At 35.5% G+C, this 100,982-nt stretch overlaps 2 protein-coding genes across 2 annotated transcripts; both read left to right on the top strand.

Moving 5' to 3' along the window:
• Window positions 1-1,880: 1,880 nt before the first annotated feature.
• On the top strand, window positions 1,881-75,556 carry LOC134851788 (protein mono-ADP-ribosyltransferase PARP16-like). Its single transcript, XM_063868020.1, has 5 exons — window positions 1,881-1,907; window positions 21,742-22,089; window positions 65,330-65,491; window positions 65,776-66,001; window positions 74,937-75,556. Exons 2-5 carry the CDS (start codon window positions 21,784-21,786, stop codon window positions 75,287-75,289), a joined length of 1,047 nt encoding a protein of 348 aa, XP_063724090.1. The 5' UTR covers window positions 1,881-1,907; window positions 21,742-21,783; the 3' UTR covers window positions 75,290-75,556.
• LOC134851229 (DNA excision repair protein ERCC-5-like) lies at window positions 10,735-20,410 on the top strand. Its single transcript, XM_063867219.1, has 5 exons — window positions 10,735-11,001; window positions 15,021-15,381; window positions 15,452-17,036; window positions 19,280-19,555; window positions 19,812-20,410. The coding sequence occupies exons 1-5, from the start codon at window positions 10,755-10,757 to the stop codon at window positions 20,280-20,282; spliced, it is 2,940 nt and encodes a 979-aa protein (XP_063723289.1). The 5' UTR covers window positions 10,735-10,754; the 3' UTR covers window positions 20,283-20,410.
• Window positions 75,557-100,982: the final 25,426 nt, after the last annotated feature.

Below are 100,982 nucleotides of genomic sequence, written 5' to 3'. Positions count from 1 at the left end.
TCATCAGTGCTCCTATGATGGCGGTATCTGAATCTTCTGTGATTGTAGCAAGGGACTTTCAGTTCCTTCGCTAAATCTTGATGCCAGCCGTTTAGTGCTTTTACAATGCTGTAACTATCCCTTCTGCTCGTTAGTTCCATTAATCCAACATTTTACCCGTGAAATTTCAATTAACGAATCAGATAGTACATTTGATCAGCAGTTTCCACTGGTCCCATCAATCATCGATTCTCTCGATCGAAGAGGTTATTGGTGCTTCCCATGACTTTTATGATATTGCACCCGAGTTTCTGATATCTCTCAGAACATTTTCGCTCCATATCGTGGAGATGGCTCCACTTGGGCACAAAATAGTGATTGTATTCTTCACGCGGTTGGTAGAAACATAGATCATTCTCCGAAACGTATGATAGACAGGATCCATTTCTTGCATGTTTCTTTGATACTAAATCGTTTAACTAGAATTTCATCGACGACATCGAAGTCTATTGTATCAAATACAGCAGATATATCCAGACCAAGTACTCATGACTAGGTTATCTCTAATCAGATGAGTAAGAATTTCATTTGCTGTCTTCAGCAGGTATGTTTCCGTTGAATGAAGAGCCCTATAAGCGGATTGGTTAGGGTCAATTAACTTTTCGTTCTCATGGTGAAGTTTCAGTTGAACAGCAGCAACCCGCTCCAGCAACTTGGATATTGTGTTAGTGTTAGCTACTAGTCTGTAAATGTTCAGCGATTCAAGATCTAGGGTTTGTTTTTTCAACTTTGGATTAATGCTAGCTATTTTGAGAACCTCTGGGTATACGCCGGTTTCCAAACTGCGATTAAATAGTTTTGGGGATGAAATGTTTTAAGGCAAACAAAATTGATTTCAGATAAGATGTTAGAATGTAAATTAGCAGGCAAGTACTATTTGACGAGGTTGTGGTAGTAGTGTCAAGATCTTCCATAGTAACAATTCGCAAGATTAACAGTTCAGCTTCACTAATTGTTGTGATAAACTTATTAAATAGTCTTTCTTTGTTCAAATTTACCGCTTGTGTGTTTTCATATCATAGCAGTTTCTACTGGTCCCATCAATCATCGATTCTCTCGATCGAAGAGGTTATTGGTGCTTCCCATGACTTTTATGATATTGCACCCGAGTTTCTGATATCTCTCAGAACATTTTCGCTGCATATCGTGGAGATGGCTCCAGTTGGGCACGAAATAGTGATTGTATTCTTCACGCGGTTGGTAGAAACATAGATTATTCTCCGAAATGGCTGTCTTTTGCTTTCAACAACACAGCAGTGATTTGCAAGTGATCGTCGAATATCACGAATACGGTTTTTGCGTAAATTAACAGTCTGCATTATTTCTATAAGCATGGAAGCAAACCTTTCATTAATTCCACTACTCTACACGCCATTTGCGTTCTCAAAAAGGTATGTTTTCAGCGTTCGTTTGAAAGTATAGTGATCTAAAATTCTCCTGAACTCAAGTGGAGCGAATTACACTGTTCGGGAGCAAGTACTGAGAACGCACCGTTTCCGAATGATTTTCTTGCTATCTGCAATTCTGCTTTGAACATATAAGGTGTTCTAGTTGTGTTGCATTGCCGTTGAAATGAGACCATACCAAACAAGTAAGTTGAGATTTCTATATCGTGTAGTTTTTTGTGCATTAGAGTTTTTTGTGCAACCTCTGAGTATACGCCCGTTTCCACACTGCGATTAAATAGTTTTGGGGATGAAATGTTTCCAGGCAAACGAAATTGATTTCAGATAAGATGTTAGAATGTCATTTAGCAGGCAAGTACTATTTTACGAGGTTGTGGTAGCAGTGTCAAGATCTTCCATTGTAACAATTTGCAAGATTAACAGTTCAGCTTCACTAATTGTTGTGATAAACTTATTAAATAGTCTTTCTTTGTTCAAATTTACCGCTTGTGTGTTTTCATATCATATGCGGGCTGGGCTTTCCTCTTCTGGTTATCTTACCAAATCTCGCCGTCCCAGCCGTAGGCGAGTGAAGTTTCCCTGGCGTAACTAGACGCAAGAAGGAGTGAGCTGCTGAATCGACCTCCAAATCGAAGTCAAGTTGTACCACTCCTTTTTTTTCTTTTTTTTTCCTAAGTGAAAGTATTCATAAATTACCCCAAAGAGCTTCCTTTCTCGCCCCAGTTGTCTGCGTTTCAGTTTGATGCCGCGGTTCCAGGCAAGACGCATCCCTGAGTTCTCACAGAAACTAGTTATCGGGACCTCAAGGACCAAATATATCAAACCAGCTCTAGTAAAATCAACAATTCACTCCTACCGCGGCGCAACGCTTCATGATCTGTTTGAAACAGTTTTACAAAACAGACCAAAGCGCCGCCTAAATACAGTAACAATAGTTGCTGGATACAATGACAACAGGCTGCATCCACAAGAATTAGAACAGCTGTGGAAAAACTTGATTAACCTCGTCACTAACAAGTTTCAGCCCAAGAGACTGATCATCCCCAAAACAATTCAGAATTGTAATAATTCCGAAGTAAACCGCAAAATTTATATTCATAATCATGTGCTGTTTAATTTGATAAATAGATTTGTACACCCCCCTACACTTATTGTTTCACCTAACCTCAACCTAAATCTAACCCCTCAAATTTTCTGCCGTGATGGCATCCATTTCTCCTTCTACGATAATGATTTCTTTACAAATTTTCTTGCAAATTTAATCTATAGTTTCTCTCGCTAACTTGACACCGCCGTCCTTCCTAAAAAGGCTACTTAAACACACTGCCTTATTTGTAAAAACAACCTACGAGTCGGAGGTGTTTGGTGCTTCACATGCCCAGGCTACATGCATGTAAAATGCAGCGGCCTAGCCCGCAGCAGTGATCACTATGACGATTTCAGTTGTCATCGCTGCACCTCCCAACTTCATTCAGCTAACGACAAGCATGAATGCAATACCCCAACCCTAGCTACAACCACGCTCCCCCAAATGCACCCTCACGCTCCCACTGCTCCACACTCACAAAACTCAGGAGATTTTTCCACTATAGAACCTAGAACAATACAAGACCCATGGTCAAACCCCTGTCCAGAACTCATAGAAACCACCAGGAAAAAACACACCTAAGTGGTCCACTGGAAACCGGTCTTTATGATCTTGTCAAAAAACAAAGTTGGTTATAACTTCATTGAAACCCTCAATAGAACTTTGAAGAGCCTAATAGAAAACAACGAAAATACCTTCGCAATGCACGCAGCAATGATTTTTTTACACTTATTACTGTGCAAAACAAAGTCCAAAAATGATGGATCTTTATCCAAAACAAAAGCAAGGCGACTTAAGCAATGGCAAGACGGAGACCTGCATGGACTATATAAGAAGCAAAGGCACTGCAAATGCGCTTGTTGAAAGGAAGTAGAAGAAAAACTGAAACTGAATCACAACAGTTCAACAAACTAATGAATACTGGAAAAATATCAAGCGCATTTGCAAAACTAACAGACACATCTAAAGGCGTTTTTTCGCTTGACGAGGTTGTCAAAGGTAAGACAGTGGAACATACTCTCATAGAGAAACACATACCATATAAACGAATTGATGAGAACCATATTACACCAGTCTCAACGAAACAATTCCTTTCCATCCATCGATATTTGATCAAATAAACGATCAACATATCAAGAAGGCAGCCATGAGAACGCACGGATCGCATGGACCATCTGGCCTCGATGCAAATGAATGGAGACGTATTTTAACACACTTCGGGCAACAATCAGTTGAGTTTTCAAAAACAATTGCTAAAATTGCCAAAAAAATTGGCCACCGAAGAACTAAATCCATAACTAATAGACCCATATAACGCATGCAGATTAGTACCCTCAGATAAGAATCCTGGGGTAAGAACCATAGGCATAGGAGAAGTTATGCATAGGATAATAGGGCGAACAATATCCAAATGCCTAAAAAACGAGCTCATGTCGCTCGGTTCGAACTACCAACTCTGCCTAGGACAAAAATTTGGCATTGAATATGCGATCCACACGCTAAGAGATCAATACAGCAAAGCTTCCGCCGATGCTGTTTTACTGATAGATGCCGAAAACGCTTTCAACTCGCTGAACTGAAAGCTGGCATTCAAAAACATCGAAAACACCTGCCCTTCTCTTTTAACAGCGATTAAGAACTCCTTCTCCAATCCATCTAAACTGTTCGTTAACAAAAAAACAGTCTACTCTCAAGAAGGGACAACCCAGGGGGATCAACTAGCAATCGCCATGTACGGTCTAGCCATAATACCACTCATAAAACTTTTATCAGTAGACGATGTAGCCCAGAAATAAGACGCAGAAGACAAAAACGCAGTCGGTAAATTAAGCAATCTATGAACCGTCCTCGATAAAATTGTATCACTGGGTAAACTTTCCGGCTACCACGTGAAAGCATTCAAATGCCAACTCCTTGTCAAGGATGAAAAACTCGGTGAAGCTCAGAAAATCTTCGCAAATAGAGGAATCACTATAAAAGCAGGAGCCCGAGTGCTTGGTTCAGTTATAGGAACAGAATTTGAATGTAAAAAGTTCCTCGAATTTCAACAGAATGAGCAAATCAAAGTTTTGAAAAAACTAACGAAAATCACCAAAAACTCCCCTCAAAACGTTTATGCCTGCTATACTAAAGGAGTTCAAGAAAAACTTTCATTTCTTGCCAGGACAACGCCTAACACTATGGAAAACTTAGAAATATGTGAAAATATTATCAAAGAACAATTATTACCTAACCTAGTCGGTAAAGACATTTTAAACCCCCAGTTCCGTCAGATATCCTCCTTACCCCTTAAAATGGGCGGACTTAACATCCGGTTGCCATCCAATCATGAAAGCTACCTAGAATGGTCTAAGGAAACATCACTAGTACTGGAATCTCAAGATCCTATTACAGCAGTAACACTGTTAGAAAAAATATGTACGAAAATCAAAAAATTGAAAACTGACAGAGCAAATTGAAAAAAAACAAACCTCATTAACTCCTTAAATGAAATAGATAAAAACGTAATCGACCTGGCCTCTGAAAAAAGAGCCTCGAACTGGCTCAATGCTTTACCACAGAGCAGATACAACTTCAACCTGAATAAACCAGAATTCAGAGATGGTATTTACTTAAGATACGGATGGGAACCAACCAAAACCCCACTCACATGTGCATGTGGTGCTAATTTTAACTTGACACATGCGCTTCACTGTGCAGAGGGTGGTTACACACACATAAGACACAAGGAAATTAAAGACACATTCGCCAACCTCATGAACGAGGTTTGCCGTGACGTCGAGATTGAGCCGAAACTTCAGCCGTTGCAAGGCGAAAGCTTTGTCAACATTTCAACTACAACTGAAGATGAGGCACGACTTGGCATTAAGGCAAACGGACTCTGGGTTCACGATTCGGCCGCGCTTTCTTTGATGTGAAAATTTTCAACCCCCATGCCAAAAACATCGCGAAAACTGCATAAGGATGCATACAAATACCACGAAACGCTGAAGAACTCTAAATATCAGCAAAGAATTTTAAACGTAGAGCAGAGTAGCTTGTGCCCGCTAATTTTTGGATGCACCGGTAGCGCTGCTCCAATATCCACGAGGACGATGCAGCGATTTGAATTGAATTGAATTGAATTGAAATCGCTTTGAATTGAATTGAGTTTCACAGCAGTCTGGCAGAGAATCAACTATGGGTCAGGAGCTCGACATCTGTAATAGAGTATATGAAATAGCAACGTACAACATGAGGAGGGTGTACGTCACAGTCAAGAAGTACAACGTGAGCAAGCCACCCTACATTCAGATTCGACTCTTCACTGCAAAGGAAAAAGAAGCTTTGAAGCAATTTGCATATGTCAACTATACTTTGAATTAATTCAAAGAACTGTTCCAAATATTGGGAGAATTTATGTTTGTTGATAATTGTAAACCTCAGTAAGGCTTTGTGATGTTTTGCATGTTTGGTAATTGAGATATTATTTGTTCAAAACTATTTTTTCTCACTAAAGTGTATTTTTAGAGCTATAATATCTCAGGAAAAGTTAGACAAAACATACAATTTGATCGAAATTGACATAACACACTACCCAACTATCAAATGATTTTCCAGTATTTATTTATGAAATTACAGATAAACTTATTTAATAACTGTTTTCATCTAAATTTAGCTAAGTTTTGCCTCAATTTAAGAAAATTACAAACAAGAATGTATATTTAGTTGAAAACATTATCATTATTTTGTTTAGATTTTTTGAAATTCATTGGTTGTTTTCAATTTTTTTCTGCCTTAATTTGAGGTTTTGATTGGCTCCATGAATTTCCTTGAAACTAACTAGACTTTGACTTTACGGTGATTTTTACTACAAAATATTTTAAAAATGATAAAACAATTCGAGTTTTTAAAGTTTCTTCGTATATTTCAGAAAGAAAAATGTTTCCATCAAAAACGTTTTTATTGTCTGAATTGAACATTTATCAGATTTTAAAATTGAACTACTACAAAACTTACAAGAGTGGTGGATAGATGAAAATGATGGAGATTGTATTAGTTTTAACTTGTATAAAAACACAGAAAGTTCAATAGTTTTGTTAAAAAGATGGAGAGGAGATTACAAAAAAGAAGAGTACTGTCAGATTTATCAACAATGTTTTTATTTAGAAGAGTTAACTCAGATTGAGTGGTCGATCACTAAAAAACAAAACAATGGAAGAGCCTATGAAACAAAAATTGGAGATCAGGAACATCAATTCGATTACTGTTTTGAATTTGATACAAATACAAAATCCAGATTTGTCAAAATATCTTTTGATCGTTTATCCAAATTTAAAAGACTTCCGATTGTTTAAACTACAATATACCAAAAAGAAAACGATAAAAACGTATACTTTGGTAATTTTTTTTTCACTGGTTAGAAATAGAACAAATCGAAAAAATTTTGATCGAAATTTCAAAATTTGAATTGAATATCGAAAAAACAATATAAACTAGACAAGAAATCTCATTTATCCCACTAGGGTATCAAACTTCAAATCTTAGTTATGTTGGAAAAAATCATTAAAATTTATTGATTAAGAAGTTTCATAAACATAGTCTGGTTCTGATCTACAACATTTTTTAGAATCTGTGAATACTTCATTCTGATTGGTTATTAACACAAATAACGCCTGTGAAAGTATCCTCATAATCTACAAATTTTAAAGAAACTGTTGAAAAATTCATGAGAAGAAGAGCTCGACTTTGATTGGTTGACTTAAAATTTCTTGAAAATTTCATGACTTTTGAAGCTCAATTCTGATTGGTTGACCTTGAATTTGTTGAAAATTACATGACTTTTGAAGTTCAATTCGGATTGGTGGACATTGGTTTTGTTGAAAATTACCTGACTATTGAAGCTCGATTCTGATTGGTTGATATCAGAAAAGATGAAAATTTCCTTGTAATTAATGCTCGATTCTGATTGTTTGATACTTTTAAAAACTCCATGGTTAGATTGGATGATTTTTATTTCATCTAGGCCAAATAGCATATCCATTCTGATTTTCTTTCACGTTAAAAACAATTGGTTATTAAGTTCATTTTTCCATTTTTTGAGGCTATTCAACTCATCTTATCTAAAAAATTGGTACATTTTACATCTCCCATTTAATTTTTCTTTACTATTGAGATGCCGTCAGTGAATAGAAAGGAAAGAGTTACATGTCTTGAATGTGGCATTGAATACACTCACAAAGAAGCGTCAAGACATCGTAAAACATGCGGTGTTTTGAAGTGTTCTAACTGTAATTTTTATACTTATAGCAGCGAGGAACTCGCTAATCATTTCAAGAAGAAGCATTTTCAGCATAATGTTAAAATATGTGCTCAGCAGTCTCCAAACACACTTCAAGAGAAGGTAACATTTTTAATTTTAAAAAAAAACATAGATGTTACTATGATTATTAGTTTTTACTGAATCTGAAAAATTTCAGCAATTGTAACAAATCTAGTCAGAAATTATACAGTGTTTTCATTACATTACCTGAACTGTCATTTATTTTTTTATTTTTTGATTGATTTTGGTTGATGTTAAAGACGGCAGAAATCGAGTTCAAAATGACGTGAAACTTTCCATGGAACTCGATCCGAAAACCTTTAATCAATAGTAAAAACTTCCTTGGTTACAAGCTTGTAGAGACTTTGTTGCGTTAAATTTGTAGTAAAAGTGCATAACATATGCTAATGAGTAGCTAAATATTTGCTTAAAAGTTGTAAAACTTGGATATTTGTAAAACATCGACTAATTGAAAATTTTTTTGTAGTTACTATTTTAAAGTTTTCCTTGTTTAGTGCTTGTAAAAGTGTTCAAAGAGTAGAGCGTTTTTAAGCAGATAATGGGGTTTGATTTATCAAGAATTATGCTTTTCTATTATTTTTTTTGATGATTTCAGAAAATAAATTGATAAATGACATGGAAAAAATGTTTGTGTTTGCTAAACTTTGAAAATTTCAAGATAAAGATATGGATCATTCTCAACTAAAAATTTACTCAAAAATAAAAATGCAGAGTTCAACTTGAATATACAGTTATGATCTTGAGAAAATCATTTAAAGGCTTTTAGCAAAGGATTTGTGGTTTTATTTCAGCTTCGGATTATTGAACGTTCGTTGAAACTTAACACTTTTCCATCTAAAGTTCAATTTTCAAGAAAAATTTTGTTCAAATTGGAGCAATTTGGTAGATAGTAGAGGAAGCAGAAACTCAGAAAATGCTGATTTGAGATAGAAACTCAATTTATTTCACTAGGAGTCTTGGATAATTTTTCTGAAATTTAGCTTTTAAAGTATATCTTGAGAAAAAAAATCCGACTTAAAAAGTAACAGAGATTTGTATTTATGTGTAATTCATTAGAAAAGTTTGTTATCATTTGATATAATAGGTAAATTTATATGAAAAACTAGATGTTTGAGGATAGTTTTTGTAAAGTATACCCAATCCAACATCTTTTGGAAGTAGATACATGGAACATAAGTCAAAAACTTGCTTTCCAGATCTACATTTCCTTGCTATATACAATACACAATACTACATACATACACAATACTACATACAATATACAACACTATATACAATACATTACTATATTTTTACTATATAGAGTTTTTTTCTTTATAAAATCGGAAAATTACACAATTGTTCCAGTTTGCATCTTGATTTGCTTTGATAAATCAATTTTTTGAGACGCACCACTCGTTTAGAAGTTTTTATATTGTAGATGTTAGGAACTAGGTTCTTTTGCTTATTTCCGGAGATTTTCAGATTATCACTAATAGAACTGCTCCTAATTTGTTCTTAAGTCGTAAAAAAAACAACTTTTTTTTCTCATTTTTTACATTTGTTTTTGAATACTTCAACTAGCAACAATTCTTTCTCACTTGGATATTTTTGAGAAAACTTCCGTTATAAATTAAGAATAAAAAGAAATTTAATAACTATTTTGCAAGAAAAGTGTTAGTTATTGATCCCAAATATTGTATTTACGCTTCCATTGTTTACTGTAGCAACTGAACAAGGGAACCTTGAGGAAGACATTTACAATTTTCATTGTAATAACCAGACGGTATGAGTTCTAACTTCATCTCTGCCAGCAAATTGTTCGTTGAATTGATACTATTTTCCTCCTAAATTCTCCAGTTTTGACTAAATTTTCTTGCAAAGTGTGTTCAATAGTGAAAACATGCATTAAGCAGAAAGCGAGAATAACCATAAAAAACATGAAACGTTTCATCGGAAAATCTTGAAAATTATGTTGCAGAAGCAACAGAGAGATAACCATTAGTTATGAAGAAGATTTTGTTGAATTTGAACCAATATCGAAGAAACTTTTAAGAAAAATTTATCCCATTTTCAGTCAATTTTAGCAATTAACTGTTCAGTTTCCATCATTGATCTAAAATTCATTATTTTTAACCTGAAAAATTTCTCAGAAGTCGTAATTTTTGTACAAATTTGGGTTAATCATTGAGATAAAAACAGAGGAGGAGTTAAATCATGGACTCTGATCTAGAAATTTCGTAGAATATTGCCTTAATCCTATTTCAATTCTCCCTAAACTGGATAAAAAGTTAGTTAATCAACAAAAAAAGGTTGAAAATGGAAAATTTTGGATAGATTCGATTATTTTTTACTATATTTTTTTCAAAAATTACGATTAATTTCACTATTTTCCGGAAGCTTCAATATTTATTCTGCTATTATGAGCTTTCTTTTTAGTGGTTAGGGCATTCTATAGCCCTTTTTATAAATCAAAATTAAGTAAACTTTATCGTATTTCAATAATTTGCGAAAAATACAGTCTGAGCTCAATTTTAAAATCTAAAAGGAAAAGTACGTTTAAAACTAGATCAGAAGCAACAATACTTTAACCAATTGTATTGTTTCAGGTGATACTGAAAATTGAGAAAGAACTTAACAAAGAATTACTAGCCATGATTGAATTCTTACCTCGGTTACTATGATGTTTTTGGCCTTCTGATTATAGATAATTCTTCTAACCTTCACTTGGAAATGCATTCGTCAAGATACATGCGTTTTTGATTATTTCGGGTAATTTATTGGCAGGTTTTGTTGCCTTTTCTGTCTGCTAGCTTGTCTTACCGGTTTGATGCATCGCAACTAGTGCGAAGCTCTGCATCGCCCCTGTGTCAGAAGATCTAGATGATAATTTCAGATATTATTTGGTAAATTATTTTCAATGGGCGTTCTTGGTTTATGGCAACTCCTGGATACTGCGGGGAAACCTGTTCCTCTTGAGTCCCTGCAAGGTCAAGTTTTAGCAGTAGATGTCAGCATATGGCTGCATCAAGCAAATCATGGGATCAGCGGCAGAAACGGATACCTTCAGCTTGTCTTTTCCCGGGCATGTAAGCTGCTGTTCCATGGAATCCGGCCTGTTTTTGTCTTCGATGGCCCAACTCCAGCAATAAAACGCGATTGCATGGGTATGTATACGTGACACATGTTGATCAGTCTAACCGTTTAAGGATTTTTTTAAAGCACAAATCTCAAAATTTTGAACTCTCGGGAGGTGTTTATTTTGCGCGAACTTTTCTCATACTGTTTACACATGCGAGATTAGTGTCATCTTACGAAGTCAATCCTCCTATTCATTCCAATCCTCCTCACTTTGTAGCTTTTTTTTTACTGGCATAGCATTGGCAATTAAATAGCATCTGTTGTAGTAGTAGGTTAGATGTTTTTGAGGGTTCCCACCCTTATGTCAGTCCCTTTTAATGTTGTCGTATCATGCTCATTATATTGCAGCTTTCACATCTGAGTATTCTCCATGAGCATTTGTTCGTCTCTGTGAAGAAATTTTCGAAAAATTGTGCATAGATACGTGTTTTGCTTTCGTTGATGTGGTTTTTTTGTCTCCATTTTTGTCTCCGTTGATTCAGTAATTGTAAAACAGCTTTGTTCTTCTGAAGAAGTTTTCTTCTGTTTTTTCAAGCCCACTTCGTGATTTTCTGTTCTCGCAACGTTTCGTTTGTGGCGTTTATTGATCTGTTCTAAACGTGTCCAAGTCCAATTTGATCTCGTATTGATTTTTGGAAGTCCTATAAAAAGTAATAAGTGGTGTAGTGTAAGGGTAAAATAAGGCAGAGAGGGAGAATGCCGAGGTCGCTTTATTTTTCTTTATTTTCCAATCCCGAATCCAATATCCACTTGGATGCAAGTTTCTGCGCTCTCAGTTTTAAGAATGCTTGCGCTGACCGGAAACCATGTTTGAGACACATAAGTGGCAATGAGGACTACGTATCCCGCGTACGCATTCAACCTTCCTTGTGTACCAGTGACCGTCTCGAGTTAAGTTTCCTTTTATTTGATACAGTGCATTTGGGGTCTTGGTTACTCGGAAACTGCAGTTATCAATCCATGTCAAATGGCTCGATACTATGAGTCCCAGATCTTTTTGGTCTTTACTCCTGCCAAAAAATGAGCGTGTAAGGCAGCTTCCATGTTCCCCCTTTGATGCCAAGAAAATTTTTTTATTTTAGGGGTCATTTCGTTTTCCTCGAGCCATTTCTACATAGTATTCGTGGCAATGTTAAGCACGTACTTTTTTAGTACTATTGCTTTGAAGTCATCTTCTTAACCGTAGCTATATATTTGTGGTAATTCGTCAAGCAGATTATTGATGAACACCAAGAAAAATGCAAAACATTGGTGACCTCTGCAAAATCAAGATTTAGCGCATCTAGAAACAAAGGTAACTGTAGAATTGTTGATATTTTTTTCCGAAAGCCATAATGATATCATGTAATATCTCTTTGACTAGCTTATATATGTCAGGGAAAAGAATTTTTCTCAAAAACTTGAGTCAGCAGCAAAGCAAGCTTATCGGATGATAACAGCTTTCATCGACTTTGTTACCTCCTATAAAATTGAGTGTCACCTGGCTAGTTTTCCTTGAGGTTGGATAATTTTCTTTGTTTAGACAAATTTGGAAGATGAAGGTCAGGGATTTGCATAGCTTTTTGTGACACTTCTTGAGTATCAAGTTTCCAATTTTATCATGGCCATAGATTTATTGACTTCGGTTGCTTCCATGATTGCCTTCAAATCATTTTCCTGGACTTCAATTTTGTTTAATGTTGAAAGTTTGGTTTTGAAGCAAGCACTTTCAGATCTTGGCTTCCGAACACGCTGACAAAATAATCGTGAAATATTTTGCTTTTTTCCTTGTCGTTCTTCGATTTTTCCCCATGTATTTGCCAATTAGTGGTTTCATGGGTGTTTTACAGATGCATTTCAGGTATTTTTGTACCTGGCTAAAACTTTTGAGGACTGCTGCTCGAATTCAATTAGGTAATTCTCCATCGGACTTGTAATTACTTTTTTTTGTTTCTTTATTCGAAAAGGTTTGATTGGTTGAGTTTGTGCTTGTTCCATGGTGTTTAATCGTTTCAGCAGGTTCGAAACATTCAGCTATTTTACACCACAGCCATATATACGACTGCCTTACAAGTTCGTTTGGGTTGCTGCAGAAAGGGGAGAAAAGATCTTTTGCGATTGACGAGTTTGCAGCTTCCCAGTCTGCTTTGTTATTCGTAATCAAAGAGCTTTGAAGAGACGTGTCGATTTCAATGCGTATGATTTGTTCATTGCAATTACCAAGTATGACATCAAGTTGTGCTGCTTTAAACTGTGTCATGTTCGACTCAATCAAATTCTCAAGAATTTCGTTTTCGTACTGGTTTTGCGATGAAATTTTTTTCCAGTTTGCTTCCGAGAAGTTGATGTCACCAATAATTATCAAGTCAGTGTTCTGAGAAAAGCAGATAAGATTGTTAAATCTGTTAGCAAGTTGATGTGACCAGGTAGTGTCCACTGATAAATTCTTTCTATAGATTTGATAATCAGGAGAGATTATATATTGCAGAGCTGGGAACGTCAAAGGTGAGCAATATTTCAGTTAAAGATATAATGTCGAAATTTGCTTGAGTCACTTTGGTTGCGAAGATCATTTTCATGTTTGTCAACTAGACTTCTGTTTTTGAAAACAAGAATTGAGAGAGCAGCTAGTCAATCGTTTTTGCTAGCAGAAGAGGATTCTGATCCAAAATTGTTTTTCTTAGACGCATTTATTTTGGTGAATTTTCAAATGCAATCCAATGATTGTTTTCTGAAACCTCAATTTTGAGATTTATTCTGAGTTTTGCACGATTTATGCCTTGGTCAATCTGCTCTTTTCTACGCTTGAGACAGTCGTTCTTATCTTTCTCCATCTTCAGTGTTTAGTTTAGGACTCGTTGGCCTTGCCGAAATTGTTGAAGTCGTTAAGGTTATGGTAGAATTCAGGATTAGACCTCTGCTAATGCTGCTTCGGAGGTGCCTTTACTTGCTTCGGAAAAGTATGCTTCGGAGGTGCCTTTACTTGCATCGTACTTGCCGCCTCTTCGTTTCCTGTCTTCAATGGACAGAGCTTCGGGATTTTATCAATGGCTACCATGTCATCTAGCATTCTTTCATCAGCTGTTTTTGCTGTCCTGTCAGGTACTTCTCTGACACGGATACCTGCGGTTTGTCTGTGATGTGACTACCGATTTTCCTAGGGCAACGTTTCCCCACGCTATTGCGATCGCTTTTCGGCTGCTCTTCATTCATGTTTTTGATTGCAACAAGGTTGCTTGAGCGTTCCATTTTTTTCAGCCATGTTCATTTGTTATTGCAATTGCGTTATATAATCTTCGAGATTTCCGGTTGTAGGATTGCTGTTTGAAGTCAACTAGCCTTTTTGATCTTTGCACTCATTACAGATGAGAAAGAGACTTGCTTCCATTTTCCCCAGGATTTGGATGCTGCGATAGAACCCGATTCATTCGGTAGTGAAGTAAAAATTCAATGTCACAAAAACAACAAGAAAGAACACTTCCCTTTAATTTTTATAACAGATAACACAGTTTTCTCTGTTGTCGTCACAGTTCAATTAATGTTTACGATAGATGGGTTGTTTTGATATACCATGGGTTGATAGTGTTTGAATGTGAGCGAAGGGTTTTTATTTGGTATCACTGAGGTTTATCTGACTTTTTCTAACTGGCATAATACTGGCAATTATATAGCATCCGTTGTATCTGCTATTTTGATGGCTAGTGCTTGAAGATTGTCAAGCGAGCATGGTGCAGATGCGTGGACGTGAGACTCTTAATCTCAAGTTTGAGGGATCGATCTCAGCGCTAAGTTTTGATCTTGATTTTTTTAAACCTTTTTTTCATACTTCACTATATTTTAGAGCTATTTTTCGCCATTTAATAGTTTGTGTTTACGTAATGCAGCTTCACTTCTTGTGTAAAACTTTTCACTTTTCATTTGTGAGATTTCTTTTGTTTTTTGAAATATATATATATATATATATATATATATATATATATATATATATATATATTTCATAGCGTTGTACAAAAGTGCGGAAGCGTTTGAGTTGAGGGAAATTTTACAAAACTCTGTTTTTGTTTAGAGAAACGTAGAAGGAAGCGGGCTCATGCAATGGCAAATTGTTCTGACTTGCGCAGCGCTGTTTTAACAAACTACCTAAAATCACATATAATTGAATCAACTGACAGTTCTGTAAAAGAAGCGCTGCCTAAACCCAAAAGACTTCCAACTGTCCTCACCAGCGTAACTCCATTCGACGAGTTGTTCAATTTGGGAAGCTCCGAAGAGAGTAGAATAAATATTCGCGACGATGTTAACGAATCTGCGGACGATATTTCTAATTATATCGATGACAATGATGACCTGGAAAATGTGGATGTTGAATCCGAAGAGTTTAAAGCGTTGCCTTTTGAGGTGCAACACGAGATCTTGATGGATATAAGGTAGGCTGCGCGATTTTTGTTTCAAATTTTAGATCTACTTCTTAGTGATTGATAAAAAGATAGTTTTTAGGGAGCTGAAAAAACGGAAGTGTCTTTTGAAGCCTGTCACAATGCCAGAAAAACTGAACGACTTTTCAGACTTCCAGATGAAAAATTTTCTGGACAAAAGTTGCGTTACACAGAAAATCGAAGATGTACGCAAAGACATGAATAGAGATGGTCTAGGAATTTTAGGCTTGGCAAACGTAGACGGGGCCATAATGCGAAAAATAGCATCAGAAGATTCTTCGTACATGGTTTATGTGAAAAACTTACCGAAAACAGGCCAGAACAATATAGAATCTTGGATGGATTTTGAAACCAGTGAAGATCTCATTTCAGTTAAAGTCAACAACGAAGATCAAGCTGGCGCGCCTCTAAAATTAAGTTCTGATGAACCTAAATTGACGCAAATTGGTTTAAATGAAAAACCAAACACATATGAAGATATTAATACGAATAGCGCAGTGTTAAAAGCTGAATTTAACATTAATGAAGTTATGTCCAGATTAAAAATGCCAATTAAAGAAATAAAAATTAACCATTTAGACGAGGAAATTGAAATAAATAAAAATAATGTGATAGAAAATAAAATGAAAAATAATGAAATGAAGACAAATAAGGAATGTGAGAATTCGCAACCCTTTACAAATATAGACTCCTATGATTCTGGAATTTCAACTCAAAGTGAACCATCATCTCAAATACCCTTGGAAACTCAAAGTGACATCGAATCAAGTTCAGAAGACGAATTTGAAGACGTTGAAGTTCTGGCTGGAATGGCATCCATTACAGATAATCAAAACAACCTATCTTCCAAAAACCAAAAATCTAACGAATCAGATTCTATAAGTGATGTAGTAGTAGTCTCAGATGATGAAATTGACGTACCAGAAGCGTCAACTAGGCTAAAAGAAATAGCAACTGGTACGCTAGAACAGCAACAGTCGACGAATATAAATATACGACACATGCCAGAAACGAAAAATGATGTCACCATCAATCCAATAAATGAATTCGAACATAATTTCTTAGTTGATGAAGTAAAACAAACAGTCAACAAAAATACATATCAATTAGAAGACTATTTTCAAGACGACGACAAAAACGTTCAAGTTTCATCAACTTATCAAGCGCCTAGTTTAGTTTTGCCATGGAATTCCCAAGAAGTGATATCCTTGGAACAAGAAGAGCTTCGATTGGTACGTGAACTTGAAAAAGAGGAAAATCGTGCAACTACTGTCACAGAACTCATGTACGAGCAGTGTCAAAAGCTACTTAAACTCTTCGGTCTCCCATTTATAGTAAGTCCAGGCGAAGCAGAAGCTCAATGTGCTTATCTGGACTCAATAGGGCTGGTCCATGGATCCATAACAGATGACAGCGATGTCTGGCTTTTCGGAGGAAAGACGGTGTATAAAAACTTCTTTGAGCGTGAGAAGTTTGTGGAAAAGTTTACAATGGCGGAAATCGAAGGTCGCTTGATGATAAATAGATCGAATCTGATCTGCTTAGCTATGATGCTAGGCAGTGATTACTGTGATGGTATTGAGAATATTGGACCTGTGCATGGCATGGAAGTGCTGGAAGAGTTCGGAAGGGAGTTTGGCATCAAGGTCAGCATAAAATGTTCTTGTTTGAGCGAATTGATTATCAATATCCTTGCGATAAGCAAGGGTATTGCAATCGGGTACTAGACTTTTTTCCCGTAAATAACTGTGTCTACAGGGACTCACTTCTGGACTCCTTCACCTCTTCGCCCTCTTTGCAAATCCTACTCCTCTCGGTTGCATTTATTGAGCATAGTTGAATTCGTTATTTTAAATATCCGTCTTTTTCAAAGTTTGCTTTTTATGTTGGTTGTGATGTTTCCAACTCCATTTGTTAAATGTTTTTGTGTCCTTGTTTCGGCTTAATAGGCTTCGGCCTATTTTATATCGTCTTAGTAACCTAATTTCGGGTAGCTTCAAGGGAAACATTATTTTAATACACAGCTCTGGATCGCACTAAATGCTATAAATCTTAATAGAAATTATAGTTCAAGATTTTCATGAAAACAATTTTTTTCGGCTTTTTTTTGTTTTTTCTTCATTTTTCGGCTTGATAAAATTCTGCCTATGTTATATTCGTTTAATGGCCGCATATTGCGCCTTTCGATGGGCGAAAAAGGTTTGTGTGTGCGTTTTTGTGTTTTGAGGGTGAGGGGGACTTTGTAACTTCTTATTAGTCTTAAAGATTTTTTTTGGCTTGATAGGTTTCGGTCTATGGTACATCGGTTTGATCGCTTCATATTGCGTCGTTTCACGAGCTTGTATGTGTTTTTAGGGTGTGGGGGACTTAATAACTTTTTATTAGTCTTGAGTTTTTTTTGTTTCGATTTTTTTTTATTTTCCTTCTTTTTGGCTGAAGAGGTTTCGGCCCAAATTCTTTTCGGCATAGTGGCCGGATATTGTTTTATTTGATGCGTGAATAAAGTTTGTGTAGATGTGATTGTTTGTTTGTTTATGAGTATGGGAGACTTGGTAATTTAAAAAAAAATCGGCCTAAAGGGTTGCTGCCAAGGTATTTCCGAATTGTTACCGCCTGATAACTTCTGTTTTGATGCTAGCTAGTTTCACATTCTTCTTTCTTGGCTCGTTTTTTTTCATAATTAGCCTCATCGATAGATCTAGTTTTTTCAAAATTTTTGAATTTTTTCGATTTCGCGACTTGTTTTGTATCGCAAGTGGTGCGAAGCTCAGCTTCGCCTCCCTGTCTCATTATTTCTTTCTAAAAGGGAATCCTAAAAAACAGTGTGTTATTCTCGCTCTGAGATGCCTGAAAACAAGCTAGATTTAGTCTGATGGCCCTCTCGCAACTGATGGCACTGTAAAAGAATTCCTTATTTCTACATATGATCATATAGTGTTTATGGTTTAATAATGTTAATTAGCCTTTCATCGATCCTCTGCGAATCGCAGAAACCACCATGCCTAAGCATAGTCCGTTTCTCTTATTGCTTCACTTTCCAGACTGAGTTATAGTCTTGAGCAAAGCTCTTTTTTTTCCGACTCAAAGTCTTTTTCTTGTGTCTAGAATTTTCACATGGTACCACTATTGCAGTCAAATTTGGCCAGCCTGTGGCAGACCAGAATCTAGAGCTGAAGTGAGAGATCCTCCTCGCACATTATTATTGCCATGACAGGGGATTGATTACAAGATCTGACGCACTCGAAATGAAAGCCTTACCATTATGCTTCTTTTTAAAGAAGAACTTGATTGAGGTGTAGATAATATTAGCTATCTGAAGGTCTGATTGTGGTTTTTATTGGTGGCAGAGACATGATTGATTGGGATGAGACCACTCTTAATGTGAAAAAATAAGTTCAATTGAGAGCTATGAATGTACGGTTCAAAAAAGCCACTTGAGGAGTGTTAAAGATTTTCACTCAAATAAGCCATGCGTTTTTTTTCAATGGTATTGAATAATTCGCGCGTCGTGTTTTGAGTAGTTGTGCCAAGTCGAGTTTTGGGAGTAATTTGAGGGTTTTCAAATCAATGGAGCTCCGATTCAGTTCTTTGTCTGCTGAAGGTAAAGACCATTTATCTACGAGGGACAGAACCAACATAAGACTAACTGTTCGGTATGTTACAGAGAACAGCTGCTGTCTCGTTTTTAAAAGTACTAAAATGCATTTTCTGGGGTGATAATAGTTGTCGCACCGTCAAGCTACAAAAAAGAATCATGATGAGCTCTAATCCAATGAACTTTTCAACGAAAGTTGGAATGTCAGGCCGCTTAACTACTGCTCCCTATGGTTATTCCCTAGGCTCACTAAGTTTTCAATTCATCTGTTGAGTGTTTTGATTCTCATTTCAGCCACTCGAAAGTTTCAAAAAATGGCACAACAAAATGTCAAACCAAATCGTACCAGAAGTCACAAATTCTGTTCGCAAGAGACTGCTCAAGTTCCAACTGCCTGAAACATTCCCAAGTCAAAAAGTATTTGACGCCTATTACCAGTCCAGAGTGGACGAGTCCAGAGAGAAATTCAAGTGGGGTCAACCGGATGTGTTCGGGTTGAAGGAGTTCATGGCCCAATATCTCGGATGGCCACCTAAGAAGCTGGACGAAATGCTGCAACCTGTTTTAGAGGTATAATTTTCAGCAAATAAATTAGATACAAATTAATAAGATACAAATTGTCTGTATTTCAGCTCTTGTTATCGAATTATTCCAAAATTCCGTGCTATTCAATTTTTCATTGCTCGAAAATTTACTCTCAAACGACAGGCAGACGTTGAAATCTTGACGACAGGCAGCAGTTTTTACAAATTCATGGTAGCTTGGCGAATTGTACCCGAAAGTTTTGATATCTTCACCTCCTTTTCATTCAATTATTTTGTTTCAGAAACAGAAGAAATTTGTGACCCAAATGAGTCTAGATCAATTTTACACTGTGAGATTGGGAACTGCTAAAAGGGTCGTAAAAAGCAAACGGATCAATGACGCCATATCAAAGATGAAAACCCAGAAGTCGGATGTCTCGACCGACAAACAAAGTGAGCGGTCTGCACCACAGGTTTCAGAGTCACAGAATGAAAGCAGATCGAAGAGTTTGAAAAACGCATCAAAAGAATCCGAAACTGCAGAAGAGAAGCAATTCAGCAAAACTACGAAGAGACCGCAAAGAAAATGCAAACCAGATGCCTCGAGTGAACTAAAAACCGATCCAGCAAATGCTGATGCAAACCAGAAAATTTCTTATAAAAAACGAACTTTTAACTCTAAAAAAGCGAAATCAAAAGTAAAAGCGCAAAATGTTAGAAAAAGAACGAAAGATCTTCAACTGTCAGAGAGTTCGAGCAGTTCTGAAACTTGATAATTCGAGATTATAAGTATTGTACATTTAGTTTTTTTATGAAAAATCTTTTGAACGTATTATCATTTCAGCCAAGTTTTTGTAAATATTTATTGACTACTGCGGCGACTTTTTTTATCACCGGGCAGATCTATGAACGGGTCTTTATTTATGTTTTGAGACGAACATTTCAAACGTATATTTTCGAGTGGGTCAATCTATTTTGTCTAAATTGATACTCGTAAAAATTCGCCGCTCAAGGCTCCATCCCGAAAATTAATTTGGTCAGCATAAATGACGTTTTTTTTACTACTCGGACTATTTACACTAGCGTCAGCTAAGTTTTTTATTAAGAACCTTCTTTTTTTCTAAGAGTGTCGAATATGCCTAAGTTTAAGGCTTTCGTCTAATCTTTTTATCAAACCAGGGACAGAAAAAAAACGACATTCAATTGATTTTCTACTTTTTCTACTAAAACGATATTTTCTACTTTTTCAAAAAAAATGGTCGGACCATTCTGTGCTACTTGCACGCCAACCCGCTGTCCTTGTCTCAAACTGGATTGGGTTTTTTCAAAATTTAAAATCATGCAATATTTTGAAAATTGAGAGTGATATTCAACTTTTGGTCTCAATATTAATTTCTTACATCAGCAAACGCTCGTGTTATTCAATGAGGTCACATTTTTCTAACATATCTCGCATCAGTTAGTGCACTTTGGCTGCCTGCATTTTTGGCATTGGCAGCATAATAGGATGTGTTGTTTTTTTTTGGAAAACAGTAAGTCAAAAATGGCACAGTTGGTAGAAATTTTGACTCTTACCAGTGCCATTGAGTGACGCTGTTTTTGTGTGTGCTCAAGCACATTGGAGAAAAAGTCGAGTAAATAGATTAGCCTATTACACTCTAATTTGCGCGAAACACTTTGGCTCATGAAATCGTTCATTGAGCTAGTCCTCATTACCGGTCTGTTATTACACAAACAAAGCTTGTGTGATAGAATGAACTCTTTTGGGGTGGGTCACTTGAGAAATTTTGTAGACTCAAAGTTTTACTCATTCAGTTTTCTCAGTAGCGTTAGCGGTCATATTTTTGCTTGTCTATGCGAAATCCAACTTCGCCTCTGTATTTGAAGTTTGGATTCAAGTTAGTCATTGATCAAATAGACTAGTTTCCCAATGGTTCGCATAGATGTCCAATACTTCGTTTGCACCTGGATCGTCCTGAGGCTGAAGCTGGAAAAAAACACACAAAAAAGGAAAACTTTCAATTACTCAGTGTCAAAAAGAGTTGCGAATTGCTGTGACCAGAATAGTCGCGTGTACGAAAAGTTGTCTGAAACGAATAGCTGCCTTAAGATAAAAAATACGAGCTATCGATTTTAACGAATTATCAATACTTCAAAATTCTGAGAATCCAGGCAAGGTAAATATCGCATTTTGCATCATATGTCATGAATCAAGACGGGTTTGAATTTCAGATTTGGTTTATGGAGTTTCTCATCTGATTGTGCAATAAAAGTATGGAATCTTTGAGTGATCATTTTGAGAGTTCCGAGCAAACATTTAGCGGATCAAACGAGCATGTGCAAAAAACTGTCGACGCGAGGAGTGTAGCAAAGCATATCAAAAAAGATCCATTAGCTTTCGATTTCCTGTTATGTCTGGTATCAAGTGCTGCCAAGACCTACAGAAGGGAAACTACTCTGAAACCGGTTCCAAAACTCAACCAGGAGCCGATGGATGTGGCCAAAGCATTCCAACTGGTCGATGGACTCCCGAGTTTGACGACGATAATGCTGGATCCAGACTGTCTCAATCAAGTCCAGGTAAAACCACAAATTTTCCACCACAAATCTAAGAAATGGTTGAAGGGTATCTTTTTTTTCTCGAGTGCCAACATGTTTTCTTGTTTAGAGTATTTGAACATTTTCTTTTCACTTTGGGTTTCACAATATTTATATTAAAAACGTTCGAGGCGTTTTTTATTTCAGCCCATTTGTTTCTTTCAAGGGCCTCATCCAGAATTTTTGTTTGTTTATAAGCATGAAACTATTCCAGTAACTGAAGTGAAAAACTAATATGGTCTCTCTAACGTTACTGGGCTGATTATTAGCGGTAATTATAATGACGCGTGATTTTTCATTAACAACTTTTTTAGAGTTTGTTAATTGGAATCATCTGATCACGAGATTAATCAGAATTTTCGCTTATGATGTTTTCTAAAGTAATATGGCTAATTGCCTGCTAAGCTCAAGTCAGCTATGAACAGCTAAATAAAACAATAACACTTTTTGAGTAAAATCTTTCCATAATAAGGTGCGACTCAGCAATGGGGAGTGCGCTTCGCAGATGATATATTATCGATTTGATTCGTCCTTACAACGGTTGATGTGCGAGAAGCGAGTTGACTTTGTGACTCATTGTGATTTTTCACTGATATTTATTTTAGAACTTGGTTACTGGAATCTGATCCCAAGATTCTTCAGAATTCTAGCTTATGATGTTTCCTTAAGTAATATGGCTAATTGTCTGCTGAGCTAACTTGTTCAACTCAAATCAGCCATCTACAGCAAATAAAAACAGCTCAAATTTATTTGAATAATATCTTTTCAAAAAGGTACGACTCATTTATAAGGAGTGCTCTTCTCAGATGATACGTTGTCTTTTCTAATTGTCCTAAAAACGATTGATGTGCGAGAAGCGGGATGACTTTTGTGACTCATTGTGATTTTTAATTGAAATATTTTTTAGAATTTGGTTAATGGAATCAGATCCCGAGATTCTTCAGATTTCTCGCTTATGAGGTTTCCTAAAGTAATATGGTTAATTGTCTGCTGCGCTAAGTTGTTCAACTCAAATTAGCCAAGTACAGAAAAATAAAACAGCTCAACTTAATTTGAATAATAACTTCTCAATAAGGTACGACTCATTTATAAGGAGTGCGCTTGGCAGATGATACGTTATCGATTCCAAACGTCCTTAAAACGATTGATGGACGAGAAGCGAGATCACTTTTGTCGCTCATTGTGATTTTTCATTGATACTATTTTTAGAATTTGGTTTCTGGAATTTGATCCCAAGATTCTTCAGAATTCTAGCTTATGATGTTTCCTAAAGTAATATGGCTAATTGTCTGCTGAGCTAACTTGTTCAACTCAAATCAGCCATCTACAGCAAATAAAAACAGCTCAAATTTTTTTGAATAATATCTTTTCAAAAAGGCACGACTCATTTATAAGGAGTGCTCTTCTCAGATGATACGTTGTCTTTTCTAATTGTCCTTAAAACGATTGATGTGCGAGAAGCGGGATGACTTTTGTGACTCATTGTGATTTTTAATTGAAATATTTTTTAGAATTTGGTTACTGGAATCAGATCCCGAGATTCTTCAGATTTCTCGCTTATGATGTTTCCTAAAGTGATATGGTTAATTGTCTGCTGCGCTAAGTTGTTCAACTCAAATTAGCCAAGTACAGAAAAATAAAACAGCTCAACTTAATTTGAATAACAACTTTTCAATAAGGTACGACTCATTTATAAGGAGTGCGCTTGGCAGATGATACGTTGTCGATTTCAAACGTCCTTAAAACGATTGATGGGCGAGAAGCGAGATCACTTTTGTCGATCATTGTGATTTTTCATTGATACTTTTTTTAGAATTTGGTTTCTGGAATTTGATCCCGAGATTCTTCAGAATTCTCGCTTATGATATTTCCTAAAGTAATATGGCTAATTGTCTGCTGCGATAAGTTGTTCAACTCAAATTAGCCATGTACAGAAAAATAAAACAGCTTAACTTTATTTGAATAATAACTTTCGATCAGGTACGACTCATTTATAAGGAGTGCGCTTGGCAGATGATACGTTGTCTATTCCAAACGTCCTTAAAACGATTGATGTGCGAGAAGCGAGATTATTTTTGTGGCTCATTGTGATTTTTCATTGATACTTATTTTAGAATTGGGTTTCTGTAATTTGATCCCGAGATTCTGCAGAATTCTAGCTTATGATGTTTCCTGAAGTAAAATGGCTAATTGTCTGCTGAGCTAACTTGTTCAACTCAAATCAGCCATCTGCAGCAAATAAAAACAGCTCAAATTTTTTTGAATAATATCTTTTCAAAAAGGTACGACTCATTTATAAGGAGTGCTCTTCTCAGATGATACGTTGTCTTTTCTAATTGTCTTTAAAACAATTGATGTGCGAGAAGCGGGATGACTTTTGTGACTCATTGTGATTTTTAATTGAAATATTTTTTAGAATTTGGTTACTGGAATCAGATCCCGAGATTCTTCAGATTTCTCGCTTATGAGGTTTCCTAAAGTAATATGGTTAATTGTCTGCTGCGCTAAGTTGTTCCAATCAAATTAGCCAAGTACAGAAAAATAAAACAGCTCAACTTAATTTGAATAATAACTTTTCAATAAGGTACGACTCATTTATAAGGAGTGCGCTTGGCAGATGATACGTTGTCGATTCCAAACGTCCTTAAAACGATTGATGGACGAGAAGCGAGATCACTTTTGTCGCTCATTGTGATTTTTCATTGATACTTTTTTTAGAATTTGGTTGCTGGAATTTGATCCCAAGATTCTTCAGAGTTCTAGCTTATGATGTTTCCTGAAGTAATATGGCTAATTTTCTGCTGAGCTAACTTGTTCAACTCAAATCAGCCATCTACAGCAAATAAAAACAGCTCAAATTTTTTTGAATAATATCTTTTCAAAAAGGTACGACTCATTTATAAGGAGTGCTCTTCTCAGATGATACGTTGTCTTTTCTAATTGTCTTTAAAACAATTGATGTGCGAGAAGCGGGATGACTTTTGTGACTCATTGTGATTTTTAATTGAAATATTTTTTAGAATTTGGTTACTGGAATCAGATCCCGAGATTCTTCAGATTTCTCGCTTATGATGTGTCCTAAAGTAATATGGTTAATTGTCTGCTGCGCTAAGTTGTTCAACTCAAATTAGCCAAGTACAGAAAAATAAAAAGCTCAACTTAATTTGAATAATAACTTTTCAATAAGGTACGACTTATTTATAAGGAGTGCGCTTGGCAGATGATACGTTGTCGATTCCAAACGTCCTTAAAACGGTTGATGGGCGAGAAGCGAGATCACTTTTGTCGCTCATTGTGATTTTTCATTGATACTTTTTTAGAATTTGGTGTCTGGAATTTGATCCCGAGATTCTTCAGAATTCTCGCTTATGATGTTTCCTAAAGTAATATGGCTAATTGTCTGCTGCGCTAAGTTGTTCAACTCAAATTAGCCATGTACAGAAAAATAAAACAGCTTAACTTTATTTGAATAATAACTTTCAATCGAGTACGACTCATTTATAAGGAGTGCGCTTGGCAGATGATATGTTGTCTATTCCAAACGTCCTTAAAACGATTGATGTGCGAGAAGCTGGATGACTTTTGTGACTCATTGTGATTTTTAATTGAAATATTTTTTAGAATTTGGTGACTGGAATCAGATCCCGAGATTCTTCAGATTTCTCGCTTATGATGTTTCCTAAAGTGATATGGTTAATTGTCTGCTGCGCTAAGTTGTTCAACTCAAATTAGCCAAGTACAGAAAAATAAAACAGCTCAACTTAATTTGAATAATAACTTTTCAATAAGGTACGACTCATTTATAAGGAGTGCGCTTGGCAGATGATACGTTGTCGATTCCAAACGTCCTTAAAACGATTGATGGGCGAGAAGCGAGATCACTTTTGTCGATCATTGTGATTTTTCATTGATACTTTTTTAGAATTTGGTTTCTGGATTTGATCCCGAGATTCTTCAGAATTCTCGCTTATGATGTTTCCTAAAGTAATATGGCTAATTGTCTGCTGCGATAAGTTGTTCAACTCAAATTAGCCAGGTACAGGAAAATAAAACAGCTTAACTTTATTTGAATAATAACTTTCGATCAGGCACGACTCATTTATAAGGAGTGCGCTTGGCAGATGATACGTTGTCTATTCCAAACGTCCTTAAAACGATTGATGTGCGAGAAGCGAGATTATTTTTGTGGCTCATTGTGATTTTTCATTGATACTTATTTTAGAATTGGGTTTCTGGAATTTGATCCCGAGATTCTGCAGAATTCTAGCTTATGATGTTTTCTGAAGTAATATGGCTAATTGTCTGCTGAGCTAACTTGTTCAACTCAAATCAGCCATCTACAGCAAATAAAAACAGCTCAAATTTTTTTGAATAATATCTTTTAAAAAGGTACGACTCATTTATAAGGAGTGCTCTTCTCAGATGATACGTTGTCTTTTCTAATTGTCCTTAAAACGATTGATGTGCGAGAAGCGGGATGACTTTTGTGACTCATTGTGATTTTTAATTGAAATATTTTTTAGAATTTGGTAACTGGAAGCAGATTCCGAGATTCTTCAGATTTCTCGCTTATGCTGTTTCCTAAAGTAATATGGTTAATTGTCTGCTGCGCTAAGTTGTTCAACTCAAATTAGCCAATTACAGAAAAATAAAACAGCTCAACTTAATTTGAATAATAACTTTTCAATAAGGTACGACTCATTTACAAGGAGTGCGCTTGGCAGATGATACGTTGTCGATTCCAAACGTCCTTAAAACGATTGATGTGCGAGAAGCGAGATTACTTTTGTGGCTCATTGTGATTTTTCATTGATACTTATTTTAGAATTGGGTTTCTGGAATTTGATCCCGAGATTCTGCAGAATTCTAGCTTATGATGTTTCCTGAAGTAATATGGCTAATTGTCTGCTGAGCTAACTTGTTCAACTCAAATCAGCCATCTAAAGCAAATAAAATCAGCTCAAATTTTTTTGAATAATATCTTTTAAAAAGGTACGACTCATTTATAAGGAGTGTTCTTCTCAGATGATACGTTGTCTTTTCTAATTGTCCTTAAAACGATTGATGTGCGAGAAGCGGGATGACTTTTGTGACTCATTGTGATTTTTAATTGAAATATTTTTTAGAATTTGGTTACTGGAATCAGATCCCGAGATTCTTCAGATTTCTCGCTTATGCTGTTTCCTAAAGTAATATGGTTAATTGTCTGCTGCGCTAAGTTGTTCAACTCAAATTAGCCAAGTACAGAAAAATAAAACAGCTCAACTTAATTTGAATAATAACTTTTCAATAAGGTACGACTCATTTATAAGGAGTGCGCTTGGCAGATGATACGTTGTCGATTCCAAACGTCCTTAAAACGATTGATGGGCGAGAAGCGAGATCACTTTTGTCGCTCATTGTGATTTTTCATTGATACTTTTTTTAGAACTTGGTTTCTGGAATTTGATCCCGAGATTCTTCAGAATTCTCGCTTATGATGTTTCCTAAAGTAATATGGCTAATTGTCTGCTGCGCTAAGTTGTTCAACTCAAATTAGCCATGTACAGAAAAATAAAACAGCTTAACTTAATTTGAATAATAACTTTTCAATAAGGTACGACTCATTTATAAGGAGTGCGCTTGGCAGATGATACGTTGTCGATTCCAAACGTCCTTAAAACGATTGATGGGCGAGAAGCTGGATGACTTTTGTGACTCATTGTGATTTTTAATTGAAATATTTTTTAGAATTTGATTACTGGAATCAGATCACGAGATTCTTCAGATTTCTCGCTTATGATGTTTCCTAAAGTGATATGGTCAATTGTCTGCTGCGCTAAGTTGTTCAACTCAAATTAGCCAAGTACAGAAAAATAAAACAGCTCAACTTAATTTGAATAATAACTTTTCAATAAGGTACGACTCATTTATAAGGAGTGCGCTTGGCAGATGATACGTTGTCGATTCCAAACGTCCTTAAAACGATTGATGGGCGAGAAGCGAGATCACTTTTGTCGCTCATTGTGATTTTTCATTGATACTTTTTTTAGAATTTGGTTTCTGGAATTTGATCCCGAGATTCTTCAGAATTCTCGCTTATGATGTTTCCTAAAGTAATATGGCTAATTGTCTGCTGCGCTAAGTTAATCAACTCAAATTAGCCATGTACAGAAAAATAAAACAGCTTAACTTAATTTGAATAATAACTTTTCAATAAGGTACGACTCATTTATAAGGAGTGCGCTTCGCAGATGATACGTTGTCGATTCCAAACGTCCTTAAAACGATTGATGGGCGAGAAGCTGGATGACTTTTGTGACTCATTGTGATTTTTAATTGAAATATTTTTTAGAATTTGATTACTGGAATCAGATCCCGAGATTCTTCAGATTTCTCGCTTATGATGTTTCCTAAAGTGATATGGTCAATTGTCTGCTGCGCTAAGTTGTTCAACTCAAATTAGGCAAGTACAGAAAAATAAAACAGCTCAACTTAATTTGAATAATAACTTTTCAATAAGGTACGACTCATTTATAAGGAGTGCGCTTGGCAGATGATACGTTGTCGATTCCAAACGTCCTTAAAACGATTGATGGGCGAGAAGCTGGATGACTTTTGTGACTCATTGTGATTTTTAATTGAAATATTTTTTAGAATTTGATTACTGGAATCAGATCCCGAGATTCTTCAGATTTCTCGCTTATGATGTTTCCCAAAGTGATATGGTCAATTGTCTGCTGCGCTAAGTTGTTCAACTCAAATTAGCCAAGTACAGAAAAATAAAACAGCTCAACTTAATTTGAATAATAACTTTTCAATAAGGTACGACTCATTTATAAGGAGTGTGCTTGGCAGATGATACATTGTCGATTCCAAACGTCCTTAAAACGATTGATGAGCGAGAAGCGAGATCACTTTTGTCGCTCATTGTGATTTTTCATTGATTCTTTTTTTAGAATTTGGTTTCTGGAATTTGATCCCGAGATTCTTCAGAATTCTCGCTTTATGATGTTTCCTAAAGTAATATGGCTAATTGTCTGCTGCGATAAGTTGTTCAACTCAAATTAGCCATGTACAGAAAAATAAAACAGCTTAACTTAATTTGAATAATAACTTTTCAATAAGGTACGACTCATTTATAAGGAGTGCGCTTGGCAGATGATACGTTGTCGATTCCAAACATCCTTAAAACGATTGATGGGCGAGAAGCTGGATGACTTTTGTGACTCATTGTGATTTTTAATTGAAATATTTTTTAGAATTTGATTACTGGAATCAGATCCCGAGATTCTTCAGATTTCTCGCTTATGATGTTTCCTAAAGTGATATGGCCAATTGTCTGCTGCGCTAAGTTGTTCAACTCAAATTAGCCAAGTACAGAAAAATAAAACAGCTCAACTTAATTTGAATAATAACTTTTCAATAAGGTACGACTCATTTATAAGGAGTGCGCTTGGCAGATGATACGTTGTCGATTCCAAACATCCTTAAAACGATTGATGGGCGAGAAGCTGGATGACTTTTGTGACTCATTGTGATTTTTAATTGAAATATTTTTTAGAATTTGATTACTGGAATCAGATCCCGAGATTCTTCAGATTTCTCGCTTATGATGTTTCCTAAAGTGATATGGTCAATTGTCTGCTGCGCTAAGTTGTTCAACTCAAATTACCCAAGTACAGAAAAATAAAACAGCTCAACTTAATTTGAATAATAACTTTTCAATAAGGTACGACTCATTTATAAGGAGTGCGCTTGGCAGATGATAGGTTGTCGATTCCAAACGTCCTTAAAACGATTGATGGGCGAGAAGCGAGATCACTTTTGTCGCTCATTGTGATTTTTCATTGATATTTTTTTTAGAATTTGGTTTCTGGAATTTGATCCCGAGATTCTTCAGAATTGTCGCTTATGATGTTTCCTAAAGTAATATGGCTAATTGTCTGCTGCGATAAGTTGTTCAACTCAAATTAGCCATGTACAGAAAAATAAAACAGCTTAACTTTATTTGAATAATAACTTTCGATCAGGTACGACTAATTTATAAGGAGTGCGCTTGGCAGATCATACGTTGTCTATTCCAAACGTCCTTAAAACGATTGATGTGCGAGAAGCGAGATTACTTTTGTGGCTCATTGTGATTTTTCATTGATACTTATTTTAGAATTGGGTTTCTGGAATTTGATCCCGAGATTCTGCAGAATTCTAGCTTATGATGTTTCCTGAAGTAATATGGCTAATTGTCTGCTGAGCTAACTTGTTCAACTCAAATCAGCCATCTACAGCAAATAAAAACAGCTCAAATTTTTTTGAATAATATCTTTTCAAAAAGGTACGACTCATTTATAAGGAGTGCTCTTCTCAGATGATACGTTGTCTTTTCTAATTGTCCTTAAAACGATTGATGTGCGAGAAGCGGGATGACTTTTGTGACTCATTGTGATTTTTAATTGAAATATTTTTTAGAATTTGGTTACTGGAATCAGATCCCGAGATTCTTCAGATTTCTCGCTTATGATGTTTCCTAAAGTAATATGGTTAATTGTCTGCTGCGCTAAGTTGTTCAACTCAAATTAGCCAAGTACAGAAAAATAAAACAGCTCAACTTAATTTGAATAATAACTTTTCAATAAGGTACGACTCATTTATAAGGAGTGCGCTTGGCAGATGATACGTTGTCGATTCCAAACGTCCTTAAAACGATTGATGGGCGAGAAGCGAGATCACTTTTGTCGCTCATTGTGATTTTTCATTGATACTTTTTTTAGAATTTGGTTTCTGGAATTTGATCCCGAGATTCTGCAGAATTCTAGCTTATGAAGTTTCCCGAAGTAATATGGCTAATTGTCTGCTGAGCTAACTTGTTCAACTCAAATCAGCCATCTACAGCAAATAAAAACAGCTCAAATTTTTTTGAATAATATCTTTTCAAAAAGGTACGACTCATTAATAAGGATTGCTCTTCTCAGATGATACGTTGTCTTTTCTAATTGTCCTTAAAACGATTGATGTGCGAGAAGCGGGATGACTTTTGTGACTCATTGTGATTTTTAATTGAAATATTTTTTAGAATTTGGTTACTGGAATCAGATCCCGAGATTCTTCAGATTTCTCGCTTATGATGTTTCCTAAAATAATATGGTTAATTGTCTGCTGCGCTAAGTTGTTCAACTCAAATTAGCCAAGTACAGAAAAATAAAACAGCTCAACTTAATTTGAATAATAACTTTTCAATAGGGTACGACTCATTTAAAAGGAGTGCGCTTGGCAGATGATACGTTGTCGATTCCAAACGTCCTTAAAACGATTGATGGGCGAGAAGCGAGATCACTTTTGTCGCTCATTGTGATTTTTCATTGATACTTTTTTTAGAATTTGGTTTCTGGAATTTGATCCCGAGATTCTTCAGAATTCTCGCTTATGATGTTTCCTAAAGTAATATGGCTATTTGTCTGCTGCGCTAAGTTGTTCAACTCAAATTAGCCAAGTACAGAAAAATAAAACAGCTCAACTTAATTCGAATAATAACTTTTCAAGAAGGGACGACTCATTTATAAGGAGTGCGCTTGGCAGATGATACGTTGTCGATTCCAAACGTCCTTAAAACGATTGATGGGCGAGAAGCGAGATCACTTTTGTCGCTCATTGTGATTTTTCATTGATACTTTTTTTAGAATTTGGTTTCTGGAATTTGATCCCGAGGTTCTGCAGAATTCTAGCTTATGAAGTTTCCTGAAGTAATATGGCTAATTGTCTGCTGAGCTAACTTGTTCAACTCAAATCAGCCATCTACAGAAAATAAAAACAGCTCAAATTTTTTTGAATAATATCTTTTCAAAAAGGTACGACTCATTTATAAGGAATGCTCTTCTCAGATGATACGTTGTCTTTTCTAATTGTCCTTAAAACGATTGATGTGCGAGATGCGGGATGACTTTTGTGACTCATTGTGATTTTTAATTGAAATATTTTTTAGAATTTGGTTACTGGAATCAGATCCCGAGATTCTCCAGATTTCTCGCTTATGATGTTTCCTAAAGTAATATGGCTAATTTTCTGCTGCTCTAAGTTGTTCAACTCAAATTAGCCATGTACAGAAAAATAAAACAGCTTAACTTTATTTGAATAATAACTTTCAATCAAGTACGACTCATTTATAAGGAGTGCGCTTGGCAGATGATACGTTGTCTATTCCAAACGTCCTTAAAACGATTGATGTGCGAGAAGCGAGATTACTTTTGTGGCTCATTGTGATTTTTCATTGATACTTTTAGAATTGGGTTTCTGGAATTTGATCCCGAGATTCTGCAGAATTCTAGCTTATGATGTTTCCTGAAGTAATATGGCTAATTGTCTGCTGAGCTAACTTGTTCAACTCAAATCAGCCATCTACAGCAAATAAAAACAGCTCAAATTTTTTTGAATAAAATCTTTTCAAAAAGGTACGACTCATTTATAAGAAATGCTCTTCTCAGATGATACGTTGTCTTTTCTAATTGTCCTTAAAACGATTGATGTGCGAGAAGCGAGATCACTTTTGTCGCTCATTGTGATTTTTCATTGATACTTTTTTTAGAATTTGGTTTCTGGAATTTGATCCCGAGATTCTTCAGAATTCTCGCTTATGATGTTTCCTAAAGTAATATGGCTAATTGTCTGCTGCGTTAAGTTGTTCAACTCAAATTAGCCAAGTACAGAAAAATAAAACAGCTCAACTTATTTTGAATAATAACTTTTCAATAAGGTACGACTCATTTATAAGGAGTGCGCTTGGCAGATGATACGTTGTCTATTCCAAACGTCCTTAAAACGATTGATGTGCGAGAAGCGAGATCATTTTTGTCGCTAATTGAGATTTTTCTTGATACTTTTTTTAGAATTTGGTTTCTGGTATTTGATCCCGAGATTCTTCAGATTTCTCGCTTATGATGTTTCCTAAAGTAATATGGTTAATTGTCTGCTGCGCTAAGTTGTTCAACTCAAATTAACCAAGTACAGAAAAATAAAACAGCTCAACTTAATTTGAATAATAACTTTTCAATGAGGTACGACTCATTTATAAGGAGTGCGCTTGGCAGATGATAAGTTGTCTATTCCAAACGTCCTTAAAACGATTGATGGGCGAGAAGCGAGATCACTTTTGTCGCTCATTGAGATTTCTCATTGATACTTTTTTAGAATTTGGTTTCTGGAATTTGATCCCGAGATTCTTCAGAATTCTCGCTTATGATGTTTCCTAAAGTAATATGGCTAATTGTCTGCTGCGCTAAGTTGTTGAACTCAAATTAGGCATGTACAGAAAAATAAAACAGCTTAACTTTATTTGAATGATAACTTTCGATCAGGTACGACTCATTTATAAGGAGTGCGCTTAGCAGATGATACGTTGTCTATTCCAAACGTCCTAAAAGCGATTGATGTGCGAGAAGCGAGATTACTTTTGTGGCTCATTGTGATTTTTCATTGATACTTATTTTAGAATTGGGTTTCTGGAATTTGATCCCGAGATTCTGCAGAATTCTAGCTTATGATGTTTCCTGAAGTAATATGGCTAATTGTCTGCTGAGCTAACTTGTTCAACTCAAATCAGCCATCTACAGCAAATAAAAACAGCTCAAATTTTTTTGAATAATATCTTTTAAAAAGGTACGACTCATTTATAAGGAGTGTTCTTCTCAGATGATACGTTGTTTTTTCTAATTGTCATTAAAACGATTGATGTGCGAGAAGCGGGATGACTTTTGTGACTCATTGTGATTTTTAATTGAAATATTTTTTAGAATTTGGTTACTGGAATCAGATCCCGAGATTCTTCAGATTTCTCGCTTATGCTGTTTCCTAAAGTAATATGGTTAATTGTCTGCTGCGCTAAGTTGTTGAACTCAAATTAGGCATGTACAGAAAAATAAAACAGCTTAACTTTATTTGAATAATAACTTTCGATCAGGTACGACTCATTTATAAGGAGTGCGCTTAGCAGATGATACGTTGTCTATTCCAAACGTCCTTAAAGCGATTGATGTGCGAGAAGCGAGATTACTTTTGTGGCTCATTGTGATTTTTCATTGATACTTATTTTAGAATTGGGTTTCTGGAATTTGATCCCGAGATTCTGCAGAATTCTAGCTTATGATGTTTCCTGAAGTAATATGGCTAATTGTCTGCTGAGCTAACTTGTTCAACTCAAATCGGTCATCTACAGCAAATAAAAACAGCTCAAATTTTTTTGAATAATATCTTTTCAAAAAGGTACGACTCATTTATAAGAAGTGCTCTTCTCAGATGATACGTTGTCTTTTCTAATTGTCCTTAAAACGATTGATGGGCGAGAAGCGAGATCACTTTTGTCGCTCATTGAGATTTCTCATTGATACTTTTTTAGAATTTGGTTTCTGGAATTTGATCCCGAGATTCTTCAGAATTCTCGCTTATGATGTTTCCTAAAGTAATATGGCTAATTGTCTGCTGCGCTAAGTTGTTGAACTCAAATTAGGCATGTACAGAAAAATAAAACAGCTTAACTTTATTTGAATAATAACTTTCGATCAGGTACGACTCATTTATAAGGAGTGCGCTTAGCAGATGATACGTTGTCTATTCCAAACGTCCTTAAAGCGATTGATGTGCGAGAAGCGAGATTACTTTTGTGGCTCATTGTGATTTTTCATTGATACTTATTTTAGAATTGGGTTTCTGGAATTTGATCCCGAGATTCTGCAGAATTCTAGCTTATGATGTTTCCTGAAGTAATATGGCTAATTGTCTGCTGAGCTAACTTGTTCAACTCAAATCGGTCATCTACAGCAAATAAAAACAGCTCAAATTTTTTTGAATAATATCTTTTCAAAAAGGTACGACTCATTCATAAGAAGTGCTCTTCTCAGATGATACGTTGTCTTTTCTAATTGTCCTTAAAACGATTGATGTGCGAGAAGCGGGATGACTTTTGTGACTCATTGTGATTTTTAATTGAAATATTTTTTAGAATTTGGTTACTGGAATCAGATCCCGAGATTCTTCAGATTTCGCGCTGATGATGTTTCCTAAAGTAATATGGTTAATTGTCTGCTGCGCTAAGTTGTTCAACTCAAATTAGCCAAGTACAGAAAAATAAAACAGCTCAACTTAATTTGAATAATAACTTTTCAATAGGGTACGACTCATTTAAAAAGGAGTGCGCTTGGCAGATGATACGTTGTCGATTCCAAACGTCCTTAAAACGATTGATGGGCGAGAAGCGAGATCACTTTTGTCGCTCATTGTGATTTTTCATTGATACTTTTTTTAGAATTTGGTTTCTGGAATTTGATCCCGAGATTCTTCAGAATTCTCGCTTATGATGTTTCCTAAAGTAATATGGCTAATTGTCTGCTGCGCTAAGTTGTTCAACTCAAATTAGCCAAGTACCGAAAAATAAAACAGCTCAACTTAATTTGAATAATAACTTTTCAATAAGGGACGACTCATTTATAAGGAGTGCGCTTGGCAGATGATACGTTGTCGATTCCAAACGTCCTTAAACGATTGATGGGCGAGAAGCGAGATCACTTTTGTCGCTCATTGTGATTTTTCATTGATACTTTTTTTTAGAATTTGGTTTCTGGAATTTGATCCCGAGACTCTTCAGAATTCTCGCTTATGATGTTTCCTAAAGTAATATGGTTAATTGTCTGCTGCGCTAAGTTGTTCAACTCAAATAAGCCAAGTACAGAAAAATAAAACAGCTCAACTTAATTTGAATAATAACTTTTTAATAAGGTACGACTCATTTATAAGGAGTGCGCTTGGCAGATGATACGTTGTCGATTCGAAACGTCCTTAAAACGATTGATGGGCGAGAAGCGAGATCACTTTTGTCGCTCATTGTGATTTTTCATTGATACTTTTTTAGAATTTGGTTTCTGGAATTTGATCCCGAGATTCTTCAGAATTCTCGCTTATGATGTTTCCTTAAGTAATATGGCTAATTGTCTGCTGCGCTAAGTTGTTCAACTCAAATTAGCCATGTACAGAAAAATAAAACAGCTTAACTTTATTTGAATAATAACTTTCGATCAGGTACGACTCATTTATAAGGAGTGTGTTTGGCAGATGATACGTTGTCTATCCCAAACGTCCCTAAAACGATTGATATGCGAGAAGCGAGATTACTTTAGTGGCTCATTGTGATTTTTCATTGATACTTATTTTAGAATTGGGTTTCTGGAATTTGATCCCGAGATTCTGCAGAATCCTAGCTTATGAAGTTTCCTGAAGTAATATGGCTAATTGTCTGCTGAGCTAACTTGTTCAACTCAAATCAGCCATCTACAGCAAATAAAAACAGCTCAAATTTTTTTGAATAATATCTTTTCAAAAAGGTACGACTCATTTATAAGAAGTGCTCTTCTCAGATGATACGTTGTCTTTTCTAATTGTCCTTAAAACGATTGATGTGCGAGAAGCGGGATTACTTTTGTGACTCATTGTGATTTTTAATTGAAATATTTTTTAGAATTTGGTTACTGGAATCAGATCCCGAGATTCTTCAGATTTCTCGCTGATGATGTTTCCTAAAGTAATATGGTTAATTGTCTGCTGCGCTAAGTTGTTCAACTCAAATTAGCCAAGTACAGAAAAATAAAACAGCTCAACTTAATTTGAATAATAACTTATCAATAGGGTACGACACATTTATAAGGAGTGCGCTTGGCAGATGATACGTTGTCGATTCCAAACGTCCTTAAAAGGATTGATGGGCGAGAAGCGAGATCACTTTTGTCGCTCATTGTGATTTTTCATTGATACTTTTTTTAGAATTTGGTTTCTGGAATTTGATCCCGAGATTCTTCAGAATTCTCGCTTATGATGTTTCCTAAAGTAATATAGCTAATTGTCTGCTGCGCTAAGTTGTTCAACTCAAATTAGCCATGTACAGAAAAATAAAAAAGCTTAACTTTATTTGAATAATAACTTTCGATCAGGTACGACTCATTTATAAGGAGTGCGTTTGGCAGATGATACGTTGTCTATCCCAAACGTCCCTAAAACGATTGATGTGCGAGAAGCGAGATTACTTTAGTGGCTCATTGTGATTTTTCATTGATACTTATTTTAGAATTGGGTTTCTGGAATTTGATCCCGAGATTCTGCAGAATCCTAGCTTATGAAGTTTCCTGAAGTAATATGGCTAATTGTCTGCTGAGCTAACTTGTTCAACTCAAATCAGCCATCTACAGCAAATAAAAACAGCTCAAATTTTTTTGAATAATATCTTTTCAAAAAGGTACGACTCATTTATAAGGAATGCTCCTCTCAGATGATACGTTGTCTTTTCTAATTGTCCTTAAAACGATTGATGTGCGAGAAGCGGAATGACTTTTGTGACTCATTGTGATTTTTAATTGAAATATTTTTTAGAATTTGGTTACTGGAATCAGATCCCGAGATTCTTCAGATTTCTCGCTTATGATGTTTCCTTAAGTAATATGGTTAATTGTCTGCTGCGCTAAGTTGTTCAACTCAAATTAGCCAAGTACAGAAAAATAAAACAGCTCAACTTAATTTGAATAATAACTTTTCAATAAGGTACGACTCATTTATAAGGAGTGCTGTGACATCACTACATGACGTCATGCATTCTTATTAATGAAATGAAGTTCATACATTTATATTTAATGAAATGAAGTTCATACATTTATATTTATTTAACTATGTACGTGGTATAACGATCTCATACTCGTGGATCATAATTGCAGCACCCTACGGACATGTGCACAAAGCCGGCTCACTAGCAGAAGTCAACTTCCTGGAGATCTCAAAAAAATGCACGAAATCCCCATGTATTAACATAGGGAATAAAAAAACTTTGGGACCCCAGAAAAATTTCAGAAGAAGAAGTTTTAAATTAGTACCGCCGATGACATCTGTAGCACCAATGAGGAGCCTGCAGAAGCGCAGCGCAGGAGGAAATGCATAGAACTCGAGATATCAAAAAACACCTCAACCTCCCATGTATTAAGATCACGAATAAAAAAGTTTCGAGCACCCCGACAACTCAGTGATCGAATCTCGAAAATTTTGACACCAGTGAGCTCTCTAGCACCAATGAGGAGGATCTTGAAGCCCGGCGGAGGAGGAATTGTTTAAAAGCCGAGATCTCAAAAATCGCCCTCTCCGGCCATGTATTAAGATGGGGAATAAAAAATTCTCACGTCCCCCATCAAACTTCTGAATGAATTTTGAAAATTTCACTACCAATGATCCCAGGACCACCAATAAGGAGGCTCCAGAAGCTCGGCGGAGGAGGAAATGTGTACATCTCGAGATACGAAAAATCACCCTCACCGCCCATGTTTAAGCATTACGAATAAAAAAGTTTTTCGTCCCCCATCAACGAGTCGAAGGAAATTCAAAAATTTTGGGCTCATTAATCTTCAAATCACCAATGACGAACAGGCACGAAGTTGGTCCATTACCAGACCAAAATTTGGTGACATACATCAATTCTCAACATTCCCATGTATTAGTATAGGAAAAACAAGAAAAATAACTTTCGAGGGATATCTTTGCAGAAATGCGGAAAGAAAACACTCAAATGTGCCAGCAAAGATCCAACGGAATTGTTAGGACAACCCTGAAAGGTTACAAGTAATGCTTAAAAACAACACGCGAACTTGAAAAGCTAATTAGAACATCATAAATATCAACAAATTTGATGAAAAACTGAAATTCATCAATTTTAATTCTAACTGATGCCAAATTTTGCTCAGGCGAACCAGCAAATTGCCTGAATAGCCTATAGGAGTGAAGTGCAGCTACAGTTGAAGAAACGAATTGAAAACACGAAAAGCCAGACACTGCACAAAATACGATGATCGCGACCAATGCAAAAACATCGTTGAAACGTGTAATTTTGACTTTTTCAAATAATAAAGTCGATCACCTTCATTCAGGGAGTAAGGCAAACAAAGGCACAAAACACCCATACGAAGAAGACAAAAAGACTTCTGAGGGAACAAAAACAAAAAACGAGTAGAAGACGAAGCATCAAATTATAAGCATGTATAACAGAGTACAAATTGCGTTTCTAGTTGAAAAGCTTCAAAAACAAAGTGAATATTTCAATAAAACAAATCATTGTTAAGTTGTTGAAAACACATTCGCAATTATTGAGGATACGGGAAGAACTTAACAGCCTCATCTTAACTTAGATACCGACCTCAGCATCGATAGAGCAACACGAATGTCAAGCAACGAACGAACGAAGACAGCGATACCAAAATGTGAAACGAAACGACGACCAAAACTAGTCAGCTAATCCACGCGACAGAACCTGCCGTGCAAATTCAGCTACAGCTGACAACTGAATACATCATGATATCATTAATCTGACCCTATCATCTATCACTTAACTCCCTTAACCCGACTCAATGTGGCTTCCTATCCCCATTAAAATATTTCCCATTTAAACTCAATTGAATTCTCTTTCACATAATGTAAATTGAAGTAATAACCTGTGCTTCTAAACCAATGAATGTTAATTATTTTTTGTGATAAGTTGATAGTTCAATTAATCATTTTCCTGTAGCAGTATATATTTTGTCAATCTGATTGTCGATTTTAAACTTACTTATTTTAACTGTAAACAGTCAAAAACTGAAAACCACCCGGGAAGATTTCTTCTTGTGAGGTAGTGTGACATCACTACATGACGTCATGAATTCTTATTAATGAAATGAAGTTCATACATTTATATTTAATGAAATGAAGTTCATACATTTATATTTATTTAACTATGTAAATATTGATGGTAATTAATACCAATCAGAGGAGATTTATACCGAGCTACTAATCAATTGGGCAGACTTGAAGAGAATAAAATATTAGAATCATGCTCTAACTTGCGTCGATCGACTAGCGATATTCCAGAAGTTAAGAACCGAATCCTGCGTCCTTAAAAGCAAGATAAGTCTTAACCGCTCGAGACATATAAATTATGGAAACAATCAATAACAATTGATAGCCAGTAGCGCTAATTAATATTCGAACAGCTTACAACATTATCAATAAACGACGATATAGCTGTCCACAGCCATCCGAAGGGACACTATATCACAAGTGCGCTTGGCAGATGATACTTTGTCGATTCCAAACGTCCTTAAAACGATTGATGGACGAGAAGCGAGATCACTCTTGTCGCTCATTGAGATTTTTCATTGATACTTTTTTAGAATTTGGTTTCTGGAATTTGATCCCGAGATTCTTCAGAGTTCTCGCTTATGATGTTTCCTAAAGTAATATGGCTAATTGTCTGCTGCGCTAAGTTGTTCAACTCAAATTAGCCATGTACAGAAAAATAAAAGTTAATAACTTTCAATCAAGTACGACTCATTTATAAGGAGTGCGCTTGGCAGATGATACGTTGTCTATTCCAAACGTCCTTAAAACGATTGATGTGCGAGAAGCGAGATTACTTTTGTGGCTCATTGTGATTTTTCATTGATACTTATTTTAGAATTGGGTTTCTGGAATTTGATCCCGAGATTCTGCAGAATTCTAGCTTATGATGTTTCCTGAAGTAATATGGCTAATTGTCTGCTGAGCTAACTTGTTCAACTCAAATCAGCCATCTACAGCAAATAAAAACTGCTCAAATTTTTTTGAATAATATCTTTTCAAAAAGGTACGACTCATTTATAAGAAGTGCTCTTCTCAGATGATACGTTGTCTTTTCTAATTGTCCTTAAAACGATTGATGTGCGAGAAGCGGGATGACTTTTGTGACTCATTGTGATTTTTAATTGAAATATTTTTTAGAATTTGGTTACTGGAATCAGATCCCGAGATTCTTCAGATTTCTCGCTTATGATGTTTCCTAAAGTAATATGGTTAATTGTCTGCTGCGCTAAGTTGTTCAACTCAAATTAGCCAAGTACAGAAAAATAAAACAGCTCAACTTAATTTGAATAATAACTTTTCAATAAGGTACGACTCATTTATAAGGAGTGCGCTTGGCAGATGATACGTTGTCTATTCCAAACGTCCTTAAAACGATTGATGTGCGAGAAGCGAGATCAGTTTTGTCGCTCATTGAGATTTTTCATTGATACTTTTTTTAGAATTTGGTTTCCGGAATTTGATCCCGAGATTCTTCAGATTTCTCGCTTATGATGTTTCCTAAAGTAATATGGTTAATTGTCTGCTGCGCTAAGTTGTTCAACTCAAATTAGCCAAGTACAGAAAAATAAAACAGCTCAACTTAATTTGAATAATACTTTTTCAATAAGGTACGACTCATTTATAAGGAGTGCGCTTGGCAGATGATAAGTTGTCTATTCCAAACGTCCTTAAAACGATTGATGGGCGAGAAGCGAGATCACTTTTGTCGCTCATTGAGATTTTTCATTGATACTTTTTTAGAATTTGGTTTCTGGAATTTGATCCCGAGATTCTTCAGAATTCTCGCTTATGATGTTTCCTAAAGTAATATGGCTAATTGTCTGCTGCGCTAAGTTGTTGAACTCAAATTAGCCATGTACAGAAAAATAAAACGGCTTAACTTTATTTGAATAATAACTTTCGATCAGGTACGACTCATTTATAAGGAGTGCGCTTGACAGATGATACGTTGTCTATTCCAAACGTCCTTAAAACGATTGATGTGCGAGAAGCGAGATTACTTTTGTGGCTCATTGTGATTTTTCATTGATACTTATTTTAGAATTGGGTTTCTGGAATTTGATCCCGAGATTCGGCAGAATTCTAGCTTATGATGTTTCCTGAAGTAATATGGCTAATTGTCTGCTGAGCTAACTTGTTCAACTCAAATCAGCCATCTACAGCAAATAAAACAGCTCAAATTTTTTTGAATAATATCTTTTCCAAAAGGTACGACTCATTTATAAGGAGTGCTCTTCTCAGATGATACGTTGTCTTTTCTAATTGTCCTTAAAACGATTGATGTGCGAGAAGCGGGATGACTTTTGTGACTCATTGTGATTTTTAATTGAAATAATTTTTATAATTTGGTTACTGGAATTAGATCCCGAGGTTCTTGAGATTTCTCGCTTATGATGCTCCCCAAAGTAATATGGTTAATTGTCTGCTGCGCTAAGTTGTTCAACTCAAATTAGCCAAGTACAGAATAATAAAACAGCTCAACTTAATTTGAATAATACCTTTTCAATAAGGTACGACTCATTTATAAGGAGTGCGCTTGGCAGATGATACGTTGTCGATTCCAAACGTCCTTAAAACGATTGATGTGCGAGGAGCGAGATTACTTTTGTGGCTCATTGTGATTTTTCATTGATACTTATTTTAGAATTGGGTTTCTGGAATTTGATCCCGAGATTCGGCAGAATTCTAGCTTATGATGTTTCCTGAAGTAATATGGCTAATTGTCTGCTGAGCTAACTTGTTCAACTCAAATCAGCCATCTACAGCAAATAAAAACAGCTCAAATTTTTTTGAATAATATCTTTTCCAAAAGGTACGACTCATTTATAAGGAGTGCTCTTCTCAGATGATACGTTGTCTTTTCTAATTGTCCTTAAAACGATTGATGTGCGAGAAGCGGGATGACTTTTGTGACTCATTGTGATTTTTAATTGAAATATTTTTTAGAATTTGGTTACTGGAATTAGATCCCGAGGTTCTTCAGATTTCTCGCTTATGATGCTCCCCAAAGTAATATGGTTAATTGTCTGCTGCGCTAAGTTGTTCAACTCAAATTAGCCAAGTACAGAATAACAGAATAATAAAACAGCTCAACTTAATTTGAATAATACCTTTTCAATAAGGTACGACTCATTTATAAGGAGTGCGCTTGGCAGATGATACGTTGTCGATTCCAAACGTCCTTAAAACGATTGATGTGCGAGGAGCGAGATTACTTTTGTGGCTCATTGTGATTTTTCATTGATACTTATTTTAGAATTGGGTTTCTGGAATTTGATCCCGAGATTCGGCAGAATTCTAGCTCATGATGTTTCCTGAAGTAATATGGCTAATTGTCTGCTGAGCTAACTTGTTCAACTCATATCAGCCATCTACAGCAAATAAAAACAGCTCAAATTTTTTTGAATAATATCTTTTCCAAAAGGTACGACTCATTTATAAGGAGTGCTCTTCTCAGATGATACGTTGTCTTTTCTAATTGTCCTTAAAACGATTGATGTGCGAGAAGCGGGATGACTTTTGTGACTCATTGTGATTTTTAATTGAAATATTTTATAGAATTTGGTTACTGGAATCAGATCCCGAGATTCTTCAGATTTCTCGCTTATGATGTTTCCTAAAGTATTATGGTTAATTGTCTGCTGCGCTAAGTTGTTCAACTCAAATTAGCCAAGTACAGAAAAATAAAACAGCTCAACTTAATTTGAATAATAACTTTTCAATAAGGTACGACTCATTTATAAGGAGTGCGCTTGGCAGATGATACGTTGTCGATTCCAAACGTCCTTAAAACGATTGATGGGCGAAAAGCGAGATCACTTTTGTCGCTCATTGTGATTTTTCATAGATACTTTTTTTAGAATTTGGTTTCTGGAATTTGATCCCGAGATTCTGCAGAATTCTAGCTTATGAAGTTTCCTGAAGTAATATGGCTAATTGTCTGCTGAGCTAACTTTTTCAACTCAAATCAGCCATCTACAGCAAATAAAAACAGCTCAAATTTTTTTGAATAATATCTTTTCAAAAAGGTACGACTCATTTATAAGGAATGCTCTTCTCAGATGTTACGTTGTCTTTTCTAATTGTCCTTAAAACGATTGATGTGCGAGAAGCGGGATGACTTTTGTGACTCATTGTGATTTTTAATTGAAATATTTTTTAGAATTTGGTTACTGGAATCAGATCCCGAGATTCTTCAGATTTCTCGCTTATGATGTTTCCTAAAGTAATATGGCTAATTGTCTGCTGCTCTAAGTTGTTCAACTCAAATTAGCCATGTACAGAAAAATAAAACAGCTTAACTTTATTTGAATAATAACTTTCAATCAAGTACGACTCATTTATAAGGAGTGCGCTTGGCAGATGATACGTTGTCTATTCCAAACGTCCTTAAAACGATTGATGTGCGAGAAGCGAGATTACTTTTGTGGCTCATTGTGATTTTTCATTGATACTTATTTTAGAATTGGGTTTCTGGAATTTGATCCCGAGATTCTGCAGAATTCTAGCTTATGATGTTTCCTGAAGTAATATGGCTAATTGTCTGCTGAGCTAACTTGTTCAACTCAAATCAGCCATCTACAGCAAATAAAAACAGCTCAAATTTTTTTGAATAATATCTTTTCAAAAAGGTACGACTCATTTATAAGGAATGCTCTTCTCAGATGATACGTTGTCTTTTCTAATTGTCCTTAAAACGATTGATGTGCGAGAAGCGGGATGACTTTTGTGACTCATTGTGATTTTTAATTGAAATATTTTTTAGAATTTGGTTACTGGAATCAGATCCCGAGATTCTTCAGATTTCTCGCTTATGATGTTTCCTAAAGTAATATGGCTAATTGTCTGCTGCTCTAAGTTGTTCAACTCAAATTAGCCATGTACAGAAAAATAAAACAGCTTAACTTTATTTGAATAATAACTTTCAATCAAGTACGACTCATTTATAAGGAGTGCGCTTGGCAGATGATACGTTGTCTATTCCAAACGTCCTTAAAACGATTGATGTGCGAGAAGCGAGATTACTTTTGTGGCTCATTGTGATTTTTCATTGATACTTATTTTAGAATTGGGTTTCTGGAATTTGATCCCGAGATTCTGCAGAATTCTAGCTTATGATGTTTCCTGAAGTAATATGGCTAATTGTCTGCTGAGCTAACTTGTTCAACTCAAATCAGCCATCTACAGCAAATAAAAACAGCTCAAATTTTTTTGAATAAAATCTTTTCAAAAAGGTACGACTCATTTATAAGAAGTGCTCTTCTCAGATGATGCGTTGTCTTTTCTAATTGTCCTTAAAACGATTGATGTGCGAGAAGCGGGATGACTTTTGTGACTCATTGTGATTTTTAATTGAAATATTTTTTAGAATTTGGTTACTGGAATCAGATCCCGAGATTCATCAGATTTCTCGCTTATGATGTTTCCTAAAGTAATATGGTTAATTGTCTGCTGCGCTAAGTTGTTCAACTCAAATTAGCCAAGTACAGAAAAATAAAACAGCTCAACTTAATTTGAATAATAACTTTTCAATAAGGTACGACTCATTTATAAGGAGTGCGCTTGGCAGATGATACGTTGTCTATTCCAAACGTCCTTAAAACGATTGATGTGCGAGAAGCGAGATCATTTTTGTCGCTAATTGAGATTTTTCTTCATACTTTTTTTAGAATTTGGTTTCTGGAATTTGATCCCGAAATTCTTCAGATTTCTCGCTTATGATGTTTCCTAAAGTAATATGGTTAATTGTCTGCTGCGCTAAGTTGTTCAACTCAAATTAACCAAGTACAGAAAAATAAAACAGCTCAACCTAATTTGAATAATAACTTTTCAATAAGGTACGACTCATTTATAAGGAGTGCGCTTGGCAGATGATAAGTTGTCTATTCCAAACGTCCTTAAAACGATTGATGGGCGAGAAGCGAGATCACTTTTGTCGCTCATTGAGATTTCTCATTGATACTTTTTTAGAATTTGGTTTCTGGAATTTGATCCCGAGATTCTTCAGAATTCTCGCTTATGATGTTTCCTAAAGTAATATGGCTAATTGTCTGCTGCGCTAAGTTGTTGAACTCAAATTAGCCATGTACAGAAAAATAAAACAGCTTAACTTTATTAGAATAATAACTTTCGATCAGGTACGACTCATTTATAAGGAGTGCGCTTAGCAGATGATACGTTGTCTATTCCAAACGTCCTTAAAGCGATTGATGTGCGAGAAGCGAGATTACTTTTGTGGCTCATTGTGATTTTTCATTGATACTTATTTTAGAATTGGGTTTCTGGAATTTGATCCCGAGATTCTGCAGAATTCTAGCTTATGATGTTTCCTGAAGTAATATGGCTAATTGTCTGCTGAGCTAACTTGTTCAACTCAAATCGGTCATCTACAGCAAATAAAAACAGCTCAAATTTTTTTGAATAATATCTTTTCAAAAAGGTACGACTCATTTATAAGAAGTGCTCTTCTCAGATGATACGTTGTCTTTTCTAATTGTCCTTAAAACGATTGATGTGCGAGAAGCGGGATGACTTTTGTGACTCATTGTGATTTTTAATTGAAATATTTTTTAGAATTTGGTTACTGGAATCAGATCCCGAGATTCTTCAGATTTCTCGCTGATGATGTTTCCTAAAGTAATATGGTTAATTGTCTGCTGCGCTAAGTTGTTCAACTCAAATTAGCCAAGTACAGAAAAATAAAACAGCTCAACTTAATTTGAATAATAACTTTTCAATAGGGTACGACTCATTTATAAGGAGTGCGCTTGGCAGATGATACGTTGTCGATTCCAAACGTCCTTAAAACGATTGATGGGCGAGAAGCGAGATCACTTTTGTCGCTCATTGTGATTTTTCATTGATACTTTTTTTAGAATTTGGTTTCTGGAATTTGATCCCGAGATTCTTCAGAATTCTCGCTTATGATGTTTCCTAAAGTAATATGGCTAATTGTCTGCTGCGCTAAGTTGTTCAACTCAAATTAGCCAAGTACTGAAAAATAAAACAGCTCAACTTAATTTGAATAATAACTTTTCAATAAGGGACGACTCATTTATAGGGGTGCGCTTGGCAGATGATACGTTGTCGATTCCAAACGTCCTTAAACGATTGATGGGCGAGAAGCGAGATCACTTTTGTCGCTCATTGTGATTTTTCATTGATACTTTTTTTTAGAATTTGGTTTCTGGAATTTGATCCCGAGACTCTTCAGAATTCTCGCTTATGATGTTTCCTAAAGTAATATGGTTAATTGTCTGCTGCGCTAAGCTGTTCAACTCAAATAAGCCAAGTACAGAAAAATAAAACAGCTCAACTTAATTTGAATAATAACTTATCAATAGGGTACGACTCATTTATAAGGAGTGCGCTTGGCAGATGATACGTTGTCGATTCCAAACGTCCTTAAAGCGATTGATGTGCGAGAAGCGAGATTACTTTTGTGGCTCATTGTGATTTTTCATTGATACTTATTTTAGAATTGGGTTTCTGGAATTTGATCCCGAGATTCTGCAGAATTCTAGCTTATGATGTTTCCTGAAGTAATATGGCTAATTGTCTGCTGAGCTAACTTGTTCAACTCAAATCGGTCATCTACAGCAAATAAAAACAGCTCAAATTTTTTTGATTAATATCTTTTCAAAAAGGTACGACTCATTTATAAGAAGTGCTCTTCTCAGATGATACGTTGTCTTTTCTAATTGTCCTTAAAACGATTGATGTGCGAGAAGCGGGATGACTTTTGTGACTCATTGTGATTTTTAATTGAAATATTTTTTAGAATTTGGTTACTGGAATCAGATCCCGAGATTCTTCAGATTTCTCGCTGATGATGTTTCCTAAAGTAATATGGTTAATTGTCTGCTGCGCTAAGTTGTTCAACTCAAATTAGCCAAGTACAGAAAAATAAAACAGCTCAACTTAATTTGAATAATAACTTTTCAATAGGGTACGACTCATTTATAAGGAGTGCGCTTGGCAGATGATACGTTGTCGATTCCAAACGTCCTTAAAACGATTGATGGGCGAGAAGCGAGATCACTTTTGTCGCTCATTGTGATTTTTCATTGATACTTTTTTTAGAATTTGGTTTCTGGAATTTGATCCCGAGATTCTTCAGAATTCTCGCTTATGATGTTTCCTAAAGTAATATGGCTAATTGTCTGCTGCGCTAAGTTGTTCAACTCAAATTAGCCAAGTACTGAAAAATAAAACAGCTCAACTTAATTTGAATAATAACTTTTCAATAAGGGACGACTCATTTATAAGGAGTGCGCTTGGCAGATGATACGTTGTCGATTCCAAACGTCCTTAAACGATTGATGGGCGAGAAGCGAGATCACTTTTGTCGCTCATTGTGATTTTTCATTGATACTTTTTTTTAGAATTTGGTTTCTGGAATTTGATCCCGAGACTCTTCAGAATTCTCGCTTATGATGTTTCCTAAAGTAATATGGTTAATTGTCTGCTGCGCTAAGCTGTTCAACTCAAATAAGCCAAGTACAGAAAAATAAAACAGCTCAACTTAATTTGAATAATAACTTATCAATAGGGTACGACTCATTTATAAGGAGTGCGCTTGGCAGATGATACGTTGTCGATTCCAAACGTCCTTAAACGATTGATGGGCGAGAAGCGAGATCACTTTTGTCGCTCATTGTGATTTTTCATTGATACTTTTTTTTAGAATTTGGTTTCTGGAATTTGATCCCGAGACTCTTCAGAATTCTCGCTTATGATGTTTCCTAAAGTAATATGGTTAATTGTCTGCTGCGCTAAGTTGTTCAACTCAAATAAGCCAAGTACAGAAAAATAAAACAGCTCAACTTAATTTGAATAATAACTTATCAATAGGGTACGACTCATTTATAAGGAGTGCGCTTGGCAGATGATACGTTGTCGATTTCAAACGTCCTTAAAACGATTGATGGGCGAGAAGCGAGATCACTTTTGTCGCTCATTGTGATTTTTCATTGATACTTTTTTTAGAATTTGGTTTCTGGAATTTGATCCCGAGATTCTTCAGAATTCTCGCTTATGATGTTTCCTAAAGTAATATGGCTAACTGTCTGCTGCGCTAAGTTGTTCAACTCAAATTAGCCAGGTACAGAAAAATAAAACAGCTTAACTTTATTTCAATAATAACTTTCGATCAGGTACGACTCATTTATAAGGAGTGCGCTTGGCAGATGATACGTTGTCGATTCGAAACGTCCTTAAAACGATTGATGGGCGAGAAGCGAGATCACTTTTGTCGCTCATTGTGATTTTTCATTGATACTTTTTTAGAATTTGGTTTCTGGAATTTGATCCCGAGATTCTTCAGAATTCTCGCTTATGATGTTTCCTAAAGTAATATGGCTAATTGTCTGCTGCGCTAAGTTGTTCAACTCAAATTAGCCATGTACAGAAAATTAAAACAGCTTAACTTTATTTGAATAATAACTTTCGATCAGGTACGACTCATTTATAAGGAGTGCGTTTGGCAGATGATACGTTGTCTATCCCAAACGTCCCTAAAACGATTGATGTGCAAGAAGCGAGATTACTTTAGTGGCTCCTTGTGATTTTTCATTGATACTTATTTTAGAATTTGGTTTCTGGAATTTGATCCCGAGACTCTTCAGAATTCTCGCTTATGATGTTTCCTAAAGTAATATGGTTAATTGTCTGCTGCGCTAAGTTGTTCAACTCAAATAAGCCAAGTACAGAAAAATAAAACAGCTCAACTTAATTTGAATAATAACTTATCAATAGGGTACGACTCATTTATAAGGAGTGCGCTTGGCAGATGATACGTTGTCGATTTCAAACGTCCTTAAAACGATTGATGGGCGAGAAGCGAGATCACTTTTGTCGCTCATTGTGATTTTTCATTGATACTTTTTTTAGAATTTGGTTTCTGGAATTTGATCCCGAGATTCTTCAGAATTCTCGCTTATGATGTTTCCTAAAGTAATATGGCTAATTGTCTGCTGCGCTAAGTTGTTCAACTCAAATTAGCCAGGTACAGAAAAATAAAACAGCTTAACTTTATTTCAATAATAACTTTCGATCAGGTACGACTCATTTATAAGGAGTGCGCTTGGCAGATGATACGTTGTCGATTCGAAACGTCCTTAAAACGATTGATGGGCGAGAAGCGAGATCACTTTTGTCGCTCATTGTGATTTTTCATTGATACTTTTTTAGAATTTGGTTTCTGGAATTTGATCCCGAGATTCTTCAGAATTCTCGCTTATGATGTTTCCTAAAGTAATATGGCTAATTGTCTGCTGCGCTAAGTTGTTCAACTCAAATTAGCCATGTACAGAAAATTAAAACAGCTTAACTTTATTTGAATAATAACTTTCGATCAGGTACGACTCATTTATAAGGAGTGCGTTTGGCAGATGATACGTTGTCTATCCCAAACGTCCCTAAAACGATTGATGTGCAAGAAGCGAGATTACTTTAGTGGCTCATTGTGATTTTTCATTGATACTTATTTTAGAATTGGGTTTCTGGAATTTGATCCCGAGATTCTGCAGAATCCTAGCTTATGAAGTTTCCTGAAGTAATATGGCTAATTGTCTGCTGAGCTAACTTGTTCAACTCAAATCAGCCATCTACAGCAAATAAAAACAGCTCAAATTTTTTGAATAATATCTTTTCAAAAAGGTACGACTCATTTATAAGAAGTGCTCTTCTCAGATGATACGTTTTCTTTTCTAATTGTCCTTAAAACGATTGATGTGTGAGAAGCGGGATGACTTTTGTGACTCATTGTGATTTTTAATTGAAATATTTTTTAGAATTTGGTTACTGGAATCAGATCCCGAGATTCTTCAGATTTCTCGCTGATGATGTTTCCTAAAGTAATATGGTTAATTGTCTGCTGCGCTAAGTTGTTCAACTCAAATTAGCCAAGTACAGAAAAATAAAACAGCTCAACTTAATTTGAATAATAACTTATCAATAGGGTACGACTCATTTATAAGGAGTGCGCTTGGCAGATGATACGTTGTCGATTCCAAACGTCCTTAAAACGATTGATGGGCGAGAAGCGAGATCACTTTTGTCGCTCATTGTGATTTTTCATTGATACTTTTTTTAGAATTTGGTTTCTGGAATTTGATCCCGAGATTCTTCAGAATTCTCGCTTATGATGTTTCCTAAAGTAATATGGCTAATTGTCTGCTGCGCTAAGTTGTTCAACTCAAATTAGCCATGTATAGAAAAATAAAACAGCTTAACTTTATTTGAATAATAACTTTCGATCAGGTACGACTCATTTATAAGGAGTGCGTTTGGCAGATGATACGTTGTCTATCGCAAACGTCCCTAAAACGATTGATGTGCGAGAAGCGAGATTACTTTAGTGGCTCATTGTGATTTTTCATTGATACTTATTTTAGAATTGGGTTTCTGGAATTTGATCCCGAGATTCTGCAGAATCCTAGCTTATGAAGTTTCCTGAAGTAATATGGCTAATTGTCTGCTGAGCTAACTTGTTCAACTCAAATCAGCCATCTACAGCAAATAAAAACAGCTCAAATTTTTTTGAATAATATCTTTTCAAAAAGGTACGACTCATTTATAAGGAATGCTCCTCTCAGATGATACGTTGTCTTTTCTAATTGTCCTTAAAACGATTGATGTGCGAGAAGCGGGATGACTTTTGTGACTCATTGTGATTTTTAATTGAAATATTTTTTAGAATTTGGTTACTGGAATCAGATCCCGAGATTCTTCAGATTTCTCGCTTATGATGTTTCCTTAAGTAATATGGTTAATTGTCTGCTGCGCTAAGTTGTTCAACTCAAATTAGCCAAGTACAGAAAAATAAAACAGCTCAACTTAATTTGAATAATAACTTTTCAATAAGGTACGACTCATTTATAAGGAGTGCGCTTGGCAGATGATACGTTGTCGATTCCAAACGTCCTTAAAACGATTGATGGACGAGAAGCGAGATCACTCTTGTCGCTCATTGAGATTTTTCATTGATACTTTTTTAGAATTTGGTTTCTGGAATTTGATCCCGAGATTCTTCAGAGTTCTCGCTTATGATGTTTCCTAAAGTAATATGGCTAATTGTCTGCTGCGCTAAGTTGTTCAACTCAAATTAGCCATCTACAGAAAAATAAAACAGCTTAACTTTATTTGAATAATAACTTTCAATCAAGTACGACTCATTTATAAGGAGTGCGCTTGGCAGATGATACGTTGTCTATTCCAAACGTCCTTAAAACGATTGATGTGCGAGAAGCGAGATTACTTTTGTGGCTCATTGTGATTTTTCATTGATACTTATTTTAGAATTGGGTTTCTGGAATTTGATCCCGAGATTCTGCAGAATTCTAGCTTATGATGTTTCCTGAAGTAATATGGCTAATTGTCTGCTGAGCTAACTTGTTCAACTCAAATCAGCCATCTACAGCAAATAAAAACAGCTCAAATTTTTTTGAATAATATCTTTTCAAAAAGGTACGACTCATTTATAAGAAGTGCTCTTCTCAGATGATACAGTGTCTTTTCTAATTGTCCTTAAAACGATTGATGTGCGAGAAGCGGGATGACTTTTGTGACTCATTGTGATTTTTAATTGAAATATTTTTTAGAATTTGGTTACTGGAATCAGATCCCGAGATTCTTCAGATTTCTCGCTGATGATGTTTCCTAAAGTAATATGGTTAATTGTCTGCTGCGCTAAGTTGTTCAACTCAAATTAGCCAAGTACAGAAAAATAAAACAGCTCAACTTAATTTGAATAATAACTTTTCAATAAGGTACGACTCATTTATAAGGAGTGCGCTTGGCAGATGATACGTTGTCTATTCCAAACGTCCTTAAAACGATTGATGTGCGAGAAGCGAGATCACTTTTGTCGCTCATTGAGATTTTTCATTGATACTTTTTTTAGAATTTGGTTTCCGGAATTTGATCCCGAGATTCTTCAGATTTCTCGCTTATGATGTTTCCTAAAGTAATATGGTTAATTGTCTGCTGCGCTAAGTTGTTCAACTCAAATTAGCCAAGTACAGAAAAATAAAACAGCTCAACTTAGTTTGAATAATAACTTTTCAATAAGGTACGACTCATTTATAAGGAGTGCGCTTGGCAGATGATAAGTTGTCTATTCCAAACGTCCTTAAAACGATTGATGGGCGAGAAGCGAGATCATTTTTGTCGCTCATTGAGATTTTTTATTGATACTTTTTTAGAATTTGGTTTCTGGAATTTGATCCCGAGCTTCTTCAGAATTCTCGCTTATGATGTTTCCTAAAGTAATATGGCTAATTGTCTGCTGCGCTAAGTTGTTGAACTCAAATTAGCCATGTACAGAAAAATAAAACAGCTTAACTTTATTTGAATAATAACTTTCGATCAGGTACGACTCATTTATAAGGAGTGCGCTTGGCAGATGATACGTTGTCTATTCCAAACGTCCTTAAAACGATTGATGTGCGAGAAGCGAGATTACTTTTGTGGCTCATTGTGATTCTTCATTGATACTTATTTTAGAATTGGGTTTCTTGAATTTGATCCCGAGATTCGGCAGAATTCTAGCTTATGATGTTTCCTGAAGTAATATGGCTAATTGTCTGCTGAGCTAACTTGTTCAACTCAAATCAGCCATCTACAGCAAATAAAAACAGCTCAAATTTTTTTGAATAATATCTTTTCCAAAAGGTACGACTCATTTATAAGGAGTGCTCTTCTCAGATGATACGTTGTCTTTTCTAATTGTCCTTAAAACGATTGATGTGCGAGAAGCGGGATGACTTTTGTGACTCATTGTGATTTTTAATTGAAATATTTTTTAGAATTTGGTTACTGGAATTAGATCCCGAGATTCTTCAGATTTCTCGCTTATGATGTTCCCTAAAGTAATATGGTTAATTGTCTGCTGCGCTAAGTTGTTCAACTCAAATTAGCCAAGTACAGAAAAATAAAACAGCTCAACTTAATTTGAATAATACCTTTTCAATAAGGTACGACTCATTTATAAGGAGTGCGCTTGGCAGATGATACGTTGTCGATTCCAAACGTCCTTAAAACGATTGATGTGCGAGAAGCGAGATTACTTTTGTGGCTCATTGTGATTTTTCATTGATACTTATTTTAGAATTGGGTTTCTGGAATTTGATCCCGAGATTCTGCAGAATTCTAGCTTATGTTTCCTGAAGTAATATGGCTAATTGTCTGCTGCGCTAAGTTGTTCAACTCAAATTAGCCATGTACAGAAAAATAAAGCAGCTTAACTTTATTTGAATAATAACTTTCAATCAAGTACGACTCATTTATAAGGAGTGCGCTTGGCAGATGATACGTTGTCTATTCCAAACGTCCATAAAACGATTGATGTGCGAGAAGCGAGATTACTTTTGTGGCTCAATGTGATTTTTCATTGATACTTATTTTAGAATTGGGTTTCTGGAATTTGATCCCGAGATTCTGCAGAATTCTAGCTTATGATGTTTCCTGAAGTAATATGGCTAATTGTCTGCTGCGCTAAGTTGTTCAACTCAAATCAGCCATCTACAGCAAATAAAAACAGCTTAACTTTATTTGAATAATAACTTTCAATCAAGTACGACTCATTTATAAAGAGTGCGCTTGGCAGATGATACGTTGTCTATTCCAAACGTCCTTAAAACGATTGATGTGCGAGAAGCGAGATTACTTTTGTGGCTCATTGTGATTATTCATTGATACTTATTTTAGAATTGGGTTTCTGGAATTTGATCCCGAGATTCTGCAGAATTCTAGCTTATGATGTTTCCTGAAGTAATATGGCTAATTGTCTGCTGCGCTAAGTTGTTCAACTCAAATTAGCCATGTACAGAAAAATAAAACAGCTTAACTTTATTTGAATAATAACTTTCAATCAAGTACGACTCATTTATAAGGAGTGCGCTTGGCAGATGATACGTTGTCTATTCCAAACGTCCTTAAAACGATTGATGTGCGAGATGCGAGATTACTTTTGTGGCTCATTGTGATTTTTCATTGTTACTTATTTTAGAATTGGGTTTCTGGAATTTGATCCCGAGATTCTGCAGAATTCTAGCTTATGATGTTTCCTGAAGTAATATGGCTAATTGTCTGCTGAGCTAACTTGTTCAACTCAAATCAGCCATCTACAGCAAATAAAAACAGCTCAAATTTTTTTGAATAATATCTTTTCAAAAAGGTACGACTCATTTATAAGGAGTGCTCTTCTCAGATGATACGTTGTCTTTTCTAATTGTCCTTAAAACGATTGAGGTGCGAGAAGCGGGATGACTTTTGTGACTCATTGTGATTTTTAATTGAAATGTTTTTTAGAATTTGGTTACTGGAATCAGATCCCGAGATTCTTCAGATTTCTCGCTTATGATGTTTCCTAAAGTAAAATGGTTAATTGTCTGCTGCGCTAAGTTGTTTAACTCAAATTAGCCAAGTTTAGAAAAATAAAACAGCTCAACTTAATTTGAATAATAACTTTTCAGTAAGGTACGACTCATTTATAAGGAGTGCGCTTGGCAGATGATACGTTGTCGATTCCAAACGTCCTTAAAACGATTGATGTGCGAGAAGCGAGATTACTTTTGTGGCTCATTCTGATTTTTCATTGATACTTATTTTAGAATTGGGTTTCTGGAATTTGTGGAATTTGATCCCGAGATTCTGCAGAATTCTAGCTTATGATGTTTCCTGAAGTAATATGGCTAATTGTCTGCTGCGCTAAGTTGTTCAACTCAAATTAGCCATGTACAGAAAAATAAAACAGCTTAACTTTGTTTGAATAATAACTTTCAATCAAGTACGACTCATTTATAAGGAGTGCGCTTGGCAGATGATACGTTGTCTATTCCAAACGTCCTTTAAACGATTGATGTGCGAGAAGCGAGATTGCTTTTGTGGCTCATTGTGATTTTTCATTGATACTTATTTTAGAATTGGGTTTCTGGAATTTGATCCCGAGATTCTGCAGAATTCTAGCTTATGATGTTTCCTGAAGTAATATGGCTAATTGTCTGCTGAGCTAACTTGTTCAACTCAAATCAGCCATCTACAGCAAATAAAAACAGCTCAAATTTTTTTGAATAATATCTTTTCAAAAAGGTACGACTCATTTATAAGGAGTGCTCTTCTCAGATGATACGTTGTCTTTTCTAATTGTCCTTAAAACGATTGATGTGCGAGAAGCGGGATGACTTTTGTGACTCATTGTGATTTTTAATTGAAATGTTTTTTAGAATTTGGTTACTGGAATCAGATCCCGAGATTCTTCAGATTTCTCGCTTATGATGTTTCCTAAAGTAAAATGGTTAATTGTCTGCTGCGCTAAGTTGTTCAACTCAAATTAGCCAAGTACAGAAAAATAAAACAGCTCAACTTAATTTGAATAATAACTTTTCAATAAGGTACGTCTCATTTATAAGGAGTGCGCTTGGCAGATGATACATTGTCGATTCCAAACGTCCTTAAAACGGTTGATGGGCGAGAAGCGAGATCACTTTTGTCGCTCATTGAGATTTTTCATTGATACTTTTTTTAGAATTTGGTTTCTGGAATTTGATCCCGAGATTCTTCAGAATTCTCGCTTATGATGTTTCCTAAAGTATTATGGCTAATTGTCTGCTGCGCTAATTTGTTCAACTCAAATTAGCCATGTACAGAAAAATAAAACAGCTTAACTTTATTTGAATAATAACTTTCAATCAAGTACGACTCATTTATAAGGAGTGCGCTTGGCAGATGATACGTTGTCTATTCCAAACGTCCTTAAAACGATTGATGTGCGAGAAGCGAGATTACTTTTGTGGCTCATTGTGATTTTTCATTGATACTTATTTTAGAATTGGGTTTCTGGAGTTTTATCCCGAGATTCTGCAGAATTCTAGCTTATGATGTTTCCTAAAGTAATATGGCTAATTGTCTGCTGAGCTAACTTGTTCAACTCAAATCAGCCATCTACAGCAAATAAAAACAGCTCCAATTTTTTGGAATAATATCTTTTCAAAAAGGTACGACTCATTTATAAGGAGTGCTCTTCTCAGATGATACGTTGTCTTTTCTAATTGTCCTTAAAACGATTGATGTGCGAGAAGCGGGATGACTTTTGTGACTCATTGTGATTTTTAATTGAAATGTTTTTTAGAATTTGGTTACTGGAATCAGATCCCGAGATTCTTCAGATTTCTCGCTTATGATGTTTCCTAAAGTAAAATGGTTAATTGTCTGCTGCGCTAAGTTGTTCAACTCAAATTAGCCAAGTACAGAAAAATAAAACAGCTCAACTTAATTTGAATAATAACTTTTCAATAAGGTACGTCTCATTTATATGGAGTGCGCTTGGCAGATGATACATTGTCGATTCCAAACGTCCTTAAAACGATTGATGGGCGAGAAGCGAGATCACTTTTGTCGCTGATTGAGATTTTTCATTGATACTTTTTTTAGAATTTGGTTTCTGGAATTTGATCCCGAGATTCTTCAGAAGTCTCGCTTATGATGTTTCCTAAAGTATTATGGCTAATTGTCTGCTGCGCTAATTTGTTCAACTCAAATTAGCCATGCACAGAAAAATAAAACAGCTTAATTTTATTTGAATAATAACTTTCAATCAAGTACGACTCATTTATAAGGAGTGCGCTTGGCAGATGATACGTTGTCTATTCCAAACGTCCTTAAAACGATTGATGTGCGAGAAGCGAGATTACATTTGTGGCTCATTGTGATTTTTCATTGATACTTATTTTAGAATTGGGTTTCTGGAGTTTTATCCCGAGATTCTGCAGAATTCTAGCTTATGATGTTTCCTAAAGTAATATGGCTAATTGTCTGTTGAGCTAACTTGTTCAACTCAAATCAGCCATCTACAGCAAATAAAAACAGCTCAAATTTTTTTGAATAAAAGCTTTTCAAAAAGGTACGACTCATTTATAAGAAGTGCTCTTCTCAGATGATACGTTGTCTTTTCTAATTGTCCTTAAAACGATTGATGTGCGAGAAGCGGGATGACTTTTGTGACTCATTGTGATTTTTAATTGAAATATTTTTTAGAATTTGGTTACTGGAATCAGATCCCGAGATTCTTCAGATTTCTCGCTTATGATGTTTCCTAAAGTAATATGGTTAATTGTCTGCTGCGCTAAGTTTTTCAACTCAAATTAGCCAAGTACAGAAAAATAAAACAGCTCAACTTAATTTGAATAATAACTTTTCAATAAGGGACGACTCATTTATAAGGAGTGCGCTTGGCAGATGATACGTTGTCGATTCCAAACGTCCTTAAACGATTGATGGGCGAGAAGCGAGATCACTTTTGTCGCTCATTGTGATTTTTCATTGATACTTTTTTTTAGAATTTGGTTTCTGGAATTTGATCCCGAGACTCTTCAGAATTCTCGCTTATGATGTTTCCTAAAGTAATATGGTTAATTGTCTGCTGCGCTAAGTTGTTCAACTCAAATTAGCCAAGTACAGAAAAATAAAACAGCTCAACTTAATTTGAATAATAACTTTTCAATAAGGTACGACTCATTTATAAGGAGTGCGCTTGGCAGATGATACGTTGTCGATTCCAAACGTCCTTAAAACGATTGATAGGCGAGAAGCGAGATCATTTTTGTCGCTCATTGTGATTTTTCATTGATACTTTTTTTTAGAATTTGGTTTCTGGAATTTGATCACGAGACTCTTCAGAATTCTCGCTTATGATGTTTCCTAAAGTAATATGGCTAATTGTCTGCTGCGCTAAGTTGTTCAACTCAAATTAGCCATGTACAGAAAAATAAAACAGCTTAACTTTATTTGAATAATAACTTTCGATCAGGTACGACTCATTTATAAGGAGTGCGCTTGGCAGATGATACGTTGTCTATTCCAAACGTCCTTAAAACGATTGATGTGCGAGAAGCGAGATTACTTTTGTGGCTCATTGTGATTTTTCATTGATACCCTATTTTAGAATTGAGTTTCTGGAGTTTTATCCCGAGATTCTGCAGAATTCTAGCTTATGATGTTTCCTAAAGTAATATGGCTAACTGTCTGCTGAGCTAACTTGTTCAACTCAAATCAGCCATCTACAGCAAATAAAAACAGCTCAAATTTATTTGAATAATATCTTTTCAAAAAGGTACGACTCATTTATAAGGAGTGCTCTTCTCAGATGATACGTTGTCTTTTCTAATTGTCCTTAAAACGATTGATGTGCGAGAAGCGGGATGACTTTTGTGACTCATTGTGATTTTTAATTGAAATGTTTTTTAGAATTTGGTTACTGGAATCAGATCCCGAGATTTTTCAGATTTCTCGCTTATGATGTTTCCTAAAGTAAAATGGTTAATTGTCTGCTGCGCTAAGTTGTTTAACTCAAATTAGCCAAGTTTAGAAAAATAAATCAGCTCAACTTAATTTGAATAATAACTTTTCAATAAGGTACGACTCATTTAAAAGGAGTGCGCTTGGCAGATGATACGTTGTCGATTCCAAACGTCCTTAAAACGATTGATGTGCGAGAAGCGAGATTACTTATGTGGCTCATTGTGATTTTTTATTGATACTTATTTTAGAATTGGGTTTCTGGAATTTGATCCCGAGATTCTGCCGAATTCTAGCTTATGATGTTTCCTGAAGTAATATGGCTAATTGTCTGCTGAGCTAACTTGTTCAACTCAAATCAGCCATCTACAGCAAATAAAAACAGCTCAAATTTTTTTGAATAATATCTTTTCAAAAACGTATGACTCATTTATAAGAAGTGCTCTTCTCAGATGATACGTTGTCTTTTCTAATTGTCCTTAAAACGATTGATGTGCGAGAAGCGGGATGACTTTGGTGACTCATTGTGATTTTTAATTGAAATATTTTTTAGAATTTGGTTACTGGAATCAGATCCCGAGATTCTTCAGATTTCTCGCTTATGATGTTTCCTAAAGTAATATGTTTAATTGTCTGCTGCGCTAAGTTGTTCAACTCAAATTAGCCAAGTTTAGAAAAATAAAACAGCTCAACTTAATTTGAATAATAACTTTTCATTAAGGTACGACTCATTTATAAGGAGTGCGCTTGGCAGATGATACGTTGTCGATTCCAAACGTCCTTAAAACGATTGATGTGCGAGAAGCGAGATTACTTTTGTGGCTCATTGTGATTTTTCATTGATACTTATTTTAGAATTGGGTTTCTGGAATTTGATCCCGAGATTCTGCAGAATTCTAGCTTATGATGTTTCCTGAAGTAATATGGCTAATTGTCTGCTGAGCTAACTTGTTCAACTCAAATCAGCCATCTACAGCAAATAAAAACAGCTCAAATTTTTTTGAATAATATTTTTTCAAAAAGGTACGACTCATTTATAAGGAGTGCGCTTGGCAGATGATACGTTGTCGATTCCAAACGTCCTTAAAACGATTGATGGGCGAGAAGCGAGATCACTTTTGTCGCTCATTGTGATTTTTCATTGATACTTTTTTTAGAATTTGGTTTCTGGAATTTGATCCCGAGACTCTTCAGATTTCTCGCTTATGATGTTTCTTAAAGTAATATGGTTAATTGTCTGCTGCGCTAAGTTGTTCAAGTCAAATTAGCCAAGTACAGAAAAATAAAACAGCTCAACTTAATTTGAATAATAACTTTTCAGGAAGGTACGACTCATTTATAAGGAGTGCGCTTGGCAGATGATACGTTGTCGATTCCAAACGTCCTTAAAACGATTGATGTGCGAGAAGCGAGATTACTTTTGTGGCTCATTGTGATTTTTCATTGATACTTATTTTAGAATTGGGTTTCTGGAGTTTTATCCCGAGATTCTGCAGAATTCTAGCTTATGATGTTTCCTAAAGTAATATGGCTAATTGTCTGTTGAGCTAACTTTTTCAACTCAAATCAGCCATCTACAGCAAATAAAAACAGCTCAAATTTATTTGAATAATATCTTTTCAAAAAGGTACGACTCATTTATAAGGAGTGCTCTTCTCAGATGATACGTTGTCTTTTCTAATTGTCCTTAAAACGATTGATGTGCGAGAAGCGGGATGACTTTTGTGACTCATTGTGATTTTTAATTGAAATGTTTTTTAGAATTTGGTTACTGGAATCAGATCCCGAGATTCTTCAGATTTCTCGCTTATGATGTTTCCTAAAGTAATATGGTTAATTGTCTGCTGCGCTAAGTTGTTTAACTCAAATTAGCCAAGTTTAGAAAAATAAAACAGCTCAACTTAATTTGAATAATAACTTTTCAATAAGGTACGACTCATTTATAAGGAGTGCGCTTGGCAGATGATACGTTGTCGATTCCAAACGTCCTTAAAACGATTGATGGGCGAGAAGCGAGATCACTTTTGTCGCTCATTGTGATTTTTCATTGATACTTTTTTTTAGAATTTGGTTTCTGGAATTTGATCCCGAGATTCTTCGGAATTCTGGCTTATGATGTTTCCTAAAGTAATAAGGCTAATTGTCTGCTGCGCTAAGTTGTTCAACTCAAATTAGCCATGTACAAAAAATAAAACAGCTTAACTTTATTTGAATAGTAACTTTCAATCAGGTACGACTCATTTATAAGGAGTGCGCTTGGCAGATGATATGTTGTCTATTCCAAATGTCCTTAAAACGATTGATGTGCGAGAAGCGAGATTACTTTTGTGGCTCATTGAGATTTTTCATTGATAATTATTTTAGAATTGGGTTTCTGGAATTTGTTCCCGAGATTCTGCAGAATTCTCGCTTGTGTTGTTTCGTAAAGTAATATAGCTAATTGTCTGCTGAGCTAACTTGTTCAACTCAAATCAGCCATCTACAGCAAATTAAAACACCTTAACTTTATTTGAATAATAGCTTTTCAATAAGGTACGACTCATTTTTTCGGAGTGCGCTTGGCAGATGATACGTTGTAGATTCCAAACGTCCGTAAATCGATTGATGTGCGAGAAGCGAGATTACTTTTGTGGCTCATTGTGATTTTCCGTTGATACCTATTTTAGAATTTGGTTTCTGGAGTCTGATCCCGAGATTCTTCAGAAATCTCGCTTTTGATGTTCCCGTAAGTAATATGGCTAATTGTCTGCTGAGCCAATTTGTTCAACTCAAATCAGCTATGTACAGCAAAATACAACAATAACACTGTTTGAATGATATCTTTCTATGATAAGGTACGGCTCAGCAATAGGAAAGGCGCTTTGCAGCTAATAAGATGTGGATTTAATTGTTGCTTAGAACGGTTGATGTACATGAAGCGAGTTGACTTTTTTTGCCTGGTGGTGATTTTTCCTTAACAACTATTTCAGTTCTTGGAAATTGGAGTCTGGTCCAGAGACTCATCAGAGTTCTCTCTTCTGATGTTTTCTGAAGTAGTATGGCTAATTGTCTGCTGAGCTAACTTGTTCAACTCAAATCAGCCATCTACAGCAAATTAAAACACCTTAACTTTATTTGAATAATAGCTTTTCAATAAGGTACGACTCATTTATTCGGAGTGCGCTTGGCAGATGATACGTTGTAGATTCCAAACGTCCGTAAATCGATTGATGTGCGAGAAGCGAGATTACTTTTGTGGCTCATTGTGATTTTCCGTTGATACCTATTTTAGAATTTGGTTTCTGGAGTCTGATCCCGAGATTCTTCAGAAATCTCGCTTATGATGTTCCCGTAAGTAATATGGCTAATTGTCTGCTGAGCCAATTTGTTCAACTCAAATCAGCTATGTACAGCAAAATACAACAATAACACTGTTTGAATGATATCTTTCTATGATAAGGTACGGCTCAGCAATAGGAAGTGCGCTTTGCAGCTAATAAGATGTGAATTTAATTTTTGCTTAGAACGGTTGATGTACATGAAGCGAGTTGACTTTTTTTGCCTGGTGGTGATTTTTCCTTAACAACTTTTTCAGTTCTTGGAAATTGGAGTCTGGTCCAGAGACTCATCAGAATTCTCGCTTCTGATGTTTTCTGAAGTAGTATGGCTAATTGTCTGCTGAGCTAACTTGTTCAACTCAAATCAGCCATGTACAGCAAAATAAAACAGCATAACACTATTTGAATAATGTCTCTTTCAAGAAGGTACGACTCATTTAAAGGAGTGCGCTTGGCAGATGATATGTTGTCTATTCCAAACGTCCTTAAAACGATTGATGTGCGAGAAGCGAGATTACTTTTGTGGCTCATTGAGATTTTTCATTGATACTTATTTTAGAATTGGGTTTCTGGAATTTGTTCCCGAGATTCTGCAGAATTCTCGCTTGTGTTGTTTCGTAAAGTAATATAGCTAATTGTCTGCTGAGCTAACTTGTTCAACTCAAATCAGCCATCTACAGCAAATTAAAACACCTTAACTTATTTGAATAATAGCTTTTCAATAAGGTACGACTCATTTATTCGGAGTGCGCTTGGCAGATGATACGTTGTAGATTCCAAACGTCCGTAAATCGATTGATGTGCGAGAAGCGAGATTACTTTTGTGGCTCATTGTGATTTTCCGTTCATATCTATTTTAGAATTTGGTTTCTGGAGTCTGATCCCGAGATTCTTCAGAAATCTCGCTTATGATGTTCCCTTAAGTAATATGGCTAATTGTCTGCTGAGCCAATTTGTTCAACTCAAATCAGCTATGTACAGCAAAATACAACATTAACACTGTTTGAATGATATCTTTCTATGATAAGGTACGGCTCAGCAATAAGAAGTGCGCTTTGCAGCTAATAAGATGTGGATTTAATTGTTGCTTAGAACGGTTGATGTACATGCAGCGAGTTGACTTTTTTTGCCTGGTGGTGATTTTTCCTTAACAACTATTTCAGTTCTTGGAAATTGGAGTCTGGTCCAGAGACTCATCAGAATTCTCGCTTCTGATGTTTTCTGAAGTAGTATGGCTAATTGTCTGCTGAGCTAACTTGTTCAACTCAAATCAGCCATCTACAGCAAATTAAAACACCTTAACTTTATTTGAATAATAGCTTTTCAATAAGGTACGACTCATTTATTCGGAGTGCGCTTGGCAGATGATACGTTGTCGATTCCAAACGTCCTTAAAACGATTGATGGGCGAGAAGCGAGATCACTTTTGTCGCTCATTGTGATTTTTCATTGATACTTTTTTTAGAATTTGGTTTCTGGAATTTGATCCCGAGATTCATCAGAATTCTTGCTTATGATGTTTCCTTTAGTACTATGGCTAATTGTGTGATGATCAAACTTGTTTTCATCAATTCAGCTATGTATAGCAAAGTAAAAGAGCGTCAAAATATTTAATTAATATCTTTTTTAGTAAGGTACGACTCAGTAATGGGGATTGCGCTTCGCACCTGATATGTTGTGGATTTGAATCGCCCTTAGAACGATTGTTGTGCGAGTAGCGAGTTGGCTTTTGTGAATCATGGTTATATTTCTTTGATATTTCTTTTAGAATTTGATAAGTGGAATCTGATCCCGATATTCATCAGAAATGTCGCTTATGCTCTTTCCTTAATATTCCCTGTAATATGGCTTTTTGTCTGCTGAGCTACCTTGTTCAACTCAAATCAGCTATGCACAGCAAAATAAAATAATAACACTGTTTGAATGTGATAAGGTATCTATATCTTTCTCTAATAAGATGTGGATTTAATTGTTGCTTAGAACGGTTGATGTACATGAAGCAAGTTGACTTTTTTTGCCTGGTGGTGATTTTTTTTAACAACTATTTCAGTTTTTGGTAATTGGAATCTGGTCCAGATACTCATCAGAAAACTTGTTCTTGATGTTTACTAAAGTAATTTGGATTTTTTTTGCTGCGCTAGCTTGTTTAACTCAAGCCAGGAACGTACCGCAAAATAAAACAGTGACTTTATTTGAATGCTATCTTTCTAAAATAAGGTGCGACTCAGCTACAGGAAATGTACTGTGCAGCTGATAGGTTATGGAAACAAAATTTACCTTTTATGTTCAATGTTCAAGAAGCTTATTCACTTTCGTAACTCGTGGTTCTTTATTAGTGTATGCTGAATTTTTGAAGTGTTTCCTAATTTTTGATATAGAAGCGGAGAATTGTTACTATATACCACAGAACCGAGGACTTAGCAAATGAAGTCAACTACTGTTCGACATTTTAAGAGTAATGAACGTAGTGAGTACTCTTATATGGGTCTTTCCAATTTTTTTTTGTTTTAATCGGAAAAAGTCTAAAGTTTGTTCACGCTCACTTTTGATTTTTCGCGGTTTGACTTTTGATTCCTTTTTAAGTTTAATGCATTTCCATTGTTAAAAGAAAGCCAAACTCCACACTCGAACAGCTAAAGTGTAAAGGTCAAAAAACGTGATCGGCTTCTGATTTTGAAAATGGAACTTAATTACCAGGTTTCTCAGCGAAATAAAAGTTGTATTGATCCAGCTTTCTCAAATTGGGTTAATTTTAACAAAAAAGTGTCCATCATAAATTGTTCTAAAAATTCAAAGAGCTTTAAGGCTTCAATCTATTTTTTTCTTCGAAATTCAAAAGTTGAAGGTTCTTGAAAAAACAAGTTAGTTTTTTTTTTAGTTTCCTTCCGCTCGTTTCTTTTTTCAACTGTTAGTGGCTATGTTTTGATGGGCAATAAAATTTCCGCGCCAATGTTTCTGTTTCTTAGGTGTCGCTTTTGGAGTGGCTTCACTCTCTACGCAATTCATTCTCATCGTGCAAACTAACAGACGTTCCTCCTTCAGTGGGTCTCGCAGAACCGATTCCAGATTTCATTTTCAAACTTAATCACTCCAAAGAGATCGAAGACAGATTCGCAGCACAATCCAAGGTGGTGTTTTTTGTTTAGCTTACAATTGAATATGCGGTAGTTAATCCTTTTTGAAGTGGCGGTCAAGGAACTTACTTGTTTAGAATTTTTTGAGTTCACGTTGAATTGCATTTGCTACAGGGTAGATAAGTTGCACTCTGCAATAACAAAATTAAAAATTTCGAAGAGAACGTGAAGGGTTTCAAGTTTCTAAAATGGATTTCAATTTTTAGCTTTTCCAGTGCAATATAAACTTCACTTATTGACCCAGTTAATAGAGTTCTCACTCTCACCCTAATTGACAGGAAACGTCGACCTTCTTCGCGCTGCATGGATCCCGACTGGAGAACTTCCACTCCATCTCTCAATGTGGACTACTGAGCAACCTGAGCAAAGAGGGTCTGTTCGGCGAAGGAGTCTATCTGTCAAATGAGCAGTCGGTCAGTTTGAACCACTCCTTCAGCTCACATGGCTGGTCCAGGAGTAAGATCGGCTCCAGTTTGAGCTGTGTGGCTGTTTGTCAAGTTATAGGTAAATATTCAAAAAAAAAGCATAAGCGGCTTTTTAAAAAACGAGGTAAATTTGTTTTTCAGCTGGTAACAAACATTATGGGTGAATTGTTGGTGGTTTTGATTGTGTAAACTTAAGTGTTTTGTTTTTTCTAGTTGATAGAGATGCTAATCTTTGGCTGGGATAATTATAGATTGCTTTTCAGACTCTTATATACGTCGTGATGATTTTTTATTTCGTTTCTTTTTCAGGAATTGTTTTTCTCTTCTGCACTAAGTTTCGCATCGTAGTGAGTTCTCGAATGAGCGGAGTAAACTAATTGTTCATGTGACGTGAAACATTTTCAGTGAGAAAATGGAAACAATCAGTGTGCAAATTTTACTTAACTCGGGCGTTTCTTACTTTTTCACGCGAAGTAAGAAGCTTAGTGCACATGAGGAAAACTGGCGTTTTCAGACGCGGAAAAAACTGGTAAATTTTTGAAGCCTAATTTTGATAGTTTCATAAAGGGTAGCTCTGATCATTTGCTGTTGGTATATGTAAAATTTTTACTGAAATTCGAAGAAAATGTTGTCCAAAATGGACATTCAAAACAGGTATTTTAGAGAGTAAAATCTTGAATTTTGCTCTTAATTTTGTCAACTAGTGTAATTAAAAAAAACCACTTTCATTGAAAAAATCTTTCGAATTAAAAAAAAAGAATTTCACATAAGTTATTAGAGCATTTAAGACTTTCCTGCAAAAAGCAAAAAAATAGCAAGACCTATATAAGAGTCTTCACTACGTTCATTACTCTCAGAAAGCACTAATTAAGTGTAATGAACGTAGTGAAGGTTCTTATATAGGTCTTGCTGAGTTTTTTTGATTTTTTCAGGAAAAACTTTTAAAATATTGATGCACTTAGGTATATATGCACTTTTTGATTTCAATTGAAGTTCATCTGCTGAAAGTGACGTAATTAGCTTTCTCCAAATACGAGCGTGGAAATTGTGCGAAAAAACGTGAAAAACTTCTAGTTTCGAAAGTGGAATTTATTTTTAAGATTTTCGAGCGGAATAAAACTCTACCTGTTGATCCAGTTTTCTCAAGTTGGGTTAATGTTATCAAAAAAGCGACAGTCATAAATCGTTCTAGAAATTCAAAGAACTTAAAAGGCATTTATTTTTTTTATTTGAAATTTGAAAGTTTTTTCAGACTTTTCAGATTTTTTTAAAACAAAGTCAGTGTTTTTTATGTTTACTTGCGTTCATTACTCTTTTCCAATCTTCGATTGGCTATGTTCATAAATTGTTCGTGAAATTCAAAGAGCTTTAAATGCATCTGTTTTTTTTCTTTGAAAATGATTTTTTTTCAAAAAAAAATATTGTTTTGTTTACTTGCGTTCATTGACTCTTTTGCATCTGTCTGTTGGCTATGTTTTTATGACTGAAAATCTTATTGGTCAGCCTAAATATTCAAGCAATCTACATCAATTGTTCAACTCCCAACGTAATTTCTACTGATTCCAGTAACATATACTGTCAACATATTGGCCTGCAATACAGTGCTGGGCGTCGATTTTGATTTGTAGGAAGAAATTACGGGAAAAGTTAGACGACAAGTAAATGGAATTATTTGAATGCTTAAATTTCCTGTATTCGAAGCTCCAAATCTTTTCATTTCACTCTAAAACGGACCAAGCAAAGATATTCCTTCCATCCAATCTTTGCTAGGTGTGAAATACCCGAACCTGATTGAAAAAATTCTAATTGAAACCATGTTAACTTCCTCCTCATTAAACGTCTTTAAATGGGACGATGTTAAGTGGATCTTTTTTTCTAATAACGTCTTTCTTTTTAGACGATCCCGAAAGTGTCAAACGCGGAAGCTCAGTTGGATCTCCAGTCAACGGCAACTCCTCAACGTCTACTTCACAGAACAGGTCTGGAATGCCAGAATCCTATGTTCTAGTCAAAAACGGAGAGCTCATTATGGTCCGATATCTTCTTGTGTACAGAACCTCTCGATCTAGAATCCAAAGAAGACTTGGGGCCATTTATGATGAATATTACTCATCAATTATGGTCATTATGGCCATAGTCGTGGCCACTGTTGCATACATGGTCTTTAAATGCTTTTATGAGGTGGACGAAGATTCTGATTTACAGCAATACCTGAACACAGAATACGCTCATCATAATATAATTGTATAATAAGATTGAATATGCAATTGGAAAATTATCGCAATAGTGAATGTGAAACAATCAATGAACGCTTGAGTTGCCACAACAATTACAAATAAATAAACCAAGATTAATCGTGCCTTATCTTGATGTGGCTTGGAAAGCAAAATTTCTTCTTTTCCAAACTCAGATCTTGCCATGAATTCTTAAAACTCAAAACTCACTTGGAATATGGAATTATTTGTGGTGCTTGTGTTAAATTTTATTGTATAGTTGGAAAATTTAAATTTCAGGATATCTTTTTTGTTAAGCTGGTCTTCGAACTGAATTATACAATGAGCACCACCGTTGTTGTGTAGTTTCCCTTTTTACACTTGCGAAGCAAAGTATTTTTAGTACGAACTTTCTTTTTTCCAGAACAGGTCTGTGTTCTGTTGCAATTAATTTGCAAATATTGTTGCGACTTGAAGCAACAATATTTGTTGCATCGAATGGGCTGCATCGAATTGGCATTAAGAAAACTTTGTTGAACCTTTAAAGCTTACTGATAACATGTGCTTTGACATTCGAATAGTTATAAGTTTACATAGTTGATGCATTTTTAAATTAGCAAGTGAACCGAAGAAAGCTATTTCTTTCAAACAACATAACAATAATTAATTCTCGATTTCAGAAAGTTTCTCACTTAATATATCTCGCAGTTTTTTGAAATGCATAATTACTACATAATATGGCTTTATGATTTGCGGTTCATTACATGCAAAATTGTATCTTTTTGTAATTGGTGCTACTTTTGCTGCATCAAATTAACAATTTGTTAGCACTTGTAGCTGCGCTATTGATGGCTAGTTTTTGAGGATTTTATGCATCCGTGGCTGATTGGTTATTGCGTGGAATTCGAATTTGCTAGGTTGCTGATTTTTGCTAATTCGAAGCTTATTGCTACTTTTTTTCATGTCACTTGAAAGAGCTGCTTTTTGGTCGTGTTCTCGCAAGTGTTTGCGAAGCATAGCTTCGCCTCTGTGTCTACATTTTTCAGTTTAATTGCTCAGTTTGTTAGATTTTAAGCTTAGATGCCTCATATTGCGTCATTGGTCAGAAAATAATATATTTTCATGCCCATGGGGACTTAAAACTTCGAGTTTCAATATTTAATCCGCAGATTCTTATGACATCATTTTTTTTATAGCTCAATGGTCATATACCCAAAAAAAACTTGGTCCAAGCTCAAAAAGAATTATTTTTTGCAACATAATCGGAGCTTCAATATCAGTAAATTTACACATATTGACAAAACTAAGGCCCGTATCTGCATTCTAATTGAATCTAATTTTAAATGAAAAGTTTTTAATGTTTGAATATTTCCACATAATTTCAAATAATTTCGGTAAAAATAAATGTTCGTTTTGTGTTCATCAACAGCCAATATTTAATAGTTGACTGTTAGATTTGAGCCACATAGGGATATAATGACCTTATGGGTTCTAGGACTAAATCCCCCAGGATCAAATCCCCAGGACTAAAACCCCCAGGATCAAATCCCCCAGGACAAAATCCCACCGGATAAAATCCCCCAGGACTTAATTCCCCGTAGGACCAAATCCCCCTAGGACAAAAGCCCCAGTGTTAAGTTTAATATCCCCCACATTCGAACTGAATAAAAAAGCGACATTAAAATTTGAATTAAATGAAAGATAATTAACTGAAAAGAAATAGATAGATTAAATACTAAAAACTAAAAGGCGAAGTTAACAGCTATGGCCTTAAGATAGTCCAACTCTTTGTAGCTAGCGGCAGAGCATACATCTCTCTTTATCCTCCCAAAGTTATCCTCTTTCCTTGGGTGAACTTTCTTGCCGAGCTGCATTTGAGAGAAACTAAAAGTTTGCAGTGATTGCTGCCTCTGAATGGCATCAATGAATTTCAATATGTCAGGATTTGACATTTAGAGCATGGATCCGAATCCACGGTGAAATTCTTCAAAGGAATTTTTGTACGGGGGAGGTCGTCGATGGTCCTGAAATAAACGTTCTCTACGTCCATGTCAAATTGCGATTTCCCGGTCTCCTCGATATTCGCGTTTCTTTGCCTAAAAAGGTGTCCTCAAAATAGTTCTGGATGTCGTCAGGAATGTGGCAACTTTCTAATATTTGCTTATACCATGCTTATACATATAAGTGTAGGACAAACGCAAGAGCAGCTGAAAAACGTATAGCTAGATTGATTTTATTGTCCTCGCGATTCTGTACAACAAACCAAATTCGAGTTTCTTTCTGTGAATGGCTTGCAAGAAGTGAAAGTAACAACCTTTGATTTCTGTCTAGAAATTTGTCGCCCACACAATTGATGCAAGCCATTTCAAAATTTTAATGTTCATGTTGATTGAACTGGGGGGCCGATATCTGCTTTAAGTTCGCCAAGAAAGCGTTGTACGTTTCTTGTTTATCGGGGAGAAGGGCATAGGTACCTGAAAAAGGTGTTCCAGCTACGAAGCAGTGGATAGTTTATACTTGGTAGAAGTTATCAGGACAGCTTTTAAAGGTTCTATCGATAAACCAGTTTCCCTAAGATTTTAAGATTTCGATGTTTTTGTTGGTTGCGAACATCAAATATCGTTTACCGGTTCCCAGAACTGTCGAATCTTCGAGAAAAAACTCCACTCAATTGATGGTTTGCATGTGTTTAACGGGCAGTTCAAAATCGAATCCTGTTGGGAGCGGTAGTTGGATTCGGTTTTGATGTCGGATTCTTCTGGTCCTTCGTTTGAAGTGAGGCACCACAGGCATCTTCGAGGAGCATTCTGGTGTGGATTTCGCCAGGGCATTTGACATCACCTTTTGTGTGGAGTCGGTACAGGCCGCTGCGTTCGCTTTGATTTGCTCGTTATTGGTATACGTTTCTATTAAAGCTTATTAGGAATTCGCCCTTCGAAGTCCATATGCTTGCCTTACATTGTGCTGGCGTAACGAAGTCCCTATGCTTTGACCGCCGCAACTCGCACTCTCATTGAATAGATTTGACTAACTCTTTTTTATAGTTAATGTAGTTATTGTGAAGCGCTTCCTGGCTGCCTTCGTCGCTTAACACAAATTTGATTTTGTTATTTTGAATTGTAAATCTTTTGAATGAGTAGGTAGTCAATAAAATGCACTTGTTTTACAAACTGAACAAAAAAATTGCGTCAAGAGGCAAACGTTTAATTGCTAATGAGTGTTTAAATTGCGACCACGCAAACTGGTAACACACATGTTGAACTAATCGTTTTGCTGGGACTATATCGGTTGTTAATTTGTTTATCAGTCAACATTAATTAACATTGAATTAAGTTCAAACCTATTGGAAGCGCGGGATTTTTGACCCCTGGTAGTAAATTCAACAGAGCTTTATATCAATTGCATAAAATGTCATATTTGGCATTCGAACTCACGCAGAGGGAATCAACTTGGTTTCCAATCACTCGTACTGACTGTGCTACGTGGCTTATTAATTTTTGCAGTCAAAGCTCATTCTTATAGAAAGTCAACTGAAAGTTGTAATCTTAAAGCTGTTGAAAAGTCTTGTCAAAATGACGATGCATATTTAAATGGAAGTCAATGCATAATGGAATCAATAGAAAGATAAAATCGTATAATGAGTTCAATTTGAGTTCCATCATACTGAATAAAACACGGGGGATTTGGTCTTATGGGGGATTTCCTCCTTGGGGTTTATATCCGGTGGGCTTTTATTCTAGGTAATTTAGTCAGCGAGCGACTTGTATGCTTGCTTGACTCACTTTCGAATGGTTTTGTGTGCGGAGCCGTTCAGTAGTCGTGAGAAATTCGAGTTAACTTTTCAGCATATTACATAAAATTTAAAAAAAAGGAGCAGCAGAAATTAGTCCGTAAAGTCTTAAATTGGCATTTTATTTAACTCCAAAGCTTTACCAAAAAAAACTAGTCGAAATAGCTTTTCAATTTAGAACTCAGAAATATTTTCAATGATCTCTTCATTGGTTATAGAAATCTTTGTTCATTAGTCATCAGATAGCAATAATTTGTCTGAATAAAAAACCACATTAGCAAATGTCATCCTTAATTTCAAAAAAAGCTTGTACCGTTAAAGTTTTTAAGGCCTGTCGGCAGTTTCTAGTCTGCAGTTTCACCACTGTAATGTCACTACGGTAAGTTGTCAAGGTTTGTTTTTATAACTTATCGAAATTGCAATTCTATCTCGGCGTTGATAACAGGTCAATTATCGCTAAATTTTAATAGGCTGTAAAAGTTGTAGAATTGAAAAGAGAACGGGCATGTTTAAGGGATCAGCAGGAATGCAGCATGGCTTAGAGTGGTTTTTTTCCCACTTTCTTGGACTTCAAATAATTATTGTACGGCATCAAATGTAATACCATTAGAAAGGTTTGCCTGACTGAAAAATGAAAAAAGAAATCCAAGAACAGATAGATAGTCTTAACTAAATTAAAGCGAAAAGTGGTGGCCCACCATGATCTCTACTCTTTGCTTGCAGGTGAGGTAAAAATACCAGCCCAGAAAAACAACCAAAAGAATTGCATGTAATTCTTAGCAGTGGAACAACCGTGATGAGCTGAACAGTTCTTCGTATGTTGGTCCTTTTACCCGTTTCTATAAATTGTCTGAAATTGCCGGAAACAGGCTCTGCTTTTCGTGGTCCTGTAAGAACCGCGTGAAATAGGATTATGTTTTGCATTATTTAGGCGATTAAAGTTTTTTGTAATTTTTTTTGCTCTAACGTTTAATAGCATCGGATCAATACAAAAAATCATATCAACTTTTTATAACAAACAAGCATTGACTGCAATATCAAGAGTCAATTTTTCCAACCTTAGTTTTTTGTGTTCCATTTCCTGCTCCTAGCTCAAATTCTTTTCAGCTATAGCATGTGTTTTTCTCGCCTAAATCATGCGCATTGATTGATACGTGTTAATCCTTTGTCAAGTTTGATTCCCCACAAGTCGAATATGCAGAAGTCCACTAGGCCACTGAGAATCGTGCTTAATTGACTTTCGAGCACTCAAAGATGATAAGTGATTACCGGGTAGCTATGAATGCGTTTGATTTAGGCGAGAAAAACACACTTTATAAACTAGCCAAACAGAATTTGAGCTGGGCACAGAAAACTGAACACATAAATATCAGGTTGGAAAAAATGGCTCCTCATATTGCAGTCATTGCTTGTCTGTTACAAAAACAAGATATGATTTTTTTCTGATGATATTAAACGTTAAAGGAGCAAAAAATATATATTACCAAAATAACCTAAATAGCCTAAATTATGCAAAACATAAATCCTAATTTATTAAATAATTAAATCGTTTATTTATATTGTATAATTGTTAAATTCTAAGACTTAATTATTTGATGTTTATGATGCTAATTTTGATAAGAACATCGTTTTCAATCCGCAGACAAAAAAGGAAAGATCTCGCTTTAAAAAAGAAGTTAAATTTGGTTACACCGTTTTGTTTATGGAAAATAAATATTTCCAATAAGCGATTATCTGGCAAATCTTATCACAACTGAGACGTGTGAAGAAAAAGGATCTCCCCTTTACAATCCCCCCTCTGGTTTTGTGTGCGGAGTCGTTCAGTATTCATGAGAAATTCGAGTTAACTTTTAAAAAAAAAAGAATTTCACATAAGTTATTAGAGCATTTAAGACTTTCCTACAAAAGCAAAAAAATAGCAAGACCTATATAAGAGTCTTCACTACGTTCATTACTCTCAGAAAGCACTAATTAAGTGTAATGAACGTAGTGAAGGTTCTTATATAGGTCTTGCTGAGTTTTTTTGATTTTTTCAGGAAAAACTTTTAAAATATTGATGCACTTAGGTATATATGCACTTTTTGATTTCAATTGAAGTTAATCTGCTGAAAGTGACGTAATTAGCTTTCTCCAAATACGAGCGTGGAAATTGTGCGAAAAAACGTGAAAAACTTCTAGTTTCGAAAGTGGAATTTATTTTTAAGATTTTCGAGCGGAATAAAACTCTACCTGTTGATCCAGTTTTCTCAAGTTGGGTTAATGTTATCAAAAAAGCGACAGTCATAAATCGTTCTAGAAATTCAAAGAACTTAAAAGGCATTTGTTTTTTTTATTTGAAATTTGAAAGTTTTTTCAGACTTTTCAGATTTTTTTAAAACAAAGTCAGTGTTTTTTATGTTTACTTGCGTTCATTACTCTTTTCCAATCTTCGATTGGCTATATTCATAAATTGTTCGTGAAATTCAAAGAGCTTTAAATGCATCTGTTTTTTTTTTTTTTTTTGAAAATGATTTTTTTTCAAAAAAAAATATTGTTTTGTTTACTTGCGTTCATTGACTCTTTTGCATCTGTCTGTTGGCTATGTTTTTCACTTATGACTGAAAATCTTATTGGTCAGCCTAAATATTCAAGCAATCTACATCAATTGTTCAATTCCCAACGTAATTTCTACTGATTCCAGTAACATATACTGTCAACATATTGGCCTGCAATACAGTGCTGGGCGTCGATTTTGATTTGTAGGAAGAAATTACGGGAAAAGTTAGACGACAAGTAAATGGAATTATTTGAATGCTTAACTTTCCTGTATTCGAAGCTCCAAATCTTTCCATTTCACTCTAAAACGGACCAAGCAAAGATGTTCCTTCCATCCAATCTTTGCTAGGTGTGAAATACCCGAACCTGATTGAAAAAATTCTAATTGAAACCATGTTAACTTCCTCCTCATTAAACGTCTTTAAATGGGACGATGTTAAGTGGATCTTTTTTTCTAATAACGTCTTTCTTTTTAGACGATCCCGAAAGTGTCAAACGCGGAAGCTCAGTTGGATCTCCAGCCAACGGCAACTCCTCAACGTCTACTTCACAGAACAGGTCTGGAATGCCAGAATCCTATGCTCTAGTCAAAAACGGAGAACTCATTATGGTCCGATATCTTCTTGTGTACAGAACCTCTCGATCTAGAATCCAAAGAAGACTTGGGGCCATTTATGATGAATATTACTCATCAATTATGGTCATTATGGCCATAGTCGTGGCCACTGTTGCATACATGGTCTTTAAATGCTTTTATGAGGTGGACGAAGATTCTGATTTACAGCAATACCTGAACACAGAATACGCTCATCATAATATAATTGTATAATAAGATTGAATATGCAATTGGAAAATTATCGCAACAGTGAATGTGAAACAATCAATGAACGCTTGAGTTGCCACAACAATTACAAATAAATAAACCAAGATTAATCGTGCCTTATCTTGATGTGGCTTGGAAAGCAAAATTTCTTCTTTTCCAAACTCAGATCTTGCCATGAATTCTTAAAACTCAAAACTCACTTGGAATATGGAATTATTTGTGGTGCTTGTGTTAAATTTTATTGTATAGTTGAAAAATTTAAATTTCAGGATATCTTTTTTGTTAAGCTGGTCTTCGAACTGAATTATACAATGAGCACCTCGGTTGTTGTGTAGTTTCCCTTTTTACACTTGCGAAGCAAAGTATTTTTAGTACGAACTTTCTTTTTTCCAGAACAGGTCTGTGTTCTGTTGCAATTAATTTGCAAATATTGTTGCGACTTGAAGCAACAATATTTGTTGCATCGAATTGGCATTAAGAACACTTTGTTGAACCTTTAAAGCTTACTGATAACATGTGCTTTGACATTTGAATAGTTATAAGTTTACATAGTTGATGCATTTTTAAATTAGCAAGTGAACCGAAGAAAGCTATTTCTTTCAAACAACATAACAATAATTAATTCTCGATTTCAGAAAATTTCTCACTTAATATAACTCGCAGTTTTTTGAAATGCATAATTACTACATAATATGGCTTTATGATTTGCGGTTCATTACATGCAAAATTGTATCTTTTTGTAATTGGTGCTACTTTTGCTGCATCAAATTAACAATTTGTTAGCACTTGTAGCTGCGCTATTGATGGCTAGTTTTTGAGGATTTTATGCATCCGTGGCTGATTGGTTATTGCGTGGAATTCGAATTTGCTAGGTTGCTGATTTTTGCTAATTCGAAGCTTATTGCTACTTTTTTTCATGTCACTTGAAAGAGCTGCTTTTTGGTCGTGTTCTCGCAAGTGTTTGCGAAGCATAGCTTCGCCTCTGTGTCTACATTTTTCAGTTTAATTGCTCAGTTTGTTAGATTTTAAGCTTAGATGCCTCATATTGCGTCATTGGTCAGAAAATAATATATTTTCATGCCCATGGGGACTTAAAACTTCGAGTTTCAATATTTAATCCGCAGATTCTTATGACATCATTTTTTTTATAGCTCAATGGTCATATACCCAAAAAAAACTTGGTCCAAGCTCAAAAAGAATTATTTTTTGCAACATAATCGGAGCTTCAATATCAGTAAATTTACACATATTGACAAAACTAAGGCCCGTATCTGCATTCTAATTGAATCTAATTTTAAATGAAAAGTTTTTAATGTTTGAATATTTCCACGTAATTTCAAATAATTTCGGTAAAAATAAATGTTCGTTTTGTGTTCATCAACAGCCAATATTTAATAGTTGACTGTTAGATTTGAGCCACATAGGGATATAATGACCTTATGGGTTCTAGGACTAAATCCCCCAGGATCAAATACCCAGGACTAAATCCCCCAGGATCAAATCCCCCAGGACAAAATCCCACCGGATAAAATCCCCCAGGACTTAATTCCCCGTAGGACCAAATCCCCCTAGGACAAAAGCCCCAGTGTTAAGTTTAATATCCCCCACATTCGAACTGAATAAAAAAGCGACATTAAAATTTGAATTAAATGAAAGATAATTAACTGAAAAGAAATAGATAGATTAAATACTAAAAACTAAAAGGCGAAGTTAACAGCTATGGCCTTAAGATAGTCCAACTCTTTGTAGCTAGCGGCAGAGCATACATCTCTCTTTATCCTCCCAAAGTTATCCTCTTTCCTTGGGTGAACTTTCTTGCCGAGCTGCATTTGAGAGAAACTAAAAGTTTGCAGTGATTGCTGCCTCTGAATGGCATCAATGAATTTCAATATGTCAGGATTTGACATTTAGAGCATGGATCCGAATCCACGGTGAAATTCTTCAAAGGAATTTTTGTACGGGGGAGGTCGTCAATGGTCCTGAAATAAACGTTCTCTACGTCCATGTCAAATTGCGATTTCCCGGTCTCCTCGATATTCGCGTTTCTTTGCCTAAAAAGGTGTCCTCAAAATAGTTCTGGATGTCGTCAGGAATGTGGCAACTTTCTAATATTTGCTTATACCATGCTTATACATGTAAGTGTAGGACAAACGCAAGAGCAGCTGAAAAACGTATAGCTAGATTGATTTTATTGTCCTCGCGATTCTGTACAACAAACCAAATTCGAGTTTCTTTCTGTGAATGGCTTGCAAGAAGTGAAAGTAACAACCTTTGATTTCTGTCTAGAAATTTGTCGCCCACACAATTGATGCAAGCCATTTCAAAATTTTAATGTTCATGTTGATTGAACTGGGGGGCCGATATCTGCTTTAAGTTCGCCAAGAAAGCGTTGTACGTTTCTTGTTTATCGGGGAGAAGGGCATAGGTACATGAAAAAGGTGTTCCAGCTACGAAGCAGTGGATAGTTTATACTTGGTAGAAGTTATCAGGACAGCTTTTAAAGGTTCTATCGATAAACCAGTTTCCCTAAGATTTTAAGATTTCGATGTTTTTGTTGGTTGCGAACATCAAATATCGTTTACCGGTTCCCAGAACTGTCGAATCTTCGAGAAAAAACTCCACTCAATTGATGGTTTGCATGTGTTTAACGGGCAGTTCAAAATCGAATCCTGTTGGGAGCGGTAGTTGGATTCGGTTTTGATGTCGGATTCTTCTGGTCCTTCGTTTGAAGTGAGGCACCACAGGCATCTTCGAGGAGCATTCTGGTGTGGATTTCGCCAGGGCATTTGACAGCACCTTTTGTGTGGAGTCGGTGCAGGCCGCTGCGTTCGCTTTGATTTGCTCGTTATTGGTATACGTTTCTATTAAAGCTTAGTAGGAATTCGCCCTTCGAAGTCCATATGCTTGCCTTACATTGTGCTGGCGTAACGAAGTCCCTATGCTTTGACCGCCGCAACTCGCACTCTCATTGAATAGATTTGACTAACTCTTTTTTATAGTTAATGTAGTTATTGTGAAGCGCTTCCTGGCTGCCTTCGTCGCTTAACACAAATTTGATTTTGTTATTTTGAATTGTAAATCTTTTGAATGAGTAGGTAGTCAATAAAATGCACTTGTTTTACAAACTGAACAAAAAAATTGCGTCAAGAGGCAAACGTTTAATTGCTAATGAGTGTTTAAATTGCGACCACGCAAACTGGTAACACACATGTTGAACTAATCGTTTTGCTGGGACTATATCGGTTGTTAATTTGTTTATCAGTCAACATTAATTAACATTGAATTAAGTTCAAACCTATTGGAAGCGCGGGATTTTTGACCCCTGGGAGTAAATTCAACAGAGCTTTATATCAATTGCATAAAATGTCATATTTGGCATTCGAACTCACGCAGAGGGAATCAACTTGGTTTCCAATCACTCGTACTGACTGTGCTACGTGGCTTATTAATTTTTGCAGTCAAAGCTCATTCTTATAGAAAGTCAACTGAAAGTTGTAATCTTAAAGCTGTTGAAAAGTCTTGTCAAAATGAAGATGCATATTTAAATGGAAGTCAATGCATAATGGAATCAATAGAAAGATAAAATCGTATAATGAGTTCAATTTGAGTTCCATCATACTGAATAAAACACGGGGGATTTGGTCTTATGGGGGATTTCCTCCTTGGGGTTTATATCCGGTGGGCTTTTATTCTAGGTAATTTAGTCAGCGAGCGACTTGTATGCTTGCTTGACTCACTTTCGAATGGTTTTGTGTGCGGAGCCGTTCAGTAGTCGTGAGAAATTCGAGTTAACTTTTCAGCATATTACATAAAATTTAAAAAAAAGGAGCAGCAGAAATTAGTCCGTAAAGTCTTAAATTGGCATTTTATTTAACTCCAAAGCTTTACCAAAAAAAACTAGTCGAAATAGCTTTTCAATTTAGAACTCAGAAATATTTTCAATGATCTCTTCATTGGTTATAGAAATCTTTGTTCATTAGTCATCAGATAGCAATAATTTGTCTGAATAAAAAACCACATTAGCAAATGTCATCCTTAATTTCAAAAAAAGCTTGTAACGTTAAAATTTTTAAGGCCTGTCGGCAGTTTCTAGTCTGCAGTTTCACCACTGTAATGTCACTACGGTAAGTTGTCAAGGTTTGTTTTTATAACTTATCGAAATTGCAATTCTATCTCGGCGTTGATAACAGGTCAATTATCGCTAAATTTTAATAGGCTGTAAAAGTTGTAGAATTGAAAAGAGAACGGGCATGTTTAAGGGATCAGCAGGAATGCAGCATGGCTTAGAGTGGTTTTTTTCCCACTTTCTTGGACTTCAAATAATTATTGTACGGCATCAAATGTAATACCATTAGAAAGGTTTGCCTGACTGAAAAATGAAAAAAGAAATCCAAGAACAGATAGATAGTCTTAACTAAATTAAAGCGAAAAGTGGTGGCCCACCATGATCTCTACTCTTTGCTTGCAGGTGAGGTAAAAATACCAGCCCAGAAAAACAACCAAAAGAATTGCATGTAATTCTTAGCAGTGGAACAACCGTGATGAGCTGAACAGTTCTTCGTATGTTGGTCCTTTTACCCGTTTCTATAAATTGTCTGAAATTGCCGGAAACAGGCTCTGCTTTTCGTGGTCCTGTAAGAACCGCGTGAAATAGGATTATGTTTTGCATTATTTAGGCGATTAAAGTTTTTTGTAATTTTTTTTGCTCTAACGTTTAATAGCATCGGATCAATACAAAAAATCATATCAACTTTTTATAACAAACAAGCATTGACTGCAATATCAAGAGTCAATTTTTCCAACCTTAGTTTTTTGTGTTCCATTTCCTGCTCCTAGCTCAAATTATTTTCAGCTATAGCATGTGTTTTTCTCGCCTAAATCATGCGCATTGATTGATACGTGTTAATCCTTTGTCAAGTTTGATTCCCCACAAGTCGAATATGCAGAAGTCCACTAGGCCACTGAGAATCGTGCTTAATTGACTTTCGAGCACTCAAAGATGATAAGTGATTACCGGGTAGCTATGAATGCGTTTGATTTAGGCGAGAAAAACACACTTTATAAACTAGCCAAACAGAATTTGAGCTGGGCACAGAAAACTGAACACATAAATATCAGGTTGGAAAAAATGGCTCCTCATATTGCAGTCATTGCTTGTCTGTTACAAAAACAAGATATGATTTTTTTCTGATGATATTAAACGTTAAAGGAGCAAAAAATATATATTACCAAAATAACCTAAATAGCCTAAATTATGCAAAACATAAATCCTAATTTATTAAATAATTAAATCGTGTATTTATATTGTATAATTGTTAAATTCTAAGACTTAATCATTTGATGTTTATGATGCTAATTTTGATAAGAACATCGTTTTCAATCCGCAGACAAAAAAGGAAAGATCTCGCTTTAAAAAAGAAGTTAAATTTGGTTACACCGTTTTGTTTATGGAAAATAAATATTTCCAATAAGCGATTATCTGGCAAATCTTATCACAACTGAGACGTGTGAAGAAAAAGGATCCCCCCTTTACAATCCCCCCCCTCTGGTTTTGTGTGCGGAGTCGTTCAGTATTCATGAGAAATTCGAGTTAACTTTTCAGCATATTACATAAAATTTAAAAAAAAATGAGCAGCAGAAATTAGTCCGTAAAGTCTTAAATTGGCATTTTATTTAACTCCAAAGCTTTACCAAAAAAGACTAGTCGAAATAGCTTTTCAATTAAGAACTCAGAAATATTTTCAATGATCTCTTCATTGGTTATAAAAATCTTTGTTCATTAGTCATCAGATAGCAATAATTTGTCTGAATAAAAAACCACACTAGCAAATGTCATCCTTAATTTCAAAAAAAGCTTGTAACTTTAAAATTTTTAAGGCCTGTCGGCAGTTTCTAGTCTGCAGTTTCACCACTGTAATGTCACTACGGTAAGTTGTCAAGGTTTGTTTTTATAACTTATCGAAATTGCAATTCTATCTCGGCGTTGATAACAGGTCGATTATCGCTAAATTATTAATAGGCTGTAAAAGTTGTAGAATTGAAAAGAGAACGGGCATGTTTAAGGGATCAGCAGGAATGCAGCATGGCTTAGAGTGGTTTTTTTCCCACTTTCTTGAACTTCAAATAATTATTGTACGGCATCAAATGTAATACCATTAGAATGGTTTGCCTGACTGAAAAATGAAAAAAGAAATCCAAGAACAGATAGATAGTCTTTTCAGCTATAGCATGTGTTTTTGTCGCCTAAATAATGCGCCTTGATTGATACGTGTTAATCCTTTGTCAAGTTTGATTCCCCACAAGTTGAATATGCAGAAGTCCACTAGGCCACTGAGAATCGTGCTTAATTGACTTTCGAGCACTCAAAGATGACAAGTGATTACCGGGTAGCTATGAATGCGTTTGATTTAGGCGAGAAAAACACACTCTATAAACTAGCCAAACAGAATTTGAGCTGGGCACAGAAAACTGAACACATAAATATCAGGTTGGAAAAAATGGCTCCTCATATTGCAGTCATTGCTTGTCTGTTACAAAAACAAGATATGATTTTTTTCTGATGATATTAAACGTTAAAGGAGCAAAAAATATATATTACCAAAATAACCTAAATAGCCTAAATTATGCAAAACATAAATCCTAATTTATTAAATATTTAAATCGTGTATTTATATTGTATAATTGTTAAATTCTAAGACTTAATTATTTGATGTTTATGATGCTAATTTTGATAAGAACATCGTTTTCAATCCGCAGACAAAAAAGGAAAGATCTCGCTTTAAAAAAGAAGTTAAATTTGATTACACCGTTTTGTTTATGGAAAATAAATATTTCCAATAAGCGATTATCTGGCAAATCTTATCACAACTGAGACGTGTGAAGAAAAAGGATCTCCCCTTTACAATCTCCCCCCCTCTGGTTTTGTGTGCGGAGTCGTTCAGTATTCATGAGAAATTCGAGTTAACTTTTCAGCATATTACATAAAATTTAAAAAAAAATGAGCAGCAGAAATTAGTCCGTAAAGTCTTAAATTGTCATTTTATTTAACTCCAAAGCTTTACCAAAAAAAACTAGTCGAAATAGCTTTTCAATTTAGAACTCAGAAATATTTTCAATGATCTCTTCATTGGTTATAGAAATCTTTGTTCATTAGTCATCAGATAGCAATAATTTGTCTGAATAAAAAACCACATTAGCAAATGTCATCCTTAATTTCAAAAAAAGCTTGTAACGTTAAAATTTTTAAGGCCTGTCGGCAGTTTCTAGTCTGCAGTTTCACCACTGTAATGTCACTACGGTAAGTTGTCAAGGTTTTTTTTTATAACTTATCGAAATTGCAATTCTATCTCGGCGTTGATAACAGGTCGATTATCGCTAAATTTTTAATAGGCTGTAAAAGTTGTAGAATTGAAAAGAGAACGGGCATGTTTAAGGGATCAGCAGGAATGCAGCATGGCTTAGAGTGGTTTTTTTCCCACTTTCTTGAACTTCAAATAATTATTGTACGGCATCAAATGTAATACCATTAGAATGGTTTGCCTGACTGAAAAATGAAAAAAGAAATCCAAGAACAGATAGATAGTCTTAACTAAATTAAAGCGAAAAGTGGTGGCCCACCATGATCTCTACTCTTTGCTTGCAGGTGAGGTAACATTACCAGCCCAGAAAAACAACCAAAAGAATTGCAAGTAATTCTTAGCAGTGGAACAACCGTGATGAGCTGAACAGTTCTTCGTATGTTGGTCCTTTTACCCGTTTCTATAAATTGTCTGAAATTGCCGGAAGCAGGCTCTGATTTTCGTGGTCCTGTAAGAACCGCGTGAAATAGGATTATGTTTTGCATTATTTAGGCGGTTAAAGTTTTTTGTAATTTTTTTTGCTCTAACGTTTAATAGCATCGGATCAAAACAAAAAATCATATCTAATTTTTATAACAAACAAGCATTGACTGCAATATCAAGAGTCATTTTTTCCAACCTTAGTTTTTTGTGTTCCATTTCCTGCTCCTAGCTCAAATTCTTTTCAGCTATAGCATGTGTTTTTCTCGCCTAAGTCATGCGCATTGATTGATACGTGTTAATCCTTTGTCAAGTTTGGTTCCCCACAAGTCGAATATGCAGAAGTCCACTAGGCCACTGAGAATCGTGCTTAATTGACTTTCGAGCACTCAAAGATGACAAGTGATTACCGGGTAGCTATGAATGCGTTTGATTTAGGCGAGAAAAACACACTCTATAAACTAGCCAAACAGAATTTGAGCTGGGCACAGAAAACTGAACACATAAATATCAGGTTGGAAAAAATGGCTCCTCATATTGCAGTCATTGCTTGTCTGTTACAAAAACAAGATATGATTTTTTTCTGATGATATTAAACGTTAAAGGAGCAAAAAATATATATTACCAAAATAACCTAAATAGCCTAAATTATGCAAAACATAAATCCTAATTTATTAAATATTTAAATCGTGTATTTATATTGTATAATTGTTAAATTCTAAGACTTAATTATTTGATGTTTATGATGCTAATTTTGATAAGAACATCGTTTTCAATCCGCAGACAAAAAAGGAAAGATCTCGCTTTAAAAAAGAAGTTAAATTTGATTACACCGTTTTGTTTATGGAAAATAAATATTTCCAATAAGCGATTATCTGGCAAATCTTATCACAACTGAGACGTGTGAAGAAAAAGGATCTCCCCTTTACAATCTCCCCCCCTCTGGTTTTGTGTGCGGAGTCGTTCAGTATTCATGAGAAATTCGAGTTAACTTTTCAGCATATTACATAAAATTTAAAAAAAAATGAGCAGCAGAAATTAGTCCGTAAAGTCTTAAATTGTCATTTTATTTAACTCCAAAGCTTTACCAAAAAAAACTAGTCGAAATAGCTTTTCAATTTAGAACTCAGAAATATTTTCAATGATCTCTTCATTGGTTATAGAAATCTTTGTTCATTAGTCATCAGATAGCAATAATTTGTCTGAATAAAAAACCACATTAGCAAATGTCATCCTTAATTTCAAAAAAAGCTTGTAACGTTAAAATTTTTAAGGCCTGTCGGCAGTTTCTAGTCTGCAGTTTCACCACTGTAATGTCACTACGGTAAGTTGTCAAGGTTTTTTTTTATAACTTATCGAAATTGCAATTCTATCTCGGCGTTGATAACAGGTCGATTATCGCTAAATTTTTAATAGGCTGTAAAAGTTGTAGAATTGAAAAGAGAACGGGCATGTTTAAGGGATCAGCAGGAATGCAGCATGGCTTAGAGTGGTTTTTTTCCCACTTTCTTGAACTTCAAATAATTATTGTACGGCATCAAATGTAATACCATTAGAATGGTTTGCCTGACTGAAAAATGAAAAAAGAAATCCAAGAACAGATAGATAGTCTTAACTAAATTAAAGCGAAAAGTGGTGGCCCACCATGATCTCTACTCTTTGCTTGCAGGTGAGGTAACATTACCAGCCCAGAAAAACAACCAAAAGAATTGCAAGTAATTCTTAGCAGTGGAACAACCGTGATGAGCTGAACAGTTCTTCGTATGTTGGTCCTTTTACCCGTTTCTATAAATTGTCTGAAATTGCCGGAAGCAGGCTCTGATTTTCGTGGTCCTGTAAGAACCGCGTGAAATAGGATTATGTTTTGCATTATTTAGGCGGTTAAAGTTTTTTGTAATTTTTTTTGCTCTAACGTTTAATAGCATCGGATCAAAACAAAAAATCATATCTAATTTTTATAACAAACAAGCATTGACTGCAATATCAAGAGTCATTTTTTCCAACCTTAGTTTTTTGTGTTCCATTTCCTGCTCCTAGCTCAAATTCTTTTCAGCTATAGCATGTGTTTTTCTCGCCTAAGTCATGCGCATTGATTGATACGTGTTAATCCTTTGTCAAGTTTGGTTCCCCACAAGTCGAATATGCAGAAGTCCACTAGGCCACTGAGAATCGTGCTTAATTGACTTTCGAGCACTCAAAGATGATAAGTGATTACCGGGTAGAAATGAATGCGTTTGATTTAGGCGAGAAAAACACACTCTATAAACTAGCCAAACAGAATTTGAGCTGGGCACAGAAAACTGAACACATAAATATCAGGTTGGAAAAAATGGCTCCTCATATTGCAGTCATTGCTTGTCTGTTACAAAAACAAGATATGATTTTTTTCCGATGATATTTAACGTTAAAGGAGCAAAAAATATATATTACCAAAATAACCTAAATAGCCTAAATTATGCAAAACATAAATCCTAATTTATTAAATATTTAAATCGTGTATTTATATTGTATAATTGTTAAATTCTAAGACTTAAGTATTTGATGTTTATGATGCTAATTTTGATAAGAACATCGTTTTCAATCCGCAGACAAAAAAGAAAAGATCTCGCTTTAAAAAAGAAGTTAAATTTGATTACACCGTTTTGTTTATGGAAAATAAATATTTCCAATAAGCGATTATCTGGCAAATCTTATCACAATTGAGACAAGTGAAAAAAAAGGATCTCCACTTTACAATCCCCCCCTCTAAGTGACTTACCGTAGAATGCCCCCCCCCCCCCCCCCTCAAGCATGCTTTAATTCTAAAAAATAATTCTGTATTAAAAAATATGCATTTCAAACAAACGAGCAAATAAATAGGCCTTAACACTTTTTATGTGGGATTGCATTTGTATGCTGTTAAAAATACAAACTAGCGCTGTAGTTAATTTTTTTTACTAATACGGTTAATTTTGAACGAATCTAGGCTATACTCAGACTTAAGTTAGCATATGAAAAATTCATATTTTCTTCCCCCTAAATCGATTGGGAGGGGGGAATTGTACGGTTGATCCGAAAAAAGTAAGTAACAAGCAGAAGGTTGGAGGGGGGGATGGAACGAGGATAAAATCAAAGAAGAATAGCTCTGGAATGACACAGTCAACTGAGACGAACTCTGATTGGTCGAAAAGCCGAGGTGCCTCAACTGTCACAAGCTAGAACAACGTATACCAATTACACTGATTTTTCTGATTGAGCCGATTACAAGGTTTCAACGAGCGCTGCGGGTAACTTGAAGGTTTTCTGTCCCACAGGCAAACTAAGAAATTGCCAAAAAATAAGTTTTGTTTAATTTTTAAGTATTTGAGAAAAAGAAGCAAACTTATGAGGAAAACTTATATCGGCTTATAACTTTTATTTTATGTCTGTGTGTGTAACGGTGTCTAGGTATGTGTGTTGTGTGCTTGTATGTGTAATTGTTTGTGTGTGTATTTGTGCGCTTGTATGTGAGTTTGTGTGTGTGATGTGTGCTTGCGTGCATGCATTTGTGTATAGAGGCGTGTATGTGTATCTGTGTGCGTGTATGTGTGTGTGCGTGCATATGTGTGAATGTGTATGTGTGTGCTTGTGTGTATGTATGTGCGTACGCGTGTGTATGTGTGTGCTCTGGCATGTGTCCTTTTGTGTGTGTGTGTGAGTGTGCGTGTGTGTGTGCTCTGGCATGTTATTTTGTGTGTGTGTGTGTGTATGTATGTATGTGTGTGCTTGTGTGTGTGTGTGTGTGCGTGTGCTTGTGTGTATGTATGTGCGTACGCGTGTGTATGTGTGTGCTCTGGCATGTGTCCTTTTGTGTGTGTGTGTGAGTGTGCGTGTGTGTGTGCTCTGGCATGTGTCGTTGTGTGTGTGTATGTATGTATGTATGTATGTATGTATGTATGTGTGTACGTGTTCGTGCTTGGGTGTATGGTCTGTGTGTGCGTGCCTGCGTTTGTCTATATAGGTGTTAGCGTGTATGTGTATCTGTGTGCGTGTATGTGTGCGTGCGTGCATGTGTTTGTGCTCGTGTGCAGGTGTATTTATGTGGTTATGCGTGCGTGCCTATAGACGTGCGTGCATGTATATTGGTATGTGTTTACTGCTTGTGTGCGTGCGTGCGTGCGAGTATGTGTGCATATGTGGGTGTGTGTATGTCTGCGCGTGTGTTTGTGTGTGTGCGTGCATATGTGTATGCGTGTGCTCGTGTGTGTATGGATGTGCGTACCCGTATGTATTTGTGTGCTCGTGCATGTGTGCACGTGTGCGTGTGTGTCTGTGCGTACGTGAGATTGTCTAAGTACTTGTGTGTGTGCGTGTGTGAGTTCTTTTGTGTGTGGTGTGCGTGTGTGCGTGCTTATGTTTGTGTGTATGCGTGCGTGCGTTTTTAAGTGTGTTTGTGTGTATGTGCGTGTGTGTGTGTGTGCCTATGTGTATGCTGCATACGTGTGAGTGTATGTGTGCGTGTGGTGGGTGCATGTGTGCCTGTGCATTTATGTATGTGTCTGTGTGAGTTTGTATGTATGTCTGCGTGTGTATATGCGTATAATTAAGTGTAAGTGCATTCGATCTGTGTGTGCGTGCGTGCTTGGGTGTAGATAGGTGTGATGAAACCAACAAAATGAAACCAACAAAATGACAAAAGAAAAATTGCTGATGACGCTGATTCGTTGTATTTTACCTGAACTCGACAAGTCTATTGCCGCCGATTGAGTGTACGTAAAACGGCTCAGGATCTTCATACGTCTCACATTCCTCAAATCTGTTCAAACACTTGCGTTTTTTTCTCCTCGGGTTCCAGTGGCTTATGATCATCAAAAAATAATTATCGACTTCAAAAAAAAACAATGTTGGCCCCAAAAAATCTGACATTGTTAAAAGATAAAAGCATCAGTTTTTTTGAAGTAACGAGGGTTTTTATAAGTTTTACGAGGGTTATGGGGACTAAATTTGTTTGTCATTAATCTGCATACCAATTTTTGTAATAATCGGACAAGGTGAACAGTATGAACAGGAAGTGAAGTTTCGCAGGGGGGAGAGAAAAAGAGTCAATATGAACTTCACGTGGAACAAACGTCATACAAACTATCAGATATTATTCTTAACTTTGATCCCCACTTAATCCCCACTTATTTTTTTGAATGAATCGGTTAATGCACCTGCTTAATAGATTAAAACACAATAAAGATATATGATGGCTTAAGTTAAATATCAAAAGGACCCTAGCGTTGCGCCATGAAATTGTTTGTCGATTTCAATGAAGGGAAAAAAACATATGCTCTAACCTAGACTCATTCTGATGTTTAATTTAAACCTTCACAGATCGCTTTATTGTTTTTTAAAAAACTATAATTTTTAAACAGTCCATTAGAAAGTCTTCCCTGAGGCTTCTGAAGTCTTTTTCTGGCAGAGGATGAGGAGGAGGGGGGAGTTGAGTGTAGCAGGCCTGTTTGGTTGCGTGTAATATCCTTTGTAGCAGTAGTACTACTCGGTGAAAGAAAGGTTGAGTGAATCTGCGAAGCCATACGAGGACATGACAATTACACTGTTTCTGTACAGTCCATTGGGAACTTTAAGGTGCAATAGATTTTCAACATCAGCCATTGAATACCAAGTTTTTCTATTCCCTTACTACGAGGCTAACCTTCAAGGGGTCAAAATTCTCATTTTGAGTTCGACTTTCTAGTTTGACAAGTGCAACGCTTGCATAATATATTTAGTCGAAACTGAGGGGTTGGGTGAAAACGGTCAAATCATGCCCAATTTAATCAAGCACAGTTAAAATATATATCGAACACCACTCAAAAAAATCTTTAATTTTTATATTTTAAATTCGCAGTTCTGTTTTTTAATCAAAATATTTGTGTAGCAAAATTTATGCTCAAGAAAACACTCTTCGATAGAGGATGGTTATCTTGCAAGAATCTTTTTGAAAAAATTGTATATAACTTCAAAGAAAATCTTGCAAGAACTAAAATGAAGGGTTAAACTTCCAGGAACTTGCAAAATTTTAAAAAAATAAATGTTTTTTTTTTAATTTGAAACCATTTCAATATTTTCTGCTGTCTGACTTTAATTTTTTTAATATTCGTAAAGCTTCTTGTTTCAAGTGCTGTGACAGATTTCGTCCCATGACAGATCTCGTCCCATTTTAATTTCAACAGATTCGTACCATTTCAAAGCGTACACATATTTCGTCCCAAAAATTTGGATATGGGGTGATAGGATGTTGGATATGGGACAATCTGTATGGGACGAAATCTGTTAATTAAATAAGAAGGACGAAATCTGTTGTAGGAAGAAATCTGTGCCAATTTGAGCTAACCCAATTAAAAGCTTGAAAACCTACCAATTTTGAGGTGTAAGAATGAACTCATTTTCAAAACAAACCACTTGTAGAAAAAAACGTTACCACTCACCGAATTTAAAAGCATCTAAAATTAGTTCGTTCAATTTATTCGTTATTCTTTTCTTAACCATCAGTCAACTTATCTATCATGGGAAAAACTTCACTAAACGTTTTTTTCCACAATCCTCACTTGTAACATTTTTTGAAATTCGTAAGTGTGAATGGCGCGATGGTCGATTGAATAAGAAAATCATCAAGTATCATTAAACTATGAATCCGCACCAGCAATAGTTTTTTTTATCTTTGGGAGAGCTCGGAATATCCATTTGGTCGACCTAGCAGGGGCGGATATGGGGTGGGGGGCAGACGCCCTCCTCAGGGATTTGACCCCCCGCCGAGCCAAAGGATCCCCCTTTGTACTATTTTGAGATATCCATTTTTATGACAGACCCTACAAATTTCAAAAAACGCCTTTGGCGCCAATATATACCAATTTTGAGGCGGGAGCGCGCGACGAAAAAAAACACTATTTTTTTGTAAAAATTTTGCCGGCGGCGCAGACAAATTTGGCTTTAACAGGGTCTGGAAAATCTATTTGGTCGACCTAAAAAAAGGTCGGCAAAATTTTCGAAAGTTTTTGAAAATCCGCCCCCCCCCCTCAAGAAACTGCTAGATCCGCCCCTGCCTTCTATGATATGATCGTCAAACGATCATATATCATTTGTGCCTGTTAGAGAATGTTCGGATGTTGAGTTCTTAATGGATAAACAATTTGTACAAGTAAGTCTGCTTTTACTGGATAACAATAACGTTTAGATTTTCTTGGTTATTTTTCAGGGCTAAAAAATGTTGCTTCAGCCTCGAGCACCAAATTTGGGACATGGTGCTCCTCGGAACAACTTTTGTCGAGTGATTGGCAAAAAATTAACCACTTCGCCCTCGCTCCCAAGATTTTTTAGATTTTTTGCTAAACCTATTGCTAATCATTGCAAAAATTTGCTGTCCCGTCTAGATGAAATTTTCATATGAAGAGAAACAAAGATTATGGTTTCAAAATGTTATCAAACTGAGCAAACAATTAACCCTAGCATGATCTGATATAAAAATCAAAATATCTTGATAGCCGAAGTAGTTAAGGGAATACAAGCCATTTTCAATTTTCACATAATAACTAAATTAGCTAAAACTGAAACAGATAAAGAAGATTGTGATTTAAAAGCGAGCAAACCGAGTCGAGGTGTTCACTTAATATTTCGACTTTCAAAGTCGACCGAAAGAGAATAGTTGAGACATGGGTTTGGGTCGAGTACAAATTTGAAACGTACCTGGAGCACGGTCGAATCGTACCTGGAGCACGGTCGAAACATACTTCGAGCATGGTCGAAACATACCTCGAGCACGGTTGAAGCATACCTCGAATACGGCCGAGCACGGCCAAAATATATCTTGCTTGGGTCGAGCACGGTTAAAACATACCAAATTTTGGTCGAGCACGTTCGAAACAAGGCGAATTTTGGTGGAGATGGTCAAAACATACCAATTTTTGGTCGCGACGATCAAAACATAGAGTGCGCACCTCTATCCGGGAAGCAATAAACTGCTATAATTTCTCGTCCTCGCCTGCATTTCTGCGCTTTTGCAAAACAAAAAATCGATTTCAGTTGAATTCGACTATCTACAGAGTTCTGATATTACGCTGAAGTTATTGGTTGCTGAAAAAATTTTAAATGCTTTATTAAGTAGCTTTGGTAGCTGAAAATTTGATACAACGTTTTAATTAGAAAGGTTAAAGATAAATTGCTTTAAAAATTTTTTTGACATACTCTTCCTTGCAAAGCAAAAAACTGTAGCAAAAATTGATAGTTTAACACTCTGGAGCTGATCTAGGATTTTCTGAGCACTCCCAGTACACTATAAAGACCCTATTTTGCCCAAAATATTTGCTCCGTAGGCATTTTTTCAAAAAAGTTCAAAAGTCGCCCTTAGAAAAAATCCGCCCCTGTTAATACTCAAGTTTTGGTGCTCCAACGGATTTTGATTTACTGGAAAACTTTTTATTAAATTTCCTTTACCTTTGAAACCGAAACAATATTCGACTGTAATCATAACTCTGAGCTCCTGAGGGTTGGAAAGTTGCCAGTTTGGCTAATTCGAGATAATTGTTACGAGCTGTGTTTCCAGTTCTTCGACTAACACGTGGAGCGAAAAGCGGTTTAGTTCGGGACAAAATTCGGTACAAACCAAAATGAAGCAAGCTAATTGATATTATTAATGAGCTATTAAAGCAGAAGTTTACCATTTTGGACAAAAATTTGGGTGAGAACTCAGCAAAGCAATTTGAAATGCCTGAGTTTTTCAATTAATTTTTGTTTCTAGTTTTTTGAATTTTCATTAGTCTTGTTTGACAATAAAATAAAATTTGATGCAATAAAGAGCTAATGGAATTTTCAGAATGGGCGGATCTAAGTTTTTCTCGAGGGTGTATTTTCAAATTTCAAAAAAAAATTTTTTTAGGTCGACCAAACATTTTTCTGAGCTCTCACAAATCACTTGGAAGACTCCAATTTGACCAAATTTTCTGCGCCTCAGACAAAATTTTGCGTTTTTTGGCACTTTTTGAAAAATTTGACCGAAAAAAAAAACTACTTTTTTTCAGCGTGCGCCTCCCCCCTCAAAATTAGTAAATATTGGCGTCAGCCAGAATTGGAGATTTGAAAATAGTACAAAAGGTCCTGTGGGTCGGCAGAGGGTCGAATCCTTTAAGAGTGGGGCGCACCTCCACACGATCCCCCCTCCCCCTAAATCCTCTGGTGATTATGAGCATTGATGCGCTTCTCATGCACATCAAATAAACTTTGGTCGTATGCTACTGAATTCATTGCACAGTTGGTTATTGTTCATTCATCCTTGTAGTAAATTTAACCAATAGAACTAAATTTCATCAAGCTGTATTTTTTTTTAAAAAATGCCAAGAAATTGTAGGCTGCAAAATTTCTACAATGATAAAAAAAATTCACCCTCTCCATAATTTTGGCACTTTTGGCGCCTGAAAGTTCATTCAAGATATTGCTAGGTTCAACACCAAAACTTTTAATAGTTCAAATGATTTGCAAAATCTAAGCATTAATTTCTGATCAAATTTTTAATTAGAAAATTCAGAGTTGAATTAAAGTCAAAAAAACATTCGAAGAGTATACGTTAAAAAAGCACACTTTGAAGATTTTCCCCCACACAAAATGTAACGTACTAAATGATGTTTTAGCCATACTTACCTCGTGCAAATTCCAAAACGCTGGCCTCAAGCTTTTTATGCGTTAATATCGTGAGATACATTGTGGATAATAGTCCAAAATTAGCCAAAATTTTAAACCCATAATTTTATCAAAATTCATCTCAGTTGAAGTACCTTACTTAGATTTACAACACACTGATACAAATATTCTACCCTTTTTTAAAAGTCGAAACAAAAATACGCAGACATAAACCAAAGCAAAAAAATCTAGATTAGTGTTTTAATGTTTCCTTAAAAAATAATGACACTAGTAATAAGCAAAATACTTCAGAACGGTTTGGCAATACTAAAATGAATTCGATGCAATCTTAAACAAACATTTAAATTGCTCAATCGCAAAAAAATTTTTCGTTATGAGAGTGAATATTTTTTACTAGATGCTGGGGAGACTTCCTACTCAATAATTTTTTAAAATCTGACGCAACAGATTTCTGCGCAGTAATTCATTGTATTTTGCATCATTTTATTAATCAAGGGTGATAAAAAAAGGAAGATGAATATGAAATTTTGTTTGCACGGCTCTCCTGAAAAAATAATGTAGCCTGTGCCCGCCCCGTATGTTTGAGTTTCGAAAAAATTTTAGTTGAGCGATGCATTGAAAAAAATGTTTGTCCAGAACTTCCGCTAAAGTATAAAAAAACATATGCTTGTGTTAGTTTCTTGCTAAGACTAATTTTGGTGAACAAAAAGTTAGTTTTTAATGCAAATTTTTATACCCGATAAAATATGAGCTCGCTGTGTTCAAATGTAAACAGATATTTCAATAGCAACCAATTCTCATCAAACTCTGGGGGTTATAAATTGCCAATTTGGCCATAATTCGGGTTAATTTATTCTCGCTTTGTAGATTTCATAGAGATTGCTGAGAGAATATCGGGAATTATTTATGCATGGCGAGGTGATGTGCACTCAAAATTGTTCCAGATTGAAATCAGCGCAAGCTAATTGTTCCGACTTTTGATCCGAAAGTAAAGAAATATTTGTGCTCGGGGTGGGTTTTTTTTCTCATAAATCCTCTGATGATTATGAGCATTGATGCGCTTCTCATGCACATCAAATAAACTTTGGTCGTATGCTACTGAATTCATTGCACAGTTGGTTATTGTTCATTCATCCTTGCAGTAAATTTAACCAATAGAATTAACTTTCATCAAGCTGTATTTTTAAAAAAAAAATGCCAAGAAATTGTAGGCTGCAAAATTTCTACAACGATAAAAAAAATTCACACTTTCCTTAATTTTGGCGCCTGCATTGAAAAAAATGTTTGTCCAGAACTTCAGCTAAAGTATAAAAAAAAACATATGCTTGTGTTAGTTTCTTGCTAAGACTAATTTTGGTGAAGAAAAAGTTAGTTTTTAATGCAAATTTTTATACCCGATAAAAAATGAGCTCACTGTGTTCAAATGTAAACAGATATTTCAATAGCAACCAATTCTCATCAAACTCTGGGGGTTATAAATTGCCAATTTGGCCATAATTCGGGTTAATTTATTCTCGCTTTGTAGATTTCATAGAGATTGCTGAGAGAATATCGGGAATTATTTATGCATGGCGAGGTGATGTGCACTCAAAATTGTTCCAGATTGAAATCAGCGCAAGCTAATTGTTCCGACTTTTGATCCGAAAGTAAAGAAATATTTGTGCTCGGGGTGGGTTTTTTTTCTCATAAATCCTCTGATGATTATGAGCATTGATGCGCTTCTCATGCACATCAAATAAACTTTGGTCGTATGCTACTGAATTCATTGCACAGTTGGTTATTGTTCATTCATCCTTGCAGTAAATTTAACCAATAGAATTAACTTTCATCAAGCTGTATTTTTAAAAAAAAAATGCCAAGAAATTGTAGGCTGCAAAATTTCTACAACGATAAAAAAAATTCACACTTTCCTTAATTTTGGCGCCTGCATTGAAAAAAATGTTTGTCCAGAACTTCAGCTAAAGTATAAAAAAAAACATATGCTTGTGTTAGTTTCTTGCTAAGACTAATTTTGGTGAAGAAAAAGTTAGTTTTTAATGCAAATTTTTATACCCGATAAAAAATGAGCTCACTGTGTTCAAATGTAAACAGATATTTCAATAGCAACCAATTCTCATCAAACTCTGGGGGTTATAAATTGCCAATTTGGCCATAAGTCGGGTTAATTTATTCTCGCTTTGTAGATTTTATAGAGATTGCTGAGAGAATATCGGGAATTATTTATGCATGGCGAGGTGATGCGCACTCAAAATTGTTCCAGGTTGAAATCAGCGCAAGCTAATTGTTCCGAATTTTGATCCGAAAGTAAAGGAATATTTGTGCTCGGGGTGGGTTTTTTTTCTTCATAAATCCTCTGGTGATTATGAGCATTGATGCGCTTCTCATGCACATCAAATAAACTTCCGCTAAAGTATAAAAAAACATATGCTTGTGTTAGTTTCTTGTTACGACTAATTTTGGTGAACAAAAAGTTTGTTTTTAATGCAAATTTTTATACCCGATAAAATATGAGCTCGCTTTGTTCAAATGTAAACAGATATTTCAATAGCAACCAATTCTCATCAAGCTCCGGAGGGTTGGAATGTTGCCAGTTTGGCTAATTCGAGATAATTGTTACGAGCTGTGTTTCCAGTTCTTCGACTAACACGTCGAGTGAAAAGCGGTTTAGTTCGGGACAAAGTTCGTTACAAACCAAAATGAAGCAAGCTAATTGATATTATTAATGAGCTATTAAAGCAGAAGTTTACCATTTTGGACAAGAATTTGGGTGAGAACTCAGCAAAGCAATTTGAAATGCCTGAGTTTTTCAATTAATTTTTTTTTCTAGTTTTTTGAATTTTCATTAGTCTTGTTTGACAATAAAATAAAATTTGATGTAAAAAAGAGCTAATGGAATTTTTAGAATGGGCGGATCTAAGTTTTTCTCGAGGGGTATTTTCAAATTTCAAAAAAAAAAATTTTCAGGTCGACCAAACATTTTTCTGAGCTCTCACAAATCAATATGAAGACTCCAATTTGACCAAATTTTCTGCGCCTCAGACAAAATTTTGCGTTTTTTGGCACTTTTTGAAAAATTTGACCGAAAAAAAACTACTTTTTTTTTAAGCGTGCGCCTCCCCCCTCAAAATTAGTAAATATTGGCGTCAGCCAGAATTGGAGATTTGAAAATAGTACAAAAGGTCCTGTGGGTCGACAGAGGGTCGAATCCTTTAAGAGTGGGGCGCACCTCCACACGATCCCCCCTCCCCTAAATCCTCTGGTGATTATGAGCATTGATGCGCTTCTCATGCACATCAAATAAACTTTGGTCGTATGCTACTGAATTCATTGCACAGTTGGTTATTGTTCATTGATCCTTGCAGTAAATTTAACCAATAGAACTAAATTTCATTAAGCTGTATTTTTAAAAAAAATGCCAAGAAATTGTAGGCTGCAAAATTTCTACAATGATAAAAAAATTCACCCTCTCCTTAATTTTGGCACTTTTGGCGCCTGAAAGTTCATTCAAGATATTGCTAGGTTCAACACCAAAACTTTTAATAGTTCAAATGATTTGCAAAATCTAAGCATTAATTTCTGATCAAATTTTTAATTAGAAAATTCAGAGTTGAATTAAAGTCAAAAAAACATTCGAAGAGTATACGTTAAAAAAGCACACTTTGAAGATTTTCCCCCACACAAAATGTAACGTACTAAATGATGTTTTAGCCATACTTACCTCGTGCAAATTCCAAAACGCTGGCCTCAAGCTTTTTATGCGTTAATATCGTGAGATACATTGTGGATAATAGTCCAAAATTAGCCAAAATTTTAAACCCATAATTTTATCAAAATTCATCTCAGTTGAAGTACCTTACTTAGATTTACAACACACTGATACAAATATTCTACCCTTTTTTAAAAGTCGAAACAAAAATACGCAGACATAAACCAAAGCAAAAAAATCTAGATTAGTGTTTTAATGTTTCCTTAAAAAATAATGACACTAGTAATAAGCAAAATACTTCAGAACGGTTTGGCAATACTAAAATGAATTCGATGCAATCTTAAACAAACATTTAAATTGCTCAATCGCAAAAATTTTTTTCGTTATGAGAGTGAATATTTTTTACTAGATGCTGGGGAGACTTCCTACGCAATAATTTTTTAAAATCTGACGCAACAGATTTCTGCGCAGTAATTCATTGTATTTTGCATCATTTTATTAATAAAGGGTGATAAAGAAAGGAAGCTAATAAATTAATATAGCTTTATTAAATTCGTTTAAAAATATATTTACTTATGTTGAATATGAAATTTTGTTTGCTCGGCTCTCCTGAAAAATAATGTAGCCTGTGCCCGCCCCGTATGTTTGAGTTTCGAATAAATTTTAGTTGAGCGATGCATTGAAAACATGTTTGTCCAGAACTTCCGCTAAAGTATAAAAAAACATATGCTTGTGTTAGTTTCTTGCTAAGACTAATTTTGGTGAACAAAAAGTTAGTTTTTAATGCAAATTTTTATACCCGATAAAATATGAGCTCGCTGTGTTCAAATGTAAACAGATATTTCAATAGCAACCAATTCTCATCAAACTCTGGGGGTTATAAATTGCCAATTTGGCCATAATCCAGTTAATTTATTCTCGCTTTGTAGATTTCATAGAGATTGCTGAGAGAATATTGGGAATTATTTATACATGGCGAGGTGATGCGCACTCAAAAGTGTTCCAGATTGAAATCAGAGCAAGCTAATTGCTCCGACTTTTGATCCGAAAGTAAAGGAATATTTGTGCTCGGGGTGGTTTTTTTTTCTTCAGACAAATTTCGAATTTTTAATTAGCCTTTTTTGACAGAATTGTTTCATATTTGAAAAGATATTTCGTCTGTGATCAATTTTGTAAAGTTATGGGCATTTAAAATTGCCATTTTGGCCAATTTGGGACAATTAACGCGCGATATATTTCGCGCTATTAACGCGTAAGCGGAGAGGAATTAATCCGTCTTAGAAATTGTTCCAAAATAGTTGAAAGAAGCTTATTTGCCATAACTGATTTGTTACAAGCAGCAAAATTTATCCTTTTGTACTTTATATGGCGTGTTACAGGGAGCAAAACCTAACCTTTTTTACTCTATATGGCGATTTTCATAAAAACTTTTAAGTTTTAGAAACAAAAATTCATTTTATTTTGATATATTTAATGTTTTTATCTTCTTACTGCTCCATAAAACTTTAAAAGGCAGTCGGAAAATTCAGGGCTTTGTCCTGAAACGAGTAATGTTATTAGTCATTTGAATTCATTATATTTAAAATGCCTTCCATAATAACTATTTTTCTACAAAATTTTATCACCGGAATTAAACAAAAATAATTGATTCAAAGCAGTCAGAATATTCAGGAGTTTGCTCTGAGATAAAGAGCAGACTTAATCAACTAAAGTTTTACTTTGGCTCTCGCTTACAATAGTAGTATGAGGGGCCGCCAGGGATCCTTAGGGGGAGGCCAAAATCACCTAAAATAAGACGTGGGCGCCTAAGATCCGACACCTAAGGGGTCCAAAACTATCTTGTAGTCAGCCGGAATTTTGCTGGTGGATTACAAGATCCTCACTTGAGGATCCAAATTTTTGGGTGGCCTCACCCCTGAGGATTTTACGAAGAGTCATATACCAATGTAGCAAAATTCTAGATCCCTGGCGGATAATTAAAGTAGGATTTTTAATTTTTACATTCGTTTTCTCAGTCCTTTTACATTCACGTTTCTTTTCCTTCTTTCATTCCTTCAGAATGCATAATATTTTGCCGCCGTCATTGACCGCTAACATTTCCTTTTAGTTTTGCAGGAACACTTCTTTCCAGCTTCGAATACTATTTTGGTGTTTGGAATTACTTTGCTTGGCTAAATCAAATTTCTCCCGTTGCGTTTGTTTATTGAATTTATAGCGGCGAGCAGAACTTAATTGGAAACAAAGACAAGTGGTATTTGCTCAAATTAGACCGGACAAGTTTTAGAAACAAATTGTCTATTACTGATTGTGGTAAGTATGCAAATTAAAATGAGCTTATTTTTACAAATGAAATATAAATTTGGGTATAGCTTTTGTTTTGCAAATTAAGCTTTACAAATATTACAAGCAAAATATTAATCAGAGTAGGGTAAATGAAATGTAAAAAAGTTTTTTTTCGTTAATTAATCATTGTCTAATTGCGAGCGGTTTAAGACCCTTTTACTTTTCTTGGCAATTACTGGAGAGTTATTTGCACTCTCCGAACTGGTATTATCTAATTCACTGCTATTTCCGTCAGCCGCCATAGTATTGTCACGTTCTTCTTGAGCCTCGAACGCAATGTAAGGATTGTTTGGGTAAGATTTATCTAAAGTTTTAGAAGCGTCAGCCAAATCTTCACGCAATTCTTTCTTAGTGTATTTCCTTCTGTTATACAGTCCTGGGTCTGGCGATGACCAGTCCGAGTCATCAATATTTATTTCCCTTTGAAATGGCTGTGTATTAAAGTTATCAAAAATGGTGTTCGAAGAAGAACAAGGGTTATTTTCTAAACTACCATCCCAGTCGTCGAGTAAAATTTGGTTATTAAGTTCATCTTCGCGGGTCAAAAAGTGACCAAAAGGTAAACAAGTTACCAGGTCACCGAGGAGGAATCTCTTTGTGTTCAAATCTGTTAACACTAAATTATTTATGTTGACAGTTTAAAGCTCGTGTTTTTTCGATCTGATGCTCGTGTTTTTAACTCGAAATGTTCTGTGGTTGAATAGGGCGTCCATAAGCGATCATGTGTCAGCTGTTTTTGTGCATACCAAGAGATTCCTTGCTGTTGAGACTTTGTTGCTCCTATCTGAAACAAAAAAAAACAGATATTAGTTTTAAAAACGAGCTCTGTTTATGTAAGCAATCTACAAATTATCATAAAAGCAAAAAAAAAAAAGGAAATTGTGAAAAGTAATAAAGGGTCCAACCAAATTTAATTATTTTTTCTGTCATTGGGTTTTTGAAATTTGATTAATTTTTACCACTTACTTTTGAGTTTAAGAGAATATAATTTCGGTTTGAGTGCTACAAATTCTTCTATCAAGTATCCACCCATCTCGTCCTTGAACATTAGCACCTGTTTCTTGTGGGTTTCATTATACAGTGGTGCTTGTTTGGGATAGTTCGAGAAGTCAAACAAGTGTACCATTTCTTTTAGTTATTCGTATCTCCGAACTGTACGTCACATTTTATCATATAAATAAAGCTATCAGTATCGGAGTACAATAGCTCGAGATTAAAGTTTGGCTTCATTTGCACGTAGTGGGTTTCGAACATGTATTTTTTTGCAATGTTTAATATTACTGCGCCACCGATCGTTGGCTTATCCCACCGGATTGAGCTCGGATTGAGCTCGGATTGAATGTTATTCTAGCAAGGTCTTCGTGTATAATTTGGAATGACTTCAATGAGCTCTGGCACAACTTTTGCAGTAGCTCGGTTTCGTTACGCACTATACTCATTTTTTGTTCTGTTTCGTTTGCTTTCCATCGTCTTGCCGAAAGATGAGTTTATTATAAGCTGATAAAAATTTTCGCAAAAATGTTTCCTCGCCTTCTTTCTTAGCTCAGTGTTCATCTGTACAAAAGGGGCCATCCATTTACACTGTCGAAATTGCAGCACTCTATGAAGGTGAGTCACCTTCACACCTAATTGTATGTAAAGCTGAAGGGTCAGAAAATGCAAAATATATCCTGACTTTTTTTGAAGAGACTGTATAAGCTGAGGCACTTTGGTAGACTGGTGATACCTAATTTGCCCATCATTTCCACTTGATCGGTACTCAAGTCAGTTATCTGTACAATTTCTTTTGAATGGCGCGGTAGGATAGTCTTTGAAGTAGTCATGGCGCTCGTCGGGAACTCGATATCTACCTCCGCTAGGTAACCCCACTCACTATCCTCTTCCGTCAGTAGTAGTTTAGGTATATCCACCGAGTTGTCCGCCCATTGGAAATCGCTTAAGGACAACGAGTAATTTTGCATGATACCTCCGTAGAGATTATTTGCGTCGATGTTTACGATGAACCAATTTTCCTCATTTTTATCGTGGTCGTCATATACTGGTTGTTGGCTTTCCAGTATTTTCGGGCATATACAGACGACATTCCACCACGAATCATCCCCTTTACAAAGTGAAGGTGGTCGCGCTCGGTTAGCAATCGAAGATCTGCACGGCAGACTTTATGGAACACATCCCCGCCAAGTTACTTGCAGTATAATAGTGCGCGCAATCGACTCCATATGTTTCATAGCACACGGAT

The sequence above is a fragment of the Symsagittifera roscoffensis genome, chromosome 7 (genome assembly GCF_963678635.1).
Source record: "Symsagittifera roscoffensis chromosome 7, txSymRosc1.1, whole genome shotgun sequence".
NCBI lineage: Eukaryota > Metazoa > Xenacoelomorpha > Acoela > Convolutidae > Symsagittifera > Symsagittifera roscoffensis.
This window is presented reverse-complemented; position numbering and strand designations above follow the sequence as displayed.

Excerpts from the sequence above, each read along its gene's own strand:
- LOC134851229 (XM_063867219.1), top strand. The coding sequence starts at position 10,755 with ATGGGCGTTCTTGGTTTATGGCAACTCCTGGATACTGCGGGGAAACCT. Across the intron at positions 11,002-15,020 it reads AATAAAACGCGATTGCATGG|AGAAACGTAGAAGGAAGCGG; the intron begins GTATGTATACGT and ends GTTTTTGTTTAG. Across the intron at positions 17,037-19,279 it reads GAAGGGAGTTTGGCATCAAG|CCACTCGAAAGTTTCAAAAA; the intron begins GTCAGCATAAAA and ends TTCTCATTTCAG.
- LOC134851788 (XM_063868020.1), top strand. The coding sequence starts at position 21,784 with ATGGAATCTTTGAGTGATCATTTTGAGAGTTCCGAGCAAACATTTAGC. Across the intron at positions 22,090-65,329 it reads ACTGTCTCAATCAAGTCCAG|GTGTCGCTTTTGGAGTGGCT; the intron begins GTAAAACCACAA and ends TCTGTTTCTTAG. Across the intron at positions 65,492-65,775 it reads GATTCGCAGCACAATCCAAG|GAAACGTCGACCTTCTTCGC; the intron begins GTGGTGTTTTTT and ends CCTAATTGACAG.